The 102,082-nt window shown below is 51.6% G+C and overlaps 5 protein-coding genes across 9 annotated transcripts in view; 3 read left to right on the top strand and 2 right to left on the bottom strand.

Moving 5' to 3' along the window:
- Positions 1-15,287, top strand: part of ADORA1 (adenosine A1 receptor) — a 23,238-nt gene extending 7,951 nt beyond the window's left edge. For both annotated transcript variants that reach the window (XM_062624909.1, XM_062624910.1), the window contains exon 3: positions 14,340-15,287. In XM_062624909.1, coding sequence (XP_062480893.1) covers positions 14,340-14,976 — 637 coding nt within the window. In that variant the 3' untranslated portion in view covers positions 14,977-15,287. The remainder of the gene's footprint in view (positions 1-14,339) is intronic.
- Positions 15,288-18,439: 3,152 nt separating this feature from the next.
- On the bottom strand, positions 18,440-29,058 carry MYBPH (myosin binding protein H). The gene is made up of 11 exons (XM_062624878.1): positions 28,561-29,058; positions 28,190-28,324; positions 26,565-26,732; positions 23,666-23,754; positions 22,785-22,980; positions 21,977-22,116; positions 21,703-21,862; positions 20,744-20,880; positions 20,133-20,319; positions 19,155-19,196; positions 18,440-18,683 (listed from the first exon to the last, which is right to left on the bottom strand). The coding sequence occupies exons 1-10, from the start codon at positions 28,850-28,852 to the stop codon at positions 19,186-19,188; spliced, it is 1,515 nt and encodes a 504-aa protein (XP_062480862.1). The 5' UTR covers positions 28,853-29,058; the 3' UTR covers positions 18,440-18,683; positions 19,155-19,185.
- An 11,028-nt stretch (positions 29,059-40,086) lies between these two features.
- DENND2D (DENN domain containing 2D) lies at positions 40,087-51,574 on the top strand. The gene is made up of 12 exons (XM_062624877.1): positions 40,087-40,532; positions 42,945-43,123; positions 43,588-43,700; positions 44,430-44,499; positions 45,281-45,358; positions 45,465-45,605; positions 47,673-47,821; positions 47,977-48,154; positions 48,347-48,388; positions 48,698-48,788; positions 49,225-49,464; positions 50,737-51,574. The coding sequence occupies exons 1-12, from the start codon at positions 40,124-40,126 to the stop codon at positions 50,796-50,798; spliced, it is 1,752 nt and encodes a 583-aa protein (XP_062480861.1). The 5' UTR covers positions 40,087-40,123; the 3' UTR covers positions 50,799-51,574.
- Positions 51,575-55,353: 3,779 nt separating this feature from the next.
- Positions 55,354-86,555, bottom strand: CEPT1 (choline/ethanolamine phosphotransferase 1). Of its 3 annotated transcripts, none has more exons than XM_062624873.1 (9): positions 86,461-86,555; positions 84,015-84,416; positions 80,853-81,000; positions 79,725-79,866; positions 72,101-72,185; positions 59,398-59,529; positions 58,435-58,593; positions 56,980-57,105; positions 55,354-56,269 (listed from the first exon to the last, which is right to left on the bottom strand). In XM_062624873.1, exons 2-9 carry the CDS (start codon positions 84,408-84,410, stop codon positions 56,153-56,155), a joined length of 1,305 nt encoding a protein of 434 aa, XP_062480857.1. In that variant the 5' UTR covers positions 84,411-84,416; positions 86,461-86,555; the 3' UTR covers positions 55,354-56,152. The 3 variants fall into 3 exon arrangements, with proteins under 3 accessions (XP_062480857.1, XP_062480856.1, XP_062480858.1); XM_062624872.1 differs by lacking the exon at positions 72,101-72,185 and adding an exon at positions 64,470-64,554; XM_062624874.1 differs by lacking the exons at positions 72,101-72,185; positions 86,461-86,555 and adding exons at positions 64,470-64,554; positions 85,917-86,216.
- DRAM2 (DNA damage regulated autophagy modulator 2) lies at positions 86,430-98,805 on the top strand. 2 transcript variants are annotated; one of them, XM_062624876.1, is made up of 9 exons: positions 86,430-86,578; positions 89,070-89,165; positions 90,968-91,125; positions 91,748-91,815; positions 92,367-92,506; positions 93,543-93,720; positions 96,871-96,953; positions 97,609-97,701; positions 98,465-98,805. In XM_062624876.1, the coding sequence occupies exons 3-9, from the start codon at positions 90,995-90,997 to the stop codon at positions 98,570-98,572; spliced, it is 801 nt and encodes a 266-aa protein (XP_062480860.1). In that variant the 5' UTR covers positions 86,430-86,578; positions 89,070-89,165; positions 90,968-90,994; the 3' UTR covers positions 98,573-98,805. The 2 variants fall into 2 exon arrangements, with proteins under 2 accessions (XP_062480860.1, XP_062480859.1); XM_062624875.1 differs by having other exon boundaries at positions 90,862-91,125.
- Positions 98,806-102,082: the final 3,277 nt, after the last annotated feature.

The raw sequence follows: 102,082 nt of genomic DNA, 5'->3' as shown, positions 1-102,082 counted from the left end.
ACAGAAACGGTCCCAGCCCTGCTCCGTGCTGGCCAGAGCGTGTGATGGAGCAAAGGGACTCAGGGGTCAGGGCTGGGTGTGCAGCAGGCTCAGGCATTCCTGTGCCATGGAGCCAGCACCAATCCACTCCCCAGTGAGTCTCCGTGTCATTGCCCAGCCCTTGGCATGTGGGCTGGCTCTGGTTGGACATGTTCCATGTGGTCACCAGCAGCCAAGCCACCCTCCTCTGACAGCCCAGGGTGCATCACAGCCTGGTTTTTCTAGCTCATGTGCAGTGTTGGAATAAGCTTCACTGTGTCTTTAAAGCACCACAATGACCAGAAAGGGGATTTTGGCCACAAGCTTGGATGGGTGCTCTGATGGGACATGGCAGCCACCACAGTCCCTGGGCCCCCAAGGAAGAATAGGTAGGGCTGGACAAAGGCTTAGGGATGGGGGTCATGGAGCTGCTGCATTCAAACAGCCATGCTCAAAATCAGCCTGACAGTGGGGAGGAATCATAGAATCCCAGAATGGTTTGGGTTGGAAAGGACCTGAAGATCATCCAGTTCCAACCCCCCTGCCATGGGCAGGGACACCTCACACTAAACCATGGCACCCAAGGCTCTGTCCAACCTGGCCTTGAACACTGCCAGGGATGGAGCATTCACAACCTCCCTGGGCAACCCATTCAGTGCCTCAGCACCCTCACAGTAAAGAACTTCCTCCTTAGATCCAATCTAAACTTCCCCTGTTTAAGTTTAAACCCATCACCCCTTGTCCTGTCACTCCAGTCCCTGATGAAGAGTCCCTCCCCAGCATCCTTATAGGCCCCCTTCAGACACTGGAAGCTGCTCTGAGGTCTCCCCACAGCTTCTCTTCTCCAAGCTGAACAGCCCCAACTTGCTCAGTCTATCTTCATGCGGGAATGACCCTGTCATTCCCAGGGATTCACTGCTGTGACCCCTAGGGCTGCAGTGGGACCGGTCGGAGCCAACATGAGAGAGTCACAAGGGGTCTGAAATTCAGCAAGGCAGTGTGTTGGTGGCTCTGTATCCTCTTGTGGAGGCAGAGGGGATAGAAAGGTCACTGCAGCACAAAGGAGGATGGAAAGAAGGAGGAAAACGTGGAGGAGGCACCAAGGTGAAATGAGCTGGGAGATGAGTTTCTGTGTGACACCAGCAGGGCTCATTTCAGTGTGGCTCAATGAAAACCTCTGGCTAGCAGAAGGGCAGGGGAAAACCCTGCAGGGTTCTGCCCACAGACACGGGTCCTGGGGGTTGAGGTCCCTGCAGACAGCAGGACACGGAGCACTTCTCAAAGTGATGCTGCAGGGATGCATGGGGAGAACCGAGCGTGCGGGATGCTGATGGGCTGGGAGGAGCGGTCCCAGGGAGCCAGTCCTTTTGGAACACACCTTGTCCAAGGTGACCCGAACTTCCAAGCCCATGAAATGGGAACCCAGCTGTCCCAGAGGCTGCCTGGGCTCCTGGCAGGGACAGAGATGCCTTCTGTGGCAGCACGGCCGCCCAGCTGCCCGGGCAGGCACAGGATGCTCAGTTGCAAGAAAGAGCAATTGATGCTCTCCAAAGCAGCCACAAAAAGCCCCACAGGCACTGAGGTGTCCTGCAGAATAGCAATGAGCTGAGCACCCCCAGCACCCAGCCCCATCACAGCCTGCAGCCAGGCATGCAGCTGCCTTCCCAGACGGGCGGATCTGGGTATTAAGGAGCCATCACTGGTGATGCCATCAGGAACAGAGTGTAAAATAACCCCAAGGGGTTGAGAGCCTTCTTCCTATAGAGCAGAGGCAGCAATTGATGAGGGCCGGGTACGGGAGGAAGGGTGATGATGCTTTTGGTGATGGAGGGCATTGCAGAGCAGGATCATCCACTGGAAAGTCTGGCAGCATCTGGTTTGCCCTTCACTGCCCTGAGTCCAGTGGGACCCAGCAGCTGCCCTTTATGCCCTTGCCTCATGTCTTGCTGATTTTTCATCCTCTCTACCATCCCTTCCTTGCCTGGATTTTGCCCCCCAGCACTGAGCTGGGGACCGCTTTGAGCAGCCACCGCAGTTTGATTGGATTGATCTTAAGAACAAAAGTCTCTGTTCCCAAAAAGGAGCTGGAGGAGGGAAGAGGATTCTTCCTCAGCCCCATTTCCTTGTCTTCCTCACCAGCCTCCTTCACTGCTGTCCCTAAGACCAGCCATGGTGCTCTTGCATGCAGACCCCTGGGTACCAGTGATGCACAAGCAGGACCACAGGGACACAGGGGCAGGAAGGTGACATCCCCCAGTCCTGGACCTTGCATGGGGTGACAACACCTTTCTATTGATCCCCAAAGGAGGGCCGGAGCACAAAAACCAGCACATCACTGCTATGGCTGTCTAGCAACCTTCTCCAGGCCATTTCTCTCCCTAGATCCAGAGACCAGGATGATTTTTCTTGGCCTCTTTCAAGTAAGGGAAGTGCCAGCCTCTGGCACCAGGGATGCTTTCTCATTCCACTCAGTTCATTTTGCTTCACTTGGCACATCACAGTCCCCCTCTGCGACTCAGTTTCCCCATCTGTTCACAGAGGGAATGATGCTCTACAAACACTCCAAAAGCACCAAGAGGATGATGCTGAGAAACACTGCCTCAGCCACAGCCAGAATTAGCACAGTCTTACAGACCAAATGATTTCTCTTTCCTTTCTGCACTGGTAACAACACTCGGTGACTCAAACCTTGTACTGCACAACCGAAGCACTCGTTTCTCTGGGTGCAGAGAGCTCTGTTCACTGCAGCACCGAGCCGTCAAGGCTGGGAGAGAGCTCAGAGCACAGCCTGTGTCCAGATGGACGTGGCAAAGCCTTTGCTGAGCCAGGCAGGTGCCCATGGAGCCTTATGGGCTCAGAGAGGTCTGCTTGCTCCAAAGGAGCTCAAGGTGTGCTCTGGTACCAGCAGCCATCCCCATCTTGCTTTTACACCCTCTCCCATGGTGCTTGCAGCATCAGAGGCATGGTTGTCACCCTGAGTAGGGCTATGCCCTACCCTAAGCACCAAGGTCCGGCCACAGCAAAGCATCTCCACCTCCAGGAGCCTGGGGACCTTCTTGCATGTCCCTTGTGCACCAGGGAAGGGGAATGCTGGGTCCTTCACAGGGTCTTGCACATCACTTTTGCCTGGGAAGGACTTGATCCTGCCCCATCCATGCATCCTTCATCTCCATGCCAGGCACCAGCCAGGCTGCATGGGCAGACTTGTGCTATGTCTGCCCTTTGCTCCTTGTCTGGATTTAGCTACCAGAGTCATTAGGAAGAGGCACGGGGTGTAATTTATGCCCAGCTGATGCATTTTGCTGGTCTTGGGTCTCAGCTTTTCCTCCCCACCATCCTGCTGAGCTGCTTCCTTCAGGCAGCAAGGTCAGTTTGCCTCCAAGGGAATAAATAATCCTTTAAATCTGATTGAAAAAAAAACAACAGCATTTACACAATAAACTGCAGGTTTGCTTTTCTTTTGCACTTTTTAGTTGTTTTCTTGGTGATAGATCGATTCTCTGCAGCGAGAGAACATTGGATTGCGGTTTTAACTGGAGCCTTCCCATTCAATTTGGCGTTTCATTTGGCTGATCAGGATATATAGATTCATCCCAGCATAAGTAAGTTAATGGCTCGACATGTATGTACTCTGATCCCCACTGCTCCTGTTTTGAGGCCGTTGCTGAGGGATGAATAACGCAGGTTTTCCTCCAGCTCTGTGGCAAGTTGTGTTTGCGCTGAAGTTGGAAGTCAACGATAGCGTGAAATGGCACCTCCAAAGTGATTTTCACTAATTGCAAGTCCATATAGCCAAAACTTCAATTCAATTAATCTAATCCAACTGCTTTTGGCGTCTGAAATCGATCTTTTAATCAAGGGAGATATGCAGTGGGCAGAAGGCGCCGAACTGGTTGTTTTGGGTTACTGTGTCCTCTGAGGTTTAGAAACAGCAGATCTCATCGGCACGTCCTAATTCTTATTTAGACCTTGGGTGGAGAAAACAACCCCCCTCAACTTGTGAGCTTCCAGCCCATTTCTCAGTCTCGAGTGTGTTAATCTTTGAACTGGGCCATGGGCAAGAAGGGAAATGTTCCCTTTGCAGAGACAAATCGTGCTGTTGAGGATCCTGGCCAGAGATAACCGGTTGTAGCCTTAAGAAACTGAGCAGTTGAGTTGTTGACTGCAAAATGAGGAGTCGGGTGAGCAAGCAGAGGTGCAGAAAACAAGGAATTAAAAGGCAGATGATACTGATCTCCTGTTCCAGCTGTAACGTGGGATATGTCTTCTTCTGAAGAGTCCTTCTGCAGCGGAGAGATAAAGACCCACCTCAGCCTTGCTTCGTGGCTGGGTTAACACATCTTAACAGGAGATGATGGTTCCAGTTTCCTGCCTCCCATTTATCTCAGGAACAGGTTGAATTCCGATTGAATGCCAACAGCAGGTCTCAAGATCCCTCTTATTTCCCTTCCAATTGGGATCTCTGATCTGCTCCTGCCTTTTGATGGCTCTCGGTGATTTGCAGACTCCACCTTGTCGGAGGCATCCTCTGGGTACCCACTTGCCCTTTGCTTTCACAGCATTCACAGAGCGTGGTGGTGACACGCAGGGAAGGACGGTGGCACTGGGCATCCTGCCCTGGTGCTGGGCAGATGGCACCAGGAGCTTCCTTAGTTGGCACCTTCCTCCCGACACGTCCGGCTTTCTGCAAGCCACAGTGGTCTGTGGGATGCAGTATGAGCCATGGAAGCCCGGGCAGCCCAGGCACGCCAGGCGTTGTAGAGCTCATTTCAATTCCTCATGGAGCCCACATTTGACAGATTTGGCATTTTAAGTGGTTTAAAGAGCTGCTTTCTTGCTTTCGCTGTCCTCTCCTCTTCCCCCTCTCTTCTCCGTTTTGGGCTCTGACTTTCAGAGTCCTCGTTTCAAAGATGTTCTTTTGCATCAAGAACGAAAACATGCAGTGCATGGAAAATTCAAGTACAATACAGACAGCAATTGAAGTAACTCGCTGTTTATCCAGCCAAAGCTGCCTTTCATCCCTTCCCCTTTGTACTACACAGGTACCTTGCCCTGACTTCTCTCATCACACAGTGACGCGCAGAGACATGCCTGGGCAAACAGCCCCCAGGCAGCCACCATGGCAGGGGCAAGGCTGATGTATGAGAGCCTTTGATCCACAGAGCAATGGTCCAGGGCAGATGAGAAGCACCTCCAGCACAGCACAGAAGGGTTTGGAGCAGCTCCTCCTGAAACCTTATTGCCCTGCCGAGGCTGCTGGAGGTGGGTTGCTCCCAGAACAGAAAGGGCTCAGCTGTGTGATGGGGATGTGCAGGACCCGCCCTCACTTTCAGGCCTGTCCTCCTCTCCAAGGAGATGTTTGCACACCAAATCCCTGGGTTTTGACACCGAAACTGCTCAGGCACTAAAAACGTCCACTGAGTTTATTGCTCTGGGGTAACACTGAAAACAAGCCCATCAAACCCATCACTGATGCAGCCCGCTTCCCGAATCTCACCCCCATCTCTTAGGGACTGGGCTGTTCCTCTCCCTGTGTCCTAATTCCCAAAGTCCTGGCGCTAGGGAAGAATCTCAATTTCTGTTTCCATTCTCGTTTGAAGCAGCACTTCTCATGCTTTGCATCGCAGAGAAATGCTCAAAAATGCCACTGCCTGAAAGCAGGAGCCAGAAGACAAGAACATCACAGTTTTGAACCAGCAGTTCTAAGATTCTTCAGCTTGTTTCATGATTTGCAGCCATTGCCAATGGAGTTAAATCATTTTTTCCCTACCTCGGGGTCCTGGAGGGAGAAGCCAGTGATCCAGGAATGTCCTGAGGGGCTGTGACCACACATGGAGCTGGGAGGGAGCCCTGGAGCTGCCTGGCTGCAAAGCTAAGGCTCAGGGCACCTTGCACCGCACTCACCAGGGACACTGCCACACGTTAGCAGGAGGATGACATCCAGAGCGTGGCCACCCCAGTGCAGGCACTCAGCACCCTTGGATGCACGTGGTGCTGCCCACAGTATCAGGCAGTCTCAGAGCTCCCTTTGGGGTATGCAGGGTCTGCCTGGGGTTAGAGGGCAGCACTCCCCAATAGGCACAAACTAACCTACCATTTCCATCAGGGATCGGATGCCCTGCGTGTCCCCAGCCCCTTGCTTAGTCCCCATCCAGCCGCATTTTGACTGCCAAGCACTGAGGGGTCCTTGCCAAGAATTTCTGCTTGCACAGCCACAGAGCACTTGAACGTGTCAGGATCCAGCCACAGGCTGTAAACCAAGCCCAGTCTGAAAACAAGCTCAGCTTTATGTGCCCAAAGGATTTATACTCGCTGCCGGGATGAAGGATGCTGCTTGAAGGAAGCGAGAAAAACGGCCTTTCTCATTGAGCAGCAGCGGACGACACGTGCTCGTCTGCCTTCTTTGGACAAGAGCACTGTCTCCTCCACACCCAGGGCAGAGCCTGAAGGGGAAGGATGTGTGTGAGGTCCCTGTGCTCTCCATCCTCCCTCCCTGCGATCTCCAGCCCTTCCCCTTGCAGCATCCTGTTGCAGTGGGATGCCCAAGGTGATGCCATTGGCACCGCTCCATGGTGGAGCTGCCGTGGAGGTTACTCACATCCCACCTCTGAGATGAGGCCAGCTGGGCAAGGGGTCTGGAAGGAGCTCTGCAGTTACTGGGTGCCTGCTGTTTGTTCCCGAAGATGGGCTGTGATTCATCACCAGAGCCTAAACAGGCTGCAGGGATCCAGCAGCTACTTCTCCATCAAGGCCAGAAGCAGCCGCAGGAGGGGTATGTGACTGCTTGGCACTGAACTCATCCGGGCTGGTGTGATGTTCTGTCTGCTCCTAAGGACCAGAGATGTGACAAGTGTCTTTGGCTCAGCAGGCAAAGATTTACTTCAATTCTCCAGCTGGAACCTGCACTAGGACAGGTTTAGACTCAAAACCCAGGTGGACACTGTGGGCTACTGGGGAGCAGGGGAGGAAGCCCTTAAACAGCCTCATGAAGTGATGCTGCCCCATAGAAGATGTCAAGCTGCAGATGGGCTGAGCTGTGATGTGCTTCGAGGCTGATGGCATCAATAGAGCAGCAGATGTAGGGGGATGTGTTTGGCTTCTGGGTCCACGCTGTGGACAGCTGGAGCTGGGGGGAGACACCTCTTCCCATACTTGTAGTCCACCCAGGATGGACTCCCATGTTTTGTGCCTCCAGTCTGGGGTGAAGAGACCCTGACACAGCCTGGCTGGCCTAGAGAAGCATTGTTCCCCATTTCCAGGCACTTTATCCCATAAAACCCTTTTCTACCTTATTGCTCTTGCTTCTTGTGGGGATGTTTGTGTCCCTGGGGCTGCTTTTGGATGTGCCCACATCCCCCTTTCCTGCCATTTGCTGGAGCTGTGGCCACCGCAGCTTCACCCACCACGAAACCAAGCACTCACCAAAGCCCTGGGGATGCTGTGTCTCAGTGTGTGGGGACCAGTCAATTTGGGCAGGATGGATTTGTTCTCAGAAGCCTCATCATCACCCTCGCCTTCATCCATTAGACATTTACTGGCTATTAAAAGGGGTCAGGAACACTCGGTGGCCTCGACAGCTGCTTGTGCTTCACAGTCACTTGTGCATGGCAATTCCTTTGCAGAGAGCTACAATCTTAGGGTGCTAAAACCAAACCCTGGACACAAGCTGGACCAGGAGGCTCTTCAGTGGGATGCACACCTATGGATCTATACAGTTCCATGCAGATGCTTCTGGCCTCTCTCCTATTGGCTTTGGGTGAGGTTTGCATCAGTCATAGAATCCCAGACTGGTTTGTGTTGGAAGGGACCTTAAAGCTCATCCAGTTCCAGAAGAACAACCTAAGATCCCATCTCAGTCTCCCCTCTGGCAGGTTAAAGCCATTCCCCCTTGTCCTGTCCCTCCAGGCCCTTGTCCAAAGCCCCACACAGCTTGGTGTCAGTGGCAAACTTGCTGCGGGTGCTCGATCCCACTCTCCATGCTGTTGACAAAGATGTTGGATCATTCTCTACGTCTCCAACCCACAGGTCGATGTAAATGCAACACTCCCCAAACATCTCCTCTTGTTCTGGTTCAAAAAGCCTCAAAGACTCCAGGTCTGGTTTGAATAAAACCATTTTGCTCTTCGCTATTTCCTTGAATATCCTTTTTGTCCAGAGAACACCTGCAGTTGCCCAGCCAGCCCCAAGACGTGGCTTTGCTGGTCCCTGCTCTGGTAGGGAATTGCATTGCAAGTCCTGGGGAGTTAATTCACTAATGAAGGCAGGCCATAGCTAATGAAGTTAAGCTGAGGCCAATGCGGTAGGAGGAAAGGAGGCCAAGCTGACACGAGGCTCATCTGCCCTGTGAACGCAGCAAGGCAAAGCAGCCAGAGCACGTCCTGAGCTAATTGAAAATCTCTAGACAAAAGTCCTTTGATGGCAGAGGATTGGGGTTTCTGCTCCTCCTGCCTGGCTGCATCTTTGCTTCAGTTCTCCCCATGTCCCGGAGGCTGCTTGGGTGGGAAAACTCAGATGGTGGTGATCAAAGCTGCTCCGAAATGCCAAGCTGGGAAATGCCCAGGGCTGGGATGAGGAGGTCCCTGCACAAGGTGGGAAGTGCTGCAGAAGGGAAACTGTGGGGCAGACGCTGGGTTCTCATAGGCTCTTTTTCACCTCTAATGCTTATTCCTTCTTAGATCTTTTGCCTTGGTTGCTTACCTCCTTCCATTCAGATCTCTTTAGGGCTTCATCTAGGTAAGTTCAAAATCTTGATGGTTATCAAGGATTTGAAGGTGGATTTAGATGTCTAAAAAGGTCTCTTAGCATTAGCATTAATGTCTCCCAGCACCAACACCCTCTTTGCATCACCTGAGTGCATCTCCTGTTTGTTCACATCCCTCCTGTTGGGAGCTTTGTGTCTCTTTGGAGGTCAAACACCAGCCACTCAGTCCTTCACATTCCTGACAGCATCCATCCAACCGCTGCTGCAAGTCAATGACAGTGATGGGCCCACACAGCCTGCAGACACAGCTTGAGCTGTTGGGTGGCTCCACGAAGACATTTCACACCCTCCTGGGTCACCCTGGCAGCTCTCACAGCCAGGATGGGGACACAGATGGCAATGGCAGAGAGGTGCTGACACCATTTCAGCACGTTCCTGTCTTGGGCACATCACCTCTGGTCTTCCACCTTGGAAGAAATGGGGGCTGGTGACCACTGGTGGCTGCCTCACCATGTAAGTGATGGCCTTGGGAGGGACAGATGTCACCTAACATCATCCAAAGCTGGCAGCTGGATGGAGGGCTGGACAGCCTGTCTCTATGAATGCTTGGAATGGAGGAGTCTGGCCCTATCAGCATCTTCTCTGGGATGCATGGGGGCTTGTCCTGATCCCAAATCCCAGACTTGTTGCTTGTGAGTTGCCAGCTGGCAAGTAAAGGCATAAACACTGGTCCATAATCCATGGAAAGTCTTTGAGGTGGGACAGAAGAGTGCATCCTTCTACAGCAAAAGCATTGGTGTTGGTTGGTGACAGAGCCCCTTTCCTGCACCGAAACAGCCCAACAGCCTCCATCAGCATGGCATTTCCAACCTGACACTGATGTCCTACCAGAGGGACGCTTCCCAGTGCTCCAAAGGAGGACCCAAGGTGCTCTCCAAGGGAGAAAACTGAGAAATGCCATCAGGCTGCTGGGGGAAGGAGGAACAAGGGGACATGGTGGGACAGGGCAGCCAAGGTGGTTTCCACCATCCCGGCCTCTGATCCTCGTGTGACCTTAAGGAGCTGATGTAAAAGGAGCTGAGCCCATCCTACAGAGAGCCAGAGAAGGATCTCCTCACCATATGGTGTCCTCTTTGCTTGGCATCATCTCTACAAGCAGCTGGCACCTTTCCTATAGCTCGTCCCACACACGGTGACCTGGAGTTACAGCAGCTCAGCAGGGAGAGGAGCTGGGCATGACCAACCCTCTTCTTTGAGGATCTCTGCTGCCCAAACACTTCAGGTGTGCACTGCAGCAAGAGGAGATGGCACCACACCGTGAGGTTGTGCAGAGGAGCTGTGGCTGCCCCATCCCTGGCACTGTTCAAGGCCAGGTTGGACACAGGGGCTTGGAGCAAGCTGCTCTATGGAAGGGGTCCCTGCCCGTGGCAGGGGTTGGAGCTGGAGGAGCTTTAAGGTCCCTTCAACCCAAACCAGCCTGGGTTGTTCTGTGATGTTCTGGGAAAAAGGGGCCTCAGTGTGTCCCCCCCCAGTGCCTCCATCCTCAGCCCAAGAAACTTTGCCTGCAGCATCTCCTGGAGCATCCCATCAGGAGGCAGCATCTGTCCCTGGGGGACCCTGTTCCACATCTCCCTCTTATCTCTACACAGCCCCTGGGGACAATTTGTCTGCCTCCACCTTCAACCATCACTTCTCGCCCTTCTCCTTGGGATGCAGACAGCACTCCAGCAATAATTGACACTTCGCCTCTTTGCATTTCTTCCCAAACCACCAAAGACGTTTTTGCTCCACACCAAACCCCATTTCCTGCCCACCCCGTCTCACTGGGATGTCAGTGAGGCCGGATGGCTGCTCTGCTCCCTCCAGGCTCCTTTCTCCTGGCCTTGGCAGGGCATGCAGGAGGCCTTGGGGAGATGCCCATCCCTGTAGGGAAGAGATGGTGCAAAAACCACCACTGAGGACAATCTAGCAATTATGGTCAGGCTCAAAACCCCACAGACAAAGGAAACAAACCCAGATCGGGTGGTGATGGCGGTGACTATTACCAGGGACGCTTTAGTCACAGCTGTTAATAAAAATAATAGCAGTAATAAAATCACAGCGATGCAGTTGTTCCGATGCTGATGAGAATAATGAGATTATTTATTAACTGGGTGCCATTAGCAGCATTTTCTCATGCTTCTGCCTCCCAGACCCATCCCAAACTCCAGCCCTATCATATCCATGCAAAATGAGGTAGAGGAGAAAGGCTTTTTCTGTATGGCATAACCAAGAAAGAGACACGGAAACAGCCAAGCTCATTGCCCCCCACCCAACACCCTGTGCTGTGAGGCTGAGCACTGGGTGGGATCAAGCACTAGGTGGGATCTTGCATTTCCTCCCTTTAAGCTGGCTTTGCAGCCCTCAGAGCAGCTGAACCCCTTGAGAGCTGCATGGTCAGACCCTGTGGGGTGGGTGAAGGAGGAGCTCAGAGTCAGTTTAAGGCCATTGCCAACCTCCATGTGGGGTTGATGAGGGGCAATGGCACCCATGAGCCCCTGAGGACCACGTTTCACTGCAGGATGCTGCAGCTGCCTCTGCCTTTGGCTTGTTGCTTGAAGAAGGAACAAAAGCCCCAGCTCCAAATACTGCTGTTTTCTATGGATTTTGGGGGTTCAGCTATGGTTCCCAGGGGGATGCACAGACAGGCTTTGGTCTCAGCTGCTGGCTGCTTCTGCAGCGCCACATTTAAAACCTCATGGTGAAAAGTTAAGCAAAGGAACATGCAGCAAGGAGGGATGGCTATGGACCATGGCAGAGAGGTGGATGTGCAGCAAGGAGGGATGGCTATGGACCGTGGCAGAGAGGCGGATGTGCAGCAAGGAGGGATGGCTATGGACTATGGCAGAGAGGTGAATGTGCAGCAAGGAGGGATGGCTATGGACCATGGCAGAGAGGTGGATGTGCAGCAAGGAGGGGCGGCTATGGACCGTGGCAGAGAGGTGGATGTGCAGCAAGGAGGGATGGCTATGGACCATGGCAGAGAGGTGGATGTGCAGCAAGGAGGGATGGCTATGGACCATGGCAGGGAGGTGGATGTGCATCAAGGAGGGATGGCTATGGACCATGGCAGGGAGGTGGATGTGCAGCAAGGAGGGATGGATATGGACCATGGCAGAGAGGTGGATGTGCAGCAAGGAGGGATGGCTATGGACCACAGCAGAGAGGTGGATGTGCAGCAAGGAGGGATGGCTATGGACCATGGCAGGGAGGTGGATGTGCATCAAGGAGGGATGGCTATGGACCATGGCAGAGAGGTGGATGTGCAGCAAGGAGGAGGAATGGATGCGCAGTGAGGTGGGAGCATCCATGTGAGGCAAGGAGGGATGGATGTGCAGTGAGGAGGTGGGAGGGACGCTCACTGGAGAGGAGGGGTGGACAAGCAGCCAGCAGCGTGTGGGGCTGTTGCTCTGGTGTGTGTGTGTGTGTGTATGTGTGTGTGTGTGTGTGTGTGTGTGTGTTGGACACTCTGGACCACGGGAGCTTGCGTGCATCCAGGGACCTGAGGTCTGCACAACCTCTGCAGCTGTCCTGGTAGTGCTGATATCCATCTGCAACAACACACAGTGTTCTGGAGCTGCAGGGGGCCAGGACTGACCAGGCTGGGCCCCCTGCAGCCTTTCCCCATCCCTTCTGCTTTGGCTCTAAGAGAGAACACTGCGTCCTCTGATCCGACCCTGGTTCATGACTAACAGGGTCCCAGTGCTCATTCTGCCCCTTGTGCTCCTGAGCCCCAGCATGAGAGCAGGGGGAGAAGGGGTGGGTGCTGGCTGCAAGCCTTGGGGTGGTGTTTGGGGTGCTCAGCAGCCCTGTCTCTTGTGATGGGTGTCACAGAGCTCTGCAGGGCAGGGAGCACCCGGGGTGGTGGCAGCACATCCACCGGGATCAATAGAAGACCCTAGAAACCCTTGGGAATGAGGAGATGGGACCGCAGGGACTGCAGAGAGGGAAGGAGCAAGGGCAGGCGCTTGGTGCTGTGATTTCAACCTGCTCGATCCTAGGTGGTGGGAATGGGGTGTCACAGCTGCAAGGGAACATCGGCTCTCCCCAGGGACCTGTTAAGGGTGATGCGGGGTGCACAGGCCAGCACACAGCCCCACCGGAGCCTCTGGTACCCCTCTGGCACCCCCATTCCCATGGGCCCCCCTCCTTTCCCTTCGCCTGGCTCGCAGCACGGGTGCTCTCCCACCACCCCTCGCCCTGCCCGTGCCCCAGCGCTCCCTGCCCTGCGCCTTTCTCAGGGTCTCCTGCCCTCGCTCCTCCCTGCAAGGAATAAATCACCCTCCAGCTCTAACCTTGGCTCCCAGAGGAGCTGCCTGCGTTGCCACCTCCTTCCCAGGGACTGGGCTGCCTCCGGGATGCTGGGAATCTGTTCCCAGACCAGAGGGGTTTGTTTGGGAAAGCTGGCAGGGACTGGTGGCTCTGGACCCTCTGGGTTCCGATGTCCCCCAGTCCATAATCCCACCCTGACACCTTGCCCAAAAGATGGGTCTTGAGAAGGGACCCTCAAGGGGGAGTGAGGCTGGATTGGGGCCCTTAGCTTTATTAAAAAGCCCCCAAAGTCTCCATTTTCCCAGCACAGGTAAAGGCTGAGGAGAGCTTTGAGCACTGGGGTGGAGATCCAGGCTTGCCAGACACCTCCCCATGGTCCCCATGGCCAGGTTAACACTGGCAGCACTGCAAAAACCCCAGCAAACAGTCAGAAAATGCCTTTTGTTCAATCCCCTCCGGTGCAAAGCAATAGCACTTGGGCTGCAAATCTCCTTGGCCTCTTGAGAAGAAGCTTTGCTTTGAGGACCAGGGGGGAAAATCAGTCCAGCAGCCTCCACTTCCCGCATGGAGAGCTCTGGAGAGATGAGCCCAGCCGCATTGTGCTCCCCAGTGGCATCAGGGAGGGAGCAGAGCCCAGCCAGAGCATGGCTTCCTCCTCCTTCTCCTCCATCTCTTGGCACCAGCCCATTAAGAAAGAGGGCTTGGTCGATCAGCCCAGCACTTTAGGAAATGAGACAAGCTGTGCCCAGAGCCTTCCCCAGGGCTCCATTAGTACCAGCAGATCCTTCCTCCAGCCCCGTGGGTCCCAGAAGAGGCTTCTGCTGGTGATTTCCTCCCCCAGTGCAGGGGGAATTGTGTGGGACAGGGTGCTGGTAGGGCTGGTGCATGGGGGGAAGAAAGGGGGAATGCTGCTCCAGGAGTGGATGATGGATGGAAGATGGAAGGTGGGCTGTTGGAGCAGCACTGTGACCCCCCCCCCCAGATATGAGGGTTGAACACGCATGCTCCAGCTTCCTAATGCATTTCCTGGCTTGGCATCAACCCCCAGAGCTCCAGGATCATGACTGAGGTCTCTTCCCATCCCTGGGGCTGGTGGGAGGCAGGCTGAGGTTCCCCAGGGCACACGCAGAGAAACCAGTCCATTAACACGTCTGTCAGGCCAAGCTGGTACCGCTTGCCAAGGATGGGAGCGAGCAGCATCGTGGCATCTCAGCACGGCCACCACCACCTCACTGGAGCAGCCTTGGCCCCCAGGCAGAGCGTGCGGCTCCTGTTTGATTCCTTCCTGCTGTTGCTGTCTCCTGCACAGGTATAAAAGCGTGGTGACGCCCCGGCGGGCGGCCGTGGCCATCGCTTGCTGTTGGATCGTCTCCTTTCTGGTGGGACTCACCCCTATGTTCGGCTGGAACAACCTGAACAAGATGCGGAGGACTCAGGAGCTGAACGCCACCCATACGCAGTTTGTCATCAAGTGCCAGTTTGAGACCGTCATCAGCATGGAGTACATGGTGTACTTCAACTTCTTCGTCTGGGTCCTGCCTCCCCTGGTGCTGATGCTGCTCATCTACCTGGAAGTCTTCAACCTCATCCGCAAGCAGCTCAACAAGAAAGTCTCCTCCAGCTCCAACGACCCCCAGAAGTATTATGGGAAGGAGCTGAAGATCGCCAAGTCGTTAGCACTGGTCCTCTTCCTTTTTGCCCTCAGCTGGCTCCCTCTGCACATCCTCAACTGCATCACCTTGTTCTGCCCGTCCTGTGAGACACCGCACATCCTCACCTACATCGCCATCTTCCTCACCCACGGCAACTCAGCCATGAACCCCATCGTCTACGCCTTCAGGATCAAGAAGTTCCGGACAGCCTTCCTGCAGATCTGGAACCAGTACTTCTGCTGCAAGACCAACAAGAACGTCAGCACCACCACCACGGCCGACACCGCCAACTGAAGCTGGGAGAGAGCAGAGATGGGTCCCCCATGGCCAAGCCTGCTCCCTGCTCTCAGGGGAAGGGGTAGTGAGGACCTGGGAGGGCTGCGTTCACCAGCCCTGTGTCCCCCCGCTGCCCAGGGGGTTATTTATTCACTGGTTTGATATCATAGCCTGCACTGTTCCTCGCCTTTCTTTTTTGTTCTCTTTGGTTTTGTTTTTCAGGGTTTGTGTTGTGTTTTTTTTTAACGGTTGCCAAGTATTTAAGGAGAAATTGTACAGACAAAGGCACAGTTTATCTTCATGCAAATAAAGTAAGATGATAAAAACCACCCAGGAGGTCCTCTGCCATTGATGGAGACCTCCGGCTCCCTGGAGCGTGGCAGTGGGTGATACTGGGGCTACTGCATGCTCTGGGTCCCGCATCCATGGGGCAAAAGGGTGCCCTGGTGGGAGTGAAGCTGCTGAGAGCCAGGAGAGCCCAGGACAATGTGATATCTGCAGCTCTGGAGCTGGGAGCTTTCAAGCCCTTTCTTTCCTATCCATAAGCAGGGACAGGTGAGGGAAGAGGTAGGAAAAGGCATCCCATGGCAATGCCAGCACCCACAGGGTGATGAACCCACAATCTCCCTAAAGCAAAGGGTCACTCTCCAACTCTAAACGCTACCAGAGAGGTAGGTAGAGGGGAAAGAAAACCCTTAGGCATAACCCAGAGTATTCTCCAAGAAGAACCCTTTGGTGCCCATGACCCCCAATAGCACTCACAGCCCTGTGAGTAACCCCCTGTGTCCCTTCCTGTGCCTTCTTTCTCCTTTTACTTTGGCTCTGAATCAGTTTCCCCTCTTTAACCCTGCCTATCTTCAGCGCAAGGCAGTAGCAAGCCTCTCCCAGCCCTGTTTGTCTCATCTCTCCCACATTGCTCCCTACCACCCTCCCTATGCTGCCAAACTCCTTTGACCCACACTTTGTGGGTTATAATTCAGCCGCCTCCATGGTCCACGGGAGCAGGGAAGAACCTGCACCCGTGTGGGGGCAAGTAGGAGACAACTACAGCCACAGGGTTGGTGCTGATGCTGCCACAGGGACACGTTGCCACCTCCATGGGCCTGCCGGAGGTTCAGCCATGGGCAGGGGGCATTGAGGAGCTCTGTGGTCCCCCTGTGGATGCTGGCAGCCTCACTGCCGGTCTTTGCTCTGCAGTAGGGTCTCTTCCAGGCTGAAGAGGTGGTGGGAAGAGTTAATCTGAGTTAATTTGAATTCTTCTCTTATCAGCATCCCTTGTTCACCAGCCTCCCATTGGAAACACACTCCCTATGACCCTGACCCTACCCCAGGAGGGTTGTGCCCCTTGGACGTCACCAAGTCACTGCAGCAAGCTCCTGCAGGGGCTGGGAGGGGGTGCAGGGAGTAAAAGGACCTTGAATGGGTGAGATTTATGGGTGGCTTGTTAGCCAGCTCCAGAGAGCGATGCTGTGCACGTGTAGCATGGGCAATGGGGCTGCTGGGTGCCCCCTGGGCCCACTTCTGTTCAGCCTGAAGGGAGCTCCTTCATGTCTGAGAGGAAGAGGAGGGCAGCAAAGAAGAGAGGAGATGAGGGGCTCAGCCTGCCACATTTTGCAAAGGCCTCAATGCATCATATCCAGGCTCCTGTCCCCAGAGTATACTGGGCAAAATGGGAGCGGGGCAGAAGAGCAACGGCAAGGACAGGAGTGCATGGGTCTCATTGTGGTAGAGGTGCCCCGAACGCTGTCCCAGCCTCCTTGAGGTGAAGAACCCCAAATCCTTTATCAGCAGTGTCTGAGGATGCTGCAACCCCAGGGAGGACCCCGTGCCCAATGGCCCTTTGCACAGGAGTAGCTTGGCCCTGCATGAGGGCTGCTGTTTGCTGAGCACAGGTCTGATTCCCCCTGGCATTTCTGCAAGAGGCTGCTTTCCTGGAACTGATGCCTTTGCCTGATCCTTGCTAAGGTGCCCAGAACCCTGACAACTGGGATGCTCATAAATTAAAAGGCAAGTGAATGATTGCTTTCAGGAATAAACATCCAGTGGTTTTTTCCACTCCGTGCTCTCTAGACCTTACCCAGGGAGGGCTCACTAAAAGTGGATGCTGTTACCCACCCTGGTCCCCTTTGGGGTTACAAATGCAAGTCTTTGCCTCATAGAACTATATTAAGAACTAGAAAGGACAGAGTGTGCAGCATGAGACAGTCTTGGAGATGCTGCTTCTCCCCTGTATTAGCAAGCCCACATCTAACACAGCCTGCTCCTAGACCCTGTTCTCCAAGGCTCCCACGTGCCGAGATGCCAGGGATATCAAGGGGGCCAGGACATCCTCATCAGTGTCTATGGCTGGGTGTTAGCATGTCGGCGAAAGACCTGCTCTCGTCCTGTTGGTGGGACCACAACCTCCATCCCCTCTGGTGGCATCATTGCTAAGCCTGACCACCTCCATAAGTGAGCATCCAACTCTCCCCTTGACCCCTTACAGGGGGAAAATTAATCCAACAATGCCCTCTGATGGTGGAAACCGTGTCCGGAGCACACAGTGCTGAGCCCCTGGGAACAGCAATACCCTCTTGGACTTCAGCTTGGGCACGGAGATGACAAAGATGGGGCCAAAGCAGAGGGGCTGTAGGAGGAACCATCTATTTTAGCCATAGGCACTGCCTGGCTCCTGCTCACCAGTGACACCAAGTTGGGGCTGAGGTCAGGTCTGAGGATGCCTGGGCTGGATTTGCACCCACATTTGCTTGCTGGGATCTGGCTGAGGGCAGGATCCATGTCTGGCTCCATGACCAAGCTGATCATGGACCTGGGAGAGCTCGTCTGTCACCCCTCGAGGGAGGCTGTGCTGGAGCAGGAGGTGGACCCCGCATTGACCCCTCTATAACGATGTACTCAATCAAGTTGATGGCTCTGTCTGTGAACAAACAGCATCTGACCCGAGCTGTCTCCGAGCTGTAAGTAACAACTCCTCCTTCTGCACACAAGCGAGCAGCAGCTAACACGTCCATTCCTCCTCCTCTTCCTCCTCCGGATAACACATCACCATGTCCTGCTCCCACCGTCTCACACCATGGGGAGGGGATGCTGGTGGCAGCACATGGCTGGATCATTGAATCGCTGGTGTGGGTAAAGAAATTGTGCTTGATGAAGAGGCATCATCATGACACAGTTTTGATGTTCCTATTTTTTCCCCCCTCCAGCCAGAATCATTTCCCAGCTCCAGAAGGAAACTTTTCCCCATCAAAGCCCCTCTTCCTTGTTGAGTTGCTTTTGGTTTAGAGCTAGACGATCTTCCAACCAATCTGTGATTCATATGTGTTTTATAAAGCTGGTCCTTTCTTTCCCAGCTCAAAACCCATCTCCTCCACCCGTGGTTCAGAGGGATGCTATATGAGCCCATAGCATCCCTAGCAGCACTTTTCCCTCTACCTCCCCTATCCAAGCCAACCCCACACCAAGCAGGACAGAGCGGTGTGGGTTTTCTTATTAGGACCCAAGTCCCTCAGATGGGCTTGTTTTATTGTCACAGCTAAGGACACATTGAGAGAGGACCATGCCATGGCAGGTCCATGCCAGTGCAGGATCCCCCAGAGCACAGCCAGGGATGGGGCAGGCCAGCAGAGGCCACGGCCAGGAGCATCACCATGCCCCATGCTACCGCAGAGCAGCTCCAGCATCCACCTGGGGTAAAGGAACAAGATCCGAGTCCTGTGAAGGCACCGCTGCCAAGAGACCAGTGGTCAGGGGTGAGATGGGAAACCACATCCCAGCCATGGCTCTAATACAAGACAAGCCCAGCCCAGCTCTTCCCTTTAACTCTGCTTTTCCACCCCACAGCCCCACTTCATAGCTGCCCCCAGCCCCGGTACCTGTCCCCATGTGAATCCACCCCTTGGTGCCCCAGCTCCCTGAGCCCTGCCTGCCCTGCTGCCCATGCATCTCCCATGCACACCAGTCTCCACATGCATCTTCATCCTCATGACCGCATTTGCAGCCCTCCCTCCACCTTTCAAAGGAACAAGTTTCACCCAGGCTCTGCTGCATCCCACCCCACCAGCGCATCTACAGCAATGGGATGGAGCTGGAGGCTCCATTAACAGCTGACAAGGGCTAATCCAGGACACTCAATCCCACTCCATCCCCACTGAAGTGATTCACCCTCCCTCCATCCCATAGCCCCAACCCAGACCTACCTTGCTCTTCATCTTGCCCTCCGATCTGTCCTCACTGGGGCACTGCAGGAGAGCACAGGAGGTATAAACTCCATGAATTCCCTTCATTTCACTCCCCTTTTGACATCCAAAAGTGAGCCAGGGCACTACCAACCTACTCATGTGCACACCAACACGCACTTATGAACACACGCTCCAAGCAGTCACACACAGCACTATCATTGCCTGCTCCTGGCCAGTTTGTCCCCAGGATCCCAGTCTGGGTGTCCCCAGCACAGTGCCAAGCTCATCCTCCTGGCCAACCTCACCCTGCTGCCTGCATGGCTGCTCTGACAGACTGCAGCCCTTCCTGCCTGGGAAGTAGGGCAGAGCGTGTCTTGGGGCAAGCACATCCTGGGAAGCCACAGGAGGAGAAATAATAACAATGGCATGTGTTTAAGGACACACCACCACGTGAAGAGCATGTGAAGAGTGGAGGGCATGCATCCTCCTGCATGGTGAGCACACAGGAGAAGGCGTCTGCGGGGACCAAAGCAGGGCACTTCCATGCAAGGGCTGGGCTGGGAACACTGCTGAAGCAGGGAAATGTGAGCTGGAAAGTCTGGGCAGGATCCCGAGGCATAAATCAGAACAACCCAGGTGCCAAGAGCGGGGGGTTCAGCACAGTCCCCGCATGCATGGCTTGCAAATGTCTTGGGACACAAGTGCTGATGGATGCAGTGAGGAGCAAGCGACTGTCCCAGCCTGGTCCTTTGGCTCTGCAGTTTCTGGTTTCTTCCCCAACTTTTGGCCATGCATGGGGGAAGGTGATTTCAAGATGCTTCAAGCCCATAAACCCAAGAAGCCCGAAGCTCCACCTCTACACGGCTTCCCAATGCTCTTAGGCTCCTCCATCACCAGGATCAGCACAAAACAGGGACAAACCACAGCAATGTGAAAGCCAGAAGAGGAAAAGGCAGGCAAGGAGAACTGCTCCTCCATCTCCTCAGCCAATCTTACTTTTCACATCCAGTTTGCAGTCTACTGAGGCTTCCCCCAGGGCGTTTACAGCTTTGCAGGTGTAGATGCCCCCATCGAAGGGGCTGGGCTTGCGGATCTCCAGGGAGCAGACGCCCTGTTCGATCATAGCTATGTATTTGGGGTCTTCCCGTATCTCCATCTGATTTTTCATCCAGATGATTTTGGGCTGAAAGCAGCAGAATTTGTTTCTTTAAAGCAGGGAGAGAAAAGAGAAATCTGGCCCCAAAATGCAGCCACCTCCCTTTGCCTCAGCCCTGCCTGAAGCTGGTGGCCATGGTGGGATTCATAGTCGGAAGTAGTTTGAAGAGCTAAATATCCCATTCTTGAGCCCTAAAAACTGCCCCACACTTCTTCTCCCAGTGCAGAAGGAAACAGGGCTTGGCTTGAATCAAGATCAGTCTCCCATCTCTACACAGAAACACCCCGCATTCTCCCTAGTTTGACTTAGAGGGCAGCTGCAGCCCCCTAACTTCATCCAACCCCAACCCAACATGACCAACTGTCTCCCAACACCTCCATCCAACCTTCAAAACCCCCATTGGTGGCTGCCCGAATGCAGAGGTGATGCTGCCCACGTTGGAACCACTGACCTGGGGGAAGCCCCGGACACAGCAGATGAGATGTGTGTTGTAGCCCCGGGTGGTGATTCGGTCTGTCAGGGGCTGGGTGAACTTTGGAGGCTCCATCATGTCCCGTTGGGGGATCTTCTCTGACTGGTAAGCAGTTTCTAAGGAAGTAATTCATTCTAGGTTGAGGCAGAGCTCCTGGGCTGACCACATGGGGCATGGCCATGTGGTCCAAGGTACACCAAAATACTTCTGCTCCTTCACATAAGGGGTGGAACTGGGTGATCTTTAAGGTCCCTTCCAACTCAAACCATTCTATGATGCCACAATAAGCCAGAGAGCATCTAGCCTGACCTGGGTACCCAGACTTCAATTCAGACCAACTCTGTCTGTAAACTCCTTCTCATCCAACCGTACCATGTTAGTGACCAAACCCCTGCAGGGGCCAGGGGAGATGCCAGTCTGCAAACCAACACCACGATGCATGCTATGTGCAGGGTGTCAGACCCAGGCCAGGCCCCGCTCTGCGTCTCCTACTCCATCCTTCAGTGCATAGGAGATAGAGTGACAGAGACCCCACCTCACTGTGAGCTCTACCAGGGACCAGGATGGAAACGGATGGAGGGAGGGCAGAGCTTAGGGATGCTGGTTTGGACTCCTCAGTGGGACCACTGTAGAGGTCTCTTCCCCTGCTGGTCCTGAGGTGCGGGGCCAAAGCCAGGGCTGTTCCTCACCCCTCCTGCTTCAATCTCACCTTAGGGATGTCCTCGATCCCTCCTACAAACCAACCATGGCACAAGCCTTCTCCAGAGCAGAACGGAGGTATAGAAGGAGACGCCCAGACTCACCCCCTCCACACTCACCCTGAGGCCCAGCCCAGCAGCATCACCACAGCACCAGGAAGCCCCACCAGCCCCAGGCAGGGACAGGACCCTTCTCGCCCCCCACCACCCCCAAGCCCGCAGGCAGAGCATTGTCCCTACTTGTCTTCTTGATGTCGGCCACGGCGGTGGCGACGGCCGCCTTCTCGCTCAGCCCGCAGGCGTTCTCGGCGAACACGCGGAAGCTGTAGGTGTTGCCGATGATGAGGTCGGAGATGGTGCAGCTCGTGCGGGTGCAGCGCTCCAGGGCCGTGAACCACTTCTGGGAGGGCGAAAGAAGAGGGGTGAGGAAAGGCAGGCGGGCCAAGGGGTGGAGAAGGCACTGGGGCAGGCGGGGGTGTGCAGCCATCAGAGCATCCCGAGGGCAAGCACTCACCCCGCTCTTCTTGTCGGATTTCTGCACTATGTAGCCCTTGATCTCCGAGTTCCCGTTGTCCGCCGGTGGGGCCCACTCCAGGGCCACGTTAAAGCCCCACACATCCACCAGCTTGAGGTTCTGGGGGGGCCCCGGCAGCTCTGCAAGCACAAACCGTCATAGGGTGGCATCCCAATTTGCACCCCCCACATGCTGTGCCTTGAGCATCCCTTGCACATCACTTTTAATCTCTTCTCACCCAGCTGCAGCAGAATGAGGAATGAGAATCTGTAATGGGCATGAGCTGGCAGAAATCCTGTATCCCCAACCAGAGGAGTTCACCTCCATGTCTACCTTCCAGTATCTCAATGGGGACTACAAGGATGCTGGAGAGGGGCTCTTCATCAGGGATTGTAGTGATAGGACAAGGGGTGATGGGTTCAGACTGAAACAAGGGAAGTTCAGGTTGAATCCAAGGCAGAAGCTCTTCCCTGTGAGGGTGCTGAGGCGCTGGCACCGGGTGCCCAGAGAAGCTGTGGCTGCCCCATCCCTGGCAGTGTTCAAGGCCAGGTTGGACACAGGGGCTTGGAGCAAGCTGCTCTATGGAAGGGGTCCCTGCCCGTGGCAGGGGTTGGAGCTGGATGAACTTAGGGTCCTTTCCAACCCAACCCATTCTGAGTCTATGATCCTGTAGAAGATCCCACTGGAAGAAGAACCCCAAAATCCCTTCCCTTGTTGCTGGCCCTGTCCTATCCCTCCCAGAACAAGAACTATCCCTTAACCAAGGGGCAAAAAACGAGCCCCTACAGGGTCCCATCCCCAGCCTCACCAATCACTCGGATGTCCAGGACGGCCTTGTCCTCCGCTCCGTTTATCCGCACGGTGAGCTCGTACTTGCCCGAGTCCCCGCGCTGCGCCTCGCGGATGTAGAAGATGGTGTCCTTCTCTGTGTTGCGTATGGCGATGCGGCTGGTGTCCAGGGGCTGCCCGCCCTTGGTCCAGATCACCTCGGGCTGCGGCTTTCCCTGGAGCAACCCGCACAGGCTGGTTAGGAGCCACTCGAGCACAATGGGTCCTGCTGGGAAGGATGGGTGGGCAGAGCCACCCCGCTTTGTCCAGGCAGCAGTGACCTGGGTTTGGCTTCTCCCAAGCAGCAGTCCCCAGGGAAGAAATCACAGCCAAGCCCTGCCAGCCCCACTGATGGAATCCATCAAAGGCTCCAGAGATGATGCTTGGAACGTGCTGGTCTCCCAAAGTCCTCACCGAGCAAGTCCAGCTTTACTTGCCCAGGGCATGGTAGGCAGAGCTGTGCTCCTGTTTCTCAGGCACTAAACCCAAGTTCAACTCAATTCTACCCCAGGCAATTCAAGCCTAGCAGGAGGGGCTCTTGAATTCAGCAATCCATGCCTGGAGCATGGCCAGTGCAGGCTCCCAACATGGCATGGACATGGCCCTCACCTCAGGGGCAGCTTTCTGCCTCCCTTCCCCCTGCTTGGCCAGCATGTTTCAGCAGGAGAAAAACAGGAGCCAGGCAGGAACAGGACAGAAGTTCCCATCCCATCTCCTACCCTTGGCCAATAAGGCATAGGCACCAGGACAAGCCAGCCCACAGCTGGCCCCAGGCATGCCAATAGCATCTATCAAAGTCACTGCAGAAGCTAGCCTGCAGTGAAAAAGCCTGGGGGATTACATCCCAACCTGTCCACCTACCTGGAAAGGGATCATCATGTTCACAGCATCCCCAACATGCCTGACGTAGGTCTCCCGCAGGTGACGGGGCATGCGGATCTTCGGGAGCTCTGCGGACAGCACAGTCATGTCATGGGACCAAGGAAATCACAGCCTCCCACTGGCTGAGCCACCCCACACATCCCCCTGCTTGGCCATTGAGAAATCCCACCCAGAAACACCCAGCCCTCTTCCTCCTCATCACCTGGACAGTGCCTGCTTCCCTGCAGGGCTGTGCCAGCCTGCACCTCCGAATGACAACCATCCTTGAGATACCAGAGCACCAACCCAATGGACCACTCACCTCCTTCACTATAGCCAAGCCATGGAGACCCACATGGGCTTCACCACAAGAGCCCCAGCAGAGCCTACAGGCAGCAAGGCAGGGGACAGCACCTCCCAGCTAGGAGCTGTTTCTCCCCCAACTCAGAAAGCATTTTCCAGAGGCTGAGAACCCAGCTTCCAGCAAGGACAGGGCTTTCCCAAGCCTCCACCTTCACTCAAGGCCATGGAGAGACCAAGGTGGTGCGTGGTTATCCACAGCAAAGCTTAAGGCTTAAAGCGCAGGCTAACGTCCCCAAGGGAACATAACAAAGACAAGCAAAAAACCCACTGGAGAATGCTGATGGAGCGTGTGTCTCCTTCCCGGGGTGAAAATAGCAGCCGTGTAACCCTACCGGCTCAGCGCCACCGGGTGATCCGACGGAGAGGCATTGGCTTTACGTGAGCCCCTCGTAAAAGAGCTGTGTGTCTGTGCCTGGATTAAACGTGCTGGAGCTCAGCTCTGGGGAGGGGGCACGGCCAGAATTAAACCAGGGCTGAGCAATGGCTCAACAGCTGTGGAGCGGCGGCGGTGGGCTGGGGAGATGCCCAGCGGTCCCAGATGGCCCCGCCGACAGCTGAGACGGTCCCTCCTCTGCTCGCGCTGCTTTCGCTGCAGGGATCCGTGCACGGATGCTGCCACTTGGGCTCATCCATCTCAGCGGGGCCGAGAAACCCAACCTCGAGAGGAGGAATGTTAATTCATGGGTGTTTGCTCCGGCCGGCTTGGCTGGAGAGGGCTGCCCGAGGTGATGGGAAGGCACCATTGCTGCCCCAGCAACCTGAAGAACACGATGCTCACAATGAACCTTTGGCTGTCTCACTCTGCTTCCCAACCCCACTCATCACACCTGGTTTGAAACTCTCTGCTGTCTGGAATCATTGCTGTTTAAACCCCCCCGCGATGCTATAAATGAACCAGGGAGAGGTGCAATGTGAAGACCAGAAGGTAACAGATGGGGCACAGAGGAGAAGATCCATGCACCCAACACACCAGGGTGGACACAGGGAGGCAGAGGGACATTGAGGGCTATTTTGGTCCTCAGCAAAGCCAGGCGGTGAGCACAGGCCTGCGTTGCAAGTGAAATGCAAGAGCAGAGCATGCTGCTTGCTGATGAGGAGTATGGGTGGGCAAAAAGCAAAGAGAGAAGAAAAGGCCCCACTAGCATGGAGCAAGAGCAAGTTGGGGGGGGGTCCTTTGGGTTTTACACCTCTCAGCTGGTGCATGTGGCTAGGACAAAGCTCAGGCAGCAAGAACCTATGGGCGCAGCACAGGACTAGAAGTGGGAACATGAGCTGTGTATTTGGCATCTCATGACAGTCCCCCGTGCCTCAGTTTCCCCAAGCTTCAAGGTATGGTGGGACGCCTGTGAGATGTGGAGGTGAACACAGCAGCAGATACCAAGCACTAACCCAGGTTCACCTCCTTCTGCAGGCTGAGAGGACGGACCCTGCAGAACCCTTTCCAGATGCTGATAATCATCTCTAGGCCTTTTCCTAGGAAAAGCTGATGTTCCTGGAATAATTTGTTATTGTTACCCCCATTTTTAAGCAGCTGAAACCTCTTTGACTGGTAGGCAAACTTGTGCATTAATAATTCCTTGTAAGGGGAAAATAAGCCTGCGCTTGCTGTTTGAGAAATGAAAACCAGCCTTGAACTCATGGCTCAGCACATGGGAAGCACCCCGGGAGGAATGCGAGTCTTGCCGAGCATGGGAGCAAGTCATTAGCGAGTTCAGCATGATTCAAGTTCCCATGCTCCAGACTACCAGCTCCTGACTTTCCTTCGCTAAACAAAGCTGCCCAATGTGTGTGTGATGGCACATTGGGGATGTAAACACGGCCAAGGAGAGATGGGCTTCCCATGGGAAGATGTGGCTCGGCTTTTTGTGCCCTTCGTCCCCCAAGCTTTTGCCATCTGCATGATCGATGTCTTGAGGTCAGGAAGCTTCTCCATCCCACCCCAAGGGAGCTGGACACAGCTATTGAGAAGAGCACCTTGGTCAAAGGTTGGGTTGCAACCTGCTGCAGGGATGGACCAAGTACTGGGTTCATCTCTGTGGCCCCCAACACAAGAGGATGTGGAGAGGAGGCCATGGAGATGCTGCGAGGGCTGGAGCAGCTCTGCTCTGGAGCCAGGCTGAGAGAGCTGGGCTGGGGCAGCCTGGAGAAGAGAAGGCTCCTGAAGGGGAGACCTGAGAGCAGCTCCAGTGCCTAAAGGGGCTGCAGGAAAGCTGGAGAGGGGCTTGGGACAAGGGATGTAGGGACAGGCCAAGGGGAATGGCTTTAACCTGCCAGAGGGGAGACTGAGATGAGCTCTTAGGCAGAAGCTCTTCCCTGTGAGGGTGCTGAGGCGCTGGCACAGGGTGCCCAGAGAAGCTGTGGCTGCCCCATCCCTGGCAGTGTTCAAGGCCAGGTTGGACACAGGGGCTTGGAGCAAGCTGCTCTATGGAAGGGGTCCCTGCCCGTGGCAGGGGTTGGAGCTGGAGGAGCTTTACGGTCCCTTTCTGTACTGCTGACAAAGCACACTGGAATTACACACGACGGGAGCTGTACTCACGGAGGATCTCCCTGATGAGCACTGGCTGCTCCAGAGTAGCTGGGACACTGGCACCGCAGGCGCTGACAGCCTTCACCCGTACATGGATCTTGTCACCGGAGCCGAGGTCCTGGACCGTGTACCGGGTGGAAAGAAAAGGCTCCTGGTTCACAGCTGTCCAGTCTGGACCTAGGATGAAGCCAGCAGAGCGCTTCAGGCGTGCAATGACAGACAGACACACACCATGGAGAGCAGGGTCGAGCCACAGGGGTGAAACCCAGAGGAGAAGAATCCGCTCCCTAAGGCTGAGGGATTTATCTTAGGGGGGATTTGGCCACCCCACCGTGCCGAGGAGCACAGGGTAGGGAATGCTGGCAGAAGCTCATCCTTCCAATGCACCAAACCTCTTAGGAGGCTTCTCAGGTAGAAAACAGATTGCCCCAGTCACAAGGACTGGGTGTCCCAGGCAGGCAACTAAAGCAACCCAGTGTGCCAGGCTGTGCTAAGCCACCATGGGCACCTTCGGACCAAAAGGGTTTCTTGCCAATGCCATCGGACCAGCCAAATCCCACCAGCTCCTCTTTCCCTTCACCCAAACCAGCCCTCACTCAAATCTCACCGTGTTTTAGCCAACCAGGGCATTGCACCAGCATTCCTGGAGCCCATGTGGTTACCATTGAATGACCAAAGCTCTCCTGTCACCAACCAAGCCCAAAGCAAGCGAGGAGAGCATCCAAAACTGAGTCTTTTGGGTGGCCATCAGCCAGCATCCTCCAGGAATGGCTGCATCTCTCCTTGTCCCACACAAGGGCCTCCTTGTGCATCCCATCCAGCCATGGTTACCTGCCCAGTCCCCAGCCCAGTGGTGAAGGCCTCCCATAGCTAAGCAAGCATGGATCGTGCCTGCCACAGGCTAAACACCAAGGGTCACACATCAAGTTCCCCAAGGCTCATGGACGACTTTGGTCTCCCAGACCACTCCATCCTCATGCAGCACCCAGCCCACCAGCCTCAGTATCCCCTTGCAGACCCCCCCAGCTGCACAGATGGCTCTCACCCCAAAGCCAGGCAGGGCTTCAAGAGAATGCCCAAATCCCAAGTCGAATCCACCTCTCTTATTCTACAGATGAGCAATGCAAGCAGAGAACCACAGATAACTGCTGCCACCCCCCAGCCCACCTCCATCCTCCTTCCAGACATCTCCAGCGCCAGCCCACTGGGGCAGGGCTTGCTTGCTGATGCACACCAGCAGCTCTTACACTCCCCAGGATCCTTTTGTCCCTCATCCTCCCACCTTATTCCCATTTCTTTTGCACTTCCTTTTGGGTAAACGTGGGAGAAACCATCCCAACCCCAGGTCCCTGCAGAGCTGAAGTTATCAGAGACCATTCTCAGTGGGTGCGCTGGTCTCTCCTCCACCCTCTAGCTGGGGATAGCAGTGACGTTAAACCCAGTCCAGCCCCCTGTTAAAGACACCAACACCAGTGGGAATCCCATCTCCTCCATGGGGAAGAAAACCAAAAGACCATTAAAAATGAACCCATTTGGGCAGAGAAAGGGAAGGGGTGCGCAGGGAGACGCTGCCGGGTGCTGCCCAGCTCCGTCCCGTGCCTCCGCGCTAACACAGCAGCAAAACCCAAGCCTACTTCCATCTTTGCAGATCTCCACCACGTATCCATCCAGGTGTGACCGGCCCGTCTGCTCCGGGGCTTTCCAGGTCAGCGTTATGGAGTTTTCACTCACTTCTTCCACAGCCAAGGCCAAGGGGGAGCTGGGGGGAGCTGGAATAAACCCACAGTGGTGAGAACGGGATCGCAAGTACCAGGGTTGGTGGAGGGCGACCACCCAAGTCCATGTTGGTTTCCGAACCCCCATCCTTGTAACCCCCAGCCCTACCCCACTGCAAAAACAACCTTGATGACTTCACCCTCCATCCCTTCCCTCCAGCAGCCCCACACATCCCCTCCAAGCCCTGCATCCCTCCCACCCCAGCTCCAGTGCCCGGTCCCATCCTCACCTCCCTTTGATTTCTCAGGTTCAGGGGCTTGGGGTTCAGCTGCAGCACTCGGGGAGCCTTCTTCAGGGGCTGGAGCTGCTTCTGCTGTGGGGACAGGAGCAGGCTCATCGGCAGGGGCTGCAGGCTGCTCTGCAGCGGGGGGATGCTCAGCGGCTGAGGGGTCTTCAGAGGCTGGGGCTGGTTCTTGCTTTGGGGCTGGGGCTGCTTCTTGCTTTGGGGCTGGGGCTGCTTCTTGCTTTGGGGCTGGGGCTGTGTCCTTCTTCGTGGCTGGAGCTGCAGTTTTCCCGGTCATTGCTGCAAAGCCTGGGGGCTGGAGAAGGGGATGTTTGGGGGTCTCTGCTCCGGGATCTCCGCTCTCTTTTGGGGTCCCTGCTCCAGACCAAGTCTCTCTCTCTTATGTGGGATCTCAGCACCGAAGCCGGGGTCTCTGCTCTGGAATGAAGCTCTCTGCTCCGGGCTGGCTGAGCTGGGAGGGGGGAACCAGGTCACTGAGCCAGAACTGGGGGATTTTTATAGGCTTTGGCTGGCACTTGTCACCTCCCTGCAAACCAATCTGCCTGCGCAGGCGGGGACGCCAGGAATAGCCACCCGGGACCTGCACATTCAGCAGCACACCACTACCCCCTCCTATGGGGCTGCAGCACATGGTCCTGCCCCCCTCCTGCCATTCCCAACCCCCCCGGGCTCGCACGGGACCGAACAGAGCCAGGTCACCTTTCCTTAGGGACATGGCTCCTGTCCCCAAGCACCAACACCTCTCTAGCTAAGGGCTTCCCACCTCCCCCATTGTCCCCATTAGTCCTCCCCCCGCTGCCCCATTGACCCTGCACCCCACTTGCCTTCCCCCCACCCCAATCCTCCCTGTTAATCCTGCATTGAGCCCCACAGTTTTCCTCCCCTGGTTGTTTCGGATACAGCGTTTGGCAGCAGGATGAAGCCGGGACACCGAGAGATGCTATCAGTGCCTTTGGGGGGGGGCATGTTGCCTCCAAAACAATGCAATAACCCAGATGTTCCTCGATTACTTCCACTGGTAAGCAGGAACATGACTAATAACGGCTCCTCCTTCCCCAAAATGCCTTAGGGATGCCTGAGAGATGAGCTCCCTGAAGGAGGAGATGCTAACATGGGGCTCTGGCTGGTTTTGCTGCCTGGGGGTCACAGATGGGTACCGGCAGTCCCTCCTGCTCCCCGGCACAGCTTGGAGGGGTCGGAGTTCTAGTCATGAACCATGGCATGAACCATGTGGCACAGAGAAGCCAGCCCCACTGCCCAGCACAGTGATGCAGGGCTGGGGACACCGTCCGTCTGTCCCCATCCAGCTGCCTTCGGCTCCCTGGTGGCGCTGGCACCAAAGAGAATGGCTGGATAAGCTCCAGCCATCCCATCTTGGATGATCTTGGCACCTCCTTGACCCCTCAGCATCCGCACTGCCCACGTCCGACTGACTTTTTCCATTCAGCTCACAGGAGGCCATGTCCAGGCTCCCACAGCCATCGACTGCGCTCATCAGTTTTCCATGTGTCTTTCTTTCCCAAAGGCCATCAGAATGCCTCCTCCAACCAAAAACACTTCACAAAAAAAGCAGGTTTCTTTTGATTTGGGGTGAAGAAAAGCAATTTAAAGAGCTCTTAGAAACAAATATACACAAATCAACACCTAAACTCCAGACCATAAGGAAATGAGCGCTCGGATCCCTCTCTGATTTGAGAGTGTGGGGTTGAAACATAAAAGGAAAAGGGTTCCAATGTTATTCTTTGGCTCAAAGTTCTTGATCTGAACAGAACCTGAGTTTTCCAACCTGCTCGGTGACGTTTGGGTGCCGTTCCCTCTGTTGACTCACAAGATGACTCAGAGGTTAAGGGCAAGTGAATCAACAGGGTTTATCATCCGTACTTATCTGGGCCACGTTACTGTGCTGTGGAGGCATCTCGTTTATTCACACCTTGCCAGCCAGAACGTTGGATGTCCAGCAAACTCGAGCATGGAAACGCTATGAGCCTGCTGGAGATGACAAAGGCATGGGGCAGGCTGCCCCAAGGCCAAAGGCAAAGGGTTTCCCTGAGGGGACACACTCGGGAGCCGAAGGTTGCGTTAGCACTGCGATGGCTTCGTTTGTGGCTGCACGATGGGGAGGGAGAAACTGAGCCATTGCACTGTGGAGGATGGGAGTGGGGTTCTCCTGCAGGCAACTGGGAAGGTTGAACATTGCAGTGTTGGTGAGGATAATATCGATGCAGTTTTGCCTGAAACTCCAAAGATTGCAGGATTTAGCTGAAATACAGCATATTCATTGTGGTCCAGTGAGAAAAGATCTCTACAGAAGCTGCTTCTTCCTCTAAATCGGTTGTGACCCTCAATTCCAGTTGACAACAGCATTGAAAAGTTGCTTGATTTCTCTCTCAGGTAACATACAGGTCTAAAGAACGACAGCATCTTTTCTTCCTTAAAGGATCAGGTCCTCCTCATGCCACTGTTATTCAAGGCCCCCCCAAAGAAGCAGGGTCATCTTCCAGCTGGATTTACTGACAGGACGCCATTGCAAAGAGATAAATCTGCTGTACCCCAAAAGGATCAGGCCTGCCCACTCACCCAGCATTGCCATAAAGGGAATCAGAGCACCAGAGACCTGCTGGGTGGGATAAAGGAAAACCTCAGCAGATGTGTGTCCACGTGGGAAGGCAGAAGATGTGGGGCAGATCCTAGAGGTTTCCAGAGATGAGGCTCCAGAGTTAAACCATTCAAAGCCGGAGAGACCAGGGACCATCCGCACCTCCCTATGGCCACATCCAGCCCTGCGAGTCCATGGCAGACACCACAAATGGCCAGGAAAATGCCCAAACCCCCTGGATTTCAGCAGAAAGAAGGCTCCCAAACCCCTTTGGGGGCTCCCAGCCAAAGCGGTCCCCATGGCATTGGCACACGTTCCCTTTAGGGACTGTAGCAAGAGGAGAAGGGGGAATGGGTTCAAGCTTAAACAGGGGCAGTTCAGGTTGGATGTAAGGCAGAAGCTCTCCCCTGTGAGGGTGCTGAGGCGCTGGCACAGGGTGCCCAGAGAAGCTGTGGCTGCCCCATCCCTGGCAGTGTCCAAGGCCAGGTTGGACACAGGGGCTTGGAACTTGAGTTGGAGCTGGATGATCTTGGGGTCCTTTCCAACCCAGCCCCTTCAATGATCCCATGATATTGCTGCTGGTCACTGGTGAAGCTGGAGCCGGTTCCTGTGTGGGGCCAGCCCCTCCTTTCAGCTGCTCCCCCCTGCTCCTGCCCTTGCCTGTCCCCCGGCCAGGGGGGATAGGTCAAGATGGGAAGGGAAGATGCAAGCAGGGGAGGTGGGACGGGAAGCACACGTCAGGGCTCCAGCAGCGCTCCCTGTGTCACCGCGGTATTCCCAGCGTGCTGAGTCAAGGCCGGGGCCGGCAGCAGCTGGGCTGGGACGTCAGAAGCTTTCCACTTGGTGCAGGGCACGCAAGCGGACGCTTACTTCACCCCAAAGCAATGGCTCCAGGCAGGGGCTGCTGGGGCCGAGCTGGGGCTCGACCCCTCTCCCACCTTGGCGCAGGGGGGTTAAGCAGTTATTGCTTTGGAATGTCCTTGTCTGGCCTAGGAAACACAGGCAGGCAATGAAAAGACATCAGTGAAGAAGACAGCAGCAGCGGCTCCGAGGTCCTGATGGGCATCCTGTTGGGTGCCAGAAAGGGGTTCTTCATCAGGGACCGTAGTGATGGGATGAGGGGTGACAGGTTCAAACTGAAACAGGGGAAGTTCAGGTGGGATCTAAGGCAGAAGCTCTTCCCTGTGAGGGTGCTGAGGCGCTGGCACAGGGTGCCCAGAGAAGCTGTGGCTGCCCCATCCCTGGCAGTGTTCAAGGCCAGGTTGGACACAGGGGCTGGGAGCAAGCTGCTCTAGTGGAAGGGGTCCCTGCCCGTGGCAGGGGTTGGAGCTGGAGGAGCTTTAAGGTCCTTTCCAACCCAAACCATTCCATGCTTCCATCCCTTACCATGCACAGAAGTCAGGCTCACAGTGCCCAGCCACTCCAGTTATCCCTGCCGTGTGGCTGCACACCAGCTCACCCCACCAGCACTCAGCATCACCATAGCTTGATTCACCGAGTCACTGATAACCTTTTCTTCACCAAAAGGGTTGCCCAGCCCTGGAACCGGCTGCCCAGGGATGTGATGGAGTCACCATCCCCAAGGGCATTTAGAATCATAGAACAGTTAGGGTTGGAAAGGACCTTAAGATCATCCAGTTCCAACCCCTCTGCCATGGGCAGGGACACCTCACACTAAACCATGGCACCCAAGGCTCTGTCCAACCTGGCCTTGAACACCTGAACATTCAAAAGACACGTAAATGCGGTGTTTAAGGGCATGGTTTAGTGGTGGATTTGGCAGCACCAGGTTTGTGGTTGGACTCAGCCATTTTAAGGGTCTTTTCTAATCAAAATGATTCTCTGACCAGTCAGGGTGAGCAATAGGGTCACCCACCGCCAGGTCCCCCGGCGTCAGCTCATGGAGCCGCACCATGGGTGCCTCAACCTCCCGCCTACCTGCTGGGATGAGGAGCTGCAGGGTGAGGGTAGGACACATGGATCCAAACACCCAGAACCAGCTGCCTCTTTGGGGTGCTGTCCTGGAGCTGTGATGGGACAATTCACCTCCAGGCTGGAAGGGAAGCAGAGGAACTATTGGGATGCCCCAGGTTTGCCCAGTGCCTCACTGGGAGCTGAGCCAGGGAAGTCAGTGCCCTGGAAACCCATCATGGAGTGGCACCACCCCCTGCTCCCAGCCAAAAAGGTCCCTCCATGGGGCCATCACACACCATGGCCATGGCACAACATGGAGCAGCACCCTTGGAACCAGGCTCTGAGCAGGGCAGGAGCGGTGACCTCCAGCACCGGCCAGGATGGGACGCGATGGGCCAGCAGCTCTCACACACCTTGGCACTGCATCAGCCCCCTTCCTGCGTCCCCAGTGCCCAGCAGTGATGCCAAGCCCCAGGCATTGCTCTGCCTCCCATTTGCAGGGCCTTACCTAGGAGAGCAAGCACAGAACCCTCACCAGCCCCAATGTCCTCAGCTCGACCGGAGTCACCTCAACCAAGGGTTGGGGTCAGCAGCTGGGGATGCCAATAAGGCTCTGACAAAGCCTGGTCCTGCTCTGCAGCGAGGAAAGGCTGAAGCAGCAGCTTGGGGTTTCCCTCCTGCTCCAAAAGCTCAGAAAGCCCCAGGGTCACAAGCCACATTTGGCCATCCCATGCAGGACATGGTACCCAGGGGATGCAGCCAACGCCTGAACACTGGGGAGCTGCGAGGCTCTGTGAGAGAAGGGAGAGGAAACAGCACAGCCCCAGGGTCCAGCAGCACCAGCACTGGATTTCTTCAGCATCTGCTATCAGCGGGGAGCCCGGGTGGTTGCTTCCCACTGCGCAGGGGCAACCATCACCCCTCAGAGCCTCACCATGCACACGGGCCCAGGCAGAGCCAGCTGGTCCCCAGGAGGGGGTCTAGCCCTGATATGAGGACTTCAAGGCACTGAAACCCCCGTCAGGGTTCACGGTGCTGGTGGCCAGTTACATCCCCAGGCACACCCTCCTGGTGCCACTTGACTTCAGCATCCCTTTAGCTCCGTCAGGGACTGAAGGACCATTAAATGTCCTCAAAACCATTGCTCTGCTCCTCTCCAGTCCCTCCTGCAGGACCAACATTGATGCTGGTACCTCCAATTCCCCTCCCAGCTCCTCCTTTATCTTCTCACATCCACACCCTCCCTCCTTTGCCTCCAATGCTTTCACCTGGCTCCTCCTCTCCCTCTGCTCTCCCCATCTCCTCTTCCTATCTGCATCCTCCTCCCCACCTCCTGTGGATTCCCAGCCGGACACCGCCGTGCTCCACCGCCACCACAGCCTCCCTGCCTCAAAGCATCCAAGCAGACCGGGACCAGACCCCTCCAGCCTCTGGGACCAGCTGTGCTTGGGACGGGGCACCCGATATCCCAAGGACATTCCCAAGCCGTGGTGGCGGCTGGCACCCCGCACCCTGCCGTGCCTGAGGGCTTTGAGGAGGGCTGGTCCTTTCCAGGATGCTCCGAAGCAGACGGGATCTGCTTCCTTGATGGGACCCCGTATCCCGGACCCATCCCACGTCCCTTTCTAGCGCCTTTGTTTGGGAGCCTCCCTACTGTGTCCCTGAGAGATTTGGCTGGATTGGAGATGCTGTGAGAGAGGCTGCGCTACCCTCAGATCCCAGTGAGCCCCTGCAGGTGCCAGGGAATTGGGAATTCAAAGCAGCTCGGGGTTGCACCCTTTCTCTACTGCCACCAGGGAGCATCATGGGGACATTCCATCAGCCTGCGCCTGGGTCCGGCTGAAACCCTCCAGATCCGGCGCCAAGCTTTGGGAAGATGCTGTCCCCTCCGCGACTGGTCCTTAGGTCCCTGGTGTACCCAGAGCCAGATGTGGCCCAGGTGTGCTTAAGGATGCCTGCTGCTGTGGTCAGGGCACCTGCCCTGCCCCACCTCTACTGTGCCCACTCAGCGCAGTGACAGCCCTGTGTCTTCCCTGGAGGAAGCATCACGCCAAAGCACTTCCAGAGCAGCTGAACCAGCACATGGGCTTTGGAGAACAAATGGGGTTTGATCTCTTGACCAAATGACAGGCAAGGAAACCACTGTGGAAGAGGATGCTGCATCCTCATCCTCCTGGTCCAGGTGGATCAGTCTCTTCTCCCAAGGAACAAGGGATGGGACAAGAGGAAACGGCCTCAAGCTGCCCCAGGGCAGGTTTAGATGGAGCTGAGGAGCAATTCCTGCCCCAGAGGGTGCTCAGGCATTGGAACAGGCTGCCCAGGGCAGGGCTGCAGTCACCGTCCCTGCAAGTGCTCACACCCCCTCAGTGCCGTGGGTCAGTGGTGGCCTTGGCAGTGCTGGGAGCAGTTAGACCGGATGAGCTGAAAGGGCTTTTCCAGCTTGGTTGATTCCATGATCCTAAGGCAGGAGGGACACTCCAGCAGGGAATGCCACCCCGTCCAGCCTGCCTTGACCAAGGGCCAGCAATGGCCAGAGCGGAGGCTGCTGGTGGTTTTTGCATGTGATGGGCTCATCCCCACCTCCTTGGGGTGAGGAGGTGGCAGGATCTGGGGACAAGGGTGGCAGACAGGGCCCGGGGGGATCCCAAGTGACCCTTAGGAGACAGGAGCACTTCCCTTTCAAACAGCAAGCTGGATCGAGGGACCTGCTCCACGGTGCAGAGGGAGCTCACCCCTCCCACAGGCTGGAGATGCTCCGGGATCCCACTGGGAGACGATGGCCAGAAGCATCCTTCCTACCCGACACCTGTAAAGCCCTTGGGGATCTCAGGGGCTGCTGGAGCACTGCAGGAATGCCCTGGGACGTGCAGGGCACCCAGCCCTGGCTGCCACCGAAGGCGAGAAGCTGCTTGAACTTAACACCCCTGGTGAGGTGGCCACGGCCAGGCCGGGCACCAGCACCCGGTGTTTGCTGTCCCCGGCAGGGTGACCTGAGGCTCTCGTCTCCCTGCAAGCCAGGCCAGGACCAGCATCCCACCCCATTGCCTGCAGGAGGGGGCACCCCATCAGTGCTCCCTTCCTGCTGCTCGTGGCCCGTGGTCACCTTTCCCTTGCAGCACATAGGAGCAGATGAAGTCCTCCTGGGGTCATGATGTCCTTTTGCAAGCAGGAGGGACGGGGACGGAGGGAGCAGCCAGGCAGTGGTTATCTGATCCCGGCAGCTCCGGTGTAAACTTAGCTTGGCCTTTCGGAAAGTACTTGCTGTGGCAAAACATGCAATAAATCATTGTTCTGAGTGCCAACAATGCCTGGAGATTAGCAAATCCTACCGAGCTCAGAGCCTGGGGGGGGGTCATGGTTCGCAGTGTAACTTCTGGGGGGGCTTTTGCCACCCTGGTACCCCCCACACACACACACACACATCTCCGGGGCACTGCACTGAGCTCTAAATGCTTCTTGTTCTTTGGAGGAGATGGGGCAAGCTCTGGGGTCATCACTGTGGGCATGGGACCCCCACACTCACGTGGGTGCCCACCCCGTGCTCCCGAGTTCCCTGCCCTCTCCAGGTTGGAAAATCCCCACTTCCCTCCTAGCTTTAGCTCCCCATTGGCTGCCTCAGCCCTTTCCATCCTCATCCCGTGCTCCCCAGGGACAAGCCACCGTCACCCCCAGCACCATCACCCCGGTGTCCCCAGTACCGCTGGCACTGGCACTTCCCTGAACCAGGATGCTTTCAGATTGGCCAGGACTTTGCCAAAGCCCCCCAGGAGGTTGGACCCTGGTGCCTCCGCACGTGCCATGAGGTTTCCAAGCTCAGCTGAGGGTTAATTCTGCACCAGGGCCAACAAGGAGGGAGAAGCCCTTAGAACTGAGCAGGAAAAGGGCCCCAAACCCAGGCACATCCTGATGGAAAACCAGCCATAGCCTTTGCATGCTGCAGGAGATTGACCCCTGCAACACGCCCCCAGGGCTGGAATGGCCCAGAGATGGCATTTGAACCCAGGACAAGTCACTGCTCAGAGCAGGAGGGACTGGGGCAGATCCCATCCTACACCTGAGGCTGGGCTCTGCGCCTCGACCCTTTCTATCTATGGATTCCTGCTTGCAAACAGCGATGCCAGCCTGGCCTGAGCCTGTAAACTGAGATGTCTTTGCACCTCCTGACCATTAAACAGCCTCAGAAAGGAGCAGTTTCTCTGCACTGGATGTGCAAGGGGGCCGCAGCTCCGCACCAACCCTCCCTGCCCACCCAGCACTGCCCGAGCCCCTCTGGGAACACCACCTCCAAGAAACCCTAAAGGTGAATGAAAGACTTGGGATTCAAACCATTGGGTGCAAGGAGAAGTGGCCTCATGAGCTGTGTTTTCTAATCCCCAGGCGTTGTGCAGCCCCCATGCAAGAAATGGTCCCTAAAGCTTTCTCTGAGGCAGAAATGCCCTCTCTTGGAGGTCTGTGGCTTTGACTCGGGGCTCTCTGCACCCCAGCAACTGCAGCACGAGGGGCTCTGGGCAATGGGGATGCGCCGTGCTAAGAAGCCATGATATCGGTGTCCCATAAGGGCTGACATCTCTCCTCCTTGCCCAGGCTGACACCAGAGAGTCCCAGCTGGCTCTCAGCCCCCCCCACCCCTACCCTGACAGGTCCCCCTACACCCACAAAGCATCCTGAGGAACAGGCAGAGGCCACCCCGTTTAGGGGAGCTGGGGGTGATGAGCAAGCACCAAACAGGGCAGTGAGTGAAGCATCAGCGGCAGGAAGCGTGCAAACACGAATGAACTGAACCTGCATGTCCTCAGCCCATGACCCAACCTCCCAGGAGCCAGATAACCAAAGAGAAAGGTCCCCCTGGAGCAAGGTCCCCTCTCCCACAAGGGCTCCTGGAGATGGTTCTTTGCTCTAATGCTGCCATCCAGTGGGAGAAACTCCCCGGCTGGGAAAGGCTGGAAACAAGAACATCGGGGTCCCCAGCCCAGGGCGGGGGGGGGGACACCCATCACCAGCCTCGGGACCTCCCTGCCAGGGATGCTGCAGCCAAACCCGAGCTTCCATCTCCGAGTCCCAATCCCAGCCTGGCTGTGATGGGCGTAATAAAACCCGCTCGCATGCCATGTGCTTGAGCTCCTCCAGCATCCTGATGCCCTTCCCAAAACACAGCACTCAGCGAGGGGATGAGGAAGGGGTGAGGATGCACCGGGATGAGGCAAGGGGCAGCAAGCTGAGCCTCAAGAGGAGGAGGAGGCTGAGGAGCTGCAGCGCAAGCAGTGAGGTCGCTCCCGTCCCTTGGGCTGCTTCCAACGGCGTTCCCCGACCGCGGGGCGTTTGGAGGCTGAACGGATTCCAGCCGGATCCCAGCGGGTTTTCATCGGCTCCGGGGCTGAAAATCCAACACAAAACTCCCCGGGGCTGGTTTAGGGAAGTGAAACAACTTTGGCATTGGGGACGGCGCAGCGCAGGGGCAGCGGGGATCCCACAATGCGCCCGTTTGTTGTCCCGGTGGGCGGCCGCCTTCCCGCAGAAAGGAGCTTTCAGTGGGGATGTTCAAGAGCGCAACCTCAAGGTTTGCTGGACCGGGGCCATGGGCACAAAGGGGGCAGTGTTCCCTCGGGAGCGGGGGGGCTTCGGAGCTGGGAACACGGCGCACAAAAGCCGCCGGAGCGGAGTCAAGGCATTATCGAGGCGGGATCACAGGCAGGGACTTGACTTAAAGAGAGAAGGCGGAAAAGATTTGTGTGTACGGGGAACAAACTCAAGGAATGCGGGGATTTCTCTGCGCTGAGGGCAGCAGCCGCGTTCCCGAAGTGGCTCCGGTTTCCAGGAAAGACGGGATTTTCCTCCAAAATCCAGAGGGAAAACCCCCAACTTTTGATCTCCCCTTTGTGCCAAGAGGAAATTTCTGCCGCGAGCAAGCCCTCAGCGCAAACAAAGCCGCTGCCCACTCCTGCGGGAAGCACGAGTGCTCCTCCACCCATTCAGGATCAGCCAGAACCTATCCCGGACCAGCAGCTCCCTGATAACCCCAAAGAGGCTGCAGCATCCTGGCCGGGGTAGGTTTCGAAAGCATCCACCCCCTCTGTGAGCTGGCAAATCCCTCCCTGAGCTCCGGCCCACGCTCGGCGAAGGAAAGGGCAGGAAAGGGGCTGGGAGCTGTAGTAAGGAGGGTGTTCGGTGTAGGAAACCTGCTCTTACACCTGCAAACAGCCCCCCCCCGGCACTGAGGCTGAGAACTGTGCCCAGCTCATCACACTTAAGGGCCTCATAACCGATAGCTCTGTGCTTCGTTACTGCATGAGCCTAAAGGCAGCAGAGGAGATACGAGGGGTGTGGGACGGGGAAAGGAGATCATTGGTTTTCAAGAGTCTTCCCTCGTTGGTGGGTCTGGAGCAGTAAAACCACCCAGCCAGGCCAAGCAGGTCCACAGGCACCCAGCTGCATGCCCAGGCCAGGGCAACCACTGTGTCGCAGCACTAAGGAGCTGCTGTCCCTGTAACAGAGTCAGATGGCAACTGGCCTCCAGCCCCGGAGCTGGCACCTCTGAGTCACTCTGATACGGGCAATAAATCTCTGTCTGATGAAGAAATGCCAGCACAACCCGGGCGGCATTCCCAAGTGGAGTCAGGACAAGCTCCCAGGCCATGGAAGTGAAAGCATCAGGCTGACTCCCCATCACATTGCACTGTGGGAGATCCCAAACCTCCACGGGATCATTCACCCCAGCAGCACTGGGCACCATCCCTGGCACCAGCGGGTTCCCAGTGGGAGAAGGGCTTGGAGTAGGTAGGGAGGCCAGAGCAGGGCTCAGGCAGGGCTGCTGGATGTTTGGGACCACTTGTTCGCCCTGGTGCAGGGTGAAGCCACCTCTCATTCCCTGTGTCCAGCCGTGCCCCATATCCTTCCCCAAGCTCCCCACCAGGATGCTCAGCCCCCTTGCAGGGATGTTTATCTCCCTCGTTCCCGCTGTCCCCGGGACCCCTGTATCCAGGTCCCTCCCGGGCTCCCCGTGCCCGGTGCTCCCGATCTCCCCATTCCCAGTTCTCTCGGATGCCCCATGCCCGCTTCCTCCCGGCACCCTCGTACCCAGGGGTGCTCCCAGCTCCCCCATTCCCGGTGCCTCCGGGACCGCCAAGCCCGGGGGCTCTCGGTGCCCGGCGCTCCCGGGACCCCATCAGAGCCCTGGGCGGTCTCCCGGTGCCCGGCCGGTGCCAGGTGCTGCCCGGCTCCCCCCGCTCCTCCTCTCCTCTCCTCTCCGCCCCGTCCCGTCCCTCCTCCCCCGGGAAAGCGAAAGCGCGGCGGGCGGAAGCCGAGCCCTCCCCGCCGGGCCGCGCTGCTCCGCACCGGGGCCGCACCGGGGCCACACCGCGGCCGCACCGGGGCCACACCGGGGCCGCGGCCACCATGGCTTCCATCGGCAGCTTCTTCCGACGGAGCCTGCGGCGCTCCGGCCGCAGAGGTGAGGGTCGGGAGGGGACGCCGGGGACCGCAGCCGGGCTCCGGGAGGTGCCGGTGCCGGTACCGGTGTTCGTGGCGGTGCCGGAGCCCGGCTGCCGGCGGAGCGGGGACTTCCCCGGGCCACATCGGGTGAGACCGACGGTACCCGGAGACCGGCACCGGTTCGGTCCTGCCCGTGCACGCTCCCTCTGCGGAGCGCGGCTCGGGCCGCCAGCCCCGGAGCTTGCTCCATCCCAGGGGCTTAGCCCAGTGCGCCCCATAGCCCAGGAGCTGCCCCCATCCCCTGGGACCCCCCAGGTGGGGATCCCCGCTCCCAGAGCCAGCCCCACCGGGTCCCTATCACCACATCCCCCCAAAGCTTTCCCAGCCGAGTGCCAGGACGTGCCGGAGGACAGAGAGCACCCGCGGGCACACGGTGCCCCACGACGGGTCAGTGCTGCGAGGCTTTCAGAGGACAGCCCAGGAATCGGCCCTTTGGGATTTGGGAGCTTTCCCGAGCTACCGGATGGGACAACCTGAGAGTTGGGGCGCTTCCCCCTTTTCGGGTCCGTTCAGTGCTGGCTGCCTCTCGCTCTGGGTGCCGGAGAGGCTTTTCCGAGCTCAGCAAAGAAGGGTTGAGAAGGAAAAGCCATTTCCTCCCTGCTGGGGCAGGGTGGGTGCTGCAAGCACGGGCAGCAGAGTCCGTGTCGTTCCCCCCCCAACCCATCGTGCCTGGCCGGGTTGTGCCACATCGGAGCACAGCCCTCGATAAGCACCCCCGGCTCTGGCTGAGGAAGCTGCTTAAGCAGCAGGATGTCTTTTAACACCACCAGCCCCGGTGCCATCGGGGGCATGCTGGGACCTCTGATGCTGCATTAAACCCACCTGCATGGCCCCCCAGAGCACCCCTTCCAGCCCAGGGATGGGGGTTGTGGGTTTGGAGGGTTCAGGCTCTGCCTGTGAGGGCTTTGCAGCCTCTGGGCATGTCCCACCACAGTGGATGTGCTTTGGACAGGCCCATGGGTCACCCTGTGAGAGGCAGACCTGCACCCGCTGTCACCAACCGCCCCAGAGCAGCTCTTTGGAAACCCTATGGATGAGATGCGCTTGAGAGTGCCTCCTGTATTCCTTGGAATGCGGGACGGGACTGGATAGGCAGCATTTAACCAGACTTTCACCTTTCCCTGACAATCTCCCACGGGAAAACAGCTGATGCCGGTGTCCATCAGGGATGGGGGACATCAGCAGCCCTCCCCACTGCCCAGCCTGGTTCCCTTCAGTCCCACCAGCAGCAGCCTCCTGTCCCAGCCCTGTAGGGAGGTTGGATTGGAGCCACTGCTGGAGCATTCCAAGGAGGAGCTGGAGAAGCAAAGAGCATCCTATCAACCCTTGGTGATCCCCACCAAGGACAAACCAGAGGTGTCCACAGTGGGGTCTCATACTCAGGATGCTCCTGCTGCAAGGGGATCTCTTTGGGATGGCTCTCACCTTGCCAAGAGGAAGAACTTGGCATGCAGAGATGGAGAAGCCTCAGGGTAGATGCAGGGGTGGCTTCGTGCGTGTCCCCATCCCGACATCCTGTGATGGGACCGTGAGTGTCACCTTGGATGAGCTTTCTGCTCCCATCGGCTCCTGATGACCTGGAGCAAAGGCTGGAAGGGTGATTCCAGGAGAAAGGAGGTGGCTGCAGAGCTGGAGCGATGCACAGACGGGTGTCATGCACCAGGGAGGAGGAGGATGGACGATGACTCTGGCATGCAGGGATAAATGGCAGGAGTCAGATGTCCCATCCAGCCACACGTTTGCGTTCCTGCCTGTTCTAGGAGCAGCTCCAGCTTTTCTGTTCCAGCTCCCATTGTTGACAGAGCGGGGACCAAGCCCGGGACAGTTTTGATGCCAGGAACGGGCGATTCAAGGTCACAAGCAGCTGCTGGGAGAGGGAAGGGCTGTGCCATGGCCTGGCTGCAGCCTCACATCAGCCTTTAGCTCAGCTCCTTCCCGGCCCCCCCATCATCATCCATTGGAGATGTCAGCCCGGGCTCTTTGCCTTGCTTTTCAGGCTGTGGCAGCTGATGCTTTCCCAGGGAATCGCTTTGCTTTGGGAGCTGTGGTTTAGGGAAAACCCTCAAGGAGCTCATTTACAATGAGCAGCTCCCAGGACTGAAGACACGCGGCAGGGAGAGGTTGGGATTCATTTCACTGGAGCCTTTGGAGGTGCTCAAACGAGACCCACAGTGGTTGCTTGCTGGGGTTGGTTTTCCCTAAGGGAATAACGTTACCAGCTGGGAAATCATTCCCACAGCTCTGCTCTGCCCCATCCCACCTCTGGCTCTGCTCTGGGATGGAGCAAAGGAGGGCTGGGGGCAGCGGATGCCGCTTTGGTTTCCCCCCAAGGCCCCATAAAAGCCATTGCTCTTTTCCTACCCGTGTCCAGGCAAAGAGGAGGCTCCTGGTGCAGAGAATCCCTCGCGGGTGCCGCAGGGGAAGGCCGGGGAGCGGAGCCCTCTCCTCTATTCTGCTGGCCAGTTCTTCTTCGAGTACCTGGTGGTGGTGTCCCTGAGGAAGGTGCTGGATGGACGTTACGAGCCCAAGATAACCTACCAGTTCCCAAAGGTGCGCGGTCCAGACTTCCCAGGGGGATGAGTTTTCCAGACTCAGAGGAAAAGGGGGCTCTGCTCCATTGCAAGAGCCAGGGGAGGAGAACAGAGAAGGAGCTCATGGCCTTGAGCTGTGGCCCCAAACCCCAGGGCTTTGCCTGCCTGGTCCAAGCCCAGGGTCCCGAACCCCAGGGCAATAATCCCAGGGATGCTCCATGAATTCCTGTCCCAGGAGGGGGGAAAATCTCACCTTGGGGAGGTGGCACAGGAGGAGAACCCTATTTGGAGAGTGGCCCCTGGGTGCCTCTGCTGTGTCCCGTAATCCATGGGGGAAGAGGCAGAAGCTGGAGAGATGCACAGGGATGTGCAGCATCTTCTGCTTCGGTTTGAGCCAGGGTTTGCTTTGCAACACACCTACCCCGTGCCCCGGGACCGTGGGCACCCTCCATCACCCTGACTCTGGGCATCGCTTCATTCCAGCGTGAGAACTTGCTGAAGGGCCAGAAGGAGGAGGAGGAGCGTCTCCTGCAGGCCATCCCCCTCTTCTGCTTCCCCGATGGCAACAACTGGGCCCCTGTCACCGAGTTCACCAGGTACCAACCCCATTGCAGGCTCTGGGCTGGGGGAGCCATCCTATCCCTTCCTATTCCATTCTATTCAATCCCTTCCCATCCCATTCCTTCCCTTCCCATTCCATCCCATCCCATTCCCTTCCATCCCACCCCAACCCATCCCATTCCTTCCCTTCCCATCCCTTTGCATCCCATTTCATCCCATCGCATCCCATTCCCTCCCATCACATCCCATTCCATCCCATTCCTTCCCATCCCATTCCATCCCATCCTTTCCCTTCCCATCCCATCGCATCCCTTCCCACCCCATTCCATCCCATCGCTTCCCATCCTTTCCCATTCCGTCCCATTCTATCCCATCCCATCCCATCCCACCCTAACTCATTCCATTCCATCCTTTCCTATCCCATTCCTTCTCTTTCCATCCCATCCCTTCCCATTCCATCCCTTCCTATCCCATTCCTTCCCTTCCCATCCCTTCCCATTCCATCCCTTCCTATCCCATTCCTTCCCATCCCTTTGCATCCCTTCCTATCCCATTCCTTCCCATCCCTTCCCATTCCATCCCTTCCTATCCCATTCCTTCCCATCCCTTTGCATCCCATTCCATCCCATCACATCCCTTCCCTTCCCATCCCTTCCTATCCCATTCCTTCCCATCCCTTTGCATCCCATTCCATCCCATCGCATCGCATCCCTTCCCATTCCATCCCACCCCACCCCATCCCCATGTGCTGTCTCTCCTTGCAGTGAGACCTTTTCCTTCGTCCTCACCAACGTGGACGGCAGCAGAAAGATCGGCTACTGCAGGCGGCTGCTGGTGAGCACCTCCCTGCGCAGGCGCCCATTGCTGGCTCAGTGGTGGCCGGCTCACCCGTGCCCACGGTGGGACACGATGCTTCTGCCGTACCCAAAGCCTAGGGAGGTGCCTCAGGAAGCCGCTTGCCTTGACGGAGGTGGTGACAAGCATCGGGATGGGGATGTGCACCCGGATGCCCTCAACCCTGTTTCAAAGGTTGCTTCTGAGCTGCTGGATTTGGCCAGCTCAGGGGCTGCGAGGGGTGATGGAGGTGTTCTTTGGCTGCTCATCGATGCACAGCCTGCTTAAACACGGACATAAAGCCACAGGGCCATCCATCCACCACGGCTTGGTGACCTGCTGGATGCCACCACCCTTCATTCCCTCCTGAACCTTCCCACTTGTGCACCCAGGGCTGAGCTCTGCCTGGTCTGAAGCGGATGCCCTGAGGGCTGAAAGCTCAGAGAGTGAATAGACCCAGGAGAGTCCAGTTGGAAAGGGGAAAAGAAGCCTGGGCCCTCATCCCGATGGTCCCTAATTCAGCAGGAGGCAGGATTAGCCCCAAGGATGCCTCAGAGGATGTGTGGTGGAGTTTGGGAATATCCCAACGTGATTAATGGCGTTGGCATCTGAATTCCCAAGCACCCTCTGCTTTCCAGCCCCAACAGCATCCATGAACCCCAGCTCTGAAACTCCCCCAGCGAGTGACTGGGTATTCCGGGGAGGGGGTGTCTGGGTGAGCGTGGAGGCGGTGCAGTGGGGCTGGCTGATGCTCAAACCCCTTCTCCCATCCTTTTTCCAGCCATCGGGCCGTGGCGTCCGCCTCCCTGAGGTCTTCTGCATCATCAGCTGCCTGGGCTGCTTTGGGCTCTTCTCCAAGGTAGGGATGCGGTGGTGCCGTGGGGCACGGTGCCGGCCCCAGCAGCCTCTCTGTTGCCTGCCAGGGTTTCAGGGGTCGCTTTACCCCCCCCCCCCTCCCTCTGCAGATCCTGGATGAGGTGGAGAAGAGGCGGCAGATCTCCATGGCAGTGATTTACCCCTTCATGCAGGGCCTGCGGGAATCGCCCTTCCCAGCTCCAGGGAAAACCGTCACCATCAAAAGCTTCATCCCCGAGGCAGGCACGGAGGTTGGTGGGGGTCCCTGGGCTGCTCCCACATAGAGAGCACCCTACACACCCATAGAACCCATGGGTGCAGTGGGGCAGGCTGGGGGCCTCATGGCCTGGGAATATTGGGTGCCGCATCCCTCCTGGGCCAGGAGGAGAGCAGCAAGCAGGGAGGATGAGGATGGAGCCCACCTAGAGGTGATGCTGCCCCATCTCTGCAGCTCCATCAGCCTTGAGCTGGAGCTGCCAGACCCCATTTAACACACGTACAGCCTTTACGTGTGGTGCTTCATGCTGGGGCTGCATCCTGCTCATGAGCCCATGGTTGTAGCTCTGGGTGCAGCAGGGAGGGTTGTTGGGGGGCAGGGGGTCTGTGTAGGATGTCCCAGGCTGCAGCTTCTGGGGCAGCAGCACAAGAGGGATGTGGAGCTGTTGGAGCGAGGCCAGAGGAGGCCATGGGGATGCTGCGAGGGCTGGAGCAGCTCTGCTCTGGAGCCAGGCTGAGAGAGCTGGGCTGGGGCAGCCTGGAGAAGAGAAGGCTCCTGAAGGGGAGACCTGAGAGCAGCTCCAGTGCCTGAAGGGGCTGCAGGAAACCTGGAGAGGGGCTTGGGACAAGGGATGTAGGGCCAGGCCAAGGGGAATGGCTTTAACCTGCCCGAGGGGAGACTGAGATGAGCTCTTAGGCAGAAGCTCTTCCCTGGGAGGGTGCTGAGGCGCTGGCACAGGGTGCCCAGAGAAGCTGTGGCTGCCCCATCCCTGGCAGTGTTCAAGGCCAGGTTGGACACAGGGGCTTGGAGCAAGCTGCTCTATGGAAGGGGTCCCTGCCCGTGGCAGGGGTTGGAGCTGGAGGAGCTGATGCACCAAGCCCAGCCTTTACCTGGGCTAAACACATCCAAGCACGGTGCCTGTGGGGCTCCTCTCACCCCCACACAGCCCAGGCTCGTGCAGGCAGAGCCTTTCCTTGGGGCAAAACTGGGGTGGAAGAACCAAGAAGGATCTGCCCTGGCACCAGCAACGCAACCTCGGTGCTGAGCACCCAGGGATGCATCCTGCCGGTGTGGGTCCTAGAGCCAGGTCCCTCCTGTGCAGGGCAATGGGGCGGCTGGGTATCAAACTGCAGGAGGTTTCTGCCTGCCGGAAGGCTTGTGCAAGGGCTCTGCAGGTTGCTCAATGCTCTGGCCAAGGGCCCAGCAGGGAGGATGGGTAAGGAAGTTCTTCGAAAGAGCTGGGCTCTGGGGCTCCAGGCAGGGGCTGAGCGGGTGGAGGAGATCAGGGAAAGGGTTGGGAATGTGCAGGATTGGGGCTGGAAAGGGGCTGGGGAGCCCGGCCAAGCCCTGTGCTGGGAGCTGCTGCCTGGCACACGGAGCACAGGGATTTCCCCCCTCTGAAGCCAGGGAAGAGGGGCCAGGGCTGTGTCATGATGCTCCTGTTAACCCTTCAGTAGTCACCAGCTCGGGGCTGCCTGCAGCAGGGCAGAGCTTCCACCTGGGTTTGGGAGACCAACCAACCAACCATCCACCTGCCAATGGCCATCACATCATGCACCTTGGGGCCACCCTAGCCAGGAATCAGTAATTCTGGCCCCAGAGAGGCTTCTGAGGAAGCTTTGCTGGCTTTATAGCCCTTCCTAGAAGCTGCTGCTACCAATGAGCTGTCAGGCACTGAGATGGGAGCACGTCCCTGCCCACCTCCTCCCAGGGACTTGGGAAAAGAGGCATTTTGGTTAAAAACCCAGTGCCCAAATAACCAAATCCCACAGTGCCACTGGCTCCCTGCAGCCCCAGTGCTGCACAGCCTAAATCCCCAGGCAGGACAAGATGAGGTTTGGGCCTTGCAAAGGGATGCAGTGCTCAAGGGCAGGTTGGACGCAGGGGTTTGGAGCAAGCTGCTTTAGTGGAAGGTGTCCCTGACCATGGTAAGGGGTTGGAGCTGGGTGAGCTTTAAGGTCCCTTCAACCCAAACCAGGCTGTGGGTCTACGATTCCAAGCTGCTTCAAGCTCTGGATCATCGATGGCTCCCACATCACCTCGGGAGGCCAGGGGAGAGCTGCACCTCCTAAGCCAGGGTTTGGTGGCTCTCCCTTGGCAGCTCATTGAGCTCACCCGGCCTGTGGATGCCCACCTGGAGCACGTGGAGTTTCAGGCTCTGCTCCAGCAGCTCAGCCCCCAGCTCATCCTGCACATCTTTGCCTCGGCCGTGCTGGAGCGACGGCTCATCTTCCTGGCGCAGGAGCTCAGGTGAGCCTGACCTGGTGGGTAAAAGCCCATAAAAGCTCATTCAGACCCTTGGAGGAGGGAAGGATGCAGCTGAGCTTGGGCTGGGATCTTCCCTCCAAAGTGCTGAAATCCCCTTTCCTCTCGTGATGCCACCACGACGGCTCCTTGCCCCGCAGCGTCCTCTCGCAGTGCATCCACGCCGTGGCCGCTCTCCTCTACCCCTTCACCTGGGCTCACACCTACATCCCCGTGGTACCCGAGTGCCTGCTCGACACCGTCTGCTGCCCCACGCCCTTCATGGTCGGCATCCAGATGCGGCACCTGGAGCGGGTCCTGGACCAGCCAATGGAGGAGGTATTTCATCCCGGCAGGGGAGCACATCCGGATGGGTACTCAGTGACCCTGGGGCTGGGGTGGCTCCAGGCCTGGAGGCTTTGCTTGTGCCCTTTTCCCATCCCTGGAGGCTGGAGATTGAGCCCAAAACAGGTGGGAGGAAGCCCAGATGCCTTGGTAGGGCTAAACCTGGTCCTCTCTGCTCTCTTCTAGGCTCTGATCATTGACCTCTGTGAAGGGAAGATCCTCCGGGCGGTAGGTACCCCCCATGCAGGGCTTGGGGCTGGGGTGGGCTCTAGGAAGGGCCCCTTTCCCCCTCTGTACCAGCTTCCCAGCAGCTTTCACATTCTGGTGGGCAGAGACGTCTCAGTGTCACCCATGCAGGGGGAATGTCCCATGAAGGGATGTCTATGGCCACTGCATCCAACTTGCGTGGTCCACGTGTTGGACATCCCACTCCCAGCATCACCCTGCAGTGATAATCACCTAACTGACCACTGCCTGTGCCCATCTCAGCCGGGTTCCCACCAGTACCACGTTCTTCATGGTGCCCTTGCCTTCCAGGTTGGCGATGAGGAGGAGATCTTGCCCATCAAGCTGCAGAATGAGATGCTGACGTCTCTGAACAGGCACAACAACAACAACAACGTGCACAGTAAGGATGCTTCTTTCTGTACAGTAAAACACACACAAGCTGCTCTCTGCAGATGGCCAGAGTCCTCAGTGAAACTATATCCCTAAAGGGATGTGTCTGGGATGTTTCTGCCCCAATTTGCACCTAAATGCAGCCACAGGAGGGAAATCCCTCGGCATTTGCCCTGTCCTGCGGAACATGAGAGCAGGAACACCTAATTCTGCTGATAAAACCCAGCTTTTGCCAATATTTGGCCTGCAAAGATGCTGCCACCCTGGAAAGCAAAGAGCAAAGAGGCAGTGCTCCCTTAGCAAAAGGTCTCAGCTTGGCTTAGTGGCAGAGGGAGGTTTGAAGCAAATCATTCCTTGGGATGCAAGCACAAGGGGTTAAAATGAGACCGTCCTTTGTGCGTTCAGAGGTCCCATCCCCACCTCTCGTGCTCCGTGTCCCCTTCCAGCACCCGAGCAGGTGAACACGCTCGTCTCCGAGGCCTTCGTGCACTTCTTTGTGAGGACGGTGGGCCACTACGCCTCGCACATCAAGTGGAGCAAAAGCGGAGCAGGAACCTTCCAGGAGCGAGCCTTCTGCAAAGCCGTGGCCTCCAGGAGCAGCCGCAAGTTCGTGAAGAAGTTTGTGAAGACCAACATGTTCTCCCTGTTTATTGAGGAAGCGGAAAAGAGCAGGATCCCCCAGGAAGGTAACGGCCCCGTCCCTCCCCTCGCGGGGTGGGTGAGCTCTGCAAGGCTTGGTTAAGGGAAAGAGATGCTCCATGCACCGAGAGGGATGCAGCTGGAGGCTGAGGGGGCCCAGGGCAGTGAGCAGCACCCGTTTGCTTCAACACCTGCGTTTCTCTGTGCTTCTGAAGCAATCAAAACCACCCCTGGGCTCGTGCCAGCTCTCGTTGCTTGCCTGGGATGGGGCAGGCTTCCCCAGAGCGCAGTGTTTCGGTAACCATGCCAGTAGCAACACAAAGATTTGGCTTGGACGCAGGCAGCAGCTGGGAGCTGGCTCCTGATGGTGCTGCCTGTGAGCCCTGATTCATCTCTGTGCAGCCAGGCTGGACCTTCCCCTCTCCCGGGCATTTACAGGGCACTGGGCAGAGCTGAGCCTGCTCCCAGCCCGGGATGAGGGCAAATGGGAGACAGCAGGTGAGGAAGCCACCCAAAACACCTACCAGTGGCCAGAGACATCCTGGCATTACTTTGGGTTGAGGCCGTTTCCTCTTGTCCCATCCCTTGTTCCTTGGGAGCAGAGCCCAGCCCCTCCTGGCTCCATCCTCCTCTCAGGCACTTGTAGGGAGCCATCAGGTCCCCCCTGAGCCTTCTCTTCTCCACACTGAACCCCCAGGTCCCTCAGCCCTTCCCCATCACACTTGTGCTCCAGGCCCTGCACCAGCTCCGTTCCCTTCTCTGGCCCCGCTCCAGCACCTCAAGGTCTCTCCTGCAGTGAGGGGCCCAGAGCTGAACACAGGATTCGAGGTGCAGCCTCACCAGTGCCCAGCGCAGGGGCACAATCCCTGCCCTGGCCCTGCTGCCGCACTGGCGCTGATCCAGGCCAGGATGCTGGGGGCTTCCCGGCTGCCTGGGTGGACATGGATCTGGGTCTGCCTGGAGTTGGGAAAGACGAATGGCCCAACCCCAGCTTTCTCATCTTATTCCCAGTCTATGGCACCTTTTTGGCAACTACCCTAGGAACAGGGTCTCCAATTTTCTCTCTTCCTTGGTGGCTGGAGAGGAACCACAAGAACTGAACAGGAGTGAACATATGGGTTAAAACCTTAGCCTAACCCAGCATTATAAAGCCCATTTTGGGTAGGTGGGAGGGACGGGGTGGAACTGCAACAATCCCGGATTTCCCAGGGCTCCTCACCTGGCTGCAGCTGTCCATCACCCAGCAGTTTGGCTCCCGCATTCCCAGCACTCTGCAGCCCAACACTTGCCTCTCCCTGACGACCTCTCCTCATCCACAGCGTATTTCCAGCGGAAAATAACAGAGTACCGGGAACAGAAGAAGCACCGAAGGGATTCCTGAAGCCCGGCCTGGAGCAGGGTCACTGCCAGCAGCACCACGCAGCACGGACTCTGCCCCATCCAAGGGCAGAGCACCCCTGCCTCTGCTGGATGTGTCCACCGGTTCCTACCCATCTGTGACTCACGAGATGTCTGGGCAGCACCAAACACCAGTTCCCAGCTTTTCCCTTTTTCCTCAGGGCATCATGGCACTGGAAAACTCTGTTTGCACAAAGCTAGCAAGCGGGCTGTGCTCTCTCCTCTGCTCTCACTAGCACCAGGCACAAACTGCAGCTCCCAGTGCCCAGCCCTGGGCAGAGACTTGGACCCACCAGGACCTCAGGCAGCACTGAGGGAAGCTGGGGAGCTGGCTGCAGGACAACAAAGGCTGTAGAGTAGTTGTTAGAGAAGATGAGTAGAAATAGTGTTATTTCCCATGCAAGCAAAGCTGGGGTTTGCAAATCAGTAACATCCTATGGGACAAGCTTCCAAGGTTTCTATTATTAACAAGTGTTTCATTGGATTTTCTATCAAGATATACTCATTGTTAAATAGCAGCAGGAACTGTTATGGTGGGTTGTAGTGGTTTCCTCTACAGCAGCTGCCTGGGACCACTTAGAGCCCAGTTTAGCTCTTTATAGAAACAAAAAGTCTTTTCCAGCAGGTTATTTATTTGTGCTATAAGCAAACTGTGAAGGCCACTGGGCTGTGTTTTGTAGTAGAGGGAAATGGCTGATCAACAGCTTCGAGTGGGGAGGAAGTATTTGTTAAATCCAGCAGTAAAACACATCAACATCCTCCTTGTCTCTGGTTTTGATGTCAACTTCTTTTAAACCCCCGCAGTTCATTGAAGCCCTGACTCTGAAACGATGCCTGCAGCTGAGTTGAAGCTGAACTCTGGTTCTCCCCCTTTCCTAATGCACTCGTACAGGGAATAAATATTGCAGCAGGGGAAGCTGGGTTTCCTTCCCAGGCAAACCAGGGCCAGATACTTGCCCCAGCAAGGGCTGGGGTTCCTGATCAGCAAGTTTCAAGGGTTGGTCTGACACTGAAAAGAAGCTTGATATTATCATTACTCACCTCACTGGTGCAAACTGGCAAGAGCTTTAGTGTCCTTCCTTTGATGGCAGAGGATGACAGGCTGCCTATTGCAAGAAGTGTGCACTTCCCTATGATCAGTCAAGAAGACACTGTGCTGAAGGGGCAGATGCTGAATAAAATACCTTATTTCCTTCCTTTGAGCACAGCCTGCCTCCCTCAAACCTCCTGCAGGGAGATGGTCTTTGCTGCTAGAGACACCTGGGGACACTCAGCTGCTGTTTGCCCGGAGCAGGACCACGTCCAGGGCTCAGGTCACGCTGCAGCACATCAGAACTCACAGCATATTTCCCTCCTGCAAAGCTTTGTCTACCACTTGATCTGCTTCTACAAGAGTCAGTAAAACAGCGCCAAGAAATGCTTCCCTGGACTGGAAAGTGCTCATTTATTCTCCTAAATCATTAACATAGCTCCCAGCATAGCACTGGCCGACTCACACTCATGCAAACAACTCCTGGGCATGGACTGGGAGTCAGCACAGGAATGCGTCCTGATCTGTGGTTCAGTTCCTGCTACGCAGCTGCCCTGCTTGGAAGATAAGGTTCATGTTTTGGCATGTATCACCCTCTGCCAGTTGCCTTGGTGCCAGCAAATAGCCCTGGGCATATTGAATCCACCAGAGCCAATGCAGTCAGTATTGCTAAATGCCATCAGATTGTGCTGGTACCAACAATAGACACAGCTCCTACCTCAGATCACTTCCCACCTGGCTCTAACCTCAGAACAGGGCTGCAGTCTTCACCTCCTGCTCTCTGATGATTAAACATCTCTGCAATGCCATTCCAAACACAAAGAGGGGGGCACAGCAGCACTGGATGTACCTGGTGCATGCAGGGTAGGAAGGAAAGAAGCCACAAACACTTGTAGGAAACAAGACTGACATTCAAATGAAACAGAAACAGGCCCTGAGGCGTCTTGAGCTGCCTCTCTCCTGCATCAAACTGCTTGCCAAAGCAAGGAGCTTCCTTTACCAGTTCTTGCAAGAGGCAACACTCCAACCCCAAGCAGCAATTTGCAGCTTGCCTTTCCAGAGTTTCAGGGGGAAGCCTGCTTTCACAGCAGACAGGTTGCGTTTGCACTGAAGGGAGGGCACCCAGACGCAGGCCTTCCGGGAAGCTCGACAGGCTCTTGCAGAAGCTCCTCCTTCCAAGCGTCTTCTGAAGGCAACAGAAAGTGAAAAAGCATGGCAAAAAGTCAGGCTGAGCCCACAAAACCTCTGTTCCCCTTCTCGACACCTCGGGCAGCCTCAGCTCTCCAAGTCTATCGAAGACAACCTATGATCACAAACAAGACAGCATGGTAATGCTCAAGCACCAGGGGTAAAGTTCATTTCTGCCATTATTTATTATAGGTATTGTATAAACACTCTACCCACAGCAGTAACTATTCCCTGATAGCACTGAAACTTCATGAGGATTGAAACAGGGAGTTTTTCCTGGCTGGCTGAACACAAGAGGCCATTCAAACATCCAGGTAGCAAAAAGCTCAGGGAAAGGCACCCGATTGCATTGCCTTAACATCAACAGGCTTGGGCTTAGACACGTTTGGGAACACAGGTTTCCTTCTGGATATCCCTATGAAGACTTCAGTTCTTCACCAAGTATTTCTGAGCCATCATTTGGAGCAGCTTCATCTTAAAACATTTGAGACAAAGAGTATGGCTCTCCTTGTCTGCATCCCTAGAAAGCACTCCCACTCCAGGGAGTTCTGTACCCACTTCATGCTGATGAAGAGACACAAATGGTTTGTGGGAGGGGAGACAGCCCCTCAGCACCTTAAAATCCTGCCAGGTTTTTTGCCTTGTAGAATTCATCTTGCTCACTGCTTGGAGGGCAGCAGCAGAGGTTGGAGTATCCAGATCAAACCTTCACCCAGCTGAATGCAGTTCAAGCTAAATAAAGCACTCATCTGAATGCCAGGTCTATCTGAAGCTGTGATACTGGAGAGGCAGCTGCCACCTTAGGGAGAGCATCTCCACTGTGCACCAAGGCACTTGGACCATCAGAGCTCCAGGACACTTCAGAGCTGTGCCCCAGCTATGTGGTGAGGATGCAGGAACCAAACTCTTGCAGGGAGCCCTTGGGGACCCCCAATACAAACCCATAGGGTCAGGTCCCCCAAAGAGTCCTTGGCTGCACTGGCCATAAAACAGCTGCTCACAAGCATGCAAGTACCTGGGAGTTAAGGGGAAAGCAGGGAAACATACATCAGTTTCCTCCTTATCCTGAGGATGTTCCTCCTTTCTCCAGTGCCTCAATCCCAACACATGACCTCCAACTCTCCCAGTGAACTGGTATCAGCCCTTAGGAAGGAACCAAGACTCTTCCAACCAAAGAAAACCCAAACCAGAGCCCATCCACATGCTGCAGCTCAGCTGACAAGGTCAGCATCTCACTTCCTCTTCCTGCAACATCTCAACCAGGGGCCCCAGGTCTTTCCTCACAGAGACACCCACTTCAGCAACTGAACCAAAGCCATGCTGTGCTCTCTAGCACAAGCAGTCCTTTGGACACAGCTGCAAGCACACAACTTGGGAATGACAGGCTGACACCAGGCACTGGCCCAGGGAGGTGGGAGAAGCTCTCCAGTCACTGAAGAAATAGACTTTTCTTTCCACTTCTTGAGCACCTTTTCTAACCATTAGTGTATCACAGGAAATACACATCACCACTTCCTGGCCAAGGGGGGTTTTGATTTATTGCTCTTGGGGTTTATTATTTTAATTAAGCTGCACTTAATTCCCTCCAAGAAGAAACACATGCAGGTGTCTTCAGGTACTGCTGTGGCCCTAGGTTCCCAGTAGACACAGGCATTATCTTACCATCTTGAGATGTTTCATGCTCAGAGGGCTAGGATTTCAACCAGCAGGTTTCTAGCATTCCCCACCATCTCCCAAGCAGCCCCACAATAGCCATGGCAGATCCTACTCTGGAGACATTCCCTTTGCCCTGTACAGTGAGCCTAGGCACTCTGTTCAGGGGCTGAAGCTCCCCTCAATGCCAGGGCCTGTGGCACAGACTGCAGCACTTCACTACTGTGCAATTAAACCCTCCATTAAATCTAACTTAGCCCCCCTGATGCAGTTCATAGAATCACTGAAGGGTTTGAAGTGGAAGGGACCTTAAAGCTCATGCAGTTTGAAAACCCTGCCACAGGCAGGGACACCTTCCACTAGAGCAGGTTGCTCCAAGCCCCATCCAACCTGGCCTTGAACACTACTAGGGATGGGCAAACCCACATGGCACATCACTACACATGGCAAGTACTGGAACAACCCCACCAAACATGGGGATCAGCTCACCCCACTTAAAATGGTATTAAAAGAGCAGCAAGAAAACCCACCCCAAACTTACTGCACTACATCGCAGATCTTGGAGATCCTGGAATGACAACACAACACACCTAAAAGCACTAGAAAGTGGCCAAGCACTTCATCACTCCAAGTAAGACAGAGCAACACACACATCTGAAGACAACTCTTGCTCTCAGAAGTCTTATTTATTAAGAGCAGAAAGGAAATTTTGCTGGAGTTCCATACATAAAAAAGTAAACCGTAAAATTTGAGTCTTTCCACTGAAGAAAACTGAGCAGGAAGTGGGCTTTTTAGATACTGTTTATTTAAAAAAATAAAATTGACAAAGATACCACACTATTTTGCACTCCTCATCCCTTGACTTGCAGAACCCTGTTCGACACGTCGGCCTTTAGCAAGAAACCGCTTTAACCAGCAACGCACAAGCAAAGGAACCACCTCAGTCTGGACTCAAGCCCTGAGAGCTGCTTCAGCTGCACAAGTAGTGAGATATCTCTGGTTTTACCAGCTCAGGTCTTTAGTAAATAAATTTCAAGTGGACACTAAACAAGTATTTCACTAAGAGATGATGAAATATTAAAATTAAAAGCAAGTTGTATTGCAGCTGTAATTCTACTACATTAGAAACGTCAGTTGTTGGGGATCCATTCACCATAGATAGATTAGTTTGTAATCAAGGTAATTACAAAGACAGAGCATTACTCCCTGCATGCTTCCCTGGGCTTTGAACCAAGAGTTGACTACATGTAGAGTTGACTAGGGTGTACTTGGAATTCACTCTCTCAGGCAGGAGACTAGTTAAGGAGTGTTACTGATAACAAAGAATAAAAGTTATACAACACTGATTATTATAAATTACTTTGTTCTTATCTGCTTTTTTGCCTTAGTCTCCTATGTATCTTCACATCCTTTCATGTAGAAAACCAACTCTTTCTTTAGTTCTCCTTCTGGTGACTCCCCGTTTCCTAATGGTGGTTAGAATGTGTGGAGGACTTGATTCGGAACACGTGGATGTGCAGGTGGGCAGCAATCTGATTGCACACACTGACACAGTATCGCAGCAAATCAAAGAGAGAAAAGATCTGCCAAGGGAAAAAGAATGACACATTGAAGTCTGTGTTTTCATAGCACCTTCACAATAAAAGCACTGGGGTCTTCTTTTCACAAAGTGAATCTCCATCTCTATAAGAATAATCACTTGGGAAGAAAAGAGTTTCCAGGCATGCTGGGCTTGCTTCCAGCTTTATAAGAACACAGGCTTAATTCTGGAGTCAGAGAGGGGAAAACAGTTATAGTGACTACAGAGATACTGTGAAGTGCCCCATTAGCTCTGAATGGGGATAACCATACTGAAAATATCCGGTTTATTAAAAGGTTAACACTGCCTTTTGGTAGATAACACTTGAATGCTTGCTAAGCACACATGAGCTTAACTTCAGGTATTTTTATCTAATGGGCTGTTAGTAATGACAGATGGACATGCCTTCAAGAGCTTAAGGCACAGCCAAGATACACTCCCTGCACATAATAAATTCCCTTGCTGATCAGACACAAACACAAATTCTGAAAACATCCTATCCAAAGCTTGAGTATTTGCTACATTGCTTTAAAACTGTTGGAATTAGACACCAAACCAACCACATCTACCTCTTAGCATCAGTTCTATTTAAAATGAACTCAGTAAAGAAGGTTTCCATCACCCTCTAGAGTCAGGCAGACTCAAGCAGTGCAAACAGGGTCTGTGGAAGAGCACCCAAGTGCTTGGGGTGACTGCTGACAACCGTGTACTTACCAGAGCAACCCAGAGTACAATGTACTCATCAATAAAGCTGTTAAAATACTGGTCCAGAAACAACAGTGCTGGGCCTATGAATGCTGTGTCGTAGAGATGCATCTCACTTTTGGTCATGTGGGCAACCTACATTAAACAGAAAAAGGAAGTGTAAGAAATAAATGTACACCAGATAAGGTAGAATGACTTCAGACTACACAAAGCCAAAACACCCAAAGTTCAAGCTGCCTTACCAGAAGATATATAGTCACAGAATGGTTTGGGTTGGAAGGGACCTTAAAGCTCATGCAGTTCCAGCCCCCTGCCACGGGCAGGGACACCTTCCACTAGAGCAGCTTGCTCCAAGCCCCTGTGTCCAACCTGGCCTTGAACACTGCCAGGGATGGGGCACATCAAGTACTTCAGTAGTGGCAGCAATACTGTTTTAATCATGAAAGTCTCCAGCTATACAGGATGGTCTGCAGAGAAGCATCTTCTCAGAACAAAGAATGTAGCTACAGGAAAAAACACCCAAGACATTTTCCAGCCCACAAACTCTCCCTCCTGCCAGAAACAAAGCACTGAAATGGGAGTAGACTGGGAAGTTTTAAGGTTTAGCTGAGCCTGGAAACAAAACCTGCTGCTAGATCTTCAAAACTCAGATACTTGGTGTTCCTCTCCCTCCTGCTATCTGTTCCCATCCCAGAAGGAACACCACCTCTCCCTGGTGTGGCCTTCCCACACTCCCCCACATGTGCAACAGACGTGCTACACCACATCCTCACTTCTACCAGCCCAACAGCTGATGGGACTGTGTAGCAAACGGATCGTGGTAAGAAATTAACTTTTCTTCCATGACGAATTGCATCCAACACTGATCCAGTGCACGTGGCAACGCAACACAGGCCTGCAGAACCAGGATGCAGGTTCAGTCTGTGGGGCAGCAGTTGTTTAATCCCTCATTCATTCTGTTCAACAGGGGCTCCTCTCATCCATCTGCCCCTTGGTACAAACCTGTTGTTAATTTTAGCCACTATTTCTCTCCAAGGAGGTTAAAGCCTGAGCAACTGTTCCAAACCTCAGCAGCTCTGTCACCTTGTCTCCCCCCAAACGTTCCTCCCCTCAGCACTTGCATCTGAGGGGGGTTTCAGTTCCAGCCCAGCTCATCGCACACGTGTGTGCAAATACACTGCAAAAGGGTGAATAAACAGCTGGGAAAGGGGAAGAAACAGAACACAGGCAACTGTAAGTTGTGCTGCACTGACTGTGTAACCATAGCATTAGCTTGAGGTTTACCACTGCCTTTCAAACAGAAGGAAGGCTCTGCTGCACCTCCGAGCCACTAAAAATAAGTAAAGCATGAGTATCGCTTTGGTACACAAGAAGTCAGTTCTCACTGGAATAACCTGAGAACTTCCAACTCCACAAAAGGTTTTATTGCAGTAACAAGAAACTCAAGGGTTCTGGTGCACTTACCACTAGTTTGTTTGTTATCTTAGCAGATACAAAACCAAAAGTGAGTATATATAAGCACGGATGCCTTTCAAAGAGCTGCACTGCAGATTTCTTGTAGATCATTGCAGCTAATGCAATCACTGACCCAATATGAAGAAAAGGGGAAAGGACACTCGTTCCCTAGAGAGAGGGATTAAAAGCATTAGGTTAATAAAATGTACATGTTGCAGAGAAACCTCCGAGCCAAACACATGGTGTGCAATGGGTGGGGTCTGATTAAAATCACATTAAAAACATGTATTTTTGAACACTAACAGGAACAAAGGCTGATGAAACTCAAGCGAGTGTCAGCTGAGAACGTGGTTCTGACACGTCACATAGGCCCTGGCTAACACTGTTAGCAAAGAGCAGAAGACCAGACTTGCACAGCTTTCTCTGTGCCAGCTAGAAAGCAACTAAACCAGCCTGTTTGGTGGCAAATAATTATTAGGCTGTTAGAGAATTGCCTTTTTGAAAACTTCCTGGGCCCCAGGATCAACCATCACCTTCACAAACAGAAGGAGGTGCTTGTGCAGATGCCTCCACCTGCACTCCTTCACTGGCAGTATGATCAATGCAGACCTTTACAAGGCACAAAACCCTAACCAATCCTCTTAAGCTTCCTTCTGAATGGATTTTTACACTGGACTTTTCTATGAACAATCTGAGGGGAAGTGTATTTATACAACCTGTTTCATATGATCAATTCAAAAGCAAATATCAAAGTACCATGAGCACTTCTCAATACTCCAAAATGTTAAAACTCTTGACTCCTAAAGCTACTATTCTTACACAGACAATATTAACTTGTTTTCCCGAAGCCAAGCAAGGAAATGAAAGTAAAACATTTCATATGTAGGAGGAATTATGTCAAGTAACAGCTCACAGCATGGCTGAAGAGCCTCAGCACGCTGCAGAGTAACTAAGGCAGGACAAAGGACTTACTGCTATAGTGGATCCGTTTTTGCCAACTCCACCTGTGAAGATCACACCAAAGTAGTTTGTACAGGAGAATATGGTTCCTGCCACAGTACAGAGAGCTGGGAATATTTTCATCTGGATATTCAGTATTGGAATCTTAATGGAAGAGAGACAAGAAGTTAGGATACGCACAAGGAAGCCAAACTGGGATTAATACTTCTGGGGCACTCAAACACTCCACTTTCCAACACCACGTTTGCTTTTCTTCCTCTGCTATGCAGAGATTTAACTTTCTAGAAGGGACAGAGAAATATGTGGTTTTTCCCCCTAATAATCCTTCCATCGAGCTTTCCATGAAGCCAGGCTTCTCTTCAGTTACCTGAAAAGAGCCATCAAAAGCAGAGAAGTGGACAGACAGCAAGAACTGGCTAGCTCAATCACCCAGCCAGCCCACGGAAGAGAAATACAGCAATTGTGTTTCCTGAAGCTGGTTGTAAAACCTCACAGCTGCAGCCCAAGATCAAACTGAACGAAGCAAGAGCTATTGGAGGTGATGAAACAAAGTCCCTTGAACTGGATCATATCTTATAGGCAAGACAAGGGAAGCAAACAGACATCAGACAAGTTATCTCAGTCAGCAAGCCAGGAGAGCAAGCAGTGAGGTTGCTAGAGGCCTGGAAAATGAACACAGGCAGGAGTTTTCTCCATTACTTAACAGCAGAGTTTCAAGAAGAGGAGAAGCTACAAGTGAAGAAGGAAGAGTTCAAAGCAAACCACAGGAAATATATTATGGAAGCAACTGTGTAGAGAGAACAACCCAAACCTTCCCGACTCTATACAACTACTAAAGGTCTTATTGGGCACTCAATTCAGGAACTGGAGCCACAGCAACTCAAACTGAAGAAATACATTTTGCTCCCCAACAGCACGGGGTGCAACTACATACAGAAGCCCAAGTGAGGTCAAGTTGTTTCTATTTCTCTTCAAATACACTCTCAGTGTAGCTTTTGGGAGGTAAAGATCACAAGTTCTCTATTGCATTCAACAACAACCTCTTTTCAGGGCACAAAGAAGAGGCAGGGCCAGCTTTAACCTTGTTCTTAGGCAGCCTACAGACCACCTCCCCGAATCACTGCCCTTGCAGGCTTCTGCCTGGCAGCTCTGGGACACTTGGATGTATTTCTCCCTTGCTCAAGCTGCACTGTTGCATCAGAAAACCTCTTCTGAAAGATAGTAAAGGACGAATAATGACAAGTGAACAAGAGGCCACACTGCCACAGTGTAATCATTCACTGATGAGAAGTCCTGTGCCTTGTAACAAGGTCTCTCAGTGTTACAAAAGAAGGTACCTGTGCTGCTCTCTGCTTCACAAACACTGCTTGGGTATTTCTTTAAAGAACAGGGTGATCTTGCTCTTCTACAGGAAGAACACCACAATGTCAAGCTTCAGAGAGGAGTCAAGAGACATTAAGCTTGACATTTCCCAAAGACAAGGGGAGTTTGCTGGGAAAAGCACCCTGTGAACTCCCAAATACTACTAACACACCTGAGAACGATGTCAGCAAAGGCAGAACCATCACTGAATCCCAACCTGGTTTGGGTTGGAAAGGAACTTAAAAGTTCCTCCAGCTCCAACCCCTGCCACGGGCAGGGACCCCTTCCACTAGAGCAGCTTGCTCCAAGCCCCTGTGTCCAACCTGGCCTTGAACACTGCCAGGGATGGGGCAGCCACAGCTTCTCTGGGCACCCTGTGCCAGCACCTCAGCACCCTCACAGGGAAGAGCTTCTGCCTAAGAGCTCAGCTCAGTCTCCCCTCGGGCAGGTTAAAGCCATTCCCCTTGGCCTATCACCTCCTCACAGAAGGAGGTGACCAACACTCTTCGAACTTATGATTTATTAACACTCTCCTTGTTTCCACTGAGAGCTCCATCAGCAATGGGGTTTAGACTGCACTTACCCAGCAGAAATAATTAATGGGAAACAAAGCTCCACGCAGAAATGTGGCAGAGGAAAGTCAAAGGAGAGGCATTAACAAGTCCAGCATCTGCTAAACTGCTTTGCATACGAGATGGAAGCAGGAAAGGCAAGAAAGTATCATTGAGGGAAAAATAACCATAATCTGAGTAGACAGAGAGGGAAATCCACCTACAAAATGGCACTGCAGCCCCTGCCTTAAGAGGACACTACAGGGCAAACCACAAGACTTCCTTGTCTGGTGTTCCATATGTCACTACAGTCCATACAATTATTCCACCCTTCCTGGTGACTGCAGGGGTCTGGCTGCACCAGCAGCCAGATGCCTGCAGAACTTCACAAGGCCACGTCAGTAATGCAGAAGAGTATCATAAGCCAAGTCTTCAGCAGGCAGATTATGTACCCTGTTAAACCCTTTGAAGTTAATTACAAGGGAAAAGCCACACTGCACAGAAAGCTTCCGAGCACAGGTACAGCCTGGTAAAGGGAGCATCCCAAATTCTGTCTGGGAACAAGGCATGCATGTTATTAAAAGCAAGTGGCAGCAGGCAAAGAATGGACTAACAAGAGCTTGCCAGAGCCTGGATTAAAGCAAGTTCAGAATCATTTGCCAGAAAACTCATGCCAGGCCTCCAGGCCAGATGCCATCAGTTTTTTGTGCAGCACAAAATGGTATACATATCATTAGGAAGCAGTGAGGAAAAGAACACAGGTAAGTGCTCATGAAAGCAACAATCCAAAGCATGTAAGAGACTCCACATCCATAAGGAGACACAGCAGATTCCTCCCTCCAGTAGCTCCTCTTGGACTGCTCAGGGTCCCAAACATCACAAGCAGCTGGAGTGTTTTGGGGTTCCTTCTGACAAGGCTGCTCTCAGCTTCAGTTTTGAGCAGTATGTATGCATGCTTCAGTCACATCTGCAAGAGGAACAACAAAACCAGGGCCAAACCCAAGCTCACTTAATATTCATGAAGTGTTCATGCTTTTAAAGCTTCTGGTCTGGAATAAGCTTGAGTAATTGCAGCACTTTTCTCACTTCAAACAGAAAAAAACCCTCTGTGTAATCAATGCATCAAACAAGCTGCACCTACACTTGCTCGCTTTACTCACAGTTTCCAAATGAGGACCTCAGCTGCAGCCATACTCACCATCCAGAGACATCACCCAGCTCCAGGGGTGGGCAAACAGCATTTTAACACCCTTTAAAGAGGCTCTACACTGGCAAAAAAGCAGGAAGCCAGAACACATACACACCAGGTCATAGGGAAAAGGAAAGCTGATGAAAGCAACTGACAAAACACCCAGTTCTGCCTTCAGCCTGTTCAGGTTGTTTTGCTTTTCGCCTGTTAGCATAGGAAAGTGGAATGTTTGAGTATGCAACCCCATTTTATCCCATTATTTCCACACACACACCCCCCCCCCCCCCAACAGAACCAGATCAAACATATCAAACCACCAATTTGCTCTTACATCAAATACAAAAGGATTGAGGAGGGAGTGGGGTGAGGAGGGGTTGGGGGATGCATTTTGCTCTGCAAGTAGTAAATAACATTTCTCTCTAAATAAACACAAAATCTGCCACGTGGAATGACAAAGGGAAATACCCAATTATGGGAAATATCTCCACGAACCAGCACCAACTTCAGACCACTTTAATCTTTAGGGAGCTGACAGCCAAGTGCTGCTACAACCCAGGACCCACAACTAGATGGCAAGATCTTGCTGTTGTGGGCTGTGCAATAGGCTATTTCAAAGGGTGATTTAGGTTGTTAGATACCACAAGGGAACAATTTCTAAGCTCACATCAACACTGAACTATGCCAGAGGTTGCTGTGGCACCATTTCCCCCCCCCTTTTATTAAAAAGGGAAAAAGGAAACTGAGCACACGGATTGGGAAATCCCTATTTGTAATGCAGAATAAGAAACATTTGGCACCAATAAACTGATTTCTAGCCTCATTTATTATAGAGCTTAGCATTAGTTCTACCCTCATTCTCTTCAGATGGTATTTACTCTGCAGTTCACACAATTAATTGGGGGGTGTATTTTTTAAGCCTGAAGCACACGTAGCAAAATCAGGTAGCCAAAGTTAGCTCCTTTTCCCAGATATTCCCAATGTTAGAGAGTTCATTTCTCCAGTTATATGAAGCCAATTAGAAATTCATCCATTTGGGGCGACACGTTTCAGTAATTTTGGACCATCTCCTGGCTTTACTGCAAATCAAGATTTCTTTATCCACCTTAAGAACTGTGTTTCAAGCACACAAAAAGAATCAATACAGAGGAAGAAAAACCTTCCAGGAAATCAGTGCTTTAGGTGTTACTTCCAGAATTATCATTTTTTTCCTATTTCTGTACATATATATTTTTCTCTGGACAATTTTGATAGCTCAATGTGGCTTCTGTAATGCAAAGTCAATTTAGAGAGCCCAGACGCTGCCTACTAACCTGGGCTGGTGAGCCTATATAACACCTACAGGATCTATATGCAGCCAGCCCAGGATCAGCTTACTTAACTGGAGTGATGGAGTGGGTTGGGTTGGAAGGGACCTTAGAGCTTATCCAGTTCCAACCTCTTGCCATGGCAGGGACACCTTCCACTAGAGCAGCTTGCTTCAAGCCCCTGTGTCCAACCTGGCCTTGAACACTGCCAGGGATGGGGCAGCCACAGCTTCTCTGTGCCAGCGCCTCAGCACCCTCTTTTCTTCTCCATACAGATACAAGTTACCAGCCACATTCAAGCCAAATTCTCTATTGATGGTTACCAGCTGCTCTCCAAAAGCTTTCCCCATATCCTCAAACCAATTTAGTGCTCTTCCTGAGTACCAGTACTTTGATATTCACTCCAGTTCTGGCCAGCTCTGTCAAGGGAAGCGGGACATCACCGAAGGTACATGAAAGTTTGTGCAACATCTGATAGTTTTCTATATGCAAACACAAGCTACAGAATAATAACTTGGTTTAATAACTCTGGTAAAACCAGAAAGCAGTTACTGCTGTGTGACCTATACTCAAGGATATATATTGCCATAGTCCCCTCACTTCAGCTACCCGCAGGTAGCTCTTCCAGATGCCAAGAGATTATTGAAGAGGATAAAACAAGAACATGAACAAAATTACCAGAGATTGCCAAAAAGGTGGTCCTCCAATCACTGCCAGTAAATGCATGATTATTATGAAGATTTGTACTTCAGTCACATCAATTCTGATTAGGTACAAAAAAGCCAAAGAAAAAAAAAAGCAAAATTATTCAAAGCCATTTCAAGGCAGTTATTTGCAAGCTCAGCAGCTCTGCTCTGTCATGCATGGTAGAAAGCCTCCAAAATGGGGAGGAAATAAAGAGACAACATTTAGAGGTACTTTCAAATGTAAAAATCCATTTCAGTTTTATTGCTCGACTCAAGAGCCACATTTGTTGTTTGGTTTCACAGTGCAATCAAAACCCCATTTTGTCCAAAGGAATAACTGGAACTTGGAAGTGACCACTGCTGGGTGTGGAAATCAATATTGTTTTAAACCTTACCCACCAAAAAAAGAGAACTTATTTCAGATGCTAAAACTCAAGACAGATATTTTTAACCTCCATTATAGCCCTTTCCCTACTTTTTAACATAAATATTCCCTCTGAATAGCATCAAACTTTACAAAAAAAGCACAAATCCCCAAAGAGTTTATGCAAATATAAAAGGTACATTGAGCTGCACTGCTAAAGATGACACAGTTCAGTCTCCAGCATGCAGCAAGAAGGAAAACCAGCTCTGGTGCTGGCACAGCCAGTATGGTTTGTAGAAGGGCAAGAAGGAAAGACAGAAACTAAGACTTTGTTTTAAAAGGCATGCAAAAGACTTGGAGTCAGCAAGAGGGAAAAGCAAAAATCCAACCCAGGGATAGAAGTAAAGAAAAACACAAGCAAAACAGAGAGGATGGACTTGCTGGTGGTCTATATGAGCCTATAGAATACTATTCCATATTGGAGTACTGGGTCAAAATTAATCCTTCACTCAGTCTGAAATACTTACAGCCTAGCTCCCATCTCTAGTGATACAGCTCTACAGCATCTTGTAAATACACACTTGGCTCATATAAAACCACTGCTCATGTTATCCACTGCACAAGCATCAGGGAGTAATAATAGTCCAGGGTAGGTTTTTGTCTGCCTTGTATGAACTACAAGGCTATATAATTAAGGTTAGAGCTTGGGCTACCTCAAGCTCTCTCCAGAGCCTTTGCTCCAGGTTTGCAGCGGATCCTCTCATCAGGGAATCTCATCTGGCCAAACTATAATTCCATTTCAGCAGCAGATCAATATGCACAAGGGATAATTATGAGGCTGCAGCTAATTCCCATGTAGAACATGCCCCAGAGCATAGGGGAGCAGAAGGACAACAGCACGTGGTGTTCAATGCAACCTCCTATCTTGCTATGGATGCTCTAAACATTGGCTGGTGCTTTCAGGAGGCTGTGAAAACCCAGCACCCACCTCCACTGGGCAACTTTACCTTTCCACCAGCCAAGAGGCTTCCTGAACAGCTCCCCAGGAGCAGAACACGTACCTATGGAACGAACAGCAGATGTGCACGTGGTGGCATTGCTGACAGCAGGCAAACTGGAGATGGGGCACCCAACCCCGAGTATCACCACTGTGACCTACCACTGGCTCCCTCCCTTGTGAAGTACATAAGCAGTGAAGCAGCAAAGGGGAGCATAAAGGATAACGAAGGTGGGAGAGAAGCAACAGTCACCACCCAGACTCTTAGTGTGTAACAGGAATGTTTAGCCAAAGTTGTCAGAGATCTAGAGAAGATTCCAGTAAGACAATTTCCTTTAGATAGCTTTTCTTTCCACTACACCAAACCTCGAGATAGGAGATGCACAGGAAAACCTTGAGGGTCTTCCTCCATTCTGAGCTGTTCAATAAGGACCTTGTGGCAATCAGAGGGACAAAATTCACTGCCACAAAGAGGAAAGAAAGTCCTAAAAAATTCATCTTCTCAATCCTCATCCAAACAAATGAAGCCATTGAGCCACCTTGAAAGGCAAAATAAAACTGCTCAGCCATGCAAGGAGAGACACACACAAACCATCTGATTAAATGCAAATTGCTTCCTCCCAGCTTTTGGAGTCCGCATGGAAATGTGTTTTCAGTGTGTCCAAGCGAGGAAGGGCTGAAGAACCCACGCAGGCTAAAGAGGAATGTGTTTTAGCCTGTTCCACTACTTCTGTCAATGACCTAAAAGCATATAAAACAGCTGAGAAAGTTCACAGAAACAGTGACTAATGGCTAACAGGGGGAACTCATTTATAGCTGTCCTTGGACAGCAAAACAGGTTTCTTTTGGCAGCAGTAATCTTAAAGCAAGAAAAGTCATCTACTGCAAAAAAAAAAAAAACCCTTTCAGATAATGGAAGACAAGGTGTTCTGTTCTTACACCAAACAGAGCCCAAGCAAATGCATGGAAGCAGTGCCTGGATTCAGGTTAGGAAGAGAGCATTAGCTTCTTTACACAGCCTTGGTACCCCCTGTGCTCCACTGCCCACAGCTCCATCCTCCCCAGCTCCAATAAAATGGCATCAGGCAGCTGGGAAGGGTTCAGCAATGGAGTGAAAGTGTGTTTGGTTAAAAAAACTCCTCCCTGACTTATATTTGTTCTCCAACATGAGATTTCTATAACAAGGCTTAACTTCAATTCTACATAAAGAGAAGATTCAACACCAAAGGGCTCCTTAAGACAGAAGACAAAAGCAAGATCAACTGAAGAGAAACTAACACCTAAACTATGAGCTAAATAAAACATATGCTCTTAAAACCAAGGATGAAAAAGGGCTGGGAACATCCTATACTCATTAAAACCACCATTAGATGACTTGAAAAGCTGTGCTTGACACCAGCAGAGCTCATGCCTGATGCTGGAATGACCCAGTGAAGTTTCTTTGCAGAAGTCAAACAGCCACAACTTTGAAATCTAAGAATCCAGGAAACCCAAAATGCAGCTTTTTAAAGGAGACCACAAAAGGGAACAACATTTGGAAACAGAAGTTGGGTGAAAGGGAGAAGAGGCATGCTGTTCCTCTATTTGTTTGAGTGGAGTTTAAAATGACTGAGCAACTACAGCATAAACTGGACCAAATCCATGCTGCTGCTAAAAGGGGCAGTCATCACCACTGGAGAAGTCACCACCTCCTGCCCCAAAACTGACTGCTCAGTCCCACTTCCCCTTGTGCCAGCACCACAAGCCCATGCCACAAGCTGGATATTGCCTTAGCTAGACTGACCCAGCCAAATAAAGAGAAAGGTTCCTGTCCCAGTTTCTGGCGTATCGCCTTTCCTTATCCTTTTTGTGTGAGCTCATGAATGACGTAAGCCCAAAGGCGAGGGCAACAGAAGCAACAGTGGTTTTCGCAACAAAGATCCTGAGCAAAGGTAATGAAGGGCACTGCCTGGAAAGTGTCAACATGTCCTGCAGTTTCGAGAACATTCCTTGCTACTCTTACAATGATTAACCTGTAGTTCTAACTGCTTCAAGGTAAAATGTTCTGCTAGTAAAAAGATCCATAAATCATCTCAGTCGCTGTGTTGCTTTTAAACTCCAGTAGCACTGAGAAGGTGCCTCAGAAAATGAGAGACAAAAGCAGTGCTACAGAGAAAGTGGCTTAGCTCAGCTTGGACATAGAAGCCTTGACTGAAGTCTTTCTGTACTCCCTATGCTGACCTTTTGAGGAATAACATACATAGCTTGCTCCAGTGGCTGGGGAAGCTATTTGCAAAGCAGGGCGATAACAGTCCTGCTTAAATAATACATAAATAGCTCTATGGGGTTTTCCACATCAAGTTCCATTGCACACTGGAATGCCTCTTCCTACAATAAGGACAATAGATGATTTATCAGCCAGGAGGAGGAAAATCTTTTAGCTTCAGTGCAAAAGACAGGTGCCATGAGGAGAAAACCTCACAGCATTGGGAAACCCCTGGGGAAAGGCCTTTGGTGCTGCAGACCTTCCCTTTTACGACGACTATACACCACCAGTAGCCTGGTACCAATAAGCAGACCTGTAGGAAAGCAAACCCATTTCAGAGCAAGAAAGAATCAGACTTCGATCAGGTCTGATCCCATTTGTGTTTGTATTTATTTACTTATATAAATGCCACAGTGGTCATCCTAAAGAGCAAACGGATGCAAAGAGCCAGCAGTGTGAATTCTGCAGCTCCAGTAAGGGGGGGGGGGGTGGTGTCTTAAAGCCACTTAACTGGGATATTCTCAGCCATCACTTGAGCCATACTTCCCCGACCTGACAGCTTTCTGCCTGACATTTCCTGACAAATTGAGTCACATCAGCATTACCCAAACAGCTTCTGTTGCTTGGCTGATGCAGCGACACAGTGCATGATATGCAGCAGATCCCTAACACCTATGAAACAAACACAATGAAAGAAGCCACTTCCCCCAAGACATGCCCACACTCCAATAGATGGACATGATGTTATTGTACCAGCTCTTCAGACACAAAGCAGCCTAGTTCCAAAGATCAAATAAACCAGGGACGTTTTCATCTGCTGGGAAATAAACAGAAGACCCTAAGATCACCAGGAACATCCAGGCAAGGAACCAGAGAACAAAGCTCAGACACTGAAGACAAAGCACAAAGAACCCAGACTCAATATTTTAACAAACTAAGAGTGCCAAGACAGAACATCCAATGGCAAGGCTGGGAGAAACACTGAAAATGACCCTGAAAAGCACTGATTCTGCAGCAAACTGATGTTAGGAAGAAATAATCTGCAGAGCTGAAGACAGCAAAGCAGGGATGAGGTCAAGCAATGGTGACACTGCGCCAGCTGCCTTTGGGAACTGAGGGTGTACACAAGAATCTCCAAGTGGCTTAATTCGGATAAAATCAGGGAAGCATAAAATTGGGAGCTTTAAAATACACATTTCATCCCTTGCTGCCTGTCTGCCTGAACTCACCAGACAGCAGAATGCCTCTGGAGGCCCAGGAGACATCCTCCTCTTGCAGCAAGGCTGCTGTAGGTTTTACTGCACACAGAGCACACATTCTGCTCTCTGAACCTACCTTCCCTTGTCACAACAAACATGAACACAGATTACTTGCTGGTTCTCAGACTACTGTAGTTTTCTGATGTAACATTACCAGGCACATTGTTTTTCTTTCTCAGAAAAGCCCGAGTGTTCTCCGGATTCAATTATAAACTCTTTTATTTGCAATTTCTCCATATGGCTGTGCTCAGCTCTATTGGAACTGCTTAATTCTGGTCCTTGAAAGAACACCAAAAGGTGAGGTAGAACACAAGTCACATTCCAGCAATACAAGTACTAAAGGGTGACATTGCAGAGCTGCAGGAGGAGGGAGGCAGGGCGGAAGCTCTTTAACCTGAAATGGGTGTGGAATTCTAGAGTAAACTTGTTTTAACTTGATTCCCATAATCTTAGTTTCAGGTTCTTTTAAATAATTCCTGCACAGGCTAAAGGCATAAGCAAACTTCATTCACAATTTATGAAGATTTTTCCCCCCCTCCTTGATGACTAAAAGCCAAACTGCCCAGCACAACGTGTAACTGGATTTTAAGCTCTTCATTTTAAGCTCTTCTTTTGTTCGCTCATGTAGTGTTTTCAAGATGGGGCTATATCATTATACCTTCTCATTACAAACCTGGGTCACACTATCAGATGAAAAACAGCATGAATATTCATATCCTGTGGCTTACTCAACTCAGAGACTGCAATGCTGACATCAAACTACCACCCGACCTCAAACTGCGTGAGACAAACGCAATGCTTTGTGTGTTCCGAGTGGCTTCGAAGCAGTAGCATCCTCATTTATCACTTAAGACTTAAAGATGCCCAGAGGTATCTGAAACTACAAGAATTTAAGACGATTAAGTCTATTCTGTACTTCAGTATGCCTAAAAACTGGGTAAAATTAGTGTGCATGAAGGGACTTGGCACAAGTGAACACTTGGCATTCTGCTACAAGGTGGGGTCTACAGACCACCATCATCACCAGCATCTCTAGGTCACCTCTGCAGAGATCTGTCCTCCTCCCTCCCTCTCCTCCATTCCATGGCAATTTGTCCTCACCCATTTTAAACAATCCACTTTCATTACAGAATTCGAGTTGTTCCTCTCACATCACAATCGTTCCAAGGGGTGAGACTCTGGAATTCTCTCAATGTTTTGGTACCCCCCCCCCCTTGACTTCTTGGGCACAGTCATCACATTGTTATCACAACAGGCTAAAAATCTTGATGAAGCTCTTCCTTCCTTCCCATCACTGTGTGCTCCATCACCATTTCCTGACACCAACAGCTCCAGCCTTTCAGAGACTGTCAACAAAGTTTTTAGAAGTGATGTTATCTGCCTGCCTTAGAGCACATCTACCAGGACCTGGCTCACACCGTCAGAGGCTGCCAGTGGGTACCACACACACAGTGATTTAGTAGATAGCTGATATTGCTGGGTCTAGAGCAGAGCTGGTAGTTAAGGATCCTTTTTAACAGCTTCATAGATCACAATCAGCCAGGTTGGAAAAGACCTTTAAATTCATCCAGTCAAACCTTTCCCCAGCCCTGCCAAGGCCACCCCTAACCCATGGCACCAAGAGCCTCGTCTCCACGGTGTGTGAACACTTGCAGGGACGGTGACTGCAGCCCTGACCTCGGCAGCCTGTTCCAATGCCTGAGCACCCTCTGGGGAAGGAATTGTTCCTCAGCTCCATCTAAACCTGCCCTGGGGCAGCTTGAGGCCATTTCTTCTTGTCCCGCTCCTTGTTCCTTGGGAGCAGAGCCCAGCCTCCTCCTGGCTCCATCTTCCTCATGAAAGCCGAGGTTTTGCTGAAGCACTAAATGAAACAGAAGAACATCATCACCTGCATCCCTGCAGGTTTAACAGAGGGGAGGTAAAGAAACTACCAAAAAAAGAAAAAACATCTCAGTTTTATTTACAATCTGAGGCAGTTCTAAGGCAGCTGCCAAAAAGCTCCTCTTATATCCTCAAATACCTCAAAGGAAACTCTTGGCTAATAATCCAGTAACTATGAGAAATCTCAAGGAACCCAATTTTTAGTCATGCTGCTTTAGCACGGGTGACCTAACCTATACAGACTGTATTAAAACAGCTGAAATAAGGAAGAGAAAGTCCTTTCCAAGGAGTAGTAAGCCAGAGTGGAGAAGGATGTATTTAGCACAGTCATAAGAAAAAGCACTTTGAAATACAGACAACCAGGAAATGAAGTTAGTTAATGATGAAGTTATGAGTACAGTTAAGTGACTGCATGGATGAAGTGGCAGAGTTCAGAACAGGCATTTTTAACCAGTGAATGGTGACTTTCAGCTCTTGCACAGTTTAGAGTTCCCTGAACTAACCAAGCAACTCTTTTTCTGGTGGGAAGGCATTTAAACAGCAGCAACAAAAAGGTTTACACAGTTCCAACCAACCCTGGTTATCTGTTAGGTGAAGCTAAAACTGTGACAAAATAGAAATGTTTAAAGGCAGTTTTGCTGTTTTCCAGGCAGGTTTTTGCTTTGTTTCCAAGTAAAACCTGACATTTTCAAAAAGCTTCATTGTCAGATCAGATTTTTACTGCTTATTCATACTTTCCAAACATTTTTTCCCCACTTTGTATGTGAAACACCCTTAGGAAGATGCTTTTTACACCAGCCCCTACATGCATGACAAAGGTGCTGCCTCTGCTTAGTCCATGCCATTGCTTGCCAGGGAGCATTAACATTGGCTTTACCGTGTAGTTCCAGACCCAGGGCCCCACAGCTGCAGTGAGAAGCTGGATTGCTACTGTACAGAGCATTGACTCCGTAACATCAAATCTGGGTGAGGGAAAGAAAATTCACACAACAGTTTCCTGAGCACTTGGGTTAAGTGGGGCCATTAGGATGGATCTGCAGTCATGGCATAAAGAACAAACCCCAGACAACCAGATAACAGCAAGATACATTCAAAGGTACATCAGAGGAAGGGAACTGACCATAAAAAATGAGGGTATTAATGAATTCAAACTATGGTGACCCACACAGCATTTACACATTTCAAATTCAATTTAGAGCTTCTGCAGTTTACAGGTTTAAGTAATGCTCCAACACAAGGGCAAGCACCAACATCAGAGTATGCATGAGGAAACCAACTGAAATCACTTGCTCTGACTCACAGCAAATAAAACCCATGATCAGACACAATCCAGGACCTCTCATCTCCCTCATACCTCCTCCTGCTCCTGTCTCCAAATGACAGTGAATATATGGATTCTTTATCTAAAGGTGCTATTGATTGGGTTTTGTAGAGCAGAAGAGGGCAGTTCAGTTTAGTTTGCCACCTCTGAGGGTAAGCAGGAGGTTATAGCTCCCTCCTCACACAGCTTCTTGGCAAATAATGCTGAAAGAAGTCAAGTGAGCTCTGCACCCTTTCTCAGAGGTAATGGAACTCCATTCTGTATAGATCTCTTTCTCACCCCTGACAAAAAGGGATGAAAGAATATGCTGCAGCAAACATACCAACAACTGCTATACATACTCCTTATAAAATGCTATATATCTGCATTTTACCATAACTAGAACATTTTAAAGTGTGATCAAATTCAGCCTCTATCAAACCATCTCATTAAAATATTTCAGCCATCACAGCGCTGCTGTTTCTTGCAGTGTTTATAATATAAACCTGGTGCAGAAGCACACAGACTGACATCCAGTAACCCATCAGCTGATTAAAAAGGTACATCAAAGCAGCAAGCTCTATTAGTGTGATTATGCTGAACTTTAAGTGCAGTAATGGTGTGCAACTCAATGCCTGATGAGGGAACACTGAACTGCAGTTTGATAGCATTCCCAGTTTAATCATCACAGCAAGTAATACAGTCTGTAGTTAGAAAGGCAGTATTTGCTATTTTAGAATCATAGAATGGTTTGGGTTGGAAAGGACCTTAAGATCATTCAATTCTAATGCCCTGCCATGGGCAGGGACACCTCACACTAAACCATGTCAACAAAGGCTCAGTCCAACCTGGCCTTGAACACCGCCAGGGATGAAGCATTCACAGCTTCCCTGGGCAACCCATTCCAGTGCCTCACCACCCTCACAGTAAAGAGCTTCCTCCTTAGATCCAACCTGAACTTTCTCTGTTTCAGTTTGAACCCACCACCCCTTGTCCTGTCACTCCAGTCCCTGATGAAGAGTCCCTCCCCAGCATCCTTGTAGCCCCCTTCAGACACTGGAAGCTGCTCTGAGGCCTCCATGCAGCTTCTCTTCTCCAGGCTGAACAGCCCCAATATTCTCAGCCTGTCTTCATGCAGAAGGTGCTCCAGTCCCCTGATTATCATCATTTTAGAGAATGCAGAAAGTCTTATACACCAACCCAACTTTGGTACAGTATAATGCCTTCTTTTTCCTGTGTTACTCTTTTTCCAATTGATTATTTGGAATTCTGTCATGGATTCATTTTTTTAAATGTTATTCAGGAAAGTTTCAGAGAGGGCCACTGACCTTGGCATGTGCTTAACTCTGAGATGTTGGCAGTCACAATGGAGGGACAAGTCTTACTTCGCATGCTGTCTACTCTGCTGGGTCCCCTTGTCAAGCTGGTGAGAGTCCCGAGCCAGTTAACACACAACAGGTTAGTCCCACATCCAGCACACGCTCCTGTCGGTGCTAATTTATGGAGCATATTCCACAGGCAATCTTTAAAAGGTTCTGTTTGATTAAATAAACCATTAGACTTGACAGGGGCCACCAGTGTCTCGAATCTGGGAGTTCAGAGACAGCTGCAGTTGGCTCTTGCCTTATCCAGAATGAGGAGCCGAAAGGACTGAATTCAGAGTTGAGAGATTTCCTGAGAGAGTGAACCAAGAACAACAGGAAACAGACACTTAACACTGGAGTCAGTCGAGTCAATCACTACCAATACAGCTGATCCAATGCAGCTTCTCTTTGATACTGTGTGAAACTAAGGGGGGTGTTTAGGTACCGTCTTCCTCCTCCCTAACATACAGAATTCCCTGCAACAGTCTTGTGTAACAAGACACAGCAGACAGAAAAAACACTCTTGCCTCAACAGAAAACAGAAGTTATGAGGCTGGAAAACTCAAGGGGATGCATCTACTATTTAATACTCTGTGTAGCAGCACTCTGGTCTGAGGAATGATGATCCTTCCATCTGCCTTATCCGTATCTACTAAGCGTGCAAGTGGGATTACTCAGGCTGGGCAATGAACTGTGAATCTGAGCATGAAACAAAGGACTGTTTTCTTAAGGGAACCACTGCAGCAAGAAAAGAATGTTCATCATCACAACACAAGAGAAAAGCCCAAGAGTCACATGCTGAAAGTCCAAATGCTTAGTCTAAATGGTTATTACAGTTTCATCTTAACTCATTCCAATCCAGCATTCTCTTGGATGTAGTGAAATACAACTAGATAAATAAAGCAAACTGTATGGAACTGAGAACATGAATTAAAACTGTTTCCAGCTACAGGAAATTCATGTTAAGGTAAAAGTAATATTAAAAGTGAGCCATAAGCTTTTCTCCTTTCCATGGTGCAATATACCTGTGATGAGTTTTCCTTTTGCTGCTCACTAACTTAGGTTAGGAGTTTCAGAGGTCAGACCACAGCCACATGCCTCACCTTGTCATGCTGGAGCTCACTGGTTCAGAGCAAGAACATCTTCCACAGTGATAAAGGCAGAAAGATCAGCAGCAGCAGCATCTCTGCACATGATCACTGTGCCTTGGTTTCAAACACTGTGAAGGACTTGTGAGAGGGAAATGAGGAGGAGGATCACGATGTGGAAATCCCCCCCTCAGCATTTACATCAGCCCTCAGCAGTCCCAGCTGTATGTGTTAACACTGGAGCAATACATATGTTCATACATATTTATGACACACACACCAAGCACTTCAGAAGTGCTGGCGGCTGGCAGTGAGGGATTGAGCACACAGAAAGCAGGTTGCAAGCAGCAAACTTAACACCTACCACAAGGATCCTTCAGCACATACTTCTTGCAAGTGTAGAGAAACCAGCTCCCCCCCTGACATCCAGAGAGGCTCTACTGAGCTTCAAGTTTTCCTCTGCAAAAAACCAAGGTGTTAAAAGTTCTTCAAGAACTGTTGGAAAAACCTCACAAAATGGAAAGTTTTAAGCCCTGTAATCGTAGGGATTACAGCCTTATCTCCTACCCTAGTCCTGAGATCCTGAAGCTGTTCCCAAGAACTCCGTGTGCTAAACTGACTTGGAAGGCTTCCATCTCTGTATTTGGATATCTGGTGTTAATTGCTTGTCCAAGTCATCACACTCCTTTTCTGCTCCCTGCTACAGAGGAAGGCTTCATTTGAACTGCTTTCTGAAATACAGCTTCATTTCCTAATCTCTCCTTCATACCTCAGCGGTAGCACCAGCAGGAGGGCTCAAAACATGAACCACATTAACTTTCTTCCACCCTAAATCAACCCATTATCAAGGGGGCTCTTGCCTGTATACAACTGCTGCAGTGTCACTGAACAAGAATGTTTCCCCAAATTCTCCAGCATTCCTCAGGAATGGCTGGTTTGTTAAACAGTTGAATTCTTTTGCTCTCTCTGGGGACTCTTTCTCAGTGAAGTAACAGTTTTAACTTCCCAGTTGTAGGAAAGCTGGTAAGAACTGATCCTTCCTCCCAGGGTTTGCTGCTATGCCTCTATGAAGCACCTCTCTCATTGTGTCTGTATGTATTTCTACATCTATAAATTTTATTATCACCGACTTTCCATATTACAATTAAGAAAGGTTGGAAGAGACCAGATACTGCATTAACTCATAGAGAAGTGCTGGAGACCATAGTGCAGCAACATCCTCATGTCTCTGGGTAGACTCTCGAATGCCCACTGGGTCTTTAAAAGATGATTTAGCACTTCCCCCCAGTGCAGCATGGCCAAAAGTACAAAGTCTCAACCTGTGCAGTGCCATGTGTCATATCTCCCAACACAACACTGGAGCTGCAATGCAGAGGCCGGCTCAGGTCCGACAGAGACTAATAGCTCCAGCTTCACGTCTAAGTAAGCTGGATTTGAGACAGCTCCTGCAGCCTCAGACTGTTTCTGCACTGACCTTGTGAGGCTGGATACAGCACTGAAGCTGCATGAACACAGCCAGCTCCTAATGTACTTCCTGAAGTCAGAACAGGGAGCAAGTGCAGCAGTTTGGATCTGGAAGAACCAGAGCTAGTAGTAACTGGGCTCCAGGTATCAGCAGGCAAACCCCTTGCAGGGTTTGGGCACCATATTCCCTAATGCTCTGATTTCTACAGCATGTTCCTAAAATACAAGATCTGCTTTTATGGGAGTCCATTGGGGCTTGACAATTTGATTTGTGATACACAGAAGAAAGCTCATTTTTTCCAAACCACAGCTGTCCCAGCCTTAACTGCACCCATACAGGACTAAGCCTGAAACAAAGCCCATCCTGTACTGCAGCCCAGTATGTTCACAACCTAGTTAAGCCAGATGTTGTGCTGAAAAACAGGACAGCAGAACAAAGTCACTATCTGGACTGCTTCAACATTGAATGTTTTCCTGCCATTCAGAATCACCTGGTTATTTCTTCAAACATGCAGCATATTCCTGCTCTTCCATGAGCCCATTCCCACATCAGGTGCTTGTTTTTAAACAAAACTTCTGCCCACAGCTCCATCCATGCTGTTCCCTACTGCCTTTCACTGCTGATGTTACTATAGTGACTTTTCCTTCAGCCAGCCCAACCTGCTCTCAGACACTTCCTGCTTCCTCACTGGGAATTTTTAAGCAATACTGACCTCTAGCTATTTTGCTGAGCTATTCAACCAACTCAAACTGCTTGCTGAGAAGGCTGCATCAGACACCAGGACCTAATAATATTCTATGATCTTTTAAAGATGGAGCCAGATCACAGGATATTACCACCCCAAATGACTATATACAATCATGGAGTAGTGCAGGGCAGCTCCCCACAGCTGTCAGTGGGAAGAAAGAGAACCAGCACAGTTGATGTATTTAGTAACTTGGACACAATTAAACCAAGTTTTCCTATTCCACCTGCAATGCCCTATAGGAAGGCAGCAGAAGCCACCCTGTTTCCGCCTCGCTCAGGGTGAGCACTCCTGCTCTGCAGTCAGGAGCCCAACACAAAGCACACTGCACAGCTTCAGTGCGTTGTCATGTCTGGTAAAGTGACAGCAGATCCATCAGACCTGCTCCACAACACACACTTCATTTCACACACTAATTTATCTTTTTGTTAAGACAATGGGCTTTCACAGCAAGCCAAGCTGATGATACATGCAACTGCTCAAGTTTGAGCTGTGTGTAAGGAGGAAGATCTCAATCTCCCCCCTTTAGAGAGCTCTGCTGCTCTTTGAACCGTTTTCAATTTGCTTATTGAGTTGGTCGCTAATGAAATACAATTTCCTGGACATAATCTCATCACAGATACAGTAAGTGACAACCAACTGTGTGTTCTCTCCTGCTTCTCTGCAACGGAAGGCAGGACTGCAATGCAAGGCAGGACTGCAATACTGCCACACTTCCTAAAACATCACTACTCTTCCCAGCCCCCTCGCTGGGTTTTCAACACAGAGTTGCTGCATAGGATATACAGACAGGAAAAAGCAACTGTGCAGTAAAATCTTTCCAGGTCCTTTCAACAGCTGCCTCTGACTCCACTTATTTAGGAGTAAGGATACCCAAGCCTGCATGCTCCAGCAAATGTGAAAGGGTAGAAAAAAAAAAAAGGTTTTTTTTTCAGTTTTATGATTGGTGAAATGAAAGCTGCAGAAAAAAAACAGTATCAAACAGTGAGAATCAGTTAACTGGAGAAATAAGCTCAGTTTCTGCCATAGGCATGAGCATCAGCTTATGGCAGCCTATTAACCTTGTGACATGGGGCAAAAGAAGGAACAAACGTGTTTACTACACAGCGCTATCTGTTATCTAAAGTAATGATATACACATTTGCATGCTTATTGCCTTTTCCAAATTAGCTACATACTGATGGATCATCCCATTCTCACCACAGAAGACCACAAACAAGAGTATTTGCTACAAAATGCTGTCTCCACAACAGAAAGGCACCTCACAAAAGCAAAAAGCGGAAGTTACAGTGAACACCAGGAATAATGGACACATTTCTCTGGGGCACAAAAGCAATTTGGGTGGGTTTGATACCTGCACCTGTAGAGTCAAGCACATGTCAAGGCTGGGGTTTGTGTCTGATGAATAGCAGGAAAACTCTAACTATCAGAGCCCTGTAAAGTTCAAAGGGAGGTAAAAGTGAGACCTTTGGTACAGCACAAAAGTGAGAAACCTGAAACAGTAAGAGATTTGAGCCAGTGTCTTTCTTTCAATCTTTGAGAACCAGAATAGAATAGTTTCACTCAATTTGCTTTGGTGTTGCCAAGATTAGAACACAGGTCTAGGTATTTTCTTCTTTTCCTCCAACAGACATAAAAAACTACTCCAACATCTTACATTTTTGAGGAAAACACGACTTCCTCAAGAGAATCTGCATTAGTATCTTGCCAGCAAGAGCTATTACAAACAAGAGGTCCATACTTATACTGGGTATCCACATATCCATCACAACAGACTGTAAACAAACAGCGCATGTTGCAGCATTGCTTCAAATCCCACACAAACTGAGAGCACATTTCAGAGGTTTCCAAATGCAAAATCTTTCTGTGGTGCGTGTATTCGAGATATTTGTTAAGTATATAAATGCAAACAGAATAAATGTACATTTCCACATTAAGGCTAATGAATCCCATAGCTCACCAAGTGCTTGTCTTGTTTCCCCACCTCCCCTCACCCAGCAACAAAAGAGTTTTCAGCAGCTGACTGTCTTGGTATTGCTGTTTCAGTCCTGTTATTGACAGAACCATGATTTACACTAACTAAGAGGGATTCAGAATTTTAAATTGTAGGCACAATGTTAATTAATACACTACATTTTAAGAGTTATGGTTAGTAATAAAGATTAACTATACATCATCACAACCCAAGCAATATCAAGAGCTCAGCAGTTAAATGAACACTAAAGCCAGACTGCCACTATCTGACAACACCATTCCATTCCTGGGGATGAATTATCACCTGCTTTCCCTTATTTATCTAGGTTTAAATCATGTCAGAAGCTCATAATATTAATATTATGAAAGGATCTCCTACCACCCCTAAAACAAGCTAAGTAACATCCAGCAGATCCAACAGGTAGCAACTGCTACAAGCTCCAAGTGCTTATACATGAATATAAACAATTTACTACAGCTCTAAGGATCTGAACTACAACCACAAAGTGCAGCTACACAGTTAAGCAGCCCAAGTTACAGGTTTCTTTTCAGCCAAGGTACTCACATGCCAAAGCGCAAGGTTCCAGAGACGTAGGTCTGCCAGTGCGCGCAGTAAAACATGAACGTCCCAGCAAAACAACAAAAGAACATCCAGTCAGGGTTGGTTCCCAGCTGCACAGCAATACAAGTTCCCAAAACCACAAAGACTGCAGGAGAAAATCAGTCACATGGTCAAAAGGTAAAGCGTGGATGCGAGTAAAGAGCCTTACCAGAAACAAATCTAAGAAAAGGACCCAGAGGGGAGGCAGTATAAAGGAATCCGGATGTGGTTTACCCCACAGGCATGAGATTAACACTTCCATTTTAAAAATACAGACTAGGAAAAGCATATTTAAAGTCCTGTCAGCTCTCAGAAGTTCTCAATATTGAGGGTTTCTTGGTCCCCTACTTTTTCTATTGAACCGAATGGGATTAGACATGAAGGGACTCGAGTGATTTGTGCAGTTGCAGCCTGTGGGCAGAGTTGTGGGGTTTCTCTTATATCCGTGATTTGCTGGACATATTTCCCCCTTTTCTATGATACCATTATGAAAATCCAAGCTCTGTCATTCCAGAGTCATAAGGAACCTATGCTTTTCCCTCCACCCATTCAATCCACAATTTTGATAAAGTATTCATAAAGCAGAAGAGCTTTAAAATTGAAGTAACCAAAAGCACACGATCCCTCTTCCGCAATGGGGTTATACTTCAGGCTGGCTCAGTGAACTCCACCTACCAAGGACCTGATTCTGCCAATTCTAATCTTAAACTCTGACTTCTATTGTCCCATTCTTTACACTTTCCACCTGCCTTGCAATCACTCTATACAGATTCAATCTAAAATAACAGGGAAGAGCATGCTGACAGCTTCCCACAGAAGCTTTAGAACCAAGGCTCTGCTAAAGCACACACAGAGACTGCTGGCCCAGACTGAATTAGTCACATGCTTGATGGTTGAGTTTTCAGCATAATACAAGAGAAGACATTCACTTGATCAAGATTGCTGCCTAGGGAAAAAAGGTGGACTGAAAAGCTAGACATTCAGCAATATCAGTTGTCCTTTTCTTCAGTGAAGAAGCATTTTTCCCTATTCCAGTTTGATCCCTGAAATGGAGTCATTTAATCCTCATACTTGAATGAAAAATGACAATACCTGTGGAAAGTGAATCACAGCCATGATCAAAGAGTTCTCCTAACGGAGTACTGCTATTTGTCCTTCTTGCTTGTTTCCCATCTATAGCATCCAGAGACTGGTAGATGAAAAGGCCACATGCACACGCAACGTATGCCCAGGGAGGTGCCTAAGAAACAAAGGCAACGAGAGTAAAAGATTCTTGTAAACCTACAGGAGAAGCCTGAAGCTGACCTAGGTTACACCCATCTCATACAGCACTTCATCTGCACATGCTTCCTCATCACATAAGTGGACCTTTCAGTAGCTGGGCCTTGCAAGGACAGGCTGAGGCTTATGTGAGATCCAAATACATTAAGTGACAAGAACTGACAGCATAGATTAACAGCTACAGCACATTTCCTGAAGCAGGAAGCTGCGCTGCGCATCTGAAAGAATACTACATTCGCAGTGGTGCACAATTAGGCTCTTGTCTTGCTTCTGCAAGTTGTCCAAGTGATTTAGAAACTCAACAACTTAGCCCCCAAAACGTGTAATTGTGTCACAAACACTGAGCTCATCTTCACAAGACCCCAGTGAGGTGTCACGTACTAAACTGCTGCCAAGCACAGGGCATTACCAGGCTGCAGCAGCTTGAACTTTGTCACTGCAAAGTTCTTGAACCTTCAAAGTTCAAGCTTAGCTTTTAGATTGTCCACAATCAATAAAGCGTCAGTGCTCTCAGTACAGCACCTCCACCTCCAACTGCCTGTTCTATTACAAGGTAACAGTAGCTTGGCCAAATCTATGTTAATAACCCTTACTGTTCACGTCCATTATTGTGATTTTAAACAATATCAAACATTACTTTTAGGCTTAATTTGATATTTGGAGTATAAACCATTATGATCACAAAAGCCAGGGGGCTGCCATCAGCCTGTCCCAGTTTACACATGCACAAAACAGGTATTATTGGATGTTCTGCAGTCTTCACATTTGACCTTTATCAAAGTGAGCATTTATGAGCAGCTCTATTTACAAATCATGCCAATAAGTCCACATACATGTAAGTAGCTTAACCAAGCTGACTTGCCTCCTAAAGCTCTAGAATCCAGCTTCTTTGGTCTACACAACCATAACTCGCTTGTAGAGAATTCACTTAAATGTACTTCCTTCTCCAGCCTGCATTGCTCCTGCATTGCCCTAAACCAGTTTATTCTGCCACAAAAGCTGGCACCATGCTCTGCTTCTATCCCTGTACCTACGCAAACCAGCATGAGAGATAAGAGGGCAGCACTTTGTTATCTGAGGTCTCCCCAGCTAAGCAGGCAGTAGAACTATTTGTACCTCATTTTCTTTTTGGATACCACTGAAGCTGAAAGTGATAGCTGCAACCCTTTGGTTACACCTTTCATCAACAAGACAAGCTGCTTTTGAGAAAAGTAGAACTAAGGCTGAGCTTAGAGACAATTTACATCTGAAAGCAGTGGTGCTTTCAGGAAAAACAAAATCTGGCTCTGGAATGGCAAAGCCCCATTTTCCTCCTCAGCCAGCTACTGACACCTCAAAAGCACAAGCTCACAGCTCCAGCACCAAGATGGCCTCTACTGTGTGGTGCCAGCACACAGGGCTGCGGTGCCATATGGCAAATCAGATCAGGATCAAAGCTACCTCAGCAGAGTTATTTTTCAGCTGAAGTGAGAAGAGTCTCTTTCACTTGGCAGAAAGTAATTCTCAAACTGTTAAATACAGAAGAGCAGACTACAGCTGACACCCCTTCTGATGCTCTCAGTGTAGCTTAGTGAGTATTTCAGAAGTTCAACTACCAACCAAAATACAACTGTACTCTAAAGCTGAAGTTATGCTCCAGTTCAACAGCCTATAGTAGCTGATGAGCTGCTGGAATAAACAGGTCAAAGTCTATTGAAGTGGATTTCAGAGTCTCAGGCCCCATGTAACACTGCTGTGGGAGCAGGTAGGGAGTTAAAACAGAGCCATGCAACACCACCACAGCCTGAAGCTGCTCAAAGTATTCCCTGCTTCAGATCAGGATTCACTTTATCTGACGTCTGCCAAACTCCACAAGTTACTGTGAAACTATTTCAACAGATTTCTAGAAGAGGCAAACATCCCTTTGCTATGGTATATGCAGAACAGCGCCGAGTGTGCCAACCTACATGGGGGCCTTTAGAGTCCGGCTGGAAACAAACTGCACATCGCTTGACTACAGAGCATTTCCCCAACCTCAGTTGGGAGACTCCATCACTAAGGAACTAGGATATTCAAAAGCCAGAACTCATGAGACACTCTCCAGCTATCTGATGTATAATACATATTCTGTACCAAATAACTCCCTTTCTCAGTGCATACAGATATAACCAGCCTTTAAGATTCAACATGCAAGTGACAAAACTTTTTCAGGCACAAAATTGAAAGGCTTCACATGACCTGTGTGGTAACTCCAGTGAGAGAAAACTCTGAAACTAAGAACTTGAAACACCTCATAAAGACTTTTGTACCCCTGAAGCCAGGAATTACTAGGACAGGATGAAGAAAGGTGTCCCTCAATTTTACTAAGCTGGGTTTAGCCACCCCAGCAACGGAGGAGGTCTCGATTTCTCAAGCTGCACCACTTTGAGCTCAATCCCATATCTGAGCTCGAGTTCCTCATTGCTGCAACTCGAGCTGTGCTCACAGGCAGGCTCAGCTCACTGCCAACCGAGTCACCTTGCACTTCTCGCTGTGTGGTAACTCTAGAGGGAAAGCTGAAGGTGACTAACCTAGTCCCAGGCAGGGAGAGTAAACAGGCAAAAACTCCATGTGCCATACAAGCAACGTAGCTGCAAATTCATTTCATAATTGCCTGCACGTGAATTCAAGCCCTGCAGGGCTGCAGCATTCATGCACAGGCCCTTCACAGCTGCAGTGGAACAGCTATTTGGATACTGAACACCATGTTGACCAGATGAACCACCAGCAGCGTGCTGACCCCACCATCCATCTGTGCTCTTTCTGCATGCAAGAGCTCACATAGATGCACACACACTACAACCATTTGTAGAGAATAGCTTAAATGTACAAGAACTTCAGGCTGGTCACGAGAAACAGCTCTCCAGAGAGATGAGAGCCCACCAGAAAACAGTGCCAAACAGCTACTAGATGGCAGGAACTGCGAAGAAAGCTTGTCAGAGGACCATAACTTACCTGTTCTGTAGCTGTTGGGCAGTAATACACTAATAGTAGAGTTGTAAATATATTTATTAACAGTCCAATGATGGTGATCAGATTTGGGGCAATCCAGGCTGGAACTCTTCCAACTAACCATTCCCAATAACCCTGCATTAGGGGTTCAAGCAGGGATCGTCCAGCACTCTGATACTTGTGTTCTTCTAACCGTTTCAGCTGGTGCTTTGACAAGGGGGGGGTGGGCAGCTGAACCAGTTTGCTCAACACACAGCCAGCAGCAGGACCATGACTGCAGCCCACTGGGGACTCCAGGTGCGACTCCCCACATCGCCTCTTTATGCTTCGGTGCCCACTCATGGGTTGGGCGGCCTCAGAACTCTTATGTGGCAGGTAGCAGCTGTTATGGAGAATCATAAGATCCTGCAACATAAAAGGATGAGACACACTGAAGGTGGAGAGCACAAGTGAGATGAAGATCATAGCATCATAGAATCACAGAATGGTCTGGGTTGGAAAGGACTTTAATATCATCCAGTTCCAACCCATTGCCATGGGCAGGGACACCTCACACCAGACTGTGTCACCCAAGGCTCTATCCAACCTGGCCTTGAACACTGCCAGGGATGGAGCATTAACCACTTCTTTGGGCAAACCACTTGAGAACCTCACCACCCTCACAGAGAAGAGCTTCTTCCTGTGAGGAAGAACCCTAGCCTAACCTGAACTTCTCCTGTTTCAGTTTGAACCCATCACCCCTTGTCCTATCACTACAGTCCCTGATGAAGAGTCCCTCTCCAGCATCCTTGTAGGTTCCCTTCAGATATCAAAAGTTTCTAGGTGCTGCTCTAAGAAGCATTTTGTTTCCCATCAGCAAACCAAGAAGATTCTGTAAGAAAATAAAGGTATTTGGAGAATAGCTGAGGGAGAGGCAGGAAGCAAGTCTTCTCAACACAGTTATAAAATGGTTAAGTTGCACTTGTTTACTTCCCTTGCTGCCTACTGAAGCAAAGAGCCTGCAGCCACCAGTGTATGTTTCAGCAGCAGCAGAAGCTTACACCACACCACTGCCTTATGTTACAGACTAAGACACAGTCAGCCCCTCACATCTCTCTCATAGGTGGTACGTAACAGACCTGCACTACTTAGGTTATGAACTGACAGCACTAGAACCAGTACAGACACAGAGAAGTCTTAAGATAACTTGGTTTGGGGCAGCTCTACCTCTTTGGTGAAGCTGAACAACCACCTAAAGCCAGCTCTAAGCATCTTTCTCAGATCACTGTTCCTCATTTCAGTTTTGCTGTGACTTTTCTTCTTCCCCAAATTAACCCACTTCAGGAAAAAGCTCACTGTATATTCAACTTTCAAGATAGGCAAGAAACACACAGGCACTAAAGACCTTTAGTTCATCAAAGACAGCCTAGAGGCACCAGCATGAGGCAACCGTGAAAAGAAAGCACAGGGTGAGGACCAGCATTCCCAGTGCAAACAAGACCCCTCGCAATGTTCTACCTCCCTCGAAGGCAGGGGACCAGAAACATGTAACCCTCCACATGAAGAGCTGCAGTACAGAAAGGAGACTGAAATGGAAGGTTTGCTGTTTATCCACAGGCACAAACCAGAGAAAAAAGCTTAGCTGTAAAGTGTAACAGAACGAAGGTAGGGAGGGGATGATGACAGCTAAAGCCAACAGCAATGCATGTAGCCAGTAAGAAAAACAAGCTGTGCAAATCAAAGGTCAATACTGGCATAAGAACAAGTGCTCCCATTTCCACTCTCCACAGCTTAATTAAGGCAGTTTCCAGCAGTGAAAGGCCAGTCTCAGAGAGCCCTGTCAGTGGGAGGAGAGGAGAAAGCAAACAGACAGGGCCTCACTTGGGCAGGACCTCGATAAGCTCAGATCAGCAGACTTGGACCTACTCATTTATCAAGAAACCAGACTTAGTCAGCGAGGAGGTCCCTGCAGGTCTTGTCCTGGATGACCAGAAAGAAGAGCTTCAATGCAGAAAACGATCCGCTTTGCCTCTCTTCCCGAGAAGCTGCTCCCCCCGAGGGGAGGCCCCTCCGGAGCCAGGAGAGAAAACAACCAAAAACCGCCTCGTCCTCCAACACAAACAACCCCACAGTGCCCGGCTTCCTCAGGACTTTCACCCTGACCTGCCCGCTGCTGGCCAACACCCGGGGCAGGGGAGCGAGGGCAAGGGCACCCCTCGGCCCAACCAAACGCCGCGCCCCCCACCCAGAGCAGGCAACGCCGGGGACCCCAGGACCCACCAGCCCCCAGGCCGGGTGAGGGTACCCCGGCCCAGCCCGCAGCACAGGCCCAAGCTCGACCTCAAGGAGCTCCCCCCGCACCCCACACCACACCCCCTGTCCGTGAGGGGCCCGGCGGGCGCTCGCAGGGCCGGCAGGACGGGTTCGTCCCCGGTATCCCGCCCGCCACGGCGAAAAACCCACCATTTACCTCAGCCTCCCCGCACCGGGCGGCGCTTTTACGCCCCTTTTGCGACGGCCGGAAAGGAAGTGGGCGGGGCGGGAGGGGAGGGAAGGGGCGGGGCGAGGACGGCGCGGGAGCCCCTGAGGTAAAGTGGGTGTGGGGATGAGGGGGTGGCACCGAGCGCGGCGTTCCCGGTATTCCCGGTCACACTCGCACCCCCCGGTCCTCCCCTCAGCCATCCTCCGGTCTCCTTTCACCTCCCCATCACCCTCTCAGCGACCCTCCCGTGTTCCCCGCTCTCAGCCCTGGGAGCGCTCCGGGAGACCCTCAGGGCCGCCCTCCCTCCGGTCAGCCCTAGTGCCCTCCATCGCTCTGCCCCGCTGATCGCCAACCACCATCGCTCTGCCCCATCGAGCCCTCAGGCTTCCCCTCTCCATGTCCCCTTCCCGCCCAGCTCCTTTCAACCTGCCCTCCGGCCCGGTCCCTTCCCTGTCCCCTGTGCCTCCAGTCCCTCCTTATGACCTTGCAGTAACTTCAGTTCCCCAGCTGAAATGCAGAAAACCATCTCCCGTGCTCTGCTTCGGGTACTCACTGAGTTTGAGCTGCTTTTCTTAGGTTAAACAGGTCGCACTGACAGCGTGTGCTGGACACCGAGCTCCTCAGGCAGCCGCAGGGACAGGCTGCTATCGCCCTTGTGTGCCAGGTTCCCATGCATCCTTATGTCGTGCTGTCTTGTCCCTGGCTCTGCCTGGTTTGGTGCTGTGCCGTTCTGCTGCTGAGTAACAGGGGCTTAGTGAGGGCTTGAAGCTCGCTTCCACTCTCTGGAAGCTCTGTTCCATATCCAAAAGATTTAATAGCAACTTTTTGGGTGTTTGTACCGAGAAAACACTCAAAATTGAGTCATCTGTCCCTGCTCCGCAGTGGGAACAGAAAAGGTGACACATTTCCTACTTTCTTACTTGTAGTAATGAGGATTAAACCACATTTAACTGTTGTTTGTCAGTTTAACCCTGCCACTAAATTGCGCAGATGAACACATTTAATCCCCATCCAACCTTCACGTTTACCTCGGACTGCACACCACAAATTGCGTTGTCATTGTTCCTTCAGCAGTGGCTGGAGTGAGAAAGGAGTATCCCTTTGTGCAGCTTTATCTCTGCCTGTGCTGCTGAGAGCAGGGAGCAGGCAGGTCGGCAATCAGGGTCTCAGCGGTAATGTAGACATTTCCCTTTTCCCCACGCCCTTTAACCATCTTTTCAGCATTATCATTCTCACTAACTTTGTGCTGTTAATGGGCTTGGCCGCCTCTAGTTTCCATTGCATATGCCCCAGCTTGTGCAGGATGCTGCTGCACACTTCCTGCATTTCAAGAAAAACCTCAGACATGGTTAAAATCTGCTTCTTCGACTTCCTCTTGATGGTGGTTTGATAATGTCGATCTCTGATACTCAATCTGGGGCTTAAAAACGCCCTTAGGACACCCAAGTGTTGTGTTGCAAAGAGAGGCCAGGCATTGCTGTTGGTAAGGACCTTGTGACAAAACCAAGGAGGTTGAGTGTGTTGTCTGCCTCACTCTCGAAAACAATAGGACAGGATAAGGTGTTAATAATCATTTCAGGACCTTCCAACTGGCAAATCACAAGGCAGTTCCATCCTGCCTCCCTGGGATTTGGGATGCTTCCCTATGTGCCTGTGCTTGCCCAGAGCCCTGCAGTGCCTCGGTGTTATCTGCAGCAGTGTGAATTTGGACAGCCTGGGGCAGATGGTGCCATAAATGTACCCGTGCTTTGCAGGGACCAAAGATGTGTTTGGTACATACAGTCTGCCCTCATGAGAGTGTGAAACAGACTTGATTTCACTGGGACAACTTAAACAGGAAGGAGGGTGATGGGAGAGGATAAGAATTTAGGGAAGATCTTGACAGAGCTAAGAAAGAATTTAGTAGAGAAAAATGTACAGAAGAGTTTTAAGTGGAAGGAGAGTGTGTCAGGGAGTTGTGTCTGTGAAAGTAAGAGGATCAGAGCTGCAGTTCTCTGACAGAGCCCAAACCAGCTCTAATCTTGGAGCTGGGGGGACGTACCAGCCTGCAGCTACCTTCACAGGGAGGAGCTGTGCCTCACCAGAGCTCTCAGGCTACAGCCGAAGCAACCTCACTGCTCTTTAACCTGACCACATGAAAACCACCCTAATTTGTGTGCAGGCCTTAGCTCTGGGCTAAGTGACAGCTTGGATCACAGAGGTGCTCAGTCTTGACTCAGTGAGGGCTTCCCTGCAGCAGGGCTTGCTCTGGAACAAACCTTGCCTGCATGGACACATCTATCTTGTAATAAGAGCAATATCCAGGAGGGAAATTAGGAATAGCTGTTCTGCTTCACTTGAAAGCTTTCACTTCAAGTTAAATCTTTGTGTAGACAAGCCCTATAAATCAAAGTCTTAAGCCCTGTTTCTCTGCATTTCCCCCATCCCACCACACACCAGCGTCACTCCTTAAACCACTTGGAATGCAGGCAGACACTGTGTCAGGCCAACATCTAACCCAAACAGTCAGTCAACAGCAGTGACTAAGAGAAGATGGAAAGGAGAAGAAATACAATAGAGTAAGAGGTATCCTGATTATTTTCCTTTATATCTCAAAGATTTGGGAGAAAAATGAAGCAAATGTGGAACTTCAGCAGAAAGACGACTTTGGATTCCTGGTGAGTCGACACTTCTTTCAGTGCCCTTGTTCTCAGGTATGTGGCATATTGTTTGGTTGTTTAGGTTGTTAATAGGGCACTATTAACACCTAAATGCTAAAGGAAAAGTACAATCTGAGCATCAGACTGACTGCTTAGAGTTTTGAACTGCGTGCCTAGGCATGCAACATCTGCAGCAAAGAATGCTGAGCAAGATTTGCATTTCCTTTCCAAATTCCCAATTTATTCACACAAGATTGTGAAGTTACATTCGTTACTATTTTTACTGCGTTACAGTCTCAAAATGAAACTCAGCATGAGAGGGCAAATGTTATGCTTAGGTAAAAATGAAAGCCTAGGAGTAAGAAAGCAAGCAACTAATTCTATCATTCAGTACATCTCTTGTTAGTCTTGGTGCTTCCTATCTTTTCTCTTGCTCCTTTCTTTGTCTCTCACACCTCAGGCAGTGCCCACCTCCTGAAGCTTCTCAGTGCTGCACTACTTGTTCTGTCATGGTATCATTTTGCTTTTCTCACATACTGTTTGATCTTGGCTTGGATGACCTTGGATCTGCAGTCTTTGTTATTTGCTCTTCCCCTTTGTCCTATTTTATATTCCATTTACAGTCTCCAGATTCAACTGTACTTAAACACCTTCTGCACTATTCTCCCCAGTGTTAGGGAATGCTACCAGTAAAATGGCATAAAACACAAGAAGAAAAGCCTGAAGTGGGATCTCATCAGTGTGGGAGGCTCAGGTGGGATCTCCCTACCTGAAGGGAGGGTGCAAAGCAGACAGAGCCAGGCTCTTCTCACTTTTTCACTGTGAGGATGGCTGGGCACTGGCCCAGCTTGCCCAGAGAGGCTGTGCCATCTCCATCCTTGGGAGATACTCCAAAGCCATGCTGCACAACTGGCTCTGGGTGGCCCTCCTTGAGCAGGGAGTTGGACAAGATGACTTCCAGAGGCCCAGGCCTACCTCAGCAGTTCTGGGGTTCTGAAATCAGCTCCGTTTAACTTTGTATTTGAAGCCAATAGTAAATTACTTCCTGTAGCAGCAGGAGCAGAGAGGAGTCACAGCTCTCTCCGTGTGAGCTCACCAGGGTGACACAGCTGCACATTGTTACTCTGAGAGAACTGGAGGTGTAAACACAAAATAGCTGTCAGGCTGGGACTCATGGAAGTGCTCTAGTACAGAGCCATTTCACTCCATTGGAAATGCACCTTTTCTTCCCACCTGTAGAAACACAAGTGTAGCTGCTCTACTGCCACCAGGAGGAAGCAGGCCTTGGGTTTGAAGGTTGTGGCTGGTAGCACTCAGCTCATAGATAATCCGTGAGTTTATTGCAGTGATGCTTATAACAGATGTTGAGTCACACGGAATGACAGGGAGTGACTGAGTGCAGATATTAAAGTAATTTTAGGTCATTTCCTCCACGTCTGCCTAGTTGGTTGTTAATAGAAGTTGGAGGCACTACAGCAGCCACTATCAGTTCAACTGTCACTACTGGGACACATTCTCCATCAGCCCCACTAATTCTACCACGGTGTTATGACATAAAGGTAAGAAGAAAATAGAGTCAGTTATTCACAATGACTCGCTTGACGTTATTCTGGCAGCAACAAATGCTGAGACACATAGTAAAGTGACAGTACTAGTTTCTTTTCTCATAGATTTTCAGAATTAACATTTCCAGATGTTACTTATGATTGTTTCTGTGCTGTGAAGTCAAATGTTCACTCTGTGTTTGCAGGCCAGGACTGAGAGCAACATCAGCTTGCTGTACTTGAAGCATTTGCCTCAAGAACAGCAAAACCTTTGAGAAATCTTAGTAAACCTTTGGATTTGATTCTTCACAGTGCTCAGAGTTAGACACCAGTGTTAAAATGTGGTGGTTTCAGCAAGGCCTCTCGTTCTTGCCCATGGCTTTGGTTGTGTGGTCAGCTGCATCTTTTGTGTTCTCATACATTACTGCAATCATCCTACACCACGTGGACCCTTTGGTGCCCTACATCAGGTCAGTAACATTCATCCTGTGTCACAGTATTGACTCCTCCTCTCAATTCCTCCCCAGCTCCAGACTCTGAACAGCAGTTCTTACCTGACTGCTCCAGTTCTAAAGCTACTGGCTGTTAATAGTTATTTATGTATAACTGTTTTGGTGCAGAATACTAACCTTTAAGCTGTGGCTCTGTAAACACAGCCTTAAAATGATGATGAAAAAGAAAACAGGAGTGCATCTCCAGCTCTCTGTTCAAAGCATCTTGCTGTTGTGTCAGTAAACATGTACTAAGATCTGTATTCCCAGCTGCATTGCATCAAAGCTATACATTTAACTGTAGTTTTGGTCTTTCAGTTTTCCAGAGTCTTAATTTCCCCAGTTTTAATACTCTTCATTCACCTTTTATGGAATGGAGATCGATATAAAAAGGATAGCTACACCAAGTATGTTCATTCCTTGTTCTAAGTGTAGCACGTTTTCACCATGCTTATTTCTGCAGCTCTGGAAACTAATGAAGTATAGTTTGAACAATGAAAAATTCTGTGAAAAAAGGATTTTTTTCCATAAACCTCTCTCTTAGACTGAAATAAGTATTTTTGTATAGATAGATACATGTCATTCCATTTATCTCTTCCAGTGACACAGGGACAACACCACCTGAGAGATGCTTATTTGGGATCATGTTAAATATTTCGGCTTTCTTGGGTGAGTACAGAAAGCTGCCCTGGGTGAACTGCAACAGTTGTGAAGTGCACAGAGCTTTAAACCACTTCCTTTCCTTACTCAGATCATTAAACAGCCCATAATTCACAGTCAGAACCTGAATTCTAAGCAATTAATCTTCATTCTCTTCAGATTCAGAGGGGAAGTGTTTGTCAGGGATGCTACCCACATCCAGCATCACAACTGCAGAGTCCAGAAGGCTAAAAATGCACTTAAAATCCCAACAGAATAGTAAAAGAAATAGAAATCCAAATCCAAGGCAATCACCTTGTGCTGTGATTGCAGAGAAAGGGAAGAAGAACCTGGTTATGTCTTTCAAATGAAAGAGAACAGAAAAATGCAGTGTTGACATGTTTGCCACGATATTATTTTCAGTTTTACCTTCCAGATTCCCAGCTTTCCCATTTCAGGCTACTGTAAGACAGTTTTTGCATTATAAATAGCTGCCTCTGTCACTCAGCATCTCCCCAGGTCAAACAGGACAGTGTGTTCCTCACATTAATATCTCACTGGTCTGGGTTCTTTGTTAACAGGTATGGCCACCATGTATGTCCGCTACAAACAAGTTCATGCTTTGAATCCAGAAAGATCCAGGATCCTGAGGCTTAACAAGATCGGCTTCACTCTAGGCCTGATGAGCTGCTTTGGACTTTGCATCATTGCAAATTTCCAGGTTGGTGCTTTGTCTGCAGTGTTCTAGGGCAAACCTGGTTTATGTCAAATTCCCTCCAGAAAACTGTTAGAAAACCCCAAGGTTTGGTTTATAATTTCTTACTTATTTGCTTTATCCACTGGGACATTTCAAAACCCCACAGGTTTGGCAGAAAGCAAACAGACTCACCTTGGGTCTCCTTATAGGAGCTTTGAAAGTTCCAGATTCAAAGGCCACGACTGTAGCATATATATTGCCTCAAGAGAATCAGGTATCATATAGTAAAAACTTGTTACAACTGCAAGTAATCCAAGTAAAACAAAACCACCCACCCTCACCAGAAGTCCAGCCCTGAAAAATCTGCCCTTTTAGGTGTATTTTCCTTCAAATCTGTGCAATTAAGGTTACTGCAGTGTCAACCCCCTCCTGAATTTCTCCATCCCAGTGTCCCTTACTTTGTTTTTCTCCCCAGTACTTCCCACCTCCTCCTCCAAAACATAATCTGATATTCTTACACCATCAGCAGGACCACATTCTGCATCGTTGGCTGTTACACGCAGGGCAGTTGTACAGTTACAACAGTTACAGTTACAGCCTCATTTCCTTAATCACCTGCTGGATTTGGGGGCTCTGTAGTGGTGCCTTTAACCACTACAGGCTGCAGTGTAACCTTGCTCTCCTGCTGGATTAGGGCCAGGGAAAAGCAAAGAGGAAGAGCTCCTGGAAAGCTCCACCTTTTTCCCTTCTTTTCCCCTACCACCGCTCTCCAAGTGCTTCAGCAGCCCCTGCAGCTCTTATAACTGCCCATAGTTAAGATGAGCTGTAACTTAACCCCAAGAGCTTAACAAAAGCAACAGGGGGCTGCAGGTGCTGGCTTCCAGCTGACTTTGTACAGGGTTTCCAAGAAAAATCTCCTAAATAACAGCATGTTCCAGAACTGCTTAGCTTGGGCTATGAGAAGGTAATGGAGAGGGTGGAATGCCAAGGTTTACAGGGGAAAGAGTTCCGAGTCTAAAATGAAAGCAGGTTATGTACAAGCAGTGCTTTCCTTCCCTAGAAATGTGTTCTGTACTACATCCACGTGGTTGGAGCCTGCCTGACATTTGGAGTAGGGGCCATTTACATGCTGGTCCAAACCATCCTGTCCTACCTGATGCAGCCAGAACTTCACAGCAAAGACATCTTCTGGATCCGCCTGACCGTGTCACTCTGGTGCTGGTCAAGCATCTTGAGCAGTATCCTTTGCTGTCCAAAGCAGCCTTTACAGATGACAGAGTTTGCACCTACATGAATTTAACCTTCCAACAGGGAAGGCTGGCCCACAGAAGGCCTGTCCTCTTCACACATACAGCTTGTACCACACTATCTGTTCATAGTCTGGGAGCTTTAGGAAGAAAGGAACCATCAGGTTAAGCCCACAAGTGAGACTGGATAGTAAGAATAGGTAAGAGGGGTGGTTACCACCCTTCCTCCTCTCCTTCTGCACACCACAGACTGAAAATGGCAAAAATGAGAGTTTATCACAGAGGTTTGCCTGCAGATTATGACACAGGGAGAAAGGGAAGTGAACTGAAGAGATGAATGGTTTTAATGGGGGAGAAGGGGAGGAAGCCAGGTGGGAAATAAAAGTGCCTGTTCCCTGCTGACAGGGATGCAGCAACTTTTATGTTTGAATACCACTAAAAGAGAAGTACAGATGTAGCATAAGAGAAAATACACTACCCTGGCCACACGCAGCAGTGCTGCAGTGCCAGCTGGCTCCCAGAGAAGTGCTGGCATTTATCAGAGAGACAGTTTGGAAGCGTATTGGCAAGGTTGATCCAGAAGATATATTTCACCTCTCATCTCCTCCCCTGCCCATCCTACAGTTCAAAAGACATGATGTTTCTGACTGGCATTCCCTACAGCCTTCCCTCAGCTCTGGAATCCACCATGTCCCTTAACTTTGAAATCAGAGTGCTGGAGGGAGCTGTGGGTTTTACAGAAACATGGGCAAATCCATGCAGAAGTAGAAGCCCTTTTCTTGGCCAGAATCATTTAACCATCAGGGCACTGAATCACTGCAGTTCCTTTGCTCATCCCGATGGACCTAAACATTGTAGTTTGAAAGTTAGGACTCAGTTTTCTGTTAAACAGGACAACACTAAAGCTTTCAAATTCACATCCCAAAGACAGTAACTCAGTGCAGAAGTCAGTTAAATGCTGTCCCTTCTGCAGCTGAATCAAGGCCACTGGTTTAATCCAATTCCACTTATTTCCTAGGCTGGTAGCCAAAACTAACACTAAACCATATGGTCCATTTCCCAGTGATGGATCATCTCACTGGGCTTCCATTCCTGCTAATCCAAGATTATACAGCCTGAACTAGTCAGATGAGAGGCAATAGTGAGGCACAGGCTGGTTAGCTTTAGAAGCAAGAAGGGTCCTTATGAGCTGAGGAGGCTTGACACAGAGCAAGGAGATCAGCTGTGAGATGGAGAACTGCCATCCCAAGCAAAAATTTGTGGTGCTAGAAAAGGATTGTCAGCTTTGAAATACCAGGAGCCAGATATGACTGGGGAGAGTGGAATGGAAGAGTATGATCTGCTGCAAGATAAGAGCCTTTTACAGATGCCCAAAACCCACAAACCCCAAATCTATAGAGGTTTTCTGAACTGGTGTGGCCTAACCAAAATGAGAGGGAAGTAATGCTGTAGAAATAATTACATGTTCATAGAAAGTATGGAAGCGGAAGAAAAGGGAAGTTGTCAGTACTTTCTACATTAACAGTTCATAATGTAATAAGGGAGATATGGTAACAGAGAGAAGTCGGTGGCCATGGTGAAATAGATGTAACTGGTACTGGAACACAGAAGGAAATGCATCTTGTACCAGCAGCAGTGTGGCAGCAGGGCCAGGGCAGGGATTTGTACCCCTATACTGGGGGGGTTTAGTCTGGAGAAGAGAAGGCTCAGGGGGGACCTTATCTCTCCCTACAACTGCCTGACAGGAGGATGGAGCCAGGAGGCGCTGGGCTCTGCTCCCAAGGAACAAGGGATGGGACAAGAGGAAAGGCCTCAAGCTGCACCAGGGGAGGTTTAGATGGAGATCAGGAACAACTTGTTCACCAAAAGGGTTGTCAAGCACTGGAACAGGCTATTGAGGGAAGTGATGGAATCACTATCCATGAAGGAATTTAAAAGATTTGGTGCTTTGGAACACAAGTTAGTGGTGGCCTTGACAGTGCTGGGGGCACAGTTGGACTTGATCATCTTGAAGATGATTTCTAACCTAAATGATTCCATAAAAATAGTCCTGATCCCCTGGAGTGAAGCAGCAGAATGGCCAGCACAGAAGGAGCAAAGCAGTCAGTTGCATCCTTTGATGAGGGGAGGATGGGAGCCAGCTGTATGTGTACCAGGCTGATTGAATTCTTTCAGTTGCAGCAGTGACTCAGGCAGGTAACTAACAACTACTAAAGGTGTACATTTGAATTAGCAGGGAATTGGATATCTTGCATTCAGGTCGGTAACCAGAGCTCCCTGGATCACTCATCCATTTTTAAAGAAGCTTTGGAAGTCTGGGTTTTCAAAGCCCAGTTTGTGTCAGGAAGTTCAGCCTTGTTCACCACCAGAATTAACCTTCCACAGCAGGAGGCTCTTGATGCTTAATCTTATTCATGAGTGAAGAAAATAATAGCCTAATCCTATGAGAATCAGATGTTCTATAACTGAATGCTCCAGGTTTCATTGGTGAAGGAAGGTAAGCTGATGTAGCTCACCTTCCCACTGTAAGATGTTGAAAAGTGGTATCTCTAAAGAGCCCAGGGCTCTGATCAAGTGAGGAATCCTTGTCATGGGGGGGGGGGGGGGGGGGGGGTTCCTTGGCTGTGGACCCAAAGCAGTTATCAAACCCTGAGTGAACCAAGAGGCAAACAGAAAAGCTGATAACCCTCTCTGCTGAAGTGATGCAGTGCTCCCAGGTATCAGGAATTCCAGGTGGCCAAGAAGCTGAAAAGCAATCACAGGAAGAGGCACTCTTAGCCTGGAAAATACCTCTGAAACTAAACCAAAATACGAAGTATTCACATTTGATCATCGTATAAGTGCTTTCATAAGGATGCTGTATGTGACCAAGGAGGTGAAACAAGATACAGAGAACAAAGGTAATGGGTTTAGACTAGAATGAACCTTTTCATGCAACAGGAGGTTAGTTGGAACAACCTGCAAGTGGAAGGGGATGATGTGAAGCAGTTCCTGGCACCATTCTCTTCATTATCCTCTGGAGACCTCGTGGAAAACATGCTGGAATCTCCTTCCAGCCTCAGCTGACACAATCCAGAGCAGAGTCGGAAATGTCTCATTGCTCATTCTTGGCCTTGAATCTTCCTTAACGTGTTTCTCCAGTGTTTGTTTCCTCAGTTGTCTTATACAGTGGCCTGTATGGAACAAATCTCGTGCAGAAGTTGCACTGGGACCCACAGGAAAAAGTAAGTGATTGAGTGGAGAAACTAAAGCCAGAACAAAATCCCTCTCCATTTTCAGATGCATTGGGGCATTTACTGCAGTTGTGTTCACACCCCAGCTTGGCTGGGGTGAAGCAGAGCTCCTGCTGCTGCCTGGTGGAGTCAGGAGGTGAAGGTGGCCACAGGGCACTGCCATTGAAGTGGGAAGTGCTGGACAGAGAGATCCTGAGTTTGACAGAGATCCTGTGGGTCTTCACAGCTCTGCTGGTCTCTCTGACCCTCCTCATCCTCTCCAAGCACTGCTGGAGGTGCAGGCTGGTTCTGAGGGCTTTTCCCAGCCCTCCCTTTGTTTAAAGCATAAGGAGCCTCTCGGAGATCTGTGGACAACCAAAAGAGAGCCTTGAACCTCACCTTTCTAATGAGGTTTTGCATTGGGCATACTCTGCATTGAGCCTGCAGGTTTTAGCAGATTCCCAGTGGGGCCACCCCAGCTGTGTGGAGCAGCCATTTCCTGGTCATTCTCTTTCTTCTACTCCAGGCTCTGGACACACTAAGTTTTACTCTCCAAAGGGAGCAGTTGTGGTTGTGGGATGTCGTACGTGGGAGCCATCTTTGTGCCATTGCAGGTTCAAGAGGAGGTTTTCACACTGATTTTTTTCCTCCTCCTGCTATCACACAGGGCTACACAGCTCACATCATCAGCACTGTCTCAGAGTGGTCGTTGGCATTCTCCTTCCTCAGCTTTTTCCTCACGTACATCCAAGACTTTCAGGTAAAACAAAGTTCCTGTTAGGTGCTCTGGTTCTCCAAGCTCTGAACAGCCCAACATGATGCAAGACTGGTTTGGGTTGGAAGGAACCTTAAAGCTCCTCCAGCTCCAACCCCTGCCACAGGCAGGGACACCTTCCACTAGAGCAGCTTGCTCCAAGCCCCTGTGTCCAACCTGGCCTTGAACACTGCCAGGGATGGGGCAGCCACAGCTTCTCTGGGCACCCTGTGCCAGTGCCTCAGCACCCTCACAGGGAAGAGCTTCTGCCTAAGAGCTCATCTCAGTCTCCCCTCTGGCAGGTTCAAGCCATTCCCCTTGGCCTGTCCCTACCGGTCCTTGTCCCAAGCCCCTCTCCAGGTTTCCTGCAGCCCCTTTAGGCACTGGAGCTGCTCTCAGGTCTCCCCTTCAGGAGCCTTCTCTTGTCCAGGCTGCCCCAGCCCAGCTCTCTCAGCCTGGCTCCAGAGCAGAGCTGCTCCAGCCCTCGCAGCATCTCCATGGCCTCCTCTGGCCTCTCTCCAACAGCTCCACGTCCCTCTTGTGCTGCTGCCCCAGAGCTGGACCAGGACTGCAGGGGGGGTCTCCCCAGAGCACAGCAGAGGGGCAGGATCCCCTCCCTGCCCTGCTGCTCCCACTCTGGGGGTGCACCCAGCACATGAGCTCTGGAGCTGATCTGCATTTTTGGTGTTCCATGGGTCCTGAAGCAGCTCTGTGCCTGTGCCCAGGCAGGGGCAGAGCCAACTCGGATCCTTTCCTTTCTCCTGTACAGAAAATCTCCCTGCGCGCAGCCGTGAGCCTGCATGGACAAACCCTTCACAACCACCCGCCGAGCTTTGTGACCGAGGAGCAGGCACTGCTGGTAGCAGGGAGCATCTAATGAAGGTGAAGAGACTGTGTTCTCTGCAGAACTCAGGAATTCCAGAGCAATAACACTTGCTGTTTCTAAGCACTTATTTTAGATATAACCACATGAAGGGATTGCGTTGCACTTGACAGAAGGGGCTTTGCCAGGAGCCCCACAGCAATGCACGTGTTAGCAGTACTGTGACCGAGCCTGTAACATTTCTGCACATGCCAATGTCATGGAAGAATTAAATGAAGGTTATTAAAGAGTTGTCTCCTCATCACCTCCACCATACCCAGCCTGACCTCCCTCAGCCCTGTGCCTCCTCTCTCCAGCATTCCTCTGGCCAAGTCCCTTTTGATGGGCTCTTGTCTTCCCGTGCCCACAGCTCCCTCATGTGCATGACCTGCACACCAGGCAGGAGCAGGACAGACCCCAGAGCCACCTCCTTTGAGCAACCCACAAGGAGATCTGCCTTCACACCATGCCTTGCTCACAGGAAGCCTGACCAGCTCTCCTGCTGCTGGAAGGGCAGCCACGTGTTTGTTCCTCAAGAGGAGCCCTGAGGAGCAGCAGCAGGAACCTGTGAAAGCTGCTCCAAGGCCAAGCCATGCTGAATTCCTCCTGGGAACTGCTGGAGCTGAGGGACAGGTCCACCAGGAGCCCACGTGCAGCATCCCAGCTGCACAACTCTTGGCAGAGCCACACTCGCAGCCATGTCGCATCCACTCGAGCACGGACTCAGCAGGCACAGAGCATCACACACAGCCCTGTAGCCCTGACATCCCCAGTGCTCCCTGAGACAGCCTCCAACCCAGGAGCCAACTGCTCACTCCTCTGGCCACTTCCTCTGGTGTCAGCTCACGGACCTGCTTCAAAGGTTAAGCTCCACACGGGCAGCGCTCAGCACCATGGGCACGTGCCAGGGTGCCCATGAGGAGTGTATGTACAGGGACAACACCCTGCAGACTCCCAGCATCTCAAGGCAGTTCCAGCAGACCCTGCTGGCTCGCAGGGCTTTTCCCTTCTTCCCTTTGATGCCATCCAAAACCCACCGCAGTGCTCCCCCAGCAGCTCAGCACCGTTTGCTGGGTTTCTTCCTCATTTGTAGATGCACAGAAGTTCAACCTCAGAGCATCAAACTCTGTTTAACAACCCCCTCAATGCCAAGGAGAAGCCTCTTCCTCCCCTCTCCATCTTTTACCAGGATCAGCTCCATGCTCCTCACCAACTGCTCCAGAGCTACATAACCCCATTGAATCACTGCCTTGTTCTCCCCCTCGATCCCACCAGCACAGAAGCATCCCGAGGGCTGGGCCAGGTCCTGCCCTTCCTGCGGCACACCCTTGACAGGCAGCTCCCTGCAGGGAGCTGGGCACAGCCAGGCTCTGCTGGCTGAGGACTCAAGCAGTCAACCCAAGGAGCTGCTTCCTTCCCTGCCACAGGACTTCCAGGCCCCCAGGGACATTCATAAACCTTCACTGCCCTGAGCAGCCTCACCTGGGACCTCCTCACACGCTCTCTGCCCATGGCCCAGGACCAGCCAGGAGCACCCTTCAGCTCTGTCCCAGCTTTACGTTGTCCTACCATGGACAGCTCCGCTCTGTCAGGTTGCATCACGCTTCAACAGCCCTCGTCTGGTGGGAGCAGTGGAGTACACAGCGGGATGGATTTCCACCCAAAGCCAAATGGGAGCTGCCAGCCTGGATGGGGGGGAAGATGTGGAGGAAAAATGGGAAGGGAAATGGCAACAGAGAATGTGGAGAGCACATTCAAGCGGTGCCTTGAGAGGCTGGGGCAGGAGCATGCAGCATTACTCAGGGGAGCTATGCAGCTGACACGAAACAAGGTCTCAATGGTTTGATTGAGGGGTTATCATTATTTAATGAAGAAGTGTTAGCAAATGAGGGCACCGTCGATTCAAAAGGGAGAATTAACAGGGCTGGCCCAAAGGCAGCATGTCCGCAACTCATTGAGCCTGTCCAGAGAGCAACCACGTCAAACCTGGCACAGAAAGACTCAGAGGGGATGGAGAAAAGCAGCCTTGGACAACCTCAACTTGCATCTGAGTGAGCGGGTGATGAAGGGACAGCAAATCAGGAGGAATTCTGCCAGGAGTCTGGGATCAAGGCGCAGAACGAGCCCACAAAGTTCCCATCCTGCCATCACAGGGAGCTGACAGATCTGTCTGGAATGGAGACGTCGGTAGGAAGATGCAGAGCAAAGTGATGAAGAGGAATGGGTTTATGAATGAGCAGGAGGACACTGTCCTGTTCAGACAGGAACCCGAAAGATGCAAGAGCTGAAGTTCTCACTGAGAACTGCTGTAGTACCAGAGGACAGGAGAGTGGCAAATTCAATGGTTTGAAGCATTCCCATCACATGGAGCTACACAAGCAGCACTTCCTTGTCCACACCAATGAAAATAGGTGGAAACTGGCAGAACCATGGACCATGCAGGAAGAGGTTGGGATATTGCAGCAACAATGCAGTCAATTGCAGTGGGAAATCTCTTGGAGATGCTGGAGATGAAACCCCTCTCTCATGAGCACAGGCAGGTACCAAGGGAGGTGGCTGTGTGGCCTGGCTGGAAGGCACCAAGATGCTGGTATCCAGGTGGTGCCTATTGCTGTGTGCTGGGACCTGGGGGATGCCATCAGCTTCCAAACCCTCCTCAAACCTCTGGGGGCTTCTGATTTTGGCCACTGCATAGGGGCTTTGACACCACCTTTCCATGCCCTTCAGGAGCTGACAGATTGGTGTCTTTGCCCATCCTTCCTCACTTGTGTGGACCACCTGGATTTATTTACTGTCTTTTCTCTTATGTGGGTGCCTCATCACTCCAGCTTCATCTTCCCACCATCACCTCTTCAAGGCCTGAGATTTCATTTTGATCTCTTGTCTTCATTTATTCTGTCATGAGCTGGAGATCCTCAGCACCTACAAACACGTCCCGGGGGTTTCCTCAATGGAAGGCAGAAGCCTTGGATACTCCTCTTGGAGCCGGTCCTCTTCAACATTTCACATTCAGAAATCCAGGCTGGTTTGGGTTGGAAGGGACCTTAAAGCTCCTCCAGCTCCAACCCCTGCCATGGGCAGGGACACCTTCCACTAGAGTAGCTTGCTCCAAGCCCCTGTGTCCAACGTGGCCTTGAACACTGCCAGGGATGGGGCAGCCACAGCTTCTCTGGGCACCCTGTGCCAGTGTCCCACCACCTTCATAATGAAGAGCTTCTTCCCAGTATCTCCTTCAACTCTTCCCTGTTCCAGCTGGAAGCTGTTTCTCCTCATCCCATCCCTACAGGCCCTTGTCCCAAGCCCCTCTCCAGCTTTCCTGCAGCCCCTTTAGGCACTGGAGCTGCTCTCAGGTCTCCCCTTCAGGAGCCTTCTCTTCTCCAGGCTGCCCCAGCCCAGCTCTCTCAGCCTGGCTCCAGAGCAGAGCTGTTCATTTCTGTGATCATTTTGTCTTTGCACTCTTCAAGGCATCCACTCTCAGTCTCCATCCTGACCTCCTTCCCCACGTTGGTCTCTGTGGAGAGACAA

This window comes from Pezoporus occidentalis, unplaced genomic scaffold (assembly GCF_034315485.1).
Source record: "Pezoporus occidentalis ecotype Australia unplaced genomic scaffold, CSIRO_AGI_Poc_V1 ctg274, whole genome shotgun sequence".
In the NCBI taxonomy this organism is placed as follows: Eukaryota; Metazoa; Chordata; class Aves; order Psittaciformes; family Psittacidae; genus Pezoporus; species Pezoporus occidentalis.
This window is presented reverse-complemented; position numbering and strand designations above follow the sequence as displayed.

Coding starts and splice junctions, on each gene's coding strand:
- MYBPH (XM_062624878.1), bottom strand. CDS start 28,852: ATGACCGGGAAAACTGCAGCTCCAGCCACGAAGAAGGACACAGCCCCA. Junction 22,117..22,784: donor CCTGGACATCCGAGTGATTG/GTGAGGCTGGGG, acceptor TTGTGCTTGCAG/AGCTGCCGGGGCCCCCCCAG. Junction 20,881..21,702: donor GGCCGACATCAAGAAGACAA/GTAGGGACAATG, acceptor TTACTTCCTTAG/AAACTGCTTACCAGTCAGAG.
- DENND2D (XM_062624877.1), top strand. CDS start 40,124: ATGCCCCATGCCCGCTTCCTCCCGGCACCCTCGTACCCAGGGGTGCTC. Junction 45,606..47,672: donor TCCCCGAGGCAGGCACGGAG/GTTGGTGGGGGT, acceptor CTCCCTTGGCAG/CTCATTGAGCTCACCCGGCC. Junction 48,155..48,346: donor TGGACCAGCCAATGGAGGAG/GTATTTCATCCC, acceptor GCTCTCTTCTAG/GCTCTGATCATTGACCTCTG.
- CEPT1 (XM_062624873.1), bottom strand. CDS start 84,410: ATGATTCTCCATAACAGCTGCTACCTGCCACATAAGAGTTCTGAGGCC. Junction 59,530..72,100: donor CCTGGGTCTGGAACTACACG/GTAAAGCCAATG, acceptor TCTTCCATTAAG/ATTCCAATACTGAATATCCA. Junction 57,106..58,434: donor AGATAACAAACAAACTAGTG/GTAAGTGCACCA, acceptor TGTTTAATGTAG/GTTGCCCACATGACCAAAAG.
- DRAM2 (XM_062624876.1), top strand. CDS start 90,995: ATGTGGTGGTTTCAGCAAGGCCTCTCGTTCTTGCCCATGGCTTTGGTT. Junction 91,126..91,747: donor CCTTTGGTGCCCTACATCAG/GTCAGTAACATT, acceptor TATCTCTTCCAG/TGACACAGGGACAACACCAC. Junction 93,721..96,870: donor CTGGTCAAGCATCTTGAGCA/GTATCCTTTGCT, acceptor GTGTTTCTCCAG/TGTTTGTTTCCTCAGTTGTC.